The sequence below is a fragment of the Thalassophryne amazonica genome, chromosome 11 (genome assembly GCF_902500255.1).
Source record: "Thalassophryne amazonica chromosome 11, fThaAma1.1, whole genome shotgun sequence".
Taxonomy (NCBI): Eukaryota; Metazoa; Chordata; class Actinopteri; order Batrachoidiformes; family Batrachoididae; genus Thalassophryne; species Thalassophryne amazonica.
Window position 1 is genome coordinate 903343 of NC_047113.1, and position 144179 is coordinate 1047521.

At 43.7% G+C, this 144179-nt stretch overlaps 1 protein-coding gene across 1 annotated transcript; it reads right to left on the reverse strand.

Annotated features, from left to right (window-relative positions):
- Positions 1–15458: 15458 nt before the first annotated feature.
- hdac3 (histone deacetylase 3) lies at positions 15459–117922 on the reverse strand. The gene is made up of 15 exons (XM_034181563.1): positions 117736–117922; positions 97768–97850; positions 97489–97631; positions 90095–90176; positions 79534–79590; positions 79380–79435; positions 78496–78629; positions 50541–50621; positions 49236–49309; positions 49028–49092; positions 45355–45444; positions 45123–45181; positions 17037–17116; positions 16718–16875; positions 15459–16632 (listed from the first exon to the last, which is right to left on the reverse strand). The coding sequence occupies exons 1-15, from the start codon at positions 117788–117790 to the stop codon at positions 16563–16565; spliced, it is 1287 nt and encodes a 428-aa protein (XP_034037454.1). The 5' UTR covers positions 117791–117922; the 3' UTR covers positions 15459–16562.
- Positions 117923–144179: the final 26257 nt, after the last annotated feature.

The window sequence follows — 144179 nt, forward strand, 5'->3', positions numbered from 1 at the left end:
ACATTCTGCTCAGTCACTAAATCTAACCGAGCCGTGAAGGCGGTTAAGATCTGCTGCAGCTCACTCAACACGCCTCCCGCTGACGCCTGCTCTCCTGGCTCTTCCATTGGCCGTTCAAGCTCGGGTTGACGCCCCTCGGGATCCATGACGATGGCCGAGAAATCCTGTTGGGAAGGTGTCGTAGCACGGACCCACAACAGGGGGCGCAAATGAACGGACAATGAATAAGCCAAAAAGGTAACAATTTAATGTTGTGATAATACACAACGAAACGTACAGTAATTTGCACAGTTAATGTAACTCCAGGTGACGTGTGGGCAGGCTCGAAGATAGGAGACCCCCGGCGAGAGAGAAGCCGCATCCCACACGGCTTCCACCACCAACGGTCTGAAGAACACCGGAGCCGCCAAGTCCCGAATCCCCAGGTGGCCTCTGTCTTCGGCTGTCGACCCTGGTACTGCTGGCAGAAAGCAGAAATATGATGAGTGAGTGTGAGTCCGCACACTCAATAATTCTCAGTCCGAACACAGTTAGGAGGGAGCACCTCCATCTCCAAATCACACACACTCGTGCAGCTCCTGGTCAACCACTTATCTGAGATGGGGTGTGAGGCGAAGCCGTCGCTGTCACACCAAACGGCAATCCTCTAGATAAGGCAACACTCCAGGAAAATGGCTGCAATAGAAGTTCAAGTTATTACACACACAGTGTTAGTCAGCAGAGAAATTACCTTGGTAATGGTAGTCGATTTCTCGGCGGGGAGGTGGAGTTGCAGTCCGGCTTTTATGGTGGTGATGATGAACGAGTGACAGCTGGTGCAGAGGATGAGTGACAGCTGTCACTTCTTCTGGGTCTGGCGCCCTCTCGTGCTTGGAGCCCGCACTCCAAGCAGGGCGCCCTCTGGTGGTGGTGGGCCAGCAGTACCTCCTCTTCAGCGGCCCACACAACAGTATTCACAGAATACAAGCAATATGACTTCGGTTTGAGCTGCACTCCCTGTGTGCGGCATGTATAAATATACACTAAACACTGAATAATTCACAGTAATAAAATGTGCAAATGAAACGTGCAAGAAAAATAAAATGTCCAATAAGAGAAAAAGAAAAGGATGTGTGAGACAGACAACAGATTGAAGTCAAACTGTACACGAAGTAGATGAATTAGTGAGTTTTTGGCAGGTTAAATTGTTCATCAGTGTGATGGTCTGTGGAAAGAAGCTGTTCCTGGGTCTGGTTGTTTTGATGTACAGAGCTCTATAACGCCAACCAGAAAGGAGAACTTTAAACAGTGTCCAGGGTTTGAGGCATCTGCAGAGACGTTTCCAGCTCACTTCCTGGTCCTGGACAGGTATAAGTCCTGGATGGAGGGCAGGCTGACTCCAATGATTTTTTTTTTTTTCTGCTGACCTGACAATTCATTGAAGTCTGTGCCTGTCATGTTTAGAGGTAGAGGGAAACAAAACTGAGATGGAGATGCACAGGACAGACTAGATGATGGATGTTTAGAAGATGATGAGCAGTTCCTGGGGCAGGTTGAACTTCCTGAGCTGTCTGAGGAAGTACATCCTCTGCTGTGCCGTTTTCCTGATGGAGTCTATGTGGGAGGTCCACTTCAAATCTTGGGAGATGGTGGACCCCAGGAGCTGGAATGTGTCCACAGTAGACACAGTGTTGTTGAGGAATGGGTGGGGGGGTTCTCCTCCTGAAGGCTACTATCATCTCCACAGTCTTGAGTGGGTTCAGCTCCAGGTTGTTGTGACCACACCAGTGGACCAACTGTTCCACCTCCTGTCTGTATGCAGCCTCATCACCATCCTGGATGAGACCAATGATGTTGGTGTCATCCGCAAACTTCAGGTGTTTAACAGAGGGTTCCCTGAGGTGCAGTCATTTGTGTAGAGGGAGAAGAGAAGTGGGGGGAGCACACACCCTTGAGGGGCGCCAGTGCTGATTGTATTAATTGCACCTATTTCAACTTGTTACTGGTATAAATGACATCTGCCCACACACTCAATCAATCACACTCCAACCTGTCCACCATAGCCAAGACCAAAGAGCTGTCTAAGGACACCAGGAACAAAACTGTAGGGCTGTACAAGGCTGGGATGGGCAACGGAACAATAGGCAAGCAGCTTGGTGAGAAGACAACTGTTGGTGTAATTATTAGAAAATGGAAGAAACACAAGATGACTGTCAATCTTCCTCCGAGAAAGCCCAGAACTACACGGGAGGATGTGGGCAATGACCTGAGGAGAGCTGGTGTTGTGAAAGTGACGTGACACGGACCCACAACAGGGGACGTTAATGAACGGACAATGGATAAGCCAAAAAGTAACAATTTAATGTTGTGAATCACACAACGATGTACAGACAATAACAATATAGTGACTGTCAATCATACACCAGGTGACGTGTGGGCAGGCTCGACGATAGAAGACGCCTGGCGAGAGAGAAGCCGGATCCACACAGCTTCCACCACCAACGGAGCTGAAGAACACCGGAGCCGCCAAGCCCTGCGCCCCAGGTGGCCGCTGTCTTCAGCAGTCAGACCCGGTATTGCTGGCAGAGAACAAAGACAGTCCAGATGAGTGTGAGGACGCACACTCAGTAATCCCACAGTCTGTATGCAGTAAGGAGGGAGAACCTCCACCTCCAATCACACACTCGTGCAGCTCCTGTCTAACCACTTATCTGGTTTGGGGTGTGAGGCGAAGCCGTCGCTGTCACACCAAACGCCAATCCCACAGATAAGGAAAGCACCAGGAAAACGGCTGCAACAGAAGTTCAGATTATTACTCAACGTATGAGTCAGCAGAGACAATTACCTGATTGGTAGTTGATTTCTCGGCGGGGAGGTGGAGTTGCAGTCCGGTCTTTATGGTGGTGGTGATGAGTAGTGGATGAGTGACAGCTGGTACGGATGATGAGTGACAGCTGTCACTCCTGGTCGCTCCGACGCCCTCTCGTGCTTGAAGCCCGCACTTCAAGCAGGGCGCCATCTTGTGGTGGTGGGCCAGCAGTACCTCCTCTTCAGCGGCCCACACAACAGGACCCCCCCCTCAACGGGCGCCTCCTGGCGCCCAACCAGGCTTGTCCGGATGACGGGTGTAGAAGTCGGCCAGGAGGGCCGGGTCCAGAATGAAGCTCCTCTTCACCCAGGAGCGCTCTTCGGGGCCATAACCCTCGCAGTCCACCAGATACTGGAACCCCCGGCCCTTTCGACGGACGTCCAGGAGCCGGCGTACCGTCCACGCGGGCTCCCCGTCAATGATCCGGGCTGCCAGCTTCACTGCGGATACACCCCGTGTTTCATGTGTCAAGACTCAAGCCCTGCCATACCTCCCCACTGTGTGCCCCGGGACCAGCGCCGCCTCCTGCCCGGATCATTGACGGACTGAGGACTTTGAGTATTGGAAATGGTCTGATGTACCTGTCCTTAAGTTTCTGGGATTCCACCTGCAGGGGGATGTCCTTAGTGGATAGCCAAACCTCCTGCCCGGGCTGGTATGCAGGGGCCGGGGAACGCCGGCGGTCTGCATGGGCCTTAGCCCTCGTCCGGGCTCTGAGCAGGGCAGAGCGGGCGGTATGCCACACCCGACGGCACTTCCTCAGATGGGCCTGGACTGAGGGCACCCCGACCTCTCCCTCCACCAGTGGAAACAATGGGGGCTGGTACCCCAAACACACCTCAAACGGGGAGAGGCCAGTGGCAGATGAGACTTGGCTATTATGAGCATACTCGATCCAGGCCAGATGGTCACTCCAGGCCGTCGGGTGCGTGGAGGTCACGCAGCGGAGGGCCTGCACCAGTTCCTGGTTAGTCCGCTCTGCCTGCCCGTTCGTCTGGGGGTGGTACCCAGACGAGAGACTGACGGTGGCCCCCAGTTCCCTGCAGAAACTCCTCCAGACCTGGGAGGAGAACTGAGGACCATGATCCGAGACAATGTCTGATGGAATCCCATGCAGACGCACGACGTCGTGGACCAGGAGGTCTGCAGTCTCCTGGGCCGTCGGGAGATTCGGGAGGGCCACGAAGTGGGCCGCCTTGGAGAACCGGTCCACTATCGTTAAGATGGTGGTGTTGCCCTGGGACGGCGGGAGGCCCGTGACAAAGTCCAGGCCGATATGAGACCAGGGGCGACGAGGCACAGGCAGAGGCTGGAGGAGGCCTTGGGCCTTGTGATGGTCAGCCTTGCCCCTGGCACAGGTGGTGCAGGCCTGGACATACTCCCGGACGTCGGCTTCCATAGACGCCCACCAGAAGTGCTGCCGGACCACTGCCACGGTCCTTCGCACCCCTGGGTGACAGGAGAGCTTGGAACCGTGACAGAAGTCAAGGACCGCAGCCCTGGCCTCTGGTGGGACGTAGTTTGTTCTTCGGACCTGTCCCCAGGTCCGGGCTCCATGTCAGGGCCTCCCGGACGGTCTTCTCCACGTCCCAGGTAAGGGCGGCCACGACAGTGGACTCGGGGATGATGGTTTCAGGGGGTCTGACAGCTCGGTCTTGACCTCCTCTTCGTGCACCCGGGACAGGGCGTCAGATCGTTGGTTCTTTGTCCCGGGGCGGTAGGTGATCCGGAAGTCAAAACGCCCGAAGAACAGCGACCAGCGGGCTTGCCTGGGGTTCAGACGCTTCGCGGTCTGGATGTACTCCAGGTTCCGATGGTCCGTGAAAACCGTAAATTGTACCGATGCTCCCTCCAACAGGTGTCTCCACTCCTCAAGAGCCTCCTTCACCGCAAGAAGTTCCCAATTGCCGACATCATAGTTCCGTTCAGCTGGGGTCAACCTGCGGGAAAAGTAGGCACATGGATGGAGAACCTTGTCAGACTCCCCGCTCTGGGACAGCACGGCTCCTATCCCTGAGTCAGAGGCATCCACTTCAACAACAAACTGGCGCTTGGGATCGGGCTGCACCAGAACCGGTGCAGTCGAGAACCGGCGTTTCAACTCCCTAAACGCGGCTTCGCACCGATCCGACCAGGTGAAGGGGACTTTTGTGGAGGTCAGGGCTGTCAGGGGGCTAACTACCTGACTGTAGCCCTTGATGAACCTCCGGTAGAAATTCGCAAAACCGAGGAACTGTTGTAGTTTCCTACGGTTCGTTGGTTGGGGCCAATCTCTCACCGCCGCAACCTTGGCCGGATCAGGGGCGACGGAGTTGGAGGAGATGATGAACCCCAAGAAGGACAAAGAAGTGCAGTGGAACTCACACTTCTCGCCCTTCACAAACAGCCGGTTCTCCAACAACCGCTGTAGGACCCGACGTACATGCTTGACATGGGTCTCAGGATCCGGAGAAAAGATGAGTATATCGTCTAGATATATGAAGACAAACCGATGCAGGAAGTCCCGCAAGACGTCATTAACCAATGCTTGGAACGTCGCGGGCGCATTGGTGAGGCCGAACGGCATGACCAGGTACTCAAAGTGACCTAACGGGGTGTTAAATGCCGTCTTCCACTCGTCTCCCTCACGGCTCCGAACCAGGTGATAAGCATTCCTAAGATCCAATTTCGTGAAAATTTGGGCTCCATGCAGGGGCATGAACACTGAATCCAACAGAGGTAACGGGTATCGGTTGCGAACTGTGACCTCGTTCAGCCCTCTGTAATCAATGCATGGACGGAGTCCGCCGTCCTTGCCCACAAAAAAGAAACCAGCACCCATCGGGGAGGTGGAGTTCCGGATCAACCCGGCAGCTAACGAGTCCCGGATGTAGGTCTCCATTGATTCGCGTTCCGGACGTGAGAGGTTGTACAGCCTGCTGGACGGGTACTCAGCGCCCGGTATCAAATCAATGGCACAATCGTACGGACGGTGCGGGGGCAGCGTGAGTGCCAGATCCTTGCTGAAGACGTCAGCAAGGTCGTGGTACTCGGCTGGCACCGCCGCCAGATTGGGGGGGACAAAAACCTCCTCCTTAGCTGTCACACCGGGTGGAACCGAGGATCCTAAAGACTCCCGGTGGCAGGTTTCGCTCCACTGAACCACAACCCCAGACGGCCAATCAATCCGGGGATTGTGTTTTAACACCCGTGGAAAACCCAAAACCACTCGGGAGGTAGAAGGTGTTACATAAAACACAATCTCCTCCCTGTGATTCCCAGACACCACCAATGTCACTGGCTGTCTGGTGTGTGATTAGTGGAAGAATGGTGCCATCTAGCGCCCGCACCGACAATGGTGACGGTAAGGCCACTAGAGGGAGCCCAACCTCCTTTGCCCATCTGCTATCCAGCAGATTCCCCTCCGACCCCGTGTCCACCAGTGCTGGGGCGTGAAGGGTTAGATCCCCACTCAGGATCGTGACTGGGATTCGTGCAGATCATCGAGGTTTCCCCACGTGGGTGTTGTGACCCACCCTTAGCCCAGTCTCTAAGGACGAGTGCTGTTGTTGTGACCGTTTGGGGCATTCTCTCTGTATGTGCTCGGGAGAGCTGCAGAGAAAACACTCTCCACGGATCAGCCTCCTTTGTCTCTGATCTGATCGTTTTTTGGCCCTGCTCGTTTCCATAGCAACGTCAGCAGGGGGAGCTGTTGTCACGTGGAGAGCCCTGGCAGTGGAGCGTGGGGAAGTCGGCTTCCTTTCGGACCCGGGAGGAAGAGGGACGGCTTGAGCCGGGCCACGCCCCTCGTCTCGTTCCCATCGGTGTTCCGTTAATCGGTTGTCTAACCGTATAACCAGGTCGATAAGCCCATCTAAATCCCGCGGCTCGTCCTTCGCCACCAGGTGCTCCTTAAGGACCAGAGACAGTCCGTTTACAAAGGCGGCGCGGAGCGCAACAGCATTCCAGCCGGCTCGCGCTGCCGCGATGTGGAAGTCGACTGCATACTTCGCTGCGCTCCGACGCCCCTGCCGTATCGACAGCAGCACACTTGAAGCGGTCTCGCCTCTATGAGGGTGGTCGAACACCTGTCGGAACTCCCTCACAAACTCAGTATAAACCGTTAGGAGCCGTGAGTTCTGCTCCCAAAGCGCCGTAGCCCAGGCGCGTGCCTCTCCTCGAAGCAAATTGATCACATAAGCCACCCGGCTGGCGTCTGCTGCGTACATGACGGGACGCTGTGAAAAGACGAGCGAGCACTGCATCAAGAAGTCCGCGCACGTCTCCACACAGCCTCCGTACGGCTCCGGAGGGCTTATGTATGCTTCAGGGGAAGGTGGGGGGGTTCGTTGAACGACCAGCGGAATGTCTGTATCTGGCACACGGTCAGCAGGAGGAGCTGCTGCAGCAGCGCCCTGAGCACGCGCTTCCACCTGGGCGGTGAGAGCCTCCATCCTACGATTGAGAACACTGCTCTGCTCGGTGACTAAGTCCAACCGAGTGGTAAAGGCGGTTAAGATGTGCTGCAGCTCACCCAACATGCCTCCTGCTGGCGCCTGTGCACCTCGCTCTCCCATTGGCTGTTCAAGCGATGGTTGACGCCCCTCGGGATCCATGACGCTGGCCGAGAAATCCTGTTGTGAAAGTGACGTGACACGGACCCACAACAGGGGACGTTAATGAACGGACAATGGATAAGCCAAAAAGTAACAATTTAATGTTGTGAATCGCACAACGACGTACAGACAATAACAATATAGTGACTGTCAATCATACACCAGGTGACGTGTGGGCAGGCTCGACGATAGAAGACGCCTGGCGAGAGAGAAGCCGGATCCACACAGCTTCCACCACCAACGGAGCTGAAGAACACCGGAGCCGCCAAGCCCTGCGCCCCAGGTGGCCGCTGTCTTCAGCAGTCAGACCCGGTACTGCTGGCAGAGAACAAAGACAGTCCAGATGAGTGTGAGGACGCACACTCAGTAATCCCACAGTCTGTATGCAGTAAGGAGGGAGCACCTCCACCTCCAATCACACACTCGTGCAGCTCCTGTCTAGCCACTTATCTGGTTGGGGTGTGAAGTGAAGCCGTCGCTGTCACACCAAACGCCAATCCCACAGATAAGGAAAGCACCAGGAAAACGGCTGCAACAGAAGTTCAGATTATTACTCAACGTATGAGTCAGCAGAGACAATTACCTGATTGGTAGTTGATTTCTCAGCGGGGATGTGGAGTTGCAGTCCGGCCTTTATGGTGGTGGTGATGAGTAGTGGATGAGTGACAGCTGGTACGGATGATGACTGACAGCGGTCACTCCTGGTCGCTCCGACGCCCTCTCGTGCTTGAAGCCCGCACTTCAAGCAGGGCGCCATCTTGTGGTGGTGGGCCAGCAGTACCTCCTCTTCAGCGGCCCACACAACAGCTGGGTCCTCTTGGGTTAATGCTGCAGTCTCCAGTGACCTCGCTCTCCCCTGTCTCTCTTATCCCGCGTGTCCATTGATTTGAAAAAGGTTTTGACCAGTTATTTAAATTTGAACACAATTACTCTGAGGGCTCGTCCACCACTCAGAGATTTATTAAACAGAATTTAAATCTCACAGAATTTGATAGAATGCAAGTTTTACAGAATGAGTGAGACAAACAAAAGCATACCCAGACGTTCTGAGGGTCCCAGGAACTGCAAACTTCCAACCAGCAATCTGGTGTTCCAGCAAGCTGACAGCAAGGAGGAACCCCGAACAGTGGGCTGGCTTTGTATTTATACCCTATGCTACTACAACATTTTTCTGCTACTCTTGGGCGTTGTCCTTCATCTGGGTGGTCTTGATCCCTTTATTTCGTGGCATGGTCCTGCCCACACATGCTGTGAAGTCTTCTGTTCTTGAACTGATAAGAAATTTTGGGCAACAACTGCTAACTGAAAAACTGTCAGCAAGTCACATCACATGATTATACCACAAGAATGTTTGCACATTTCAAAATTGCACAACCTTCTAACAAACAGTTTAGTATCCTTCTCCAACGCTTTGTGGTCAGCGCTGGCATCCTGTTCCATATCTTCAGGGCCTCACCGAAACAGGGACACATCACATTTACAAGAGTTTTGAACATGATTATATAAGTAACATACAGTGAGGAAAATAAGTATTTGAACACCCTGCGATTTTGCAAGTTCTCCCACTTAGAAATCATGGAGGCATCTGAAATTTTCATCTTAGGTGCATGTCCACTGTGAGAGACATAATCTAAAAAAAAAAAAAAAAAAATTCCGTAAATCACAATGTATTTTTAAATAATTAATTTGCATTTTATTGCATAAAATAAGTATTTGACCCCAAAGAAAAACAGAGCTTAACAATTGGTACAGTAACCTTTGTCTGCCATTACAGAGGTCAAACGTTTCCTGTAGTTTTTCACCAGGTTTTCACACACTGCAGCAGGGATTTTGGTCCACTCCTCCATACAGATCTTCTCTAGATCTTTCAGGTTTGGAGTTTCAGCTCCCGCCAAAGATTTTCTATTGAGTTCAGGTCTGGAGACTGGCCAGGCCACTCCAGGACCTTGAAATGCTTCTTACGGAGCCCCTCCTTAGTTGCCCTGGCTGTGTGTTTGGGGTCATTGTCATGCTGGAAGACCCAGCCATGACCCATCTTCAATGCTCTTATTGAGGGAAGGTTGTTGTTTGCGAAAATCTCGCAATACGTGACCCCATCCATCCTCCCTTCAATACAGTGCAGTCGTCCTGTCCCTTTGCAGAAGCGCACCCCCAGAGTATGATGTTTCCACCCCCATGCTTCACGGTTGGGATGGTTTTCTTGGGGTTGTTCTCATCCTCTAAACATGGTAAGTGGAGTTGATTCCAAAAAGCTCTATTCTGGTCTCATCTGACCACATGACCTTCTCCCATGCCTCCTCTGGATCATCCAGATGGTCACTGGTGAACTTCAAACGGGCCTGGACATGTGCTGGCTTGAGCAGGGGGACCTTCCTGCCCTGCAGGATTTTAAACCATGACAGCATCGTGTTACTAATGTAATCTTTGTGACTGTGGTCCCAGCTCTCTTCAGGTCATTGACCAGGTCCTCCTGTGTAGTTCTGAGCTTTCTCAGAATCATCCTTACCCCACAAAGTGAGATCTTGCATGGAATCCCAGACTGAGGGAGATTGACAGTCATCTTGTGTTTCTTCCACTTTCTAATAAATAATCATAACAGTTGTTGTCTTCTACCAAGCTACTTGCCTTTTGTCCTGTAGTCCATCCCAGCCTTGTGCAGGTCTACAGTTTTGTCCCTGGTGTCCTTAGACAGCTCTTTGGTCTTGGCTACGGTGGACAGGTTGGAGTGTGATTGATTGAGTGTGTGAACAGGTGTCTTTTATACAGGTAACAAGTTCAAACAGGTTCAATTAATACAGGTAAAGAGTGCAGAATAAGAGGACTTCTTAAAGAAAAATTAACAGGTCTGTGAGAGACAGAATTCTTACTGGTTGGTAGGTGTTCAAATACTTATTTGCAGCAGTAACATACAAATAAATTATTTAAAAATCATACATTGTGATTTCTGGATTATTATTTTTTTTTTAGATTATGTCTCTCACAGTGGACATGCGCCTAAGATGAAAATTTCAGACGCCTCCATGATTTCTAAGTGGGAGAACTTGCGAAACCGCAGGGTGTTGAAATACTTATTTTCCTCACTGTGTAACAAGATTAATACAGCGTCATCCTCTGACACAGAGACTCTGCACACATCTGGATCCAAAATCCCACAGACTCCCAAAAAATGAAGAGGGTTGAGGGTGAAGTGTACGGCGCTCACTGAACAGTGGTGCACAAGCTGTGTGTCCATAGCTCCTAAAAATAATGTGTACCATATTCCCTTTTCTTTTTCCAAGCATCAGCTCAGCAGGTCCACCGATCTGAATGAACGCTGAGCCATCGATTTCAAGTGAATGGCAGGAGTAGTCAGTTTGCTATTGTGCTGTTAATTGTCTTTGGACAAACTAAAGTTACCCGCTGACAAATGCCGATTTTGACATTTTCCAGAAATGCACTTAAAAGAGAAGTTTAAGTAGCATTGAAGTCCTTCAGTGACCACAGAGTGTGACTGCACGTGTGTGGTTAGTCTGACAATCATGAATGCTCTGATGTTGAGTTGTGTGGCACGTCAAACAACATGAGACATGTCCTTTAAAAGACTGCAGTGAGACCACCTGTGTTGTGGCACTAAACAGAGACAAGTGGCAGAGCTAAAAGCTTTTTGATTTTCTTTAGGAGTGAGAAGGACTGACATGTAAGGAATGAAAATAGAGGGGCAGCACATGCAGGACGGTTTTGAGACTGTGAAGGTAGATGATTTTAAATTAGCAGTGCACGCAGTCACATTTTTTCACTTCTAATCCAGTCCCAATACCAGCTCTGTTTGCTTTAGTACTTTTAATATTATTATCATTATTGTTGCTTTCGTATGAGGACAGTTTGTATCCTGTTATACAGCTTCATGATGACATGGTATAGAGAAGAATTTTCTTAAAAATAAGACTTGAAAGTTCAGCTTCAATTTACCAGAAGGTATGTCTGAGATGCACACCTATGTAGATTTGATGTTTGGTGAAGAATTTACTTTTATTTGTTGCTGGGACAGTACCTGAAGTCTCATCTCTTGAGCACCAGATGGCACACCCACTCCGAATACATGAACTGTTTTCACGATGGAGGCATTTCCTCATTTCCAAAGCACAAGTAACCACAACAAAATAAAGTACTTCATTTATTCATATTTGGAATCAGTCTGGGTAAATCATCACTTTGTCTTTCTGCTCACGATTAAAAAATCTTCACTTTTAATATGCTTTTTCCAAACATTTGATTCGGGTTGTGACAGAGCGTCTCCCTCTCGGTACGACGACTTTGCAAACATTGCACATTACTGTCCTGCTTTGCGGTGTTCAGCCAACATGTCAGTGACAGTATGTCTGAAGGCTTGCCTGTTAGGCGGCTGCTAACTGCGGAAGACACCTCTTGAACGGCAGCGTTCCACATTATAGTATTCTGTCTCAGTAAGAGATGCGCCTCAGTCCAGGACCCCACCCCCCGCACTCTGCAGCAAGCAGAGTAGCAAAGCAGCACTTGTGGAGACAGTTCACAGATGTTTCATAAACTGCAGGTTGTACTGGAAATTTCCAATCCCTGATTTACGTTGGTATCAGATGCCGATACAGATATTGGATGGGCCCCCCTACTTTAAATACTTCGAGTCAACTGTCCAAAGTAATGGAGAGTGCAGTAAGGAAGCAAAGCAATTTGCAAGCAGGGTGTAGTGGGTGAAGAAAAGTGACGAGTGATTTGCAACAGAAGAGTATCTTCATACATTCATGTGCTATACCTACTTATTTCAGGAAAGGGACATGGCAGAACTGGAACCTATACCAGCAGTGAGATGCAGAGTACACCCTAGACAGGATGCCAGTCTAGTGCAGGGCCAGAAGAGTATCTGCAAGTGTCAACATTTACATAACAGTAAAAGAGACCAGCTATGTTGTATGTCTTAGAGTGGTATGCAATAGTGTTAACAAAAAGACAGGAGGCAGAACTGGAAGCAGCAGCACTGAAGATGCTGGGAAGCTGAGTATGGAACCTCCAGTCGAGCTGACAATAGGGAAGATAAGGAGGTTTACAGATGTGGTGTTGAAGGACATGCTGGTGGCCGGTGTGACAGAAGATGCAGAGGACAGGATGAAATGGAGATGGATGATCTGCTGTGGTCACCCCTAATGGGAGCAGCTGAAAGAAGTGAAATCCTGAGTAACAAATCCCAGAAAATGTATGTCATATATGTCTGCATACATTAAACTTATTTAAAACTGAAAGCTTTATTATAAATTGTGTACATTAAATATTGCAGCATTTATTGTTTTTTGAGGCTGATTGGTTAGGGTAGGTCAATAATACAAATACAGCTGATATTGACAAGTTACACAAACAAACAAACAAAAAAACCTACTTTGGCTGCCAGGGAAGAGACTACAATAATCACTGGTCACCAGCTATCATTACTGAAACTTGAATTAAGTTTCATATACAGTACACAACACTCTGGTGTCTTCTAGGTAAACGTCACAAGAGTGGGGATGACTTAAAACTGCATCACCTGTCAATAACTACACTATGTCTAAGTCCACAAGTACAGCATTCTCTCTGATGAACAATCAAAAACAAATGCCTTTGACAATCTATACTGAAAATGCAGTTCTCAAAGTACAAACTCAATCCAACAAAGATTACTACAAACAGATTATATATATATATATATATATATATATATATATACATATATATATATATATATATATATATATACACACACACACACACACACGTTAATATAACAAATCTCAATCACCTTTACAGCTGGGCTTCCCCTTCCTTTTTTTTTTTTTGACAACTCAGTGCATGGTTGGGAGTTTCTACTTTGGAGCCTGTATCATGAATATAGTCCCTCCAGTTCCAGGTGCCCACCCGCATGAGGGAATCAATGGGAACACTGGCTGCAGCACTTGAGAAGCTCAACGAAGAATAACAATGCCTGGGTTTGTAACTGTCCTGGATCAAAACTAAGATCCAGGCTTTTAACGACTTCCTGGACTGAGTGGTCTGATATGTATCTGTACTTCTCTTACTTCGATAGTGACATGCATGCCTCTGGGTCCTCTGCTTTTTAGATCAAGAAGCACTTGGGAAGAGCTTAGGGAGTCATGAGCTCGCTGGACAGAGGTGTTTGACAATGCCGACATCTTTGCAGGAGAACAAAAGTCCAAGTCTTTATGGTCCTGCTGCAACATATCTTACTGTATGGTTGTGAGACTTGGAAGCTAACCAGTGACCTAAAGCAAAGATGGGATGTCATTGATAGTAGATCTCTTTGGAGGACCCTTGGGTCCCCCTGGAATGTCTTTTTCTCAAACAAATGGTACTCAGAGTAACTAAGATGAGGAGTATAACTTGTACTGTGGGGGAACAGTAGCTTCAACATTTTGACTATGTGACACATTTCTCGGTGCATGATTCAGCATGCAGGTGCCTGAGTGCCGAACACGCCAGTGACTAAAGAAGGCCAATGGGATGCACGTGTCACCTGCCTGTATTAGATATATGGTTATTTTAGAGACGTGGGGATGGACCGGTTGTCTGCCTGGATGGTGGCCATCCAGGGCAGTGTCGTGGAGGTGGCAAAGTGTGGCACCAGCACATGATCCCAGACTTTACTTTCTCCAGCATTTTTGATTGTTCAAAAGAGGAAAACAGCCAACCTGCTCATAATGTACAGTGGGTAAAATAAGTTTTGAACATGTCACCATTTTCTTAGTATACGAGAAATATATTTCTAAAGGTGCTATTGACATGAAATTTTCACAAGATGTCTGTTACAACCCAGGGAAGAAACACAAAGAAATAAAACCATGGATGTCCACAAATTAAGTTACCTCTAACAATATGAAATTACGCAGGACAAAGTATTTAACACCTGAAGAAAGGGAGGTGCAAAGAGGCATGGAAAGGCAAGACACCAGCTGAAGTCTATCAGTAATTAGAAAGCAGTCCTGCCCCTTGTCAGTGCAAATTAAAAGCAGCTACTTCAGTGCCAAATGATGGCCTATAAAAAGGTGTCTCATTACCAAAGTGTCACAAAGGAAACATCTTATGATGGATAAGAGCAAAGAGCTCTCTCAAGATCTCCACAACCTTATTGCTAAACATACTGATGGCATTGGTTACAGAAGGATTTCAAAACTTCTGAATGTTCCAGTAAGCATGGTTGGGGCCATAGCCTGAAAGTGGAAAGATCACCATTTCACCATAAAGCAGCCACGAACAGGTGCTCCTCACAAGATTACTGACAGAGGACTGAAAATAATCAGAAGAGTTGTCCAAGAGCCAAGAACCACTTCAGAAAGGAAAACATAAGTAATGCACTCAACCACCACCGTATGCATGCTCACCACACAAGACTCCACTGAAGAAAAAGCATGTTGAAGCTCGTTTAATGTTTGCTGCACAACACTGAGACGAGCCTTTATGAAAACTCATAAATTGGATTTGGTTGTTCACGAGAACTCCAAATGTGTTTTCTCTGCTCAGCCCTAAACATGGCAGGCTTATCAGCCTCTCAAGGTCAAAACGCCCCATTGTTTTCCTCCAGAAGAATTTCTACGGCCTTGGTGAACCATTTGGCTGCTTTCTTATCTTCTGCAACTCCAGCACACACAGACAGAAACTGACATAAACTTAACTCATCTGCCACTCAAACATGGACAGTGACTGATACGCATGCTCCACCCCCTACCCCTCCTTTGTGTTCCTGTCCCCATCCTCCACCCCATCCCGGCCCCTGCTCACACACCCCCAAGCTGGCTGCATGACCACATGTTGCCCCCCCCCCCCCCCCCCCCCCACACTCACACTCACATTTCCTCAGTTCGGATGATGGACTGTTTCAAAGTTTAGCGTACATAAACAATCAAATGTATATGTGGCCCATTATTACATTCAAGTAGTAATAATTGTGGATTAATTGCTGTATATTTGTCTGAGGTAATTGGGTGTGAAATGAATTGCCCTTTTAGGGATCAATAAAGATGTCTGAAGTCTGTGAAATACTGGGAGAATATAGTCTGGTCAGATGAGACCAATACTGAACTCTTTGGATGCCAAAATACACACCTTGTTTGGAGGTCAAATGTCACTGCACATCACCCTAAAAACACCTTATCAACAGTGAAGTTTGTAGTTGGGAACATCATGGTGTGGAGGACTGTTTTTCAACATATGACACTGACAAAATTCATATAATTGAAGGAAAGATGAATGGAAAAATGTACTGAAACACTGATAAACATTTACCAGGATGATGAAGATGAAATGAGGGCAGAGATTTCAGCAAAACAGTGATCCAAAACACACAGCCAAGGGAACTCAACTGGTTTCAGAAAAAGAAAATAAAGCTGCTGGAATGGACCAGCCAATTACCTGACTTGAATCCAATAAAAATCACAGAAAGAACTAAAGATCAGAGTTCAAAGAAGAGGTCCACGAAACATTCAATATTTGAAGACTGTTTGTGTGGAAGAATGGGCCAAAATCACACCTGAGCAATGCAGGCGACTACTTTCTTCATACAGGAGGCATCCTGAAGCTGTCAAAGGCTTCCAACAAAGGCTTTTTTACAAAGTTTTAAATAAATTTCAGTAAGCGTGTTCAATATTTTTCCCCATGTCATTCCATTTTATTATACATAAGTACATTTCTGTACCTATTTGTTTTGGCATCAACGGATTACATGAGGTGATAACGGACACCTGGTGAAAATTTCATGTCAATAGCACCTTTAGAAATATATTTACTGAGAAAAATGGTGATGTGATAAAAACTAATTTTACTCGCTCTAACTACTGAGAGGTGATATGGTTTGGGCTCATTTGATATGTCAGTGATACTGCATATGGATGCACTCACTCCTGCTGTGTATGAATGTGTTCCTGGTGCTGAGTTACAAAAACAAAGTCTGTGTGAAGCAGCACAGTATTTACAATGTATGCAGAGCTCCAGTCTTTTCTGTCCATCAGAAAATATTCACTTTGTTTTTAGTTCCTTGTAAATCAGCAGCAGAGATGTTTCGGAGCTGCAACTGATGTAAACAGAAACCAACAGGTGAAGCATCACTCTCTCGCGCTCGCAGATCAAATTTCCACGTCGCTCTCTTTGTCGTTGTCATGGTCACCATCGTAGAACTCATTGGCCGCCTCTGCTCTGAGGAAATCACATCATGACAGTCCAGTTTGGTTCGAAGAGTTATGCAGTCAGAGTCATTTTAAAGCCCACCCCGAGTGCTAACCTGCTGTAGCTGTCCTCGCCCCCCCGCTCATCAGGGTCGGGCTCGTCGGTGCGCTCGCATCTCAGAACATCAGAGGGAACGTCATGGATCTGGACACTAGGGGCATGGTTTAACATCTTCAGGTTTTCAAAGACAGTCTGGCGGATCTGCTCCAAATACTGTAGCGACATGTACAAGGTCAGTAATTCTAGACCCTGAATAGAGTGATAACTTACAGGCTGCGCTATAAAAACATGTTAAAAAAAAGAAGAAAATTCAATCCAACTCATCAGTTTAGCACATCATCAAGCTCCTCTGAATTTTGATATAAATGTCTTACCTGTCTGGAGTTCTGGTTTTCTATCCTGGTGCTGACATCAGGATGAAGCGTGAAGTCTGGAGCAAAGTATTCAAAGTATTCTGGACAAGAGCAGAAAAGGAAAAACTCACAAAGGATAACTGCACTGACTTTCTTCAGTTCCATAAATATGTCCTTTCTAAACCAGTCACAATACCAAAACTAATATAAACACTATTTTGTCCTGCTGTCTTTAATCAACTTTGTATTCCAATTTTTTTTAAAAGTTTTGAAAATTTGCACTTTGATCGTTCAGACTCACAGTCACCATCTCTCAGTGTAAAGTCTTTCCTCTGATTTAATTTCTATAATTTTCTTCTTTGATCTATTAGTCATAACCCACTTTGCAAGCTCTATATGAGGTCTGTCCAAAAAGTATCGAACCTTTTTATTTTTTTCAAAAACCATATGGATTTGAATCACGTGTGATTGCATTAGCCAAGCTTGAACTTTCGTGCGCATGCGTGAGTTTTTTCACGTCTGTCAGTTGCGTCACTCGCCTGTGAGCAGGCTTTGTATGAGCACTGGTCCACCCCTCTCGTCGTTTTTTTTATTGCGAATAAATGTCTGAACGATTTGGAGCTTTGCTGCATCAATTTTTTTCCAGAAACTGTGAGAGACCTCCAGGTGGACACCGTTCGGAAAATTCAGATGGCTTTCAGGGACGATTTTATGGGGATTACACAGATTAAGGAGTGATCCAGATGGTTTAAAGACCGCCCACAACTGCTGAGAGCACGCTGCGCTCCGAGCGCCGATCAACAGGCTCCAACCCCGCTGAAACAACCAGATCATTTCCAACGTGAAGCTTTGTTGATCCGGGACGTCGTTGGACTTTCACAAAAAGGCTGAAAACGTGGACATCAGCACTTTTTCGGTACATTCCACTGTTACAGGAGTTTTTTTCATGGAAAGAAAAGCGGATGGATGCGCCACGGAGCCGTTCATGACGTGGCACAAAACCACCGCCGTGTTGGTCTCACAGGACGGCTTTCAGGTGGATTTCAGACGGCTTCCGGTTGCTTTTCAGTTGTGTGATTATCCGAGAAATTGAGCATGAGCTGGACATGCCCCAACATGTCCTGTGAGGCTTCATCACGGCATTGCTTTGCGCCATGCGGCTCCTCCGCGACGCGCGGAATTCTGCTCCTCTTTCCATGACAAAAACTCCTGTAACAGTGGAATGTGCTGTTCATTTCTAAACTGGACGCTGTCTTGATCCGGTATGTCGTCTGACTAGCACAGGAATTGTGAAAAGATGTGGACATCAGCACTTTTTCGGCACACTGAGACACGTGCGGAGGAATTCCGCGCGTCACGGCGCTCTGAGCGCGGCGCGCTCTCAGCAGTTGTGGGCGGTCTTTAAGCCGTCTGGATCACTCCTTAATCTGTGTAATCCCCATAAAATCGTCCCTGAAAGCCATATTAATTTTCCGAACGGTGTCCACCTGGAGGTCTCTCACAGTTTCTGGAAAAAAACTGATGCAGCAAAGCTCCAAATCGTTCAGACATTTATTCACAATAAAAATCCGACGAGAGGGGTGGACCACTGCTCACACAAAGCCTGCTCACAGGTGAATGACAACTGACAGACGTGAAAAAATTCACGCATGCGCACGAAGGTTCAAGCTTGGCTGATGCAATCACACGTGATTCAAATCCATATGGTCTTTGCAAAAAATAAAAAGGTCCGATACTTTTTGGACAGACCTCGCATATACAAAGAGACTGTGTGTGTGTGTGTGTGTATATATACGCACACATATATACACACAAATAAAATATGCACCTCAGAATTGAGTCAAACTTGGAACACATATACTTTGACATATGGTCCACTGTTTATTTATTGTCGCACCGTGTTAGAGGGCTCTACTGGGATTGGGGCCCGCAGACCCGATGCATGTGTTGTGGAGCAGGCGGTCAGAACTTTGCTGCGGGTGGGAGGGGGCGGCTAAAAATAAACACTGCGGGAACAGAAGCGACAACATGACTCAGTCAACTAAGGAGAATAGTGTAAAGTGTCCACACTCTACTTTCATCTTAGATAATTTAACAGGCGCAGTGGACAGAGAGAGACACAGCAAGTCTGTCTCTGTGTCACAGCGCAGCGACTTACTGCAGGCCCAAAGAAGGGGATGCACTGAACTGTCACACGAAAAACATCCAAACAGTAACACTATTCCTGTTCAGTGCGTCAAAAGGCATACAGGCCAGGGGTTCAACCAAACAAACACACACACTCATCTTCAACCGCTTAGTCCAATTAAGGGTCGCGGGGGGCTGGAGCCTATCCCAGCAGTCATAGAGAGCGAGGCGGGGTTCACCCAGGACAGGACACCAGTCTGTCACAGGGCCACAAACAGACAAACAAATTCAACAAGAACAACCCCAGGTTTCTTTTCAGCACTGTAGCCAGGCTGACAAAGAGTCGAGTATTCCTTTAACTTTAACTAGTAATGACTTCATGACTTTCTTTGCTAATAAAATTTTAACTATTAGAGAAAAAATTACTCATAACCATCCCAAAGACGTATCGTTATCTTTGGCTGCTTTCAGTGATGCCGGTATTTGGTTAGACTCTTTCTCTCCGATTGTTCTGTCTCAGTTATTTTCATTAGTCACTTCATCCAAACCATCAACATGTCTATTAGACCCCATTCCTACCAGGCTGCTCAAGGAAGCCCTACCATTATTTAATGCTTCGATCTTAAATATGATCAATCTATCTTTATTAGTTGGCTATGTACCACAGGATTTTAAGGTGGCAGTAATTAAACCATTACTTAAAAAGCCATCACTTGACCCAGCTATCTTAGCTAATTATAGGCCAATCTCCAACCTTCCTTTTCTCTCATAAATTCTTGAAAGGGTAGTTGTAAAACAGCTAACTGATCATCTGCAGAGGAATGGTCTATTTGAAGAGTTTCAGTCAGGTTTTAGAATTCATCATAGTACAGAAACAGCATTAGTGAAGGTTACAAATGATCTTCTTATGGCCTCAGACAGTGGACTCATCTCTGTGCTTGTTCTGTTAGACCTCATTGCTGCTTTTGATACTGTTGACCATAAAATTTTATTACAGAGATTAGAGCATGCCATAGGTATTAAAGGCACTGCGCTGCGGTGGTTTGAATCATATTTATCTAATAGATTACAATTTGTTCATGTAAATGGGGAATCTTCTTCACAGACTAAGGTTAATTATGGAGTTCCACAAGGTTCTGTGCTAGGACCAATTTTATTCACTTTATACATGCTTCCCTTAGGCAGTATTATTAGACAGCATTGCTTAAATTTTCATTGTTACGCAAATGATACCCAGCTTTATCTATCCATGAAGCCAGAGGACACACACCAATTAGCTAAACTGCAGGATTGTCTTACAGACATAAAGACATGGATGACCTTTAATTTCCTGCTTTTAAACTCAGATAAAACTGAAGTTATTGTACTTGGCCCCACAAATCTTAGAAACATGGTGTCTAACCAGATCCTTACTCTGGATGGCATTACCCTGACCTCTAGTAATACTGTGAGAAATCTTGGAGTCATTTTTGATCAGGATATGTCATTCAATGCGCATATTAAACAAATATGTAGGACTGCTTTTTTTGCATTTACGCAATATCTCTAAAATTAGAAAGGTCTTGTCTCAGAGTGATGCTGAAAAACTAATTAATCCATTTATTTCCTCTAGGCTGGACTATTGTAATTCATTATTATCAGGTTGTCCTAAAAGTTCCCTAAAAAGCCTTCAGTTAATTCAAAATGCTGCAGCTAGAGTACTAACGGGGACTAGAAGGAGAGAGCATATCTCACCCATATTGGCCTCTCTTCATTGGCTTCCTGTTAATTCTCGAATAGAATTTAAAATTCTTCTTCTTACTTATAAGGTTTTGAATAATCAGGTCCCATCTTATCTTAGGGACCTCATAGTACCATATCACCCCAATAGAGCGCTTCGCTCTCAGGCTGCAGGCTTACTTGTAGTTCCTAGGGTTTGTAAGAGTAGAATGGGAGGCAGAGCCTTCAGCTTTCAGGCTCCTCTCCTGTGGAACCAGCTCCCAATTCAGATCAGGGAGACAGATACCCTCTCTACTTTTAAGATTAGGCTTAAAACTTTCCTTTTTGAAAAAGCTTATAGTTAGGGCTGGATCAGGTGACCCACATTCACAAACAAACAAACAACGCCAGTCTGTCACAGGGCCACAAACAGACAAACAAACACATTCACAAACAAACAAACAACGCCAGTCTGTCACAGGGCCACAAACAGACAAACAAACACATTCACAAACAAACAAACAACACCAGTCTGTTGCAGGACCACAAACAAACTAACAAACACATTCACAAACAAACAAACAATGCCAGTCTGTCACAGGGCCACAAACAGACAAACAAACACATTCACAAAAAAACAAACAAACAACGCCAGTCTGTCGCAGGGCCACATACAGACAAACAAACACATTCACAAACAAACAAACAATGCCAGTCTGTCGCAGGGCCACAAACAGACAAACAAACACATTCACAAAAAAACAAACAAACAACGCCAGTCTGTCGCAGGGCCACATACAGACAAACAAACACATTCACAATCAATCAATTTTTTTTTATATAGCGCCAAATCACAACAAACAGTTGCCCCAAGGCGCCTTATATTGTAAGGCAAGGCCATACAATAATTATGTAAAACCCCAACGGTCAAAACGACCCCCTGTGAGCAAGCACTTGGCTACAGTGGGAAGGAAAAACTCCCTTTTAACAGGAAGAAACCTCCAGCAGAACCAGGCTCAGGGAGGGGCAGTCTTCTGCTGGGACTGGTTGGGGCTGAGGGAGAGAACCAGGAAAAAGACATGCTGTGGAGGGGAGCAGAGATCGATCACTAATGATTAAATGCAGAGTGGTGCATACAGAGCAAACAACAATGCCAGTCTGTCACAGGGCCACAAACATACAAACAAACACATTCACAAACAAACAAACAACGCCAGTCTGTCACAGGGCCACAAACAGACAAACAAACACATTCACAAACAAACACACAAACAACGCCAGTCTGTCACAGGGCCACAAATCAATCAATCAATTTTTTTTTATATAGCGCCAAATCACAACAAACAGTTGCCCCAAGGCGCTTTATATTGTAAGGCAAGGCCATACAATAATTATGTAAAACCCCAACGGTCAAAACGACCCCCTGTGAGCAAGCACTTGGCTACAGTGGGAAGGAAAAACTCCCTTTTAACAGGAAGAAACCTCCAGCAGAACCAGGCTCAGGGAGGGGCAGTCTTCTGCTGGGACTGGTTGGGGCTGAGGGAGAGAACCAGGAAAAAGACATGCTGTGGAGGGGAGCAGAGATCGAATACTAATGATTAAATGCAGAGTGGTGCATACAGAGCAAAAAGAGAAAGAAACAGTGCATCATGGGAACCCCCCAGCAGTCTACGTCTATAGCAGCATAACTAAGGGATGGTTCAGGGTCACCCGATCCAGCCCTAACTATAAGCTTTAGCAAAAAGGAAAGTTTTAAGCCTAATCTTAAAAGTAGAGAGGGTGTCTGTCTCCCTGATCTGAATTGGGAGCTGGTTCCACAGGAGAGGAGCCTGAAAGCTGAAGGCTCTGCCTCCCATTCTACTCTTACAAACCCTAGGAACTACAAGTAAGCCTGCAGTCTGAGAGCGAAGCGCTCTATTGGGGTGATATGGTACTACGAGGTCCCTAAGATAAGATGGGACCTGATTATTCAAAACCTTATAAGTAAGAAGAAGAATTTTAAATTCTATTCTAGAATTAACAGGAAGCCAATGAAGAGAGGCCAATATGGGTGAAATATGCTCTCTCCTTCTAGTCCCCGTCAGTACTCTAGCTGCAGCATTTTGAATTAACTGAAGGCTTTTTAGGGAACTTTTAGGACAACCTGATAATAATGAATTACAATAGTCCAGCCTAGAGGAAATAAATGCATGAATTAGTTTTTCAGCATCACTCTGAGACAAGACCTTTCTGATTTTAGAGATATTGCGTAAATGCAAAAAAGCAGTCCTACATATTTGTTTAATATGCGCTTTGAATGACATATCCTGATCAAAAATGACTCCAAGATTTCTCACAGTATTACTAGAGGCCAGGGCAATGCCATCCAGAGTAAGGATCTGGTTAGACACCATGTTTCTAAGATTTGTGGGGCCAAGTACAATAACTTCAGTTTTATCTGAGTTTAAAAGCAGGAAATTAGAGGTCATCCATGTCTTTATGTCTGTAAGACAATCCTGCAGTTTAGCTAATTGGTGTGTCTCCTCTGGCTTCATGGATAGATAAAGCTGGGTATCATCTGCGTAACAATGAAAATTTAAGCAATACCGTCTAATAATACTACCTAAGGGAAGCATGTATAAAGTGAATAAAATTGGTCCTAGCACAGAACCTTGTGGAACTCCATAATTAACCCTAGTCTGTGAAGAAGATTCCCCATTTACATGAACAAATTGTAATCTATTAGACAAATATGATTCAAACCACCGCAGCGCAGTGCCTTTAATACCTATGGCATGCTCTAATCTCTGTAATAAAATTTTATGGTCAACAGTATCAAAAGCAGCACTGAGGTCTAACAGAACAAGCACAGAGATGAGTCCACTGTCCGAGGCCATAAGAAGATCATTTGTAACCTTCACTAATGTTGTTTCTGTACTATGATGAATTCTAAAACCTGACTGAAACTCTTCAAATAGACCATTCCTCTGCAGATGATCAGTTAGCTGTTTTACAACTACCCTTTCAAGAATGTTTGAGAGAAAAAGAAGGTTGGAGATTGGCCTATAATTAGCTAAGATAGCTGGGTCAAGTGATGGCTTTTTAACTAATGGTTTAATTACTGCCACCTTAAAAGCCTGTGGTACATAGCCAACTAACAAAGATAGATTGATCATATTTAAGATCGAAGCATTAAATAATGGTAGGGCTTCCTTGAGCAGCCTGGTAGGAATGGGGTCTAATAAACATGTTGATGGTTTGGATGAAGTAACTAATGAAAATAACTCAGACAGAACAATCGGAGAGAATGAGTCTAACCAAATACCGGCATCACTGAAAGCAGCCAAAGATAACGATACGTCTTTGGGATGGTTATGAGTAATTTTTTCTCTAATAGTTAAAATTTTGTTAGCAAAGAAAGTCATGAAGTCATTACTAGTTAAAGTTAATGGAATACTCAGCTCAATAGAGCTCTGACTCTTTGTCAGCCTGGCTACAGTGCTGAAAAGAAACCTGGGGTTGTTCTTATTTTCTTCAATTAGTGATCAGTAGAAAGATGTCCTAGCTTTACGGAGGGCTTTTTTATAGAGCAACAGACTCTTTTTCCAGGCTAAGTGAAGATCTTCTAAATTAGTGAGACGCCATTTCCTCTCCAACTTACGGGTTATCTGCTTTAAGCTACGAGTTTGTGAGTTATACCACGGAGTCAGGCACTTCTGATTTAAAGCTCTCTTTTTCAGAGGAGCTACAGCATCCAAAGTTGTCTTCAATGAGGATGTAAAACTATTGACGAGATACTCTATCTCACTTACAGAGTTTAGGTAGCTACTCTGCACTGTGTTGGTATATGGCATTAGAGAACATAAAGAAGGAATCATATCCTTAAACCTAGTTACAGCGCTTTCTGAAAGACTTCTAGTGTAATGAAACTTACATTACACACAAACACATTCACAAACAAACACACAATGCCAGTCTGTCACAGGGCCACAAACAGACAAACAAACACATTCACAAACAAACAAACAAACAATGCCAGTCTGTCACAGGGCCACAAACATACAAACAAACACATTCACAAACAAACAAACAAACAACGCCAGTCTGTCACAGGGCCACAAACAGACAAACAAACACATTCACAAACAAACACACAAACAACGCCAGTCTGTCACAGGGCCACAAACAGACAAACAAACACATTCACAAACAAACACACAATGCCAGTCTGTCACAAGGCCACAAACAGACAAACAAACACATTCACAAACAAACACACAATGCCAGTCTGTCACAGGGCCACATACAGACAAACAAACACATTCACAAACAAACAAACAATGCCAGTCTGTCACAGGGCCACATACAAACAAACACATTCACAAACAAACAAACAAACAATGCCAGTCTGTCACAGGGCCACATACAAACAAACACATTCACAAACAAACAAACAAACAATGCCAGTCTGTCACAGGGCCACATACAAACAAACACATTCACAAACAAACAAACAAACAATGCCAGTCTGTCACAGGGCCACATACAAACAAACACATTCACAAACAAACAAACAATGCCAGTCTGTTGCAGGGCCACAAACAAACAAACAAACTAACAAACACATTCACAAACAAACAAACAAACAATGCCAGTCTGTCACAGGGCCACATACAAACAAACACATTCACAAACAAACAAACAATGCCAGTCTGTTGCAGGGCCACATACAAACAAACACATTCACAATCAAACAAACAACGCCAGTCTGTTGCAGGGCCACATACAAACAAACACATTCACAAACAAACAAACAACGCCAGTCTGTCACAGGGCCACATACAAACAAACACATTCACAAACAAACAAACAACGCCAGTCTGTTGCAGGGCCACAAACAAACAAACAAACAAACACATTCACAAACAAACAAACAAACAATGCCAGTCTGTCACAGGGCCACATACAAACAAACACATTCACAAACAAACAAACAATGCCAGTCTGTCGCAGGGCCACATACAAACAAACACATTCACAAACAAACAAACAACGCCAGTCTGTCACAGGGCCACATACAAACAAACACATTCACAAACAAACAAACAAACAACGCCAGTCTGTCGCAGGGCCACATACAAACAAACACATTCACAAACAAACAAACAACGCCAGTCTGTCACAGGGCCACATACAAACACATTCACAAACAAACAAACAATGCCAGTCTGTTGCAGGGCCACATACAAACAAACACATTCACAAACAAACAAACAACGCCAGTCTGTCACAGGGCCACATACAAACAAACACATTCACAAACAAACAAACAACGCCAGTCTGTCGCAGGGCCACATACAAACAAACACATTCACAAACAAACAAACAAAGCCAGTCTGTTGCAGGACCACAAACAAACAAACACATTCACAAACAAACAAACAAAGCCAGTCTGTTGCAGGGCCACAAACAAACAAACAAACAAACACATTCACAAACAAACAAACAATGCCAGTCTGTTGCAGGGCCACAAACAAACAAACAAACAAACTAACAAACACATTCACAAACAAACAAACAAACAATGCCAGTCTGTCACAGGGCCACATACAAACAAACACATTCACAAACAAACAAACAATGCCAGTCTGTTGCAGGACCACAAACAAACAAACACATTCACAAACAAACAAACAAAGCCAGTCTGTTGCAGGGCCACAAACAAACAAACAAACAAACACATTCACAAACAAACAAACAAACAATGCCAGTCTGTCACAGGGCCACATACAAACAAACACATTCACAAACAAACAAACAATGCCAGTCTGTCACAGGGCCACATACAAACAAACACATTCACAAACAAACAAACAATGCCAGTCTGTTGCAGGGCAACAAACAAACAAACAAACAAACTAACAAACACATTCACAAACAAACAAACAATGCCAGTCTGTTGCAGGGCCACATACAAACAAACAAACTAACAAACACATTCACAAACAAACAAACAAACAATGCCAGTCTGTCACAGGGCCACATACAAACAAACAAACATATTCACAAACAAACAAACAACGCCAGTCTGTTGCAGGGCCACAAACAAACAATGCCAGTCTGTCACAGGGCCACATACAAACAAACAAACACATTTACACTCGCATACACAAAGTCTCCAATCCAGCAAACCTGCATGTCTTTGGATGTGGGAGGAAGCCGGAGCACCCAGAGAGAACAACAAAACAAACAATCCCATGAAATTCTTCATTAATAGCCTAAATGATGTGTTTGCTTTCGCAGGATGGGAGAATACACAAAATCAATGCATCTCTATTACTGTGTGCTCAGCATTTCACGGGTGCGGGCGGGACTGGACACACATGTTACAGGAATGGTCAGAATTTCAGTGGGAGCAGGAATATAGTCCCACGCAGGACTCTACATCATGTTACTAGAACACGCTACAGTGCATGTCAATGAAATGCTTGTGTGCAGGCCTCTCAAGCAGTAGTACATTTTCCAAATTTACATATATACAGAAACAACAACAACAATACAACCCCTGGCAAAAATTATGGAATCACCGGCCTCGGAGGATGTTCATTCAGTTGTTTAATTTTGTAGAAAAAAAGCAGATCACAGACATGACACAAAACTAAAGTCATTTCAAATGGCAACTTTCTGGCTTTAAGAAACACTATAAGAAATCAGGAAAAAAAATTGTGGCAGTCAGTAACGGTTACTTTTTTAGACCAAGCAGAGGGAAAAAAATATGGAATCACTCAATTCTGAGGAAAAAATTATGGAATCACCCTGTAAATTTTCATCCCCAAAACTAACACCATCAAATCAGATCTGCTCGTTAGTCTGCATCTAAAAAGGAGTGATCACACCTTGGAGAGCTGTTGCACCAAGTGGACATGAATCATGGCTCCAACACGAGAGATGTCAATTGAAACAAAGGAGAGGATTATCAAACTCTTAAAAGAGGGTAAATCATCACGCAATGTTGCAAAAGATGTTGGTTGTTCACAGTCAGCTGTGTCTAAACTCTGGACCAAATACAAACAACATGGGAAAGTTGTTAAAGGCAAACATACTGGTAGACCAAGGAAGACATCAAAGCGTCAAGACAGAAAACTTAAAGCAATATGTCTCAAAAATCAAAAATGCACAACAAAACAATCAATCAATCAATTTTTTTATATAGCGCCAAATCACAACAAACAGTTGCCCCAAGGCGCTTTATATTGTAAGGCAAGGCCATACAATAATTATGTAAAACCCCAACGGTCAAAACGACCCCCTGTGAGCAAGCACCTGGCTACAGTGGGAAGGAAAAACTCCCTTTTAACAGGAAGAAACCTCCAGCAGAACCAGGCTCAGGGAGGGGCAGTCTTCTGCTGGGACTGGTTGGGGCTGAGGGAGAGAACCAGGAAAAAGACATGCTGTGGAGGGGAGCAGAGATCGATCACTAATGATTAAATGCAGAGTGGTGCATACAGAGCAAAAAGAGAAAGAAACAGTGCATCATGGGAACCCCCCAGCAGTCTACGTCTATAGCAGCATAACTAAGGGATGGTTCAGGGTCACCTGATCCAGCCCTAACTATAAGCTTTAGCAAAAAGGAAAGTTTTAAGCCTAATCTTAAAAGTAGAGAGGGTGTCTGTCTCCCTGATCTGAATTGGGAGCTGGTTCCACAGGAGAGGAGCCTGAAAGCTGAAGGCTCTGCCTCCCATTCTACTCTTACAAACCCTAGGAACTACAAGTAAGCCTGCAGTCTGAGAGCGAAGCGCTCTATTGGGGTGATATGGTACTACGAGGTCCCTAAGATAAGATGGGACCTGATTATTCAAAACCTTATAAGTAAGAAGAAGAATTTTAAATTCTATTCTAGAATTAACAGGAAGCCAATGAAGAGAGGCCAACACGACAAGACCTTTCTGATTTTAGAGATATTGCGTAAATGCAAAAAAGCAGTCCTACATATTTGTTTAATATCGCTTTGAATGACATATCCTGATCAAAAATGACTCCAAGATTTCTCACAGTATTACTAGAGGTCAGGGTAATGCCATCCAGAGTAAGGATCTGGTTAGACACCATGTTTCTAAGATTTGTGGGGCCAAGTACAATAACTTCAGTTTTATCTGAGTTTAAAAGCAGGAAATTAGAGGTCATCCATGTCTTTATGTCTGTAAGACAATCCTGCAGTTTAGCTAATTGGTGTGTGTCCTCTGGCTTCATGGATAGATAAAGCTGGGTATCATCTGCGTAACAATGAAAATTTAAGCAATACCGTCTAATAATACTGCCTAAGGGAAGCATGTATAAAGTGAATAAAATTGGTCCTAGCACAGAACCTTGTGGAACTCCATAATTAACTTTAGTCTGTGAAGAAGATTCCCCATTTACATGAACAAATTGTAATCTATTAGACAAATATGATTCAAACCACCGCAGCGCAGTGCCTTTAATACCTATGGCATGCTCTAATCTCTGTAATAAAATTTTATGGTCAACAGTATCAAAAGCAGCACTGAGGTCTAACAGAACAAGCACAGAGATGAGTCCACTGTCCGAGGCCATAAGAAGATCATTTGTAACCTTCACTAATGCTGTTTCTGTACTATGATGAATTCTAAAACCTGACTGAAACTCTTCAAATAGACCATTCCTCTGCAGATGATCAGTTAGCTGTTTTACAACTACCCTTTCAAGAATTTTTGAGAGAAAAGGAAGGTTGGAGATTGGCCTATAATTAGCTAAGATAGCTGGGTCAAGTGATGGCTTTTTAAGTAATGGTTTAATTACTGCCACCTTAAAAGCCTGTGGTACATAGCCAACTAACAAAGATAGATTGATCATATTTAAGATCGAAGCATTAAATAATGGTAGGGCTTCCTTGAGCAGCCTGGTAGGAATGGGGTCTAATAAACATGTTGATGGTTTGGATGAAGTAACTAATGAAAATAACTCAGACAGAACAATCGGAGAGAAAGAGTCTAACCAAATACCGGCATCACTGAAAGCAGCCAAAGATAACGATACGTCTTTGGGATGGTTATGAGTAATTTTTTCTCTAATAGTTAAAATTTTGTTAGCAAAGAAAGTCATGAAGTCATTACTAGTTAAAGTTAATGGAATACTCAGCTCAATAGAGCTCTGACTCTTTGTCAGCCTGGCTACAGTGCTGAAAAGAAACCTGGGGTTGTTCTTATTTTCTTCAATTAGTGATGAGTAGAAAGATGTCCTAGCTTTACGGAGGGCTTTTTTTATAGAGCAACAGACTCTTTTTCCAGGCTAAGTGAAGATCTTCTAAATTAGTGAGACGCCATTTCCTCTCCAACTTACGGGTTATCTGCTTTAAGCTACGAGTTTGTGAGTTATACCACGGAGTCAGACACTTCTGATTTAAAGCTCTCTTTTTCAGAGGAGCTACAGCATCCAAAGTTGTCTTCAATGAGGATGTAAAACTATTGACGAGATACTCTATCTCCCTTACAGAGTTTAGGTAGCTACTCTGCACTGTGTTGGTATATGGCATTAGAGAACATAAAGAAGGAATCATATCCTTAAACCTAGTTACAGCGCTTTCTGAAAGACTTCTAATGTAATGAAACTTATTCCCCACTGCTGGGAAGTCCATCAGAGTAAATGTAAATGTTATTAAGAAATGATCAGACAGAAGGGAGTTTTCAGGGAATACTGTTAAGTCTTCTATTTCCATACCATAAGTCAGAACAAGATCTAAGATATGATTAAAGTGGTGGGTGGACTCATTTACTTTTTGAGCAAAGCCAATTGAGTCTAATAATAGATTAAATGCAGTGTTGAGGCTGTCATTCTCAGCATCTGTGTGGATGTTAAAATCGCCCACTATAATTATCTTATCTGAGCTAAGCACTAAGTCAGACAAAAGGTCTGAAAATTCACAGAGAAACTCACAGTAACGACCAGGTGGACGATAGATAATAACAAATAAAACTGGTTTTTGGGACTTCCAATTTGGATGGACAAGACTAAGAGACAAGCTTTCAAATGAATTAAAGCTCTGTCTGGGTTTTTGATTAATTAATAAGCTGGAATGGAAGATTGCTGCTAATCCCCCGCCCCGGCCCGTGCTACGAGCATTCTGACAGTTAGTGTGACTCGTGGGTGTTGACTCATTTAAACTAACATATTCATCCTGCTGTAACCAGGTTTCTGTAAGGCAGAATAAATCAATATGTTGATCAATTATTATATCATTTACTAACAGGGACTTAGAAGAGAGAGACCTAATGTTTAACAGACCACATTTAACTGTTTTAGTCTGTGGTGCAGTTGAAGGTGCTATATTATTTTTTCTTTTTGAATTTTTATGCTTAAATAGATTTTTGCTGGTTGTTGGTGGTCTGGGAGCAGGCACCGTCTCTACGGGGATGGGGTAATGAGGGGATGGCAGGGGGAGAGAAGCTGCAGAGAGGTGTGTAAGACTACAACTCTGCTTCCTGGTCCCAACCCTGGATAGTCACGGTTTGGAGGATTTAAGAAAATTGGCCAGATTTCTAGAAATGAGAGCTGCTCCATCCAAAGTGGGATGGATGCCGTCTCTCCTAACAAGACCAGGTTTTCCCCAGAAGCTTTGCCAATTATCTATGAAGCCCACCTCATTTTTTGGACACCACTCAGACAGCCAGCAATTCAAGGAGAACATGCGGCTAAACATGTCACTCCCGGTCCGATTGGGGAGGGGCCCAGAGAAAACTACAGAGTCCGACATTGAAATGAAGAACAAATGGGAGGAAACTGGAGTCAACGTCTGTGACCGAACTGTAAGAAACCGCCTAAAGAAAATGGGATTTACATACAGAAAAGCTAAACGAAAGCCATCATTAACACCTAAACAGAAAAAAACAAGGTTACAATGGGCTAAGGAAAAACAGTCGTGGACTGTGGATGACTGGATGAAAGTCATATTCAGTGATGAATCTCGAATCTGCATTGGGCAAGGTGATGATGCTGTAACTTTAGTTTGGTGCCGTTCCAATGAGATTTATAAAGATGACTGCCTGAAGAGAACATGTAAATTTCCACAGTCATTGATGATATGGGGCTGCATGTCAGGTAAAGGCACTGGGGAGATGGCTGTCATTACATCATCAATAAATGCACAAGTTTACGTTGATATTTTGGACACTTTTCTTATCCCATCAATTGAAAGGATGTTTGGGGATGATGAAATCATTTTTCAAGATGATAATGCATCTTGCCATAGAGCAAAAACTGTGAAAACATTCCTTGCAAAAAGACACATAGGGTCAATGTCATGGCCTGCAAATAGTCCGGATCTTAATCCAATTGAAAATCTTTGGTGGAAGTTGAAGAAAATGATCCATGACAAGGCTCCAACCTGCAAAGCTGATCTGGCAACAGCAATCAGAGAAAGTTGGAGCCAAATTGATGAAGAGTACTGTTTGTCACTCATTAAGTCCATGCCTCAGAGACTGCAAGCTGTTATAAAAGCCAGAGGTGGTGCAACAAAATACTAGTGATGTGTTGGAGCGTTCTTTTGTTTTTCATGATTCCATAATTTTTTCCCTCTGCTTGGTCTAAAAAAGTAACCGTTACTGACTGCCACAATTTTTTTTCCTGATTTCTTATAGTGTTTCTTAAAGCCAGAAAGTTGCCATTTGAAATGACTTTAGTTTTGTGTCATGTCTGTGATCTGATTTTTTTCTACAAAATTAAACAACTGAATGAACATCCTCCGAGGCCGGTGATTCCATCATTTTTGCCAGGGGTTGAACAATAAAAATAAAAAAACAGGCAACAATAATAACCTATGGCAGCTCTATAATTAAATGCTGCACAAATGGCATTTGTGCAATGTGGTGGTGGATAAAGAGATGCTGTGACTCGTGACAGCGGTCTGTGTTCAGCAGTCTGATAGCCTGGTGCAAGAAACTATCCCTCAGTCTGCTGGTTCTGGATCGGATGCTACAGTACCATCTGCCTGACGAAGTAGGTTAAACAGATTATGGCTGCGGTGACTGGGGTCCTCTGTGCACCACTTTCTGTAGATGTCTTGGAGAGAGAGAAGCTCACCTCCAATTGTCCTTTCAAAACACCACTGCATCACACAGCTGCACTGCAACACTTTGAGGTTGTAGGCGGTGCTGTTGCCGTACCAGGTGGTGATGGATCCAGTGAGGATGCTCTTGATGGCACAGTTGTAGAAAGTCCTGAGGATGTGGGGGCTCATATCAAACCTCTTCAGTTTCCTGAGAAAGAAAAGGCGCTGCTGCGTGTTCTTCACTGTTTTGTCTGTGTGAATTATCCATGTGAAGTCCTCCACCATGTGCACACCAAGGAACTGGACACTGCTCACTTTCTCCTCAGCAGCACCATTAATGGTAATAGAGTACCCCAGCCTTGTTTAGAATCCCTGCGTGATATCGTGGGATTTGACCACCTCCGGGGACAGCCTGCACGAACACAGCATCGCTTCTAACGGAAAAATAGTGTGCTGTTTTGTTTTCAGCTGCAATCACCGAAGCAGTCGCGAAAAGGCCCTTTTTATTTTTTGGTTCCCAGTGGAGAAGAGAAGACCAGGCAAATGGGAGAGGTCGTGTTGGTAAGTTTTAGGTTACACACCTTGACAGAGTAGCTGCAGTCTCTTGACATGTTTGAGCTCCAGGTCATAAACAAACCACAATACATGTCCGCTTTCCACCACATCGTCACCATATCGTCGCATTTTCACTTTATTTGCTGTGTAATTTGGTCAAAATATCAGAGAAAGTGCCATGTTTCTGATGTGGATGGATGAGGGCTGACCCCAGAAGTAGAAGTATTTATGTCGTACGCATCATATTTTACCCCTTTAGCGCCTACCCTCAAATGAGACTACGGTGCCCAATGTGGGGTGTGTGCTTCTCTATGCCACCTGAAGCCCACCATCAGTTCCTTGGTCTTTGCAACGTTGAGAGTGAAGTGGTTCTTCTGGCACCAGAGTGTCAGGGCACAGACCTCCTGTCAGTACGCAGTCTTGTTGCCATTGGTCATGAGACCCACCACTGTTGTGTCATCCTCACACTTCACGATGGTGTTGAAACTGTTAACAGCCATACAGTCGTAGGCCTACAGGAGTGAGTACAGGAGAGGACTCACTATACAGCCCTGAGGGGTGCCAGTGTTCACTGTAATGGAGCACGAGGTCATGCCACCCAATCTGACCACCTGGTGTCTGTCAGACAGGAAGTTTAGGATCCAGCTGCACAGTCTCAGGTCCAGTAGTTTCATGACCAGTATTGAGGGAACAATGATATCGAACACTGAGCTGTAATCTACTAAAAGCATTCTCACATAGGTATCACTCTTCTACATATACATATAGGTGGGAGAGAGCAGAGTGTAGTGCCAGGGTGCAACAATGGAAGTGCATCAATGGTCAAGCAGCTGCTCAGCCAGAGTGTTGAACTGAATGTGTTAATGGCGTTTTGGTAAAACTTTCCTTAAAATGGTGTTGTTAAAGTCTCAGGTTGTGATTAATGTCACCTCTCGGTGCACAGCTTCATGCTTACTGATTGTGCTACGCAGTTCCCCGAGTTCAAGGTCGATGTCGACTTGTAGGGGGGTGTAAACAGCTGTAATAATGGCCTCTGTGAATTCCCTTGGTAACCAGAAAGGCTGATAAATAAGTACCAGATATTTCAGGTCTGGTGACCAGAAGGACTTGATCAGGTGCACAATCACACGAGGAGTTGTTGATCACACATCTCCTCCTCTGCTTTTCCCAGTCAGTTGTTGACATCTATCTGTGCGGCGCACAGAGATCCTCGGTAGTTGAATGGCGGAGTATCTTTGTCGGGCAGGCAAGTTTCTCTAAGGCAGAACAGGCAGCATTTGTGTGTCTAGCTGGAATGAGATCCATGGTTGAAGCTCACACAGCTTGTTCTCCAGAGACTGCATCTTAGCTAGTAGTAAGCTACGGAGCGGTATATTCTTTGCACGCCATCTCAGCTGAAACAGGACACAGGACCTCTTGCCTCTGTGTCAGTGTCTGCAGTCTCCAGGAGCCCAAGACAACGGAGTCTCAGACAAGACGAATGGCGAGTCTCCAAATGGAGACTACTCACTACTCTCCTCAAAACAACAACATTTAACTTTCAAAATTACTTCCAAATGATACAATTAAGGTAAAAAAAGTCCCCATTAAAACACTGGGAAGTGCCAAGTGACCTGAGATTGTATGTCAAGCAGTTTGACAGTCGTACACAATAAAACACAACACATTAATGGCAAAGAAGCAAAGGAAGAGTAGAATTAAAATTAAAATGAAATTTTATTAAAATTGAAAGTTTAAATAGCTGGATGATACTCTATGGTAAATCTATGTAGAGTAGACAGTTCTCAAAAACTGAGTACAAGACAGAGACTAGTGAGGAAAGCCACCAAAACACCTAGACAACTCTGAAGAAGTTATAAGCTTCTGTGGTGGTGTTTGAAGAAACTGTGCATAGTGCGTGTTGTGTGAACAGCAACTGCTTAAAGCATTTAACTTTACTGCCTACAACAGGTAGAAGTAGAAAAAAAAACAAAAACAATCCAGTTATTTATCATGCATCTCTGGAAAACTTTGGGTCAGGTGGTACCAAGTAGGAAGCTTTGATGGGCTAAGATGAAGTGTTCTCAGATGAAGAAAAAGTTGCAGTTCCTTGACTGGCTGCTTGAGGCCAGCTTAACAAGCAAGGAACTTCCCATTAAAGTCCATGTTAAAATGTCCAACTTTAGATTAGAAATAACAGAGTGTCAGTCAATGTGGGGATCTGCCCCGTTCCACTGCCAGAAAAGCAGCACACCAAACCCTCCACAGACTCCTGGCCCAGATAACATCTGTGGGTGCACAATACAACATTGTAGCAGACCAGCTTAGTGGTGCACTCCAGCATATTTTTCAAATGTTTCTCAATTCTTACCAAATTCTGGTTAGCTGGAAATCATCTACAGTGATTCCAGTCCCAAAGACGACTAAACCGAAGCAACTTAGTGATTTTAGGCCTGTCGCTTTAACGTCATTAATAATGAAATTTTTTGAGAATTGTGAAGAATCTTATTCTGGAAACGGTGGATGGAGCCCTGGACACACTTCAGTTTGCTGACCAGAGAGGGACGGGGGTGGAGGATGCAAAGCTTTTTATTCTCAACTCCCTGTATAAACATCTGGAGAAGCCACAGGCACACGGCAGACTCTTGTTTGCAGACTTTTTGTCAGCATTCAATACGATGCAGCCATATGTTTTAGTAGAAAGGCTGCATGATGATTTCCACCTGCCTCACCAGCTTGTTTTATGGATTTTTAATTTTTATCTGACCGGGAGCAGAGGGTCTCTGTGAATGGCTGCTCCTCTGACTCTGTTGTCCACAGGTTCACCAAATGGGGCGCTCTTTCACCCCTCCTTTTTATCATGTATACAGGCAGCTGTAGGAGTTCTCAAGACAACAGTTATTTGGTTAAATTTTCTGATGACACTGTACTGCTGTCCCGTCTCCACGGTTCAGAATCAGACCACAGAGCTGCTTTATCAGATTTCATTTGTTGGTTAACAACTTTTTGGATTTAAATGTGTCCAAAACTAAAGAAATGATCACTGACTTCAGATGTAACAGGAGAGCATCATACACAATGAAGAAGTGGAACTTGTCACATCATATAAGTATTTGGGGACTATTTTTGATGACAAGCTGAAGTTTGATGTAAACACAGACACCATTGTGAAGCAAGACAGCAGAGAATTTATCTTCTCCATAAACTGAACTCTTTTTCTGTCAGACCTGCAACGCTTTGTCGTTTTTATCAGTCTTTTATTGACAGTCTTTTGTGTTTTTCATTTATCTGCTGGTTTCACAGCCTCTCAGTGAAAGACAGAAACAGCCTGAACAACATTGTTAAAATTTGTTCAAAGATTATCGGAGTGAAACAAAGAGACTTACACTCTTTTTGTAATCAGCAGATCAACAGATTTTCTCTGCTTCCTTTAGGACACCATTATGTGTCCCCAGTGTGTAGAACCAACCGGTTTTTAAAGTCGTTTATACAACCCCTGGCAAAAATTATGGAATCACCGGCCTCGGAGGATGTTCATTCAGTTGTTTAATTTTGTAGAAAAAAAGCAGATCACAGACATAACACAAAACTAAAGTCATTTCAAATGGCAACTTTCTGGCTTTAAGAAACACTATAAGAAATCAAGAAAAAAATTGTGGCAGTCAGTAATGGTTACTTTTTTAGACCAAGCAGAGGGAAAAAAAAAATATGGACTCACTCAATTCTGAGTAAAAAATTATGGAATCACCCTGTAAATTTTCTTCCCCAAAACTAACACCTGCATCAAATCAGATCTGCTCATTAGTCTGCATCTAAAAAGGAGTGAACACACCTTGGAGAGCTGTTGCACCAAGTGGACTGACATGAATCATGGCTCCAACACGAGAGATGTCAATTGAAACAAAGGAGAGGATTATCAAACTCTTAAAAGAGGGTAAATCATCACGCAATGTTGCAAAAGATGTTGGTTGTTCACAGTCAGCTGTGTCTAAACTCTGGACCAAATACAAACAACATGGGAAAGTTGTTAAAGGCAAACATACTGGTAGACCAAGGAAGACATCAAAGCGTCAAGACAGAAAACTTAAAGCAATATGTCTCAAAAATAAAAAATGCACAACAAAACAAATGAAGAACGAATGGGAGGAAACTGGAGTCAACGTCTGTGACCAAACTGTAAGAAACCGCCTAAAGAAAATGGGATTTACATACAGAAAAGCTAAACGAAAGCCATCATTAACACCTAAACAGAAAAAAACAAGGTTACAATGGGCTAAGGAAAAGCAGTCGTGGACTGTGGATGACTGGATGAAAATCATATTCAATGATGAATCTCGAGTCTGCATTGGGCAAGGTGATGATGCTGGAACTTTTGTTTGGTGCCGTTCCAGTGAGATTTATAAAGATGACTGCCTGAAGAGAACATGTAAATTTCCACAGTCATTGATGATATGGGGCTGCATGTCAGGTAAAGGCACTGGGGAGATGGCTGTCATTACATCATCAATAAATGCACAAGTTTACGTTGATATTTTGGACACTTTTCTTATCCCATCAATTGAAAGGATGTTTGGGGATGATGAAATCATTTTTCAAGATGATAATGCATCTTGCCATAGAGCAAAAACTGTGAAAACATTCCTTGCAAAAAGACACATAGGGTCAATGTGGCCTGCAAATAGTCCAAATCTTAATCCAATTGAAAATCTTTGGTGGAAGTTGAAGAAAATGGTCCATGACAAGGCTCCAACCTGCAAAGCTGATCTGGCAACAGCAATCAGAGAAAGTTGGAGCCAGATTGATGAAGAGTACTGTTTGTCACTCATTAAGTCCATGCCTCAGAGACTGCAAGCTGTTATAAAAGCCAGAGGTGGTGCAACAAAATACTAGTGATGTGTTGGAGCGTTCTTTTGTTTTTCATGAGTCCATAATTTTTTTCCTCAGAATTGAGTGATTCCATATTTTTTTCCCTTTGCTTGGTCTAAAAAAGTAACCGTTACTGACTGACACAATTTTTTTCCCTGATTTCTTATAGTGTTTCTTAAAGCCAGAAAGTTGCCATTTGAAATGACTTTAGTTTTGTGTTATGTCTGTGATCTGCTTTTTTCTACAAAATTAAACAACTGAATGAACATCCTCCGAGGCCGGTGATTCCATAATTTTTGCCAGGGGTTGTACCTTTGGCAATTCGACTTTTAAATGCTCCATAGGTCTGCCATCCATCCATTTTCTTCCACTTTATCCGGAGTCGGGTCGCGGGGGCAGCAACTCAAGCAAAGCCACCCAGACCTCCCGATCCACACACACCTCCCCCAGCTCCTCCGGGGGAACCCCAAGGCGTTCCCAAGCCACCCGAGAGACGTAGTCCCTCCAGCGTGTCCTGGGTCTTCCCCGGGGCCTCCTCCCAATGGGACGTGCCCGGAACACCTCTCCAGCGAGGCGCTTAGGGGGCATCCTGAAAAGACGCCCAAGCCACCTCAACTGGCTCCTTTCGACGTGGAGGAGCAGCGGCTCATCTCTGAGCTCCTCCCGAGTGACAGCTCCTCAAATTATCTCTAAGGGAGCGCCCAGCCACCCTGCGGAGGAAGCTCAACTGGGCCGCTTGTACTCACGATCTCGTTCTTTCGGTCATGAGCCAAATCTCATCACCATAGGTGAGGATCGGAACGTAGATCGATCGGTAAATCGAGAGCTTTGCCCCCCTACTCAGCTCTCTCTTCACCACGATGGTCCGATACAGCGACCGCATCACTGCAGACGCTGCACCGATCCGTCTATCGATCTCACGCTCCATCCGTCCCTCACTCGTGAACAAGACGCCGAGATACTTAAATTCCTCTACTTGAGGCAAGGACACTCCACCGACCTGAAGAGGGCAAAGCACCTTTTTCCGGTCGAGAACCATGGCCTCGGTTTTGGAGGTGCTGATTTTCATCCCGGATGCTTCATACTCGGCTGCAAACCGCCCCCGTGCATGCTGAAGGTCCTGATTTGACTAAGCCAACAGAAACACATCGTCTGCAAACAGCAGAGACGAGATTCTGTGGTTCCCAAACCAGACCCCCTCTACACCCTGGATGCGCCTAGAAAGTCTGTCCATAAAGATAATGAACAGAACCGGTGATAAAGGGCAGCCCTGGTGGAGGCCAACGTGCACTGGAAACAGGTTTGACTTACTACCAGCAATGCGAACCAAGCTCCTGCTGCCACCGTACAGGAACCGGATAGCCCTTAGCAAAGGACCCTGGACCCTGTACTCCCGGGGCACCCCCCATAGGGTGCCCAGAGGGACATGGTCGAATGCCTTCTCCAGATCCAAAAAGCACGTGTGGACTGGTTGGGTGAACTCCCATGAAACCTCAAGCACTCGATGGAGCGTGCAGAGCTGATCCAGTGTGCCGTGACCAGGATGAAAACCACACTGCTCCTCCGAAATTCGAGGTTCGACTATCGGTCGACTTCTCCTCTCCAGTACTCTGGAATAGACCTTACTGGTGGGGCTGCTTCCGTCCTCCTGAGGCGTCGGACAGTTTGCCAGAATTTCTTTGAGGCCAACCGATAGTCCTCGTCCATGGCCACCCCGAACTCCTCCCAGACCCGAGTTTTTGCCTCTGCGACCGCACAAGCTGCGGCTCGCTTGGCCTGCCGGTACCTGTCTGCTGCCTCCAGGGTCCCACCTACCAACAAAGACAAGTAGGACTCCTTCTTCAGCTTGACGGCATCCCTTACTTCCGGCATCCACCACCGAATTCGGGGATTGCCGCCGCGACAGGCACCAGAGACCTTGTGACCACAGCTACGAGCAGCCGCATCAACAATGGAGGTGGAGACTCCATGTCTCCAACCTCCCCCGGGGATCTGGGAGAAGCTCTCCCGGAGGTGGGAGTTGAAGACCTCGCTGACAGAAGGTTCCTCCAGTCGTTCCCAGCAGACCCTCATGATACGTTTGGGCCTGCCAGGTCTGACCGGCTTCCTCCCCTCCCAGCGGATCCAACTCACCACCAGGTGATGATCGGTCCACAGCTCAGCCCCTCTCTTCACTCGAGTGTCCGAGACATGTGGCCGAAGGTCAGATGATACGACTACAAAGTCGATCATCGACCTCCGGCTCAGCGTGTCCTGGTGCCACGTGTACTTATGGACACCCTTGTGCTCAAACATGGTGTTCGTGATGGACAAACTGTGACTAGCACAGAAGTCCAACAACTGAACACCACTCGGGTTCAGATCGGGGAGGCCGTGCTTCTCGATCACCCCCCTCCAGGTCTCACTGTCGTCGCCCACGTGGGCATTGAAATCCCCCAGAACAATGGAGTCCCCAGTCGGAGCGCTATCTAGTACCCCTCCTAGGGACTCCAAGAAGGTCGAGTACTCTGCACTGCCGCTCGGCCTGTAGGCCGAGACAACAGTGAGAGACCTGTCCCCGACCCGAAGGGGTTGGGACGTGACCCTTTCATTCACCGGAGTGAACTCCAACACATGGCGACTGAGCTGGGGAGCAATAAGCAATGCGACCCCAGCTCTCCGCCTCTCCCCGTGGGTAACGCCAGAAAAGTGGAGCATCCAGCCCCTCTCCAGGAGTTGGGTACCAGAGCCCAAGCTGTGCGTGGAGGTGAGCCCGACTATCTCTGGTCGGTATCTCTCAACCTCCCACACAAGCTCAGGCTCCTTCCCCCCCAGCAAGGTGCCATTCCACGTGTCAACAGTCAGGGGTTGTGAGCGCAGACCAGCACGCCGGGCCACCCGCCCTCAACTGCCACCCAATCCTCTCTGCACCCGACCCCCACGGCCCCCTCTGCAGGTGGTGAACCCACAGGAGGGCGGGCCCACGTTGCTCTTTCTGCTGAGCCCGGCCGGGCCCCATGGGCTAAGGCCCAACCACCAGGCGCTCAAGCCCGAGCCCCAACCCCAGGCCTGGCTCCAGGGTGGGGCCCCGGCTCTGCCATACCGGGCAATGTCTCGGTCCTTGATGTTTTACTGGTCATGGGAGCTTCTGAACTGCCCTTAGTCTGACCCATCACCTAGGACCTGTTTGCCTTGGGAGACCCTACAAGGGGCACAAAGCCCCCGACAACATAGCTCCTAGGATCATCCGGGTACGCAAACTCCCCCACCACAATAAGGTGGCAGCTAGAGGGGGAGTAGGTCTGCCATGTTTTTATTTTTTTATTTATTCTTGCTATTCATTTTAACTTCTTAAGTCTATTTTATTTGTTTTTATTAGTTTTATTATTGTTATATATTATTTAATTTTATTTTTTCTTAAACGGACTGCTCAAATGAAATTGCCCCTTGTGGGATTAATAAAGTTGTTGATTGATTGATTGACTGATGAGACTCCCTGCAGGTGATGAGTCCATATGGAGATGACACCATGTTGTTTCTTCGGACTCCTGGAAAGGGTGAGAAGCTAGACTATCCAGGAGGAACTGAGTAGAGCTGATGCTTCTTCACATCGAAAGGAGCCAGTTGAGGTGGTTCGGGCACCTGGTGAGGTTGCCCCCTGGTTGTCTCCCTAGAGAGGTCTTCCAGGCATGTGCAACTGGGTAGAAGGTCCAGGGAAGACTGAGGACATTCTGGATAGATTATATTTTCCAGTTGGCTTGGGAATGTCTCGGGATCTCCCGAGAAGTGTTACAGGACTTGGCCGAGAATAAGGAAGTGTGGACTGAGCTGCTTGCTCTGCTGCCACCATGTCCCGGAGTTGAAAGTGAATGAATGAATGAATAAACAGAGCAGAAACAAACATGTTTACAGCCTGATACAAAAAGAAAAATTTGGGCTGTACAGACTTTCTTACTCTATGACAACTGTATGGTGGTTGAATTTTTTTTTTTTTTAACTTCTAACTTAAGGCGTTTAATTCCATAAAGTTATACATAATTGCAAGCATGGTCACTTTCAGTGACAGTGGTTGAGCAGAGTTGTGATTCTCACTGTGTCTAACTCATTGTCTGCTTGGTGTTGCTGCTGGCTGTTGTGAAGGCTGTGCTTGTTTTCTTTGGACTATTTTATTACAAACACCTGCAACAATCTGGGTTGTTGTGTGGTAAATGTCCTAACGGATCATCATAGACGTGCCTGTTGCAATATCCGTGCTGACTGAAATTCTTGTTGCATTTAATGTGGTGTGCTAGCGGCATTAGCACTTTTAGCAGCTATCAGTAGCATGACCAGTTAGGTCCCTTTAATGCATGATTACTGAGAAAATAAGCAGCTTCTGACTTAATATAATTTAATAAGCACCTGAACTGAGTTTGGCCTGTTAGCTTAACTGTTTCAGATTCAAAGAGCGGGGCATGTTCAGGCTTCTTTCTGCACCCATGATCCAAATCTTTATCCATTTATGGGTTTAATGTGATGTAGACAGAATCAGAGCTGCCAACATGGCCACTCCCAGATATGGGCTTCATATCGGCCGTTCCGGTGTCGCAGACAGAACGGTCCGCCCCCCCCACCCCTGTGCATGTGTCATTTGCAATTACAGCAGCTCCTGTGAGATGGACTCTCTTCACCCAAAGCGATCAAATGGATTAATGAGATTATTAAACATCAGATGAGGTGGGTAACGCTTTGAAATGACCGACGCGCAATGAACGCATCAGCTCTTGTAGCCGCAGTGCTCTGATCGTTTCCTCTACATTATATCATGAAATAATGCTGAATTTATGTGGAAATGATTGTCGTGCAAAAGCTTCAGCTATCTGTCTCTGAGACAGATGATGACTGGAGGCAGTTTGAAGCAGACAAGGTGATAATCAGTGAACCGCAGCTGATGGCACATGTGCAGTAAAGGCAGGGCGGATCGATTTTTAGGGGCTACCGTTCTGTCTGCGACACTGGGTCTCTACAGAAAACCTGAAGGTGACATCACGCAGGATTTGTCCAGTAAACAGTGAGGAAAATAAGTATTTGAACACCCTGCGATTTTGCTACTTCTCCCACTTAGAAATCATGGAGGGGTCTGAAATTTTCATCTTAGGTGCATGTCCACTGTGAGAGACATAATAAAAAAAAAACAAAAATCCAGAAATCACAATGTATGATTTTTTTTTAATAATTCATTTGTATGTTACTGCTGCAAATAAGTATTTGAACACCTGTGAAAAATCAATGTTTGGTACAGTAGCCTTTCTTTGCAATTACAGAGGTCAAACGTTTCCTGTAGTTTTTCACCAGGTTTTCACACACTGCAGCAGGTCCATTCCTCCATACAGATCTTCTCTAGATCAGCCAGGTTACTGGGCTGTCGCTGAGATACACAGAGTTTGAGCTCCCTCCAAAGATTTTCTATTGGGTTTAGGTCTGGAAACTGGCTAGGCCACTCCAGAACCTTGATATGCTTCTTACGGAGCCACTCCTTAGTTATCCTGGCTGTATGCTTCGGGTCATTGTCATGTTGGAAGACCCATCCACGACCCATCTTCAATGCTCTGAGGGGAAGGAGGTTGTTCCCCAAAATCTCCCAATACATGACCCCGGTCATCCTCTCCTTAATACAGTGCAGTCGTCCTGTCCCATGTGCAGAAAAACACCCCCAAAGCATGATGCTTCCACCCCCATGCTTCACAGTAGGGACGGTGTTTTTGGGATGGTACTCAGCATTCTTCTTCCTCCAAACACGGCGAGCGGAATTAAGACTGAAAAGTTCTATTTTGGTCTCATCTGACCACATAACTTTCTCCCATGACCCCTCTAGATCATCCAAATGGTCCTGGGCAAACTTAAGATGGGCCTGGACGTGTGCTGATTTACAGGGGAACCTTCCGTGCCATGCATGATTTTAACCCATGACGTCTTAGTGTATTACCCACAGTAACCTTAGAAACAGTGGTGCCAGCTCTCTTCAGGTCATTGACCAGCTCCTCCCGTGCAGTTCTGGGCTGATTCCTCACCTGTGATCTTGCATGGAGCCCCAGTCCGAGGGAGATTGACAGTCATGTTTAGCGTCTCTAATAATTGCTCCAACAGTTGATCTTTTTCACCAAGCTGCTTGGCAGTTGCCCCGTAGCCCTTTCCAGCCTTGTGGAGGTCTACAATTTTGTCTCTGGTGTCTTTGGACAGCTCTTTGCTCTTAGCCATGTTAGTAGTTGGGGTCTTACGGATTGTGTGGGGTGGACAGGTGTCTTTATGCAGCTACCGAACTCAAATAGGTGCTTCTAATTTGGAATAATAAGTGGAGTGGAGGTGGACTTTTTAGAGGTGGTCTAACAGGTCTTTGAGGGCCAGAATTTCTGCTGATTGGTAGGTGTTCAAATACTTATTTGCAGCAGTAACATGCAAATAAATTATATATATAAAAAAACCATACATTGTGATTTCTGTTTTTTTTTTTTTTTTTTAGATTATGTATCTCACAGTGGACATGCACCTAAGATTAAAATTTCAGACCCCTCCATGATTTGTAAGTGGGAGAACTTGTAAAATCACAGGGTGTTCAAATACTTATTTTCCTCACTGTATATACAGTCTATGAGTGGCACCCAGCTTTGGCCCAACAGTCCCCCAGAGCCACAGTATATAAGGACAAAGGAAGCCATTACATGTAAATCATGGAACCTTACTGGTAACACTGAACTTCTATCAGATGGCAGCACAGTCCATAAATTCTCTTGGCAAATGTCTATGAAGAATATTTTCCCAAACCGAGTATCTGAACATTTATGACAACATATCACACAGAGACTTGAGCGGGATACTGAACTCACCACTATAGGGCAGCTCATCACTGATCGATTCATCCAGTAACAGCGATGTCTCGTATGTCCTACAACACAAGTTATTTTCAATTACAAAAGCCTGTATCACACATTGTGAATGAATTTGCAATTTCAATTTTTTCTGTAATGCCAACTACAACCCCCATTGTTTCCTGAACAAACTACCAACTGCTTCTCATATTTTAATCTTTTGTTCTCAGTGAGCTAATGTAGCACTTACCAGCAGCGAGCCACATTCCTCACTGTGTAACCACCTCCACCCAGCACCAACAGAGGAATCCTAAAACTCTTTACAAACGCCACACAATCACTGCACAAAACACAGCAAACATACAACTTAAAAGGTACATCACCATTTCCACTGTTTTAATCATTATTTCTTGGTTACTTTTTTCAGTATACGAGGTCTATTAGAAAAGTATCCGACCTTATTATTTTTTTCAAAAACCATATGGATTTGAATCACGTGTGATTGCGTCAGACAAGCTTGAACCCTCATGCGCACGCATGAGTTTTTCCACGCCTGTCGGTTGCGTCATTCGCCTGTGAGTAGGCTTTGACTGAGGAGTGGTCCAGCCCCTCGTCGGATTTTCATTGTCAGGAAATGACGAAATGATTTGGGCTTTTTTTCCATCAGAATTTTTTCAGAAACTGTTAGAGAGCATGTGGCACCGCCGCGACGTGCGAAGCCTCCGCTCCTCTTTCCATGACAAAAACTCCTGTAACAGTGGAATGTGCCGTTCATTTCCAAACTGGACACTGTGTTTTATCCGGGACATCGTCTGCCTAGCACAGGAATTGTGAAAAGACGTGGACATCAGCACTTTTTCGGCACATTGAGACAGACGTGCAGAGGAATTCCGCGCGTCGCGGTGGTGCTGCATGGCGCACAGCAACGCCGTGATGAAGCCTCACGGGACATGTTCTGCATGTCCAGGCACATCCACAATTTCTCGGATAATCATTCGATGGAAAAACCACCGACAGCTGTCTGACCGCCTCTCAAAGCCGTCCTGTGAGACCAAAACGGAGGTGGTTTTGTCTCGCTCCAGTAGCGAATCCATCGTGACGCGCGAAGCCTCCGCTCGGCTTTCCATGACAAAATCTCGTTAAAAGTGAAAGCTGCTGGAAAATGGTTGATGTCCAGCTCTTGTGATAACCAGAGAAAGTGCACACGATGGTCACAGATCCAGACAGCCATCCGTTTAGAAATGAAACGGTCGTTCAGCCTGTCGATGGCGGCTTCGGAGTGCGGCGCGCCCCACAGCCGCTGGGGGCTGTCCTTAAAGCGACAGTAACACTCCTTATTCTCTACCAAGCCCGTAACATTTTCTCCGAAAGCCAGATAAATTTTTCTAATGGTTTCCAGCTGCCAGTCTCTAACAGTTTCTGAAAAATTTTAATGGTAAAAAAGCCCAAATTATTCCGCCATTTCCTGACAATGAAACAACGACCAGGGGGTGGACCACTCCTCACTCAAAGCCTGCTCACAGGCAAATGACGCAACCGACAGGCGTGGAAAAACTCACGCATGCGCGTGAGGGTTCAAGCTTGTCTGACGCAATCACACGTGATTCAAATCCATATGGTTTTTGAAAAAAATAATAAGGTCGGATACTTTTCTAACAGACCTCGTATACCACCTAAACACACTGCACTGACACTGTCAGCAGCAGATCAAGATTCAAAAGTCAAGATTCTTTTATTTATCCCCAAAGGGAAATTTGTCTTGGACACACAGCCACATAAAATACACTGTACAGACATGACAAGACAGACCCAGACAATACAATACAATCACAATGACACATTAGCGACCTGCTCTTTGGTTTGAGTTCAGGAGGTTCACTGATATAGGGAGGAATGAGTTTTTATACCTGTTTAGGTATCTCTTTTTGTTTTTAGTTGGAACTCTGTAGCGGCATCCAGATGGAAGCAGCTCATATTGAGGGTAAAGAACATGGGAGGGGTCAGAGGTTATTTTCCTTGCCTGTTTAATAACAGCCTCCTCAAATATCTGCTGTATTGATGGATACCATCTTACTCCCATCACTTTATGTGCCGTGCGCACCAGCTGCATCAGTTCTGATTTAGTTTTGACTGACAGATTACTGAACCACACACACATTCCATACCTAATAACACTTTCAACAACAACCTGATAAAAAATAAGCATAACTTTTTTGTTCAACACCAAACACTCTGTCTGCGCAGGAACTACAATCTTTGTTGCACTACATTCCTTTTACTTTACTGAAACAAGTGTTTGCATTATTTTGGAGAAACTTTATACTGGACTGTACATTTCCCAAAGGGGAATAATAAAGTACAAATTATTATTATTATTATTATTGTTATTACTAATAGACAGATGACCAGTGACCATTTAAGAATGAGCTATTATATTATTTGCGGGGGAATGATGTACAGCAGTGCATACTTTGTCATAATTTTAGTTTTATTGTAAAGATGACTGAATATTGGGGTGGTCGCCAGGCAGTTAGGTGCACTTGTTTCCAGTGTGGAAGGTTCCTGGTACAGGGACAACCTGCCCAGTCTCCATGCAATGTGGAGTTGTGTCACGAACAACATCAGATTAAAAAAAAAAAAAGAATCCAAATCAGCATGCAGAGCTGTCGTTGATCTGCTGTGGTGGCCACAAGGTGAAACAAGAGAGAAGACATAGGGACTTACTTTTTATTAATTGAGCAATAAAAATAATAGACTAAGTTTTAAAAAATCATGAAAAAAATAAACATCTGTTCAGTGGCTCTGTTTAATTACTGTACACTTGAACAGAGCCAAAATGAGCAGCTTATAAAACATTGCTATAAAAATGAATGAAAATGAATGAATTAACCCATTAGCCTCTGCTTGCTAATGCAGTTTGTGTTATCAATAGAGTGCCAAATTTTCAAATGTTTAATTACATTGCATTCTGACCTCATTTATGATCGCCTGTTCAATGGGCACAAGAAGCAAATTAGTCTTGAATAACTACACCATGTACAATAACATTAATTAGCCTGTTAGCTTTTCCTTGCTTAACATGGTGTGTGCGCCATAAAAAAAATAATTATAATATACCGATTAAATTCATTTTGCTTCTTGTTGCATGAAGCAATGGCACCACATTTCAAAAATAAATGTGACTTATAAACTGGTGTGACATATGTTTTTTGGACAGATGTAACTAATACTCCTGTGTAATTTATAGTCCAGAAAATACAGTGATGGCAGTTTAGTGACTGACACTCACTTAGGACTTCAATTATTGTGGTGCGCATTTGCAACATTTGCAAAAATCCCCTGCTTCAGAAAACAAACAGTTGAACAATATTTCCATGACTGTCAAGTTTTATCTTCTTCTGTAAATTCATTTAATGTGATTTACTTGAATAATTAAAGCATTTAAAAGTTGTTTTGACGCACACATGTACAGCACCACACCTGAGACAGACAGACAGACACAGAGAGAGAGAGACCGTCATCATATAAAGTACAAAACACAAGTAAACTGCTTCTTGAACAGACGATCATAGGTGAGGTAAATGTGCAATGTAATTTAAAAGCACTGAAAAACTCAGAGCATTATTTATTCATAATGCAAGAAAAAAAAAGTAAAAGATAACTGAATTAGGGGCCCTGTGATAGACTGGCATCCTGTGCACTAATGTCGAGCTGCATTACAGATGAACTGGAAAGAATCGTGAGTCGAGTGAACTCTTACATCACTAGTGAAAGATGTGATGTGCATTGTCAGAAATGATATTTACAAAAACAATCAGTCTGTAGAACTCATATTATTAATAGTGAATTGCAATACTTATAGACTCAGAGAAGAATGACAATGTATGGCATTTCAAAGTTATTTGGCATTAAGACGGTCTCACCCGTGTCCTCGTATACTGAGATTGAAGCAACCTAGTCTGTCACAGCCAAGAGAATCTGCCCCACACTGAAAAAAGAAAGAGCACATTTAGTCTAATAAGGTCTTACATTATGGCCTCATACGGCAATCATTCAAGCACAGGGAAATTTTAGATGAAGGGAAATTATTAGATGAAGTGTTTCTTATAAACACAAGTCATGAATACTGACCTGCAGGACGATGCAGGTTGGCTGGTAGAAATCCACCACCTGTTTAATAACCGGCTGGAACAGCTGCCTGTAACCTGACACAGTCCAAATATTATTTTACACAAACTACCTCATGCAACTGTTAACATTTTACTCAAGAAGTTGATGCACCAAATTTATGCACCTGCCCAATTTTGTTTAAATAATTATTGCACACTTTCTGTAAATACTAGAAACTTCATTTCACTTCTCAAGTATCAGTGTGTTTGTCTTCTATATGATATATTTAACTGCAATTTCTGATTCAGACAACCATTGATTTATAAAGGAAAATCATGTAAATTATCAGGGGGGGCCAAACTTTTGCATACAACTGTAGCACTGCTTCAATAATCTTTAAACCCATCTTGTAGTGTAGGCAAAATAAATAAATCTGGCATGTTGCCCATGGGCATACACAGGCTCTAGGTTGGTTAGCATTTATAAAATAGGTAGCTGACATTTTTCAAGAGTGATAATAAATTGTGCCAAGTTTCTATAACGAGTTGGAATGGTGTGTGAGTCTCGAATGTTTTTAAAGCCATAGACCTCAAGTTTTTTTTTTGTTTTTTTTTTTTTTTAGAGTAAGAGCTCAACCCTTTTAATTTCCTGTTAATTATCCAATTTTCTAATGTTAATTTACAGTCTTAATGTATTTATAAATTGTTTAGGTTCTTATCATATACAGACTATTATTGTTATCATTATTATTATTAATAATAATAATATCATTATTATTATTATTTTATTATCACTTCTATTTTGTCATTTGATTTTTAAATAGACCACAATGGAAATAGGTGTTTCATGTTCTTGTGTCATGCCTGTATTTTTACATATTTATAATTATATGATGTACTTACAGTGAAGTTACAAAATAAAATCATGCACGCACACACACTTTAATACATAGATGATTTACTGCCCCCTACTGCGAGTTCAGAATGTAATTATCAACATCTATTGTTAAGTATTTTAGTTAATAACTGTAGTTTCTCAAAAAATATTAGTCTTATCAATGTTCTGTTGTGGCGACGTTCATCCTTGACCCGAAATACATAAACATACCAAATGGCAAACGTCAGCGCTCCCCAGTTTCACTGTGATTGAAGACATACATACACACGCATGCATACATGCACAGAGACCATTTGGCTATTATAGTATAGATACTCATTAAAATCGACTCGCATAGGATGAGGTTCCATACAATAACAAAAACCATGAGTGGGATATATCTGGAGTTTATGTTTCAATATTGTGGTTTTGCAGGAATTGGACACTTACTGTGGTCATCAATGCCGTCTCTGAGAGGAACATTAAGGCAGTAGTACCGGCCACTCTCTGCACCAACCTCGTACATGTCCCCTACAGCAAACACATGTAATATGAATTGCTTCTGCAAGTATGTGGACATCACACAACATGAAGTGATTTACTTTAAACATGTAAAGGACTCAGATCATAAATATGTAGGTTTGGTTGTCAGGGATGTGATTCAGTAATAGAAATCCGAAGAACAGTGAACCCTTAGGCAAGAGGCCTTAGGCAGGCCCCGAAAGCTGAAATGTGCTAGATGCTCTGAAACACATTCTCCTAAATTTTAGAGCAATTAATTTAGCGCAATAAATTTTTAGAGCAAAAAAATTAAGGAAATTTCATAGAGACTTTCATGAAAAGATTGGAGGAAAAGTTTGTGAAATACAGCAGTCTGAGTATTTACTGGCAATCACAAAGTTACACTCTGTGGAAAACCACTAAATAACATACATCTGTCCCCAACGGTAGGCCTATTATGAGCACAACAGTATAAAAAGACAAGATTCTTCAATATTCCTAAGTGCCATTTTACCAACTCTAATGGAGTATTTTGGCTTCAGAAATAGCAAACTATCAGCAGAAATAGGTGACTAACCCCCCCTATGCTTGTGAGTTTCAGATGTCAACAGATCTGCATTGATCTCAGAGTTGACAAATTTTCATTTGAACTTGGGGTGTCATGGATGACAAAGGCCATGGTTCAGATCGTACATGGTTTTCAAGCCAATGATCACATAATTTTTTGTGTCAGCAAAAACTAACTTTTTTAAATTATTATTATTACAAGAGATGAATATGTCCACAGTGTCTGATGAGAAGGTGAGCCGAATAATTCTTTGTAACCTTTTCTGGGGAAATGCATTCATCCTACCCAGGGATCAGAATTCATTCAGATCTGTGTCCTGGAGGGCAGATGCTCATAAACAGTCAGGAATATTCTTTCAGCCAGCTTGGCTGCACACGTGCTTCGAGTAATGCTTGGTTCAGTGGGCTCACGCCTGCACAGGGAGGAGAGAGTGAACACTTTGTTCTCAATTCTGAGCGTTAACGGAGACTTTTTTGGAGGTGTGACTGGTTGGATCCAAAACTCTTGTTGTTTGGGTATGAGGATTCAGGCCACATGAGTGCAGAGCAGCTGGATTCTTTCTCCCCGTTCTGTGTATTTTACTGCATTAAAATTGATACTGTCACTTTAAAATCAAGTCACCATGACATGAACTCATGTTCATGTAACATTTGCAATTAATCCAGTTCATGTGTGTGCCAAACCAATGGGGGACTGTACCACGAAACCATGTTAAATCTGCAATTCCGCAGAGATTTCCAAACTTTCTGCCAGCACCAGAAAAACAGTTCAGCCTCTCATATTTGTGTTTGTCTGCATTGGAAAACATTCAAATTGATGTGTTTGAACATTGAAATATCTTAGGAAGTTGGACCTTGAGTCAAACAATTTTGGATTTTGTTCAAGTCCATCTTAGTTGGTCAAAAAAGTAAGAATTCTATGTGCTCTCCTCTCAGTTGACACAGTCCCCATTATCATAGTAGAGGTACCGTACACACTCAGGGAACCTTCCAGTTCATATAACATCATTAACTTGAAGTCTGAAGTGGTGACCTGTATCCCTGGGAAAGCAATACACATCAATGTAAAAATATAGCCAACAACACTCAAGTGTCCTTCTTAATAAAGGTTTTAATGACTCACGGCAAGGCAACAGGATCAGGAGCACAGATGCGTTTCGACTAGGTCTTCCTCAGTGTGTGACATAACAAAACACACTGATGTAGACCGAGTCGAAACACATCTGTGGTCCTGATCCTGTCGCCTTGCCGTGAGTCATTAAAACCTTTATTAAGAAGGACACTTTAGTGTTGCTGGCTATAATTTTACACTGACTTAGTTTTTGAGCCGGGCACCTCCACTCCTGGTCCCTATGAGTGCTCGTTTTTTTCTCTGCTTTGAAAGCAATACACATGCCTGTCATGGCCACCAGGTTGCCAAAATATCAGCGCACATACTCTTTGAGCTGAACAAGCATCTAATAATCAAAACAGCAATTTTAAAATGTATGCTTCCAATAACCATATCCCAGCATTAACTGCATCAATGCAAGCAAATTTTATGGCTGTCAGCCACTATGAAATGAGACAGCTTTGTGTGTGTGCGCGCGCATGTGCACACACATTGTATTTGTGCACACTCTCTCGCTCTGCAAACTGGTGTCTGTTAGGAAGCATAACAAAGTGCAAGAAATCTCCAGTGTGGATGGACAGACACACACACACATTTTCACGACACAGATACCAGTGAGACTGTAGGATTCTCATCAGCAAACTGAACTGGTAAGTCCCTTCAGCTGCTCCCTTCTTTGCACTTGGAGTCGCCACAGCATATCCAAGGTGGATCTGCATGCTGAATTGGCACACGTTTTACACCGGATGCCCTTCCTTATACAACTCCAAATCACATGGAGAAATGTGAGAGGGATGGGTCTGAACTGGGAACCTTCCACACTGAAAGCAAGTCCACTAACCACTTGGCCCCCTGGAACCGTACGGGGGTTGTGTCGAGACGTGCGCGGAGTTCTTAATGCAGTGCTCGCTCGTCTTTGCACAACGCCCCGTGATGTACGCGTCAGACCAGAGCCGAGTGGCTTATGTTATAAATTTGCTTCGAGGCGAGGCACGCGCCTGGGCTACGGCACTCTGTGAACAGGATTCACGGCTCCTAGCGACACATACTGGGTATATTCGGGAGTTCAGGCAGGTGTTCAATCATCCCAACCAAGGCGAGACTGCTTCAAATGTGCTACTGTCAATCCAACAGGGGAGCAGGAGCGCAGCTGAGTATGCCATTGACTTCCGCGTCGCGGCAGCAAGAGCCGGCTGGAATACGGTAGCGCTCCGCGCCGCCTTTGTAAACGGGTTGTCTCCGGCCCTTAAAGAGCACCTGGTGGCCAACGATCAGCCGCGGGATTTAGACGGGCTTATCGACCTGGTTATATGGTTAGACAATCGATTAGAGGAACATCGACGGGAGCGAGACGAAGGACATGGCCGGGCGTGCGCCGTCCCTCTCCCTTCCAGGTCTGAAGCAGCACCATCCTCCCCCCACTCCAAAGCCAGGGCGCTCCGCGTGACTGTAGCTCCCCCTGCTGACGAAGCTATGGACACGAGCAGGGCTAAAATGAGATCTGATAACAGACAAAGGAGGCTGGCCCGTGGAGAGTGTTTTTACTGTGGCTCGAGTGAGCACATGCAGAAAAACTGCCCCAAGCGGTTAAACGCCAACGCTTGCCCTTAGAGACTGGGCTAAGGGTGAGCCATAATACACACGCGGGAATACCACGTAAATCCGCACGACTCCCAGTCACAATCCTCTGTGGGGATTTAACCCTTAATGCCCCAGCACTGATTGACACGGGGTCAGAGGGAAATCTACTGGACAGTAGATGAGCTAAGGAGGTAGGGCTCCCTCTGGTGGCCGTTCCTTCACCATTGAAGGTACGGGCACTAGATGGCACCCTCCTCCCAGTAATCACACACCAGACACAGCCCTTAACTCTGGTCGTCTCTGGTAATCACAGGGAGGAGATTGTGTTCTTATACTCAACAAAAATATAAAAGCAACACTTTTGGTTTTGCTCCCATTTTGTATGAGATGAACTCAAAGATCTAAAACTTTTTCCACATACACAATATCACCATTTCCCTCAAATATTGTTCACAAACCAGTCTAAACCTGTGATAGTGAGCACTTCTCCTTTGCTGAGATAATCCATCCCACCTCACAGGTGTGCCATATCAAGATGCTGATTAGACACCATGATTAGTGCACAGGTGTGCCTTAGACTGCCCACAATAAAAGGCCACTCTGAAAGGTGCAGTTTTGTTTTATTGGGGGGGGGGGGGGATACCAGTCAGTATCTGGTGTGACCACCATTTGCCTCATGCAGTGCAACACATCTCCTTCGCATAGAGTTGATCAGGTTGTCAATTGTGGCCTGTGGAATGTTGGTCCACTCCTCTTCAATGGCTGTGCGAAGTTGCGACGACGAACTGGAGTCAGGTCGAGACCCCGATGAGGACGATGAGCATGCAGATGAGCTTCCCTGAGACGGTTTCTGACAGTTTGTGCAGAAATTCTTTGGTTATGCAAACCGATTGTTTCAGCAGCTGTCCGAGTGGCTGGTCTCAGACGATCTTGGAGGTGAACATGCTGGATGTGGAGGTCCTGGGCTGGTGTGGTTACACGTGGTGTGCGGTTGTGAGGCTGGTTGGATGTACTGCCAAATTCTCTGAAACGCCTTTGGAGACGGCTTATGGTAGAGAATTGAACATTCAATACACGAGCAACAGCTCTGGTTGACATTCCTGCTGTCAGCATGCCAATTGCACGCTCCCTCAAATCTTGCGACATCTGTGGCATTGTGCTACGTGATAAAACTGCACCTTTCAGAGTAGCTTTTTATTGTGGGCAGTCTAAGGCACACCTGTGCACTAATCATGGTGTCTAATCAGCATCTTGATATGGCACACCTGTGAGGTGGGATGGATTATCTCAGCAAAGGAGAAGTGCTCACTATCACAGATTTAGACTGGTTTGTGAACAATATTTGAGGGAAATGGTGATATTGTGTATGTGGAAAAAGTTTTAGATCTTTGAGTTCATCTCATACAAAATGGGAGCAAAACCAAAAGTGTTGCGTTTATATTTTTGTTGAGTGTAGTAACATCTTCTACCTCCAGGATTATTTTGAGTTTTCCCTGGATGGTGAAGCACAATCCCCGGATCGATTGGCCATCTGGGGTTGTGGCTCAATGGAGCGAAACCTGCCATGGGGAGTGTCTAAGATCCTCGGTGCCACCCGATGAGACTGCTAAAGAGGAGGTCCGAGTTCCCCCCAATCTTACAACGGTGCCGGCTGAGTTTCCATGATCTTGCTGACGTTTTCCGCAAAGATCTGGCACTCACGCTTCCCCCGCACCGACCGTATGATTGTGCCATTGATTTGGTTTCAGGCGCCGAGTATCCGTCCAGCAGGCTGTACAATCTCTCACGTCCTGAGCACGAATCAATGGAGACCTACATCCGGGACTCTTTAGCTGCCGGGTTAATCCGAAACTCTTCCTCCCTGTTGGGTGCGGGTTTCTTTTTTGTGGGCAAGAAGGACGGCAGACTCCGTCCATGCATTGATTTTAGAGGCCTGAACGCGATCACGGTTCGCAACCGATACCCGTTGCCCTTATTAGATTCAGTGTTCACGCCCTTGCATGAAGCTAAAATCTTCACCAAACTCAATCTGAGTAATGCTTATCACCTGGTTTGGATCCGGAAGGGAGACGAATGGAAGACGGCATTTAACACCCCCTTAGGTCACTTTGAGTACCTGGTCATGCCGTTCGGAATCACTAACGCCCCCGCGACGTTACAAGCATTTGTTAACGATGTCTTGCGGGACTTCCTGCATCGATTCGTCTTCATGTATCTAGACGATATCCTCATCTTCTCTCCGGACCCTGAGACCCATGTAAAGCATGTACGTCAGGTCCTGCAGCGGTTATTGGAGAACCAGCTGTTTGTGAAGGGCGAGAAGTGCAAGTTCCACCGTACTTCTTTGTCCTTCCTGGGGTTCATCATCTCCTCCAACTCCGTCCCACCCGATCCGGCTAAGGTAGCTGTGGTGAGAGATTGGCCCCAACCGGCAAGCTGTAGGAAGCTGCAACAGTTCCTCGGCTTCGCAAATTTCTACAGGAGGTTCACTAAGGGTTATAGTCAGGTTGTTGGTTCCCTTACTGCCCTGACCTCCACAAAAGTCCCTTTCACCTGATCGGATTGGTGCGAAGCCGCATTTAGGGAGTTGAAACGCCAGTTTTCGACTGCACCAGTTCTGGTGCAGCCCGATCCCAACCGCCAGTTTATAGTGGAAGTGGATGCCTCAGACTCAGGGATAGGAGCCGTGCTGTCCCAGAGTAGGGAGTCCGACAAGGTTCTCCACCCATGTGCCTATTTCTCCCACAGGTTAAGCCCAGCTGAACGGAACTATGACGTTGGCAATCAGGAACTCCTGGATGTGAAAGAGGCCCTGGAGGAGTGGAGACACTTGCTGGAGGGAGCTGTGGTCCCATTTATCGTTCTCACTGACCATTGGAACCTGGAATACATCCAGACCACCAAGCGTCTGAACCCCAGGCAAGCCCGTTGGTCACTGTTTTTCGGTAGGTTCAACTTCAAGATCACCTACCGCCCCGGGTGCATGAAGATGAAGTTGGACCAAAGCTTTTGGATCCACCTGATACCATTCTGCCGGAGTCCACTAACGTTGCCACCCTCACATGGGACGTCGAGGAAGTGGTCAGGGAGGCCCTGACTTGACACCCTGATCCCGGCGGTGGAACAACAAACCGGCTGTACATCCCACCAGACGCTCGGACTGCAGTTTTGGACTTCTGTCACGGTTCCAAGCTCTCCTGTCATCCAGGGGTGCACAGAACCGTGGCAGTGGTCCGGTAGCGGTTCTGGTGGACGTCAGTCGAAGCTGACACCCGGGATTACGTCCGGGCCTGTACGACCTGTGCCAGGGGCAAGGCAGTCCACAAACCTGAACGAGGACTCCTCCAGCCGCTTCCCGTGCCTCATCGCCCCTGGTCCCACATCGGCCTGGACTTCCTCACGGGCCTCCCTGCGTCCCAGGGAATGACCACCATGCTGACGATAGTGGACCGGTTTTCCAAGGTGGCCAACTTCGTGGCCCTCCTGAAGCTCCCGACGGCCCAGGAGACCGCAGACCTCCTGGTCCACCACGTCGTGCGTCTGCATGGTATCCCAGCGAACATCATCTCCGATCATGGTCCCCAGTTCTCCTCGCAAGTCTGGAGGACTTTTTGTAGGGAACTGGGGGCCACCGTGAGCCTGTCGTCCAGGTACCACCCCCAGACCAACGGCCAAGCAGAGTGGGCGAACCAAGAACTGTAACAGGCCCTGAGGTGTGTTGCCTCCGCGCACCAGACGGCCTGGAGCCAACATCTGGACTGGATCGAGTACGCTCATAACAGCCAGATCTTGTCAGCGACCGGCCTCTCCCCCTTGGAAGTCTGTTTGGGGTATCAGCCCCCATTGTTCCCAGCCATAGAGGGAGAGGTCGAGGTCGCCTCGGTCCAGGCCCATCTCAGGAGATGCCGTCGGGTGTGGAAGTCAGCCCGCTCTGCTCTCCTCAAGGCCCGGACGCAGGCGAAGAGCCATGCAGATCGCCGACAAGCCCCGGCCCCAGCTTACCGGCTCGTGCAGGAGGTGTGGCTCTCAACCAAAAACATCCCTCTGCAAACGGACTCACCTAAGTTGACAGACCGGTACATCGGACCCTTTCCTATCACCAAGATCATCAGTCCCGCCGCAGTGAAGCTTCAACTCCCAGCTTCACTGCGGATACACCCGGTTTTCCATGTCTCAAGAATTAAACCACACCACACCTTGGACCTCTGCCCCCCCGGACCAGCGCCGCCTCCTGCCCGCATCATTGGCAGCGAGCCGGCCTGGACTGTAAAGAAGCTGCTGGACGTGCGTCGGAAGGGTCGGGGTTTCCAGTATCTGGTGGGCTGGGAGGGTTACGGACCAGAAGAGCGCTCCTGGGTGAAGAGGAGCTTCATCTTGGATCCCGCCCTCCTGGCGGACTTCTACCAGCGACACCCCGACAAGCCGGGTCGGGCGCCTCCTGGCGCCCGTTGAGGGGGGGGGTCCTGTTGTGTGGGCCGCCCGAAAAGGAGGTACTGCTGGCTCACCACCAGAGGGCGCCCTGCCTGTTGTCGGGTTTCAGGCACCAGAGGGCGCAGTTGCTGCAGGAGTCCACCAGGAGCCCGGAGCTGACAGCTGTCACTCATCATATCATCACCATCACCCATAAAAGCCTGGGAGAGACATCAGAACTCTGCCGAGTTATCAGCTTACCCTGAAGGTAAACTTACTCAGCCGTTCTGTGCCGTACGCACACGTTTTTTGCATCTGAGCTTTTTGCAGTCGTTAACCTTGTTGTACACTTGCAGCTTGTAGCTGAGTTTGTGGAAGTTGGAGGAGTTGGCGTCTCCACTCCTCACTCCAGACTTGATTAAGTGATACATAAGGCACTGCACGTACTCTGTGTTCCTGCGTTTGAAGGTGGAGGTTTTCCCCCAGAAAGGAACTGTATTTTCAGCTGACTTGTTTGCTGGGTGTTCACACACCCACCCCGTAACCTGTCTCTTTTCCTGCCAGCAGTACCGGATCTGACAGCTGGAAGCGGTGGCCACCTGGGGACTCAGGACTTGGCGGCTCCGGTGTGTTGCAGATCTCCGTTGGCGGTGGAACATCGTGGGTCCCGGCTCTTCTCTGGTTAGGCGTCTCCTACCCTCGGGCCTGCCCACACGTCATATTTGGTTCTATTGATATTGACAGACTAAAAGCATTATTTGACCTGTTGTGCACATTTGCAGCAATAAATTGTATTTATTGGATTCTCTATTGGCCGTTCATTTACGCCCCCTGGTGTGTGTCCGTGCATTTCACTTTCCCCAACATGAACACTTCCTGGCATGGGTGGAGCTAGAGCAGAGGCCGGGGTTTTACTGGACTCCCCTGAAATCTGACTGGACACAGATGATTAACGTCACACAGGCATCGACATTAACGCTTGTCCGATTGTCCGGGACAAGTGTAAAATGTGATCAGACAAGCAATATGCTCTAAATCATTGTCTGACCGGACAAGTGGCATTTTTTTTTTTTGTTTAAAACACCCACAGGTCACGGGATTCCCACGGGATGGGAGTCAACTTTGCTATTTATCACGTGATTGGGACGGTATGGGATTAAAAATTCACGGGAGCAGACGGGAGCAAGAACCAAGGTTTTAGGCAGCGAGCCGTCCTGCTGTCATTTGAGCGGTCAATTTTCGAAAAAGACGCCAAAAAAAGCGGGCGGCTTTAGTTAAAGCCGTGTAAAATTAAGACTGGGTTGGATCGCTGCAGCCGCGTGTGTGTGTGTGTGTGTGTGTGCGTGCGTGCGAGTCGGCTGGCTGCGGGGGGGGGATTGGGTGGTGGTGGCTGAGCACAGAGTGAAAAACAACACAAACTAAACTGTGTCTCTGCCTTTATTTCTCTCTGGACTGTTCTGACGGTATGTCCTGTTCACACCGTGTGCACGTGTCTTTGACAGTTATACTGAAATTATGACATGAAATAAATTGGTCAAAATTCCTTAAAATGAGAATATATGAATGAACAAAATAAAAATCTCTCTCTCACACACACACACACACACGTTTTAAAAAAAAACCTGATGTGGAGAAACTCTGCAGTGATGTTCAGAAACAGAAATCACATAAAGCAGCTGAGAACTCTGAACTTTAACAGGCTGTGATTTTATAAAGCTATTTATTTTAGATGACTTAATGTAGTTAAATGTTCAAGCACAAAACGTGACTGAGGAGGAGAATTAAAGAGGAAATGAACTCTAGTCTGAATAAAAATACAAGATGTTGATTTTTATTTTTCAAAATTATTAGGCTGCAGTTTAATTCAAAGTAAATTACCGCTTATTATTTTCAAAAATCACGAGCCAAATCAGTCTGCATTGTTCAGTTTTTCCTGCACGTTTGTGTATTTTTTCTTTCTTCATAAGAGTTTGGTGTTTGTGTTCTACAAAGTTTGAAAAAACAATAAAATGTTCACACTTTTCTTTATAGCAGTTCTGTAATTTCAGAAATGGAACAGAAACAACCACAAATCAGAAAAAGTAGGAACTGTATGTAAAATGAAGATAAAATAAAAATGTTGTTATATTCCCAGTTTCTCCACTCACACCCACAGAAGCCAAACATTCTTCCAAAGTTGTGTCTTGGTGGCTTCCCTCACTTGTCTTCTTCCAGCATGGACATTTAGTTTTTGAGAACTGCCTACCTGACACAGATTTACCAAAGTACCACACTGTTTGTATTTCTGAATGATGGATATACGAGGTCTGTGATGAAAAAAGCAGTCCTTTTTATTTTTTTCAAAAAATAAATGGATTTGATTCATATGTTTTTACGTCAGACAAGCTTGAACCCTCGTGCGCATGCGTGAGTTTTTTCACGCGTGCCGGTGACGTCATTCGCCTGTGGGCAGGCCTTGAGTGAGGAGTGCTCCACCCCGCCCGTTGGAATCTCTTTGTCTGAATAGCCGCTGTGGACGGCGTGCGTTGCTTTATCAACATTTTTTCTGGACCTGTGAGGAATATCTGAGTGGACACTATTCGAGAAATTAAGCTGGTTTTCGGTGAAAAGTTTAACGGCTGATGAGAGATTATGGGGTGTTTCTATAGCTGTAAGGACTTCCCACGGAGCGGGACGTCGCGCAGCGCTTCCAGGCGCCGTCGTCGGCCTGTTTCGAGTTGAAAACATCCTAATTTAGGGCTTAATTCACCCAGGACGTCGTGAGAGACCAGAGAAGATTCAGAAGAGGCCAGCATGAGGACTTTATGCGGACATTCCACTGTTTAAGGACATTTTGTAATGAAAGACGTGCGCGCAAATTTGCCGAGTCGTTTCCGTGACAACTCGGCGAATCTGTGTGCGCCGCGACAGGAAAAACACCTCCGTGTTGAAAACCATTTGTAAAATTCAGGCGGCTTTTGATGGCTTTCAACAAGTGAGTAACTGAGAAATTGTTTAACAGCTTGGGCATGTTCCAACTTGTCCGTTAAGGTTTCCAACGGAGGTGTTTTTCCTGTCGCGACCCCTCATGGTCGGGTCCGGCCCGACATGCGACTCTGCCCGTACGTTCTTTCATTACAAAATGTCCGTTAACAATGGAATGTCCGAATAAACTCCTCATGCCGACTTCTTCTGAAAGTACTCTGTTCTCTGACGACTTACTGGGTCAACAGAGCCTGAAATGTGGAAGTTTTCAACTTGAAACGGCGAGACGCTGCCGCCTCGAAGCGCAGATCGCCGTCAGGTGCCGTGGGCCGTCCTTAAAGCGACACTACCAGACCAAAATCTCTCATCAGCCGTTAAAATTTTTACCGAAAACCAGCTGAATTTATCGAATGGTGTCCACTCAGTTGTGCCTTACAGTTTTTGAAAAAATTTTGATCAAACAAAGCAGCAGTCTCTGAGCCATTCCTAAACAATGAAAAAAATCGACGAGAGGGTGGGCGACTCCTCACTCAAAGACTGCCCACAGGTGAATGACGTAACCGACAGGCGTGAAAAAACTCTTGCATGCCCACGAGGGTTCAAGCATGTCTGATGTAATCACACGTGATTCAAATCCATATGGTTTTTGAAAAAAATAATAAGGTCCGTTACTTTTATCATAGACCTCGTAAATGGAGTCTAAGAAAAATTCAGTGAGTTGGAAATGTTCATGTATTCATCCTCTGACATTTCCCAAGAAAACTGGCTGTAAATATTATTAACTAATTCTTCCATTAACAATAAACTGCCCTGTCCAAACCTTTTTTTGTTGGAAAATGCTGCAGGCCTCAAATGTAGGAATGGATATATATTAACATAAAAATAAAGCTGACCTCACAAACATGAAATATGTTGGTTTCATACAGTCTGCAGTTACAGAAATAGAAGACAAAGTAAATGTCAGGATCATTATGTGTCCATCACCGCCATGAATTATTTATGTTTTGTGTCTTTTAGTGAAGTTTTTTTTTTATTTTTAAAATTTGGATTAAGGCAATAAGTGTCTCCCTGTATTACAACAGATGAACTGTTTCTGTTGCCACATCTTCTGAAATAAAACTGCAGAATACTAAAGCCTAAAAACTAAAAGAAAGAAAGTAGATGTGATAAATATTTAATCTGAATCTCAGTCCCAGAAAATGTTGAAATGTAATGATTTTTCTATTTCAGCTGCAATTCTTATGTTGGAATATTAAAGTTAAAATACTTACAAACAAAAGATGTTTAACAGGTTTTTATTAAGTGACAAGTCAGAACAACGTACGAGGTCTGTTTGAAAAGTATCCGACCTTTGGCCGGGGTAAAAAAACTGGCTTACCTGGAGCGTTGGAAATCTAATCACCCTCGAAGTAGTCTCCTTGGGACTCCACACACTTCTCCCAGCGGTGTCACCACTGTTGGAAGCATTCCAAAAAGCCTCTTTCGGAATGGAGTGCAGCTCTGCCGTCGTTGCAGCCATAATGTCCTCTCTCGTCTCAAAACGCGTTCCTTTCAATGGCCTCTTGAGTTTTGGGAACAACCAGAAGTCGCAAGGGGCCATATCAGGAGAGTAAGGAGCCTGTTGAACCACAGGAGTTTGGTTTTCAGTCAAAAAAGTCAGAATTAAGTTCGAGGAATGTGCTGGACATTGTCGTGATGAATGCGCCACGTTCCTGTGGCCCACAACTCCGGTCTCTTGCACCGTACAGCATCAGGGAGGCGACGGAGGACATCCCTGTACTACTCCTTCGTTATTGTTTGACCCTGTGGTGCGTACTCGTGGTGTACCACACCGCAGGAGTAAAAGAAACAACAAAAAAAAAAACAGTCAGCATGACCTTAATGTTGCTGCGCACTTGGCGCGCCTTCTTTGGTCGTGGCGACATGGAATGCTTCCATTGTGATGACTGGAATTTGGTTTCCGGGTCGTACCCGTACACCCAGGACTCATCACCGGTGATTATGGTGTCCATAAAGCTGGGATCACTTTGTATGGAGTCCAGCATGTCCTGTGAGACTTCAACACGGAGGTGCTTTTGCTCTGTCGTCGGCAACTTCGGCACGAATTTCGCAGCCACTCTCTTCATGCCCAAATCTTTGGTCACAATGGAATGTGCCGAAAAAGTGCTAATGTCCACCTCTTCTGCAATTTCTCTGATGGTCACTCGATGGTCCCGCATCACTACAGCGTTCACTTTGGAAATTATATCGTCATTTCGGCATGTCGTTGGCCGCCCAGAGCGCGGCGCGCTCTCCACCACTGTGCGTCCGTCTTTAAACTGCTTGAACCACTCCTTAATCTGTGTGACGTCCATAGGATCATCACCGAAAGCCGTCTGAATCTTCCGAATGGTTTCCACCTGGCTGTTGCCCAGTTTTTGGCAAAATGTGATGCAATAGCGCTGCTCCAGTCGTTCAGACATTTTCCTCGCAATAAAAATCCACGGAGCGCACAGCACACGTCCTGACACAAAGGCTGCTTACAAGGAAATGATGCAACCGACAGGTGGGAAAAAACTCACGCATGCGCACAAAGGATCAAGCTTGGCTGATGCAAGCACACGTGATTCAAATCCATAAGGTTTTTGCAAAAAATAAAAAGGTCGGATACTTTTCTAACAGACCTCATATATGTGATAAATATTTAATTTGAATCTCACTCACAGGTTGTCCGGACAACCAGCTTTTTCCTATAGGACAAGTAAACTGCCAGGGTTACTTGTCCTATGGACAAGTACGCTAAAAAGCTTAATGTCAATGTCTGTCACAGCACCACACGCCTGGTTGAAAGAGCTGCATTTTGAAATAAGTGAGTCACCTTGACTGCTAGATTCCTCCTGTCCAGTAAGTAGTTTGTGCTGTATACCACAAAAAGTTCGAATCCACCTTAGAAGACAGAGAGAACATAGAGAGGGCCGACTTCCTATATGCTGCATTGTAATTGGCTGAGCACCGGCCGCCATTTTGAATGTGTGCAACTGGGTGTTGCTACAGACGCACAATGGCAGTCTTTGTGTCACTCTAGAGTCGTATCAGAGACAAAAGTTTCTGTTTATGTGCATTTTTCATGACTATGGATCATAACAACCATACCAGCAACATCAGAAAAACATCAAGAGCTAAAGGAACTGAGTGTTCGGCTATCAATTGCACCAAGTACACTAAGGGCCCTGTCCCACTGGCGTTTAGGAGGATTTTCGTATGGATTGCACACAAAACTGGCTCATATTCACTTAACATCCGCAATATGCGTGAAACATGCTTGTATGAGTCGGCCGACACCCGCACACGTCCGCAATTATCTGCAGAGGCACGATCTTCTGTTGCCAGGATTTTTGAGCTGCACAAAATTTGGCTGCGGATGACATCCGCCTTACATAATCCATACATACACAATACATACTCACTCTATGCCAGTGATTCTCAACCGGGGTGCCGCGGCACCCTAGGGTGCCGTGATCGATCATCAGGGGTGCCGTGGGCAATTATAAAATATCACCATTATCGGGTGTATGTGCTGTAATAGTGTGGCAGATGATGTAATGCTCTTTTATTCCAGTAGATGGCAGCAAAGCGCTGTACCATAGTATAATAGACATACTTGCGCACATAGCGTTGTGCGTCTCCATGGTTACGGGTTGCTGACTACAGCGTGAATCTCAGCTGCTCACGAAGCATGGCTCCTCTGGGGAAGGAGAAACCGCATTGGCTGTGGAGGTGTGCGGGGAAGGCGGCCTGACCTCCGTTGATGTCACCGTGGTCAGACTTGGGCCTTCTCGCTCACAACTGGGTTCGCTGAAGGCAGCCTCTGCGCTCCGTGAATATTAGAGTGGCAGATTATTGTGAATAAAAGTGTCGACACGTCTAAAAAAACACTTGAGATTAGGGCTGTCACAATTATTACAATATTCGTCAATCGCGATTATTTTTCATATTCGCGATTACCGTGAATTATTTATTTTATCCACAAAGCATAAAACGACTCAGAATCTGACGTCATTGTGCTGCGGCCTCGCTCTCATCTTAAGGCGGGACAATAACATGGAGGCTGAAGAGTGATCCGTCCTGCCGTTTGGATAAGACGGCCGATTAAAACAGTGGCCGTCTTCTTCAAAAGCCGTCTAAAATGCGGAGCTGTCGGTGTGTGTGTGTCTGTGTGTGCGCGCGGAGTCAACAGGCTGCAGACTGCGAGGGAGGGGGTGGGTGAGGGAGATTCCTGAATGCAGGTGCGACACTTTACAGTCTGAGAACCATCAGTGCGCAGCAAACGCGGAGCAGAGAGAGGATTTTAACCCGAGTGAACATGTTAAAAAACAAAAACAAAACATGAAGCTGCTTTTACTTCTCTCTGAACTTTCTCTAAAGGTGTGATTCTGCCGTTACCATCCTGTTCACACCATGTGCACTTCGTATGCTGAATTTATGAGATCATGAGATGAAATAAACGGTCAAATAGCTTTAAAAACATATTTTAAAAATGAGAATGTATGAATGAACTGAGCCACAAAAAAAAAAAAAAACCCTGACATGGAGAAGCTGTGGTGATGTTCAGATGCACAGATCACAAAAAGCAGATGAGAACTCTGAACTTTAACAGCTGTTACTTTCCAAAGGTATTTATTTGTTCAATATGGGCTTAATGCAGTGTTTAAGCACAAAACGTGACTGATGAGGAGAAACAATTTCAGAAATGCAACAGAAACAACCACAATTCAGAAAAAGTTGGGACTGTATGTAAAATGAAGATAAAAATAAAAATGTTGCACCATTCCCAGTTTCTCCACTCACAGAAGCCAAACGTTCTTCCAGAGTTGTGTAATTATACTACAATAGTAGAATATAAAGAAGGGGAAAAAAACAGACAATATATTCGTCAATATTCGCAATTATTTGTCTGACAATTAATCGTCTCCAGAAATTCCTAATCGTGACAGCCCTACTTGAGATCAGAGCGCAAAATGCTTGAGGATTTTCGAAATGCGGTGTTTTCTGTATCGATTTTCTATTGCGATAATTGGGTTTTGCGCAAAACCAGAAGTAATAGAAGTATAATATTATTTTGGTTGGTGGTGTGCCGCAAGATTTTGTAAATATAAAAAGGGTGCCGCGGCTCAAAAAAGGTTGAAAATCACTGCTCTATGCACTGTATATCTGCCATTAACCGCTGACATCCGCAACTGACGGGGATTTGCGGCTTGGCAGCGGACCACGACAAATCAAATCAAAATCAAATCAATTTTATTTATATAGCGCCAAATCACAACAAAGAGCTGCCCCAAGGCGCTTTATATTGTAAGGCAAGGCCATACCATAATTACAGAAAAACCCCAACGGTCAAAACGACCCCCTGTGAGCAAGCACTTGGCGACAGTGGGAAGGAAAAACTCCCTTTTAACAGGAAGAAACCTCCAGCAGAACCAGGCTCAGGGAGGGGCAGTCTTCTGCTGGGACTGGTTGGGGCTGAGGGAGAGAACCAAGAAAAAACAGTGTGTAAAACAGATATATATCGTGCCCATCATGTCCACATCACAAACTAAAATATGTTGTAGCGACTGCATACAAATTGGCCACAAATAAAGTGTTTTTATTACACCTGCTTTGCAGCTGCTTTGCGGACAATCTGTGAATGCATAACAAACGCGTCACGCAAACTCAAAGTACTATATGTGGCAGAAAGCGACATACCTGCCAGTCAGTGCCGGTCCGGCTGTGTAGATCCACAAAGACGTAGCTGCTGCAATCGGGTCTCCTCCAGGACTTTTATTTAACACCAACAAAAGGAAGAGTTGCTGTTTAGCCACAACTCATGCTGAAGTCTGTTTTCTGTGACACTCTCAAAAAAACAAAAACAAAAAAAAACACCGTCTCACACCCCTCCCGCTCCCCAAACTCATGAACAGTTAACCCTCACATGACAAAATGAACATTAACTCTGTGATCAACTTGTAAAGTCCAGCAAATGCTCCAGAGGCTGTATTGTTGGTGTGAATAGTGATGCTGACGGCCCGAGTGAGCTTATTTTATGACCGCAATGCAGATGCCGTGCACGTGCAACACGTGCGCGATGCATTCATAATACACCCGTAATACTGCCGTGATAATCTCAATGTGTCAGATCAGTTTCCTCACTACATGCATTATATAACCGTGATTGTTCATCATATATTCGCTATATATTATTAACATATCCGTAATTCATACTGGGACATTTGTCATTTTTGGCCATTTTTGTTGCGGACGACAACGAACTCCCGTACTTTGTATACTCAGTTCATGCACAATTAATCCTCTCCCCAGTAGGACAGGGCCCTAAAACAAACAAGGAAGTGGCATTCTACTCCTTTCCAAAGGGTATCGTTAAGAAATGATTCAATCCACCGACATCAATAACCTTTTTGCTTAACGATTCCCTTATCGGTCCTTCAGAGTGGCCGTTGTTTTTGGGGGTGTTTGTCAGGAAAATGATCATTTCTCTACATTGATTACAGACCCTGCAGCGGGTCTGTAATCAACTTTTCTGCAGCGCGGCTTTGCTTTGAACCTTGAACCATTTGAAGCAGTGCTTCAATCTAATGCTTTGTTGATTCATTGTTTTATTTCGCTTAATCTTAATTTTCCCCAGCTAAAACCCTAAAGAGCATATGTCTATAATATTTACCTTTTTTATGTTAAACCAGCCTGTTACGGTCTTCTGAAACAGTTGACAGATGGATTTCATAACTTAAAAACGGGACCGATGCTAACGTGTTAGCATGTCTAAGGCATTTTCAATGTTAAAGTTAGCATTAAGCTGTTTCAGCTGTCAGCACGTGTGTGTGCATTTGTTATCTGTATAATAATGGCTCAGCGTTTGTTGTCGTAAAAGAGTCAAATGTATTAAAAACTGTAATATTTTTAAATTTATTTTTGTTTATATATTAATAAAAATAATAGCAACAACAACAAAAATAATAAAGGCCCAGTCACACGGCACTTAACGAAGGGTGACGAAGCCCTGACGAAACAAGAAATCTGGACTTTCGTTGACTGTCGTTGACATCGTTTAACATTCGCGCAGCCTCGTTCCAGCAGCTGGCGCTACGTCAGGATTTTTAAACTGTTGAAAAATTTGAACGAAGGGCAATGAAAACCTCAATTCATCTGTCTCGTTTTGCTGTCGTTCTTGACGTTTTTTTTAATTGTTTGTTTAGTTTTTCTCATGTTATTGTTTAATTTGACTTCATTGGAGCAGCTGAACGTTTTCACACAGCGCAGAAGCCGGTTTCTGAGCGCTGAGGCTGCTGCTGCTTCATGTACCATTGGAAATTACAGGGCAAACTCAGCCTGCCTGCTTGGATTTTTTTTTTTTATCTGTGTGGGGGGACAGCTTCAATGGGCTCAGACACCTTACATAGGCCAGCCGCCAGAATTAATCTTTTGTGTGGATATAATTAATTATTTTGCCACAAGCAACTGTTGAATTTGAAACAACAAAAAATTTGTGTAATTTCCGACGGTACTTGAATGCAGCATCAGCGGCAGCAGCAGCTCCTGCGTGCTCTTATTATTATGTATTAAATATAACAATCTGAGTGTAGGAATGACAATCCAGTCCTTCTGTACATGTGGGAACAGGCAGATGAATCAAAATGATGATATAAAGAGCTGTTCTGGAAGGAAGAATTCATGTTGTGGATCAGTGATCAGCTGGTGGAAATAACCGCATGTGAGTCAATGCGCGCGTTCACACGCACTGATTAATTTACTGCTCTGATATATTCAATCATCTTTACACTTATATTTATATTTATTCTCCCTTTTGACAGTTTTCTGTTATAAATAAATATATATGGCTTAGAACATAATACTGTGATACAGCAGTGACCACGGAACACTTTTTTTTTTTTTTTTTAAATTGGAGGAAGACGTAGCGCGCGGCGTGTCGACAGACGGTGCGGATTCTGATAATGATGGAGATGATCCCTCTTTTGTTCTGGACGAGGAACCAGAGCAGGTGGTCCACCATGCGCACAGATCTTCACAGCTTCTGTTTGCAGTTTCTCCAGGACTCAGGCGCTATGAGCTCCGTCCCAGCGCCAAGTCCTGGAACGCAGAGATGCAGACACACACTGCTCCAGCTGTGGCTCCAGGCGCGTTTTGTCGAGATCGTGAGCTTCGGTTTTGTTAATTTCCTCTTTCGTCCCTTTTGCGCTCTTGCTTCACAGGCTGTTCAGTGATAAAAGCTCTTTCATCCACCTTTACTCAACAAATTGTGACGTTTTTTACTTTTCCCTTTGTTCACGAATCGTCGTGTGCCATGTGACTGGGCCATAATAATAACTAATAATGCTACAATACAATTTTAGAGAAAGAGACAAAAAGAACCTGATTAAAAACACAACAGAAAATATAAAACTATACAGAAAATATAAAACTAAAAATATAAAAGATCAGGCTGCCTAGGTTATAATATACTTACAGCGCCTTATTTTCCACTCTATACACTTCACAATCATAACAGCTGTTTAAATAAACGTTTGTAATAGTAGTTCCTTGTGTTCTAAAGTCAAATAGTGCATTACAGCAGCTTGTAGTACACTCAAGAGAAGTTTTGTTTCCAAAATGTCACTCCACTGCAGCAGCCAAGCTGCCCCAGTTACACACAATCAAAATGGCATCCAGATTACATCATTTTGTGGGAATCGGCCCTCTCTATGTTCTCTCTGGTAGAAGAAGAAAAGTGATTGCTTCAGATTTGAACTGAACACGTTGTCTGAACTATGGACTTCTAACCACACCAAACTTACAACCCCAGTTCCAATGAAGTTGGGACGTTGTGTGAAATGTAAATAAAAACAGAATACAATGATTTGCAAATCCTCTTCGACCTATATTCAATTGAATACACCACAAAGACAAGATATTTAATGTTCAAACTGCAAAACATAATTGTTTTTGTGCAAATATTAGCTCATTTTGAAATAAATGCCTGCAACATGTTTCAAAAAAGCTGGGACAGTGGTATGTTTACCACTGTGTTACATCATCTTTCCTTCTAACAACACTCAATAAGCGTTTGAGAACTGAGGACACTAATTGTGAGTGTCATGATTGGGTATAAAAAGAACATCCCCAAAAGGCTCAAACGTGTCGAGGAGATTTTACAGGCAAGAGAACGGAGCTTCACTAGTTAGCTGTGTAGGCTAACACTTAAGCCCCCGTCACACATAGCAAGAATGTGGAGGAACCATTCCCGACACTGCAAATATTGCCACAATCTGACGCAGTCGGGAGGAAAAGAGACGTGATCAGCTCTGTACCTCATCCACACCTGCACAATGGCATCCAAAGCGCATGTAGACAACAGGTGAATGATACAGACTGCTGTCAGAGGGCCATAAAAGGCGCTGCAGACTGTCCGATGGCCAAACGTCTGGATAGCAAACACGGGACTAGAGCGCTGTGTTCCTCACGTGCACGTGTGCTCTGCACACATGTCAACATCAACACTCAAGTTTGACAACACTGAGTCTATTGTCAAACGTGGACAACACAGAATCCATCTGATGAGGAAGTTGAGCTCTTTCAATGTAGGGTGTAAGGATTTTAAGTAACTTGTATTGCTCATTTAATGAAAGTCTTAACATTTTCTTTTATTTTTGGTTCAACGGATTGTCTATTAAGGACAGAAACTGCCTGAATGGCACTGTCAATGTTTGCTCTAAAATAATTGGGGTTAAGCAAAGAGACTTGCTTTCGTTTTGGGAGAATCAGAAGAAGAAGAAAGCCAAGTGTATTCTCAGCCAACCTGATCATGTGCTGTCCGGTCAGATCACGGTGATGCCTCCAGGCCGCCGTTATTATGAACTGCTGGGAAGAACGAACAGATACTCCAGATCTTTTATTCCTTCTGCTATCAAGCTGTTGAACGCAGACAGCAGTCATTTTAAATGACATTTACTTCATCATCATCAATCGTTACGATCGGGGCTGTGAAATGAAAATTATGAAAGCCGAGGAAAATTTGCGGGAGGGGGGTCTAGGGCCCTGTGGGGCTCCAGAATTAAATTTTTATCTAATGATACTTTTTCAGCATCTCCTGGAAGAACAAATCTCAAAATTAGTGCATATTTAAATGATCCTATATTCAACCTTTTATTTGACCTGTCAATGATGATGTTGAAATAACAGAATATGACGTGAAAGTTGGACCTGGATTGATTTTCCTTTTAAATGTAAACCAAATTATGCATTAACTCAGAACAGATGAACTACATGAAATTTATGACGACTGAAAAGACTTACAGCATTTCAAAAACCACAGCTAAAGCTTGTAGAATATTTGGAAAATCAGGCTAAAATATTAATAACATACCTTATAGTAAAAAGTCACATATTCTTGTGTAAATTCATGCAGCCTAAATCCATTCAAAGCCACAATGTCTTTTTTACAATGAAAGAAAGTCTAGATTAGTGAAAAAAAGTCACATAAGCTTGTCTAAAATCCTGTTTGAACAGCAGAATGTTTATTTTCTAGGGAGAGAAAAACTCTTACTGTGTTTTCCTGAGAGGGCAAAGTTCACTTTTCCCATTTCTTAAAATAATAAATAATAACAATTCATATCTTTCAGGTGTGTTGATGAAGCCAGCGACGATTCCACAGATTCTTCTCCTTATCAGACTTTTTCAAACAGTCTTTCTCACCATCTTCTCTCTGTGCGACGTCGCTCCGTGACACAGACATGCTGCATAAATCTTCTTTTAAAAACCTGAAAGCTCTAAAAGTTTGGGATGTCCACATGCTAAGTTTAGCTTAAGCGTCGCACAGAAGCCACAAAGCGTCGCCGCAGCAACCAACCAGTCCTGCTTTACGACAACTGTTGTAACAGCTACACTTTGAGTGGCATTTTTCCTCCACGAAACTCCGCAGATCTGAGGAAACTGATTTGTATCTGTAACACACAGATCAGTGTCCACGTACTTATAAAACTTACATAATGTCGTAAAAAAGAGAACGCTTTGCGATAAGCATTTTAAAAACTCAGTGACTAACACCCCCCCCCCCATGATGAAATCCGTGAAATCCTGTGGATCTGCGGAGTTTTCACAGCCCTGTACGATTGTTATTGTTGTCTATTTATTTTTTTTAATTACTCATGAGCTACTGACCTTTGTTGTTTTCATCTGGAGTCCTGTTTCTGACATATGTTGTGTGTGGTTGTGTGATTGTGCTAGTGAACTGCAGATGAATTGCCCTTGTAGGGACCAATAAAGTTGTTTGAACTTAATTGCAATTATCACTCAGCCATGTGTGTTCGTGTGTGTGTGTGTGTGTGTGCGCGCATAACACTGCATGGGCCACTAAGCGCGCGTGCAACTGGACAGCTTCGCTCAAAGTTTGCTGACAGTTGGCCATGCTGTCCGCTGTCAGACGGAGCACCTTTCCAGAGAACTTTCTTTTTCTTGTTTGTTCACTTCAGGAACACAACGCAACTCTGGACACTGTGATGGTTGGATTATCACATGGGATCATGGACATGGGATTAATTTTTTGTTTTGGGTGAGAGGATTTTAACCGCAGGCTGCTGTCCCAGCTTCACGTCCACATCCATGCTGTGAAACAGCCCTGGACCACTGTTGGAGGTGAGGTTCATGTTTATTAATTGTGTAACAGTCTGGCCCAACAGTTCCACGTCATATCTCCTACAGAGTTAGAAGGTGATCATTTATTACAACGTGAGATACGGAGCCTGACGCATGCAATGATGCATTACTGCCCACCACGGAGAGACGCAGCTGCCCATGTTATGATGGAGACAATGGTTCACATTATTTAAGTCGCCCATGGGAAGGAATGGACAAATATCTGTACTGTAAGGTCTACTGTGGATATAACAGCCTGTTCAGATTTGCAACAGCATGCGTGGAGTTGCGCAGGGTGCTTTCGGTTTGATAGCCACTGTTCACATTCACTGCACATGATAAAAATTCATAATTATTATCATGATGAAGCATACCACATACATTTTAACAGTTCCTTTGCAATCTTAACAGGAGAGCCGTGACATGGACACTGGTCCAGCCCCCAGCTGTTTAACAGCATTACCTTACGGGATCAATGACTACGGACAATCGAATCGGTACTGACCATCATGTGTTCATATAATTTGGAGGTTTTGAAAGGAGACAACAAATTTGTTTAGATATGGAGCCGTGTGGATCCAGAGCAGGGTGAGTCTACATGGCAGCTGTGTGTGAACACGGGAGGAGAACTCAGTGGGATGCATCTCTCACGGTATGTACTTATTAATACTTTATTCTTATTTTAGTTTCATTTATTTTTTTATTTTTTCTTCCTGAATTCAAAAAGCAACCTGGACTGATGTACTGACTTCAGTCCAACCATGAAACTGTAATTGGATGTAGGCTGAGTAACCTTCATGCAGCTAAAAATCTGTTCCAAAGGTTAAGTAATGATTATGGATCAAAATGGGTGTGAATCTGTCTTGTATTATTCTGACACACTCTGGTACATTTTACCTTTATCAGCAATATCAGCTACCTTTATTGATAACTGGCCTTCTTTCTGGGGCCGCCATGGCTTGCTGATGCTGGATGGCCTCCACCCTACTGGGGAAGGCGCCGCCATCTTGTCTGCAAACATAGATAGAGCTCTACAGGGAGGGTAACATTAAGAATTTACAGCAGGCCACGGAGCAGGTGATTAGAGACCCTGCAAGGCTTATGACAAATGTGGGTGTGGAATCCATTAGCTTAGCGGGGAAATTAGTGCAGAAAATCCACTATGGTGATAGTGCAGTTGATCTGCCAGGGAAGGAAATTCAAAAAGTTGAGACTGTGGCCTGCTTCCGTAGACGTGTCCATAAAAATCATAGAGGGATATGCTTTGCAAACTTAATACCCATTACTACACTGGATGATGTTGAAATTGAGGATGGCCCAATGGTTGTTCCAGCAACAGCAAAGATTTCATGTCTGCTACCTACAACGTGCGTGGAATATCTCAAACCTAAACCTACTTCTAGGCACCTTATATATGCTCCTCTGGAACCACCCCTAAATCCAAACAGTTCAACTGTCAAACCCACTGAGGTCCTTAGACTGGATCTCAATAACATAAGATCACTGTCCTCAAAATCATTGTTGATTAATGATCTAATTATTGATCATCACTTAGATATGATTGACTCATGTGAAACGTGGCTTAAACCTACAGCTGTCCTCCCCTTAAATGAGGCCTGCCCACCAGCATATACATTTAGTCACATCCCTCGTGATGCGAAGCAAGGCGGGGGTGTTGCTCTTATTTATAAATCTAGGTTTAGCTTATTAGCTGTTGGAGATCACAAATATAACTCGTTTGAGCATCTGATTCTCCTCTCTGCTCAGGATATTACGCATTGCCAAGGTCAGAAGAATAAAAATCAGTCGTATTACTTTGTCACTGTATATAGGCCTCCTGGACCATATTCTGAATTCTTAGATGAATTGGGTGCGTTCATCTCTAACTTGTCAACTAGTGTAGATAACATTCTGATCATTGGTGACTTTAACGTTCATATAAATAAGCCTTCTGATCCCCTCTGCAAATCATTTATGGAAATTGTGGATGCATTATGATTTCGGCAATGCATTCGGGACTCAATGCACATTAGTGGAAATACCCTGGATCTGGTTCTTGCACGTGGTATTGCTGTCACGAATATTGACATCATGCCTCTTACATCAGTGGTCTCTGATCACTCACTTATTAAGTTTACAATTTCGCTGCCGTGTTTAGTGGAACAACAACCTTATATATCACTACAGCGATGCATCAACTCCTCAACTAAGACTGAACTCGAAGCTAGACTGCCTGATGTCTTAGCTTCACATATGGCAAATACCCAATCAGTAGACATGCTTGTGGATAGTTTAAACTCAGTGCTCAAAACTACACTCGACATGATTGCGCCACCTGTGTTAAAACCGTGCTCCCCCAAATCACAGTCACCTTGGTTCAATGATTACCTGCGTGACCTCAAGCATAAGGCAAGAGGTCTAGAACGGAAATAGCGTAGTTCAAAATTAGAAGTATTCTACCTTGCGTGGCGTGATGCTATCTTAGACTATCAGCATGCATTACTGGCTACAAAGCGGACCTACTACTCTGATTTGATCAACAAAAACAAGCATAACTCAAGTTCTTGTTCGACACGGTGGCAACACTTATTCATGGACAACCACCTGTAGTTCGCTCTCCTTTTACAGCACAAGATTTCCTGGATTACTTTGAGAAGAAAATTGAAGACATTAGGTTAAACATATCCCAGCATGCCTTAACCCAGCCACTACACCCTGCTATTGAGGTGGGCGCCATTACTGAGGTATTACCTAGATTTATACAATTTGACAGTATCTCACTAGGCATGCTGATGAAACTCGTAACGTCAACAAAAAGCACAACCTATTTATTTGATCCTATACCAACAAAACTGTTTAAGGACCTGTGGACCACTCTTGGGCTGCCTGTGCTGGAAATGATTAATCTTTCTTTAACTTCTGGATCTGTTCCTAAATGTTTCAAATCTGCAGTGATTAAACCATTACTTAAGAAACCTTATCTTGACCCTAGTGTATTGAAAAACTATCGGTCGATATCAAATCTATCATTTTTCTCTAAAATTCTGGAAAAAGTGGTGTCATGGCAGCTCGTAGACTATCTTACTGAGAATAATCTCTGAGCCACTGCAGTCTGCTTTTAGAAAATATCATTCCACAGAGACGGCTCTCACTAAAGTGGTGAATCATCTTCTGCTTACAATGGATTCAGACACCACTACTCTCTCTCTGTTGCTGTTAGATCTCAGTGCTGCATTTGATACAGTGGATCATCATATTCTACTTGATAGGCTGGAAAATCATTTTGGAATTACTGGGAGTGCCCTTGCATGGCTGACGTCATACTTAACCACTCGTTCTCACTGTGTTTTGTACAGTAACACTACCTCTAACCTTAGTGACATGAAATTTGGGGTTCCACAGGGGTCTGTCTTAGGCCCCCTGCTTTTCTTCCTTTATATAGCACCCCTTGGGCACATATTGCGGTGTTTTGGGATTACCTTTCACTGCTATGCTGATGATACTCAGTTATACTTGCCGATAACTGTTGGTAATCTTTTTTCATATAAAATCCTTAGAAGATTGCCTTGCATCAGTGAGAAGTTGGATGTCTAGAAATGTCCTACTTTTAAACTCTGATGAGACTGAAATGATGGTTCTTGGTCCAGTGAGACATCGGCATCAATTTGACCAGTTAACGCTCAGCTTCAGCTCGTGTGTCATACATCACACTGACAAAGTGAGGAACCTTGGGGTAATTTTTGATCCTACATTGTCCTTTGACCTTCACATTAGAAATATAACAAGGACTGTTTGCTTCCACCTGCGAAATCAATCAATCAATCAACATTTATTTATAAAGCGCTTTACAGCACCGACTGGTGTCCAAAGTGCTTAACATTAAAAACACAAATTTACAAAAATAAAACACATATAAAATAAAAATTTTAAAACAACACATAAAAAAGAACATAAAAATAACAGAACATGTCACCTCCCCACTAAGTGTTAAAAGCCAGTTTAAACAAATAAGTCTTTAACTTAGATTTAAAAAGTGCTCGGTCAGGAATAGTATGTAACTCAAGAGGTAGTTCATGCCACAGTCTCGGGCCAGCTACCGCGAAAGCATGATCACCCCAGCGTTTATATCTTGACCTTGGAACATCTAAGTAAAGCTGGCCAGATGCCCTTAATGTCCTACTGTAGGTGCGCAAAGTTAAAATTTTAGACAAGTAGGGAGGTGCAAGGCCATAAATAGCTTTAAAAACAAACATTAAAATTTTAAAATCAATTCTAAAACGAACTGGAAGCCAGTGGAGTGAGTACAGGATGGGCGTAATATGCTCACGTCTAAAAGTGTTTGTCAAAAGATGAGCAGCAGCATTCTGCACCAACTGGAGACGTGCAAGAGACGACTGATTAATGCCCGAATAAAGTGCATTACAATAATCAAGTCTGGAGCTGATGAAAGCATGAATGGCTGTCTCAAGAAATGTAGCGAAGATTTGTCCCATCCTGTCTATGGCTGATGCTGAGACCCTGATCCATGTGTTTATCTCTTCTAGATTGGACTACTGCAGTGTTCTATTTTATGGTTTACTGCAGTCCAGCATTAGGGGTCTCCAATTGGTTCAAAATGCTGCTGCCAGACTTTTGACACGAAGCAGATAGTTTGACCACATTACACCCATTTTGGCGTCTCTTCACTGGCTTCCTGTCCCAGTGAGATCAGATTTTAAGGTTCTGCTACTAGTCTATAAAACTGTTCACAGATTGGCACCTCCCTACCTAGCTGAACTAATTAAACCTTACGTACCAGCCCGGGCTTTACGTTCTCAGGGTGCAGGACTACTTTGTGTCCCTAGGGTGAATAAGAAGTCTGCGGGTCACAGAGCTTTCTCTTATCGTGCCCCTGTTCTGTGGTACGATCTCTCTGCGTCAATAAAACAGTCAGATTCTGTGGAGACTTTCAAGTCCAGACTTAAGAAGCACTTATTTTCTCTTTCGTATGGCTAGCATACTAGTATAGTATAGTTTTACACTTTTTACTCTTTTAGTTCATTTTATTAGTAATTGGAGCGTGCCGCGGCCTCAACTTTATCTAAATTCTGGGTCTTTTAGTGACACTTACGGCTAGTGGCCGGCGATCACCTTAGTATTTCTTGTTTTCTTGTTGATTAATGCTGACAAATTATACTGTATTTCTTGTCTTTCTGATGCCTCATTCTGTTTTTTTTCTCTGTTTAAGGTGCAGCTCCATCCAGAGATGGGTGTGGTATCTGTGCTGGCGACCCTCCTGTCCTGTGCACCAACAGCATGTATATTCCTGTATATTCGTTCTGTGAATGGTTCTGTAATTTATGTCTGTATCATGGCTCAAGAAGAGGGTCACCCCTTTGAGTCTGGTCTGCTTGAGGTTTCTTCCTCAGAGGGAGTTTTTCCTTACCACTGTTACTCTGGGGGTTGGTAAGGTTAGACCTTACCTGTGTGAAGCGCCTTGAGGCAACTCTGTTGTGATTTGGTGCTATATTAATGAAATTCAATTGAAATTGAAAAAAAACTGAAATATATCAGGGCCTGCACAAGATAAAGACTTGGAAGAAATTCTTACAAAGTTACAATACTCCTCACCTGTTCCTGGAAAAAAGTAGTTCCCATATTTGTGGAAGGACACAGTCATGACACGGTCAGTCAGGTAAAAGGCTTCCTGTACGCCGTCACCATGGTGAATGTCTATGTCGATGTAAAGAACTCGAGGGTGGTATCTGTAGCACATACACAGTTGTAAAAGACACAAGCACCAGATAGATGAAACAAAATGTTACTGATTTCTGCAGGGAAGGCTTTGTTCAGATTGCCAGTTCAAATGGGTTTTATTACATATCTGATTCCACAGTGTGTCCACATTATATTCAATAAATGCCCATGTGCGCAACCAAGAAACGCTGTCTAGTGAACATACATGTGTAACTACTGAATGTCCAATGACAGCACGAGTACAGTCCACATCATTTGCCTTTGATATGATTTTTATTCCACACTTTGTGTCTGTTTTTTTTTTGTTGGTTTTTTTGGAAGTGATTTTCCAAATTATTTTGGGCTTTTGTGTGCATGTATGTGGTTTGTTTCCCCAGAATCTATCAGAGCATTCAGACTAAAACAGATTTACAAATATGTGGTTTGAATCACATTTTAAAGCACCTACAAATAACAACTGAAATGAACTAGGAAAAAAAGGATTTTCAAGGTGACTTATGACTGTTCATAAGTCATAATTATTGTATGGCCTTGCCTTACAATATAAAGCGCCTTGGGGCAACTGTTTGTTGTGATTTGGCGCTATATAAAAAAATTGATTGATTGATTGATTGATTGTTCAGAATTGCAACATGGAATCAGATCCAAATCTGATATTAACATAAAACAGGTTTTTTACCGACAGTCTGAACAAAGTCTAAATGTTACAGCAGCACAGTGGTGAATGATGAGAGTCACTGAAATGTGAGGCTTCTTACTTAAGTAGCTCCAGTATACTGATGACAATGTCATTGACATAGCAAAATCCTGATGCCTGCAAACACAAGCAAATTCACTCAGTCCTTTTGCATCAATAAAACCACTCACAACAAAACACAGGATGGTAGAGAGTTGTTAGGACTTTGTTCTAACCTCAAATTTTTTTGCATGATGTAAACCCCCAGCCCAATTTATGGCAATGTCACAGATCTGGAAAGTAAAGAAGAGTCATCATCACAAAATCACTGCAGACCTTTACAATAAATTAAGACAAACTGAAGTAATTCAGATGGGTCCACAATTATTTGACAATCACTGGAAATCAATCTTAATATCACCTATAAACCTTAAGGCAAACAAAAACCTAGATTTTATATTTTCTTCATAACAGTGGCTTTCTCTGTGCCCGTCTAGCAGAAAGGTATGACTGGTCAAGAAACAGTAAAACATACGAGGTCTGTCCATAAAGTATCGTACCTTTTGATTTTTTTTTTTTTAAACTATATGGATTTGATTCATATGTTTTCACGTCAGACAAGCTTGAACCCTTGTGCGCATGCGTGAGTTTTTCCACGCCTGTCGGTGATGTCATTCACCTGTGAGCACGCCTTGTGGAAGGAGTGGTCCCGTCCCGTTGTCGGATTTTTATTGTCTGGAAATGGCGGAATGATTTGGGTTTTTTTTCCATCAGAATTTTTTCAGAAGCTGTTAGAGACTGGCACCTGAAAACTATTTGAAAAATTTATCTGGCTTTCGGTGAAAATTTTACGGGCTTCACAGAGAATAAGGTCTGGTAGTACAGCTTTAAGGACCCCTTTAAGGACGCTCAGCGCGCCACGCTCCGAACTGCGACGACGCGGCACAAGCCACCGGACCATTTCTGAGCTGATGGCTCTGAGGATACGAGACCGTCGTGTGCTCTTTCTCTGGTTATCACAAGAGCTGGACATCAGCCATTTTCCGGCAGATTTCACTTTTAACAAGAGATTTTGTCATGGAAAGCCGTGCGGAGGCTTCGCGCGTCACGACCGATTCGCTTTGGAAGCGAGACAAAGGAACACCTCCGTTTCGGCGTGTCAGAGGACAAGTTTTATCTCGGCTTTCAATGCTTACCAGTCCAGTAAGTATCAGTGAAATTGTGGAGAGCTGGACATGTCCAAACTTGTCCTCTGACACACTGAAATGGAGGTGTTCTTTGTCTCGCTTCCAAAGCGAATCGGTCTTTACGTGCGAAGCCTCCGCGCGGCTTTCCATGACAAAATCTCTTGTTAAAAGTGAAATCTGCCGGAAAATGGCTGATGTCCAGCTCTTGTGATAACCAGAGAAAGAGCACACGACAGTCTCGTATCCACAGAGCCATCAGCTTAGAAATGGTCCGGTGGCTTGTGCCGCGTCGTCGCAGCTCGGAGCGCGGCGCGCCGAGCGTCCTTAAAGCAGTCCTTAAAGCTGTACTAACAGACCTTATTCTCTGTGAAGCCCGTAAAATTTTCACCGAAAGCCAGATAAATTTTTCGAATGGTTTCCAGGTGCCAGTCTCAAAAAATTCTGATGGAAAAAAAGTCCAAATCATTCCGCCATTTCCAGACAATGAAAATCCGACGAGGGGGCGGGACCACTCCTTCCACAAGGCGTGCTCACAGGCGAATGACATCACAGACAGGCGTGGAAAAACTCACACATGCGCACGAGGGTTCAAGCTTGTCTGACGTAAAAACATATGAATCAAATCCAATATAGTTAAAAAAAATATATAAAAAGGTATGATACTTTATGGACAGACCTCGTATTATCAGTACCATCTCCCCATTACAGCTGCTGAAACGTGCAAATGCTTCAGAGTTGACATGGGCGCTTTGGTGACTCTCTGATGGGTAAAGTACTTTCAAGAATTCTTCTCAACAGGACTGTGCCACTTTTTTTGCTTCTTAGCTCCCTGGCCAAGAATTCACTGATTAAATCAATTCTGTGCAACTGTTAATATCTACAGGGCTCTTTGTTGCCTCGGTTGATTTTCAAAACAAAATCCTGTACAGTGGTGTAAAGAAGATATTCAAGAAAGCATAAGAAGAAAGAATTGGGAATGTCAGAGAGATGAAGAAAGCAGATAGGAGACCAAGGAGATGCACTGTAAGGTGAAGAAAGAAGTGTCATCAACGATCAGTACTGAGTCCTTTCCTGTTGACAATGGTGATGGATTTGGGGTCAAATATCCAAAGTAACTGAGGGTGTGGTAGAGAGGTGAAGAAGAGAGTGCAGGAATGGTGGAGTGGGTGAAGAAAGGTAGCAAGACTGATTTATGACAGAAGGATATCTACAAAAGTGAAAGAGAAAGTTTACAAGACAGTAGTGAAACCAGCTACGTGTACGCCTTATGCCGCGTTCACACCGGATGACACGTGAGCAACGGTGGCGAGAGGTTGCTATGTAATCCCTATGGAAGGACGCATTGTGGCACCACAAAAGTCCAAGCCACGCAATGTGACGCGACGGACATGATTTTGAACAACTGGCGTGTTTGTGGCATGATATCGCGTCGCATTGCCGTCCTCCCCAAGTTGAAAAATCGGAACTTTTTCATCTTGTCGCATCACGATGACCAATCAATGACTGGATATGTAGTGACGTGGAGATTTCTGGAGTTTATACTTGATGTGGGCATGTCCTGTCTCTGGCAGCCAGCCTGTGAGCAGGACGTATGTCCCTTTTGTCCTTTATTTCACAATTATGACAGAGTTGGTGTTGTGTGGGCTGCTGAAGAGGAGGTACTGCTGGCCCACCACCACCAGAGGGCACCCTGCCTGGAGTGCGGGCTCCAGGCACCAGAGGGCGCTGCCGCCTCACAGGAGCAGCCGGGGTGACAGCTGACACTCATCACCTGTGACAGCTGTCACCACTCATCTGATCTGCATCGGTATATCAGCAAGACGTCATCTCCACCTCTTTGCCGAGATATCGTTCTACCTGAAAGGTAATATCCTCAGCCTGACTGCTTGATAGAAAGCCTTTTTGTTGTGATTTTTGTGAGTGATAGACTTTTTCTCCAACGAGAGGTGGAGGTAGCTTCCCTGCCGTGCAGATTGCTGGGTGCAGACGCACCCACGTTTAATTGTGTTTTTGTTCCTCGCCAGCAGTACCAGGTCCGACACGCGGAGGCAGTGGCCACCTGGGAGTTCGGGACTTGGCGGCTCCAGTATTCCCGGGGTCTGGTGGCGGAGGAAATCGTGTGGTTCCGGTTCTGCTTTGGACAGGCGTCTCCTATCTTCGAGCCTGCCCACACGACACCTTGTAATTTGACCTTTGATCTATTGTGGAATCTGTTGTGTTTGTTGTGCACGTTCGCAACAGTAAAGTGTTGTTATTTGACCTATTCTATTGTCCGTTCATTTGCGCCCCCTGTTGTGGGTCCGTGTACTTACACTTTCCCAACAGTTGGAGGGGGAGAGCGAGCAGCAGCACCGCAGGAGCTAGTTTTTTTCCTTTTCCACGTGCGCGCACGAACGAATCATCCGTGAAGATAATTTTATTTATTAACTACACAGATGTATAATAAATCAAATGGTGGCTGGTTTATAACACAATTATGACAGAGTTTGAGGGGAGAGCGAGCAGCAGCTGCTGCTGACTGGGTTTCAATTGGGAATGATTGGGTTTTTTTTTTTTTTTTAGTTGTTCACATGTGTGCGTGCGAACGGGACACAAGGTCCTCAAACTGGGTCCTGGAGAGGCGGAAGTACTGCTGAAAGTGGCCATCATCCAGACGCAGCTCCTGCAGCAAATAATGAAACTCCCTGAATTGGGAACGTCTCATGAGGATGTTGTGAACCCAGGGACAGCGCTTGTCCGCTTTCCACAACAAATAGAGCACAGCAACTCGCTCTGTGTGATCAAGGTCCAGCATGGTGACTTGATGGCGAGCTGAATGGAAGCTCCTCCTATTTGATGACACATTGGAGCGAATTTTCACAGCGAAAGCAGAGCAACACACCAGGCAATGGTGAATTTGTGGCGCTGCGTGTCATCCGGTGTGAACGCGGCATTAGAGACAGTAGTGCTAACAAAAAGATAGCAGACAAAGCTGGAGCTGGCAGAGCTGAAGATGCTGTGATTTTCTTTGGGAGTGAAGAGGATGGACATGTTATGAATAAACATGGAGGAACAGCACAGGTAGAACTGTTTGGAGAGAAAGTCAGAGGTGAGATTGAGATGGTTTGGGCATGTGCAGAGGAGGGACTCAGGGTATATAGGGAGAAGGATGCTGAGGACGGAACCACCAGGCAGGAGGAGAAAAGGGAGGACAAGGAGGAGGTTTATGGATGTGCTGAGGGAGGACATGCAGGTGGCTGCTGTGACAGAGGAAGATGCAGAGGACAGGGTGAGATGGAAACCAACTCTTTCCACCTCACTGTGACCTGCCCCAAATGTGAGCAGCTGAAGGAAGGAAAAGAAGAAGACAGAATCATAGTTGCAGTGACATTTCAGACCTGTCATAGTCGGTAATGCAAAATTCAAGCATTTTCACTCTGAATTCACACAGTCAATGCCGAAAACACTGATAAATCACTTTCAAAACAATGGGAACAAAGCGTGCAAATCTTTTAAACCTGGACGCGCTGCGTGTCGTCGCACTCAACGAGCAGACAGAATCTTTTAAACTTGGACGCGCTGCGTGTCGTCGCACTCAACGAGCAGACAGAATCTTTTAAACTTGGACGCACTGCGTGTCGTCGCACTCAACGAGCAGACAGAATCTTTTAAACTTGGACGCGCTGCGTGTCGTCGCACTCAACGAGCAGACAGAATCTTTTAAACTTGGACGCACTGCGTGTCGTCGCACTCAACGAGCAGACAGAATCTTTTAAACTTGGACGCTCTGCGTGTCGTCGCACTCAACGAGCAGATAGAATCTTTTAAACTTGGACGCGCTGCGTGTCGTCGCACTCAACGAGCAGACAGAATCTTTTAAACTTGGACGCTCTGCGTGTCGTCGCACTCAACGAGCAGATAGAATCTTTTAAACTTGGACGCTCTGCGTGTCGTCGCACTCAACGAGCAGACAATCTTTTAAACTTGGAAGGCGCTGCGTGTCGTCGCACTCAACGAGCAGACAGAATCTTTTAAACTTGGACGCTCTGCGTGTCGTCGCACTCAACGAGCAGACAATCTTTTAAACTTGGAAGGCGCTGCGTGTCGTCGCACTCAACGAGCAGACAGAATCTTTTAAACTTGTAGAGGAGCAGATACCTGTAACAATCGTTCATTTCTGGAAACAAGCAACAAATTTGGCACAAATACTCCTTGGACATTACTCTTTTGTAAAAGCACGTTAGCCAGCTAAATTTTCAATAGGCAGCCAGGTAGGGGTCAACTGAAGAATTACACAGGGGTCAAAATTTACAAATGCTCCAATGACATTGAAAACTATACCACATTATTTGTCTGATCACAAAGATTCCAAAAAGGTATAGTTTGGACTATCTGTGACTGATTGTTACGGAGTTATGGGGTAAAAACAGCAAGAATGGTGACAAAAGTCAATTTCAGTTTGTACAGGGGTCAAAAATTAAAGTTGCTCCAGTTTTGGTAAAAAGTGTTGCAAGTAACTGGCTGTACTAGTCTGATTAATAAATGGAATAGTTTGCACCATGTGTCATGCTGAGTTATCATGTTACAGGGTAACATATGTCACATGTCATAGAATTCAATGGACGTTGACCTTATTTGACCTTTACTTTGGAGACCAAGCACTCAACATAGTCAAAACTATTCCATTTATTAATCCTACTAGCACAACCAATAATTTGCACCACTTTTTACCAAAATTGGAGCATCTTTAACTTTTGACCCCTGTACAAACTGAAATTGACCTTTGTCACCATTCTTGCTGTTTTTACCCCATAACTCCGTAACATTCAGTCACAGAAAGTCCAAACTATACCTTTTTGGAATCTCCATGATCAGACAAATAATGTAGTATTTTTTCAACATGATTGGAGCATTTGCAAATTTTGACCCCTGTGTAATTCTTCAATTGACCTCTACCTGGCAGCCTGTTGAAAATTTAGGTGGCTAACGTGGTTTTACAAAAGCGTAATGTCCAAGGAGTATTTGCACCAAATTTGGTGCTTGTTTCATAATTTGAAAGATTCCTCTGTAAATATTCTGTTATCTGCTTCACTATTGGACGTGCTTAAGCAGATAGAAACTAAATGAATTTAGCTGTCAAATGTAATAGAAATATATAATCTGTGGTTAAAGTTGTCTTAAAAACCTCTGTCTAATCATAAGTTTAATCAAGCAAATGTAAGCTTGATTTAAGCAAGATTAAAGGATTTTCTTAAACTCTGTGGAAAAGAGGGTTAATTGTTAATTGAGTGTTTATCGTCCTTTTGTGTCAGTAATCAACTCTTAAGTTGGTTTTGGGAGTTTTCAGTAAAGCCTGGAATCAGTGCACATGTGAGAACAAGATTTCAGTGGAAGATGCTACAAACCTGCTGTATATAAAATAACAAGAATGGCATAACTTTCAGAGAAACACATAAAATTATATGAAATAAAATAGAGATATTAAACACAATATGACTTTTGACTGCATATAAAATTTTTAATTTCACACATTTTTAATGCAGAGGAAACACTATAAGATTCTTCGTTTTTATTCACTGGAGTGCCGGCAACAATTTGTTAAAAAGATCTGTATTTGGGTTCCCCAATCCCTCAAATCTGTGATATTTTAGCCAATGGCTATGCAAAAATCTGTCAGCAATACGCATGCAGTGTTAAACCCAACTGAGCTGAAAGCACGTTTGACTGCTGGAATGATTCCAGTTTCCATCTTTGAAATTGTTGCTCAGTATTCCGGTGGGTGAAAATAGGGAAATTGAAATTAAAACTTTCATTTTTGGTTCTGGAACTTCACTACATAGTGTCAAGTGTTAGTTACAATGTTCTCCAAGGACAACAAACAAGAATTCACTAGAATCCAATTATAAACACACTAAAAGTTTAACCCTAGAATATAGAACCTCTCTTTCGCACTTTTTTGGTCATGTCTAATTTCAACAGCAGCGTTTCTCTTATGAGTTGCATTTCCTCACGTAGAGTGTATATTTTGCATGGTCAGGGTCAGGAGCCCTGGTAAGGGTCACCAATGATTTGCTGATGGCTTCTGACCAGGGCTCTCCATCCCTTCTCTTGCTCCTGGACCTCTCGGCCGCCTTCGACACTGTAGACCATACCATCCTTCTTCACCGACTCCAGCATTTCATTGGTCTTTCAGATACAGCACTCCAGTGGTTTCGGTCCTACCTGACTGATAGAGCTGAGTATGTGGCCCTTGGGGAAGCCAGGTCGAGGCCCCACATTGCAACCTGTGGGGTCCCCCAGGGGTCGGCCCTTGGACCGACCTTATTTTCCATCTATATGCTCCCCTTGAGCCACATCATCAGAAGGCATGGAATATCCTTCCATTGCTATGCTGATGATACTCAGCTCTATGTCAGATTAGACCACACTTCCTCATTTTCCATTCACACTCTCACTGCCTGCCTGGAGGAGACAAGGGCCGGGATGAATGACAATTTTCTCCAGCTAAACAGCACAAAAACTGAAGCCATTTTCATTGGCACTCCACATCAACTGAAAACATCCCCCCTCAAAGTATTTTCATTTTCTGGCCACAACATTCCATTATCAACATCTGTTACAAACTTGGGAGTCCGTTTTGACCCCAACCTTTCATTTGACATCCATATCCAGCATATCTGTAAGACAGGATTCTTTCATCTTAGGAACATTTCCAAACTCCGCCCCTCCTTGTCGTTGTCTGATGCTGAGAGGCTGGTCCACGCCTTTGTCTCCTCCAGGCTGGACTATTGTAATGCACTCCTCATCGGGATCTCTGGCAGAAATTTACAACGTCTCCAGTCCATTCAAAACTGTGCTGCCAGGATCCTGATGGGGGTGCCAAAAACTCAACACATTACTCCCATCCTCAACAAACTCCATTGGCTTCCTGTTAGGTTCAGGGTGGAATATAAGATCTGCCTCCTGACCTATCAGTGTGTCTACGGCGGTGCACCAGCGTACCTCAAAGAACTTCTGTCCCCCCATGGGCCCATGAGATGCCTCCGCTCAAACAACACTCACCTCCTCCAGGTCCCCAAAACCAAGCTCCACACAATGGGGGACAGAGCCTTTCAGGCAGCAGCACCACGCCTGTGGAATGCCCTGCCCATCCACCTGAGGGCGCCACAGTCAGTGGACTCTTTTAAATCAAATCTTAAAACGTTTTTATTTCAGAAAGCTTATGAATTATAGTTGCTAATTTTAACTGATTTTTAATTGATCTTGTTTTATTTTTATTGTTGTTGATTGTTGTTTTATGCTTTTTGTTTAACCTCTGTGGCACTTTGAGATTTGTTTACAAATGTACAGTGCAATATAAATAAAATGTATTATTATTATTATTATTATTGATGAAGTTGTCACTTCTTCTCCTTTTCACATCGTTTCCACTCATTGCAGGCAAATCATCGATGTGATTCAGTAACAGAGAAATTCAAGGGAAAGGCCTAGGGTCGTCTTACCTCGTGGGCTCAGGAACACTTCAGAAAACCATTGGCAGTTAACACAGTTCGTCGCTACATCTACAAGTGCAAGTTAAAAGTCTACCATGCAAAGTGAAAGCCAAACATCAACAACATCCAAAAACGCTTCCGCCTTCTCTGGGCCCGAGCTCATTTGAAATGGACAGACGCAAAGTGGAAAATTGTGCTGTGGTCTGATGAGTCCACATTTCAAATTGTTTTTGGAAATCATGGATGTTGTGTCCTCTGGACAAAAGAGGAAAAAAGACCATCCAGATTGTTACCAGTGCAAAGTTCAAAAGCCAGCATCTGTGATGGTATGGGGGTGTGTTAGTGCCCATGGCATGGGCAACTTATGCATCTGTGACGGCACCATCACCCCTCGCTCACACTGCCTCCGGTGTTACCATTACGGGGTATGGATGTGGGACCTGCAGAGAATCCAAGTCATTAAAAAGATACAAACCTCTCTCAGTGGCCACGGAGCTCTGCAGCTGTGGTTACTGAAACCCTGCAGCGCTGTGGATGTTTCCACAAGAGGGCAATTCTACGGTAACGGAATTACAATGTGACCTAATCTGTAGTCGTTAGATGCAGTATGTCCAGATTTTGCTGTTGCTGTAATTCCATTACCATAGAATTGCCCAACAAGTCTATCCTTGCGGGCTGCCAGAACGCTCCGCATCAAAACAGCGAGCGTAGTCTCTGGACCTGTTGCCAGAGTTGGCCACAGCTCCGCATAGCAGACGGTGTGAGTGGCCCGCTGTGGCGCTTACCAAGCCCGCAGACTTGGTAAGCGCATTGGAGGCAGTGAGAGGGAGGGGTCAATGCTGAAAGGTACATCCAGGTTTTGGAGCAACACATGCTGCCATCCAAGCAACGTCTTTTTCAGGGACGTCCCTGCTTATTTCAGCAAGACAATGCCAAGACACATTCTGCACGTGTTACAACAGCGTGGCTTCATAGTAAAAGAGTGCGGGTACTAGACTGGCCTGCCTGCAGTCCAGACCTGTCGCCCATTGTGTGACACATTATGAAGCACATTATGAAGTCATACATCAAGCAAGAATGGGAAAGAATTCCACCTACAAAGCTTCAACAATTAGTGTCCTCAGTTCCAAAACGCTTATTGAGTGTTGTTAGAAGGAAAGGTAATGTAACACAGTGGGAAACATACCACTGTCCCAGCTTTTTTGAAACCTGTTGCAGGCATCCATTTCAAAAGGAGCAAATATTTGCACAAAAACAACAAAGTTTATCAGTTTGAACATTAAATATATTGTCTTTGTGGTGTATTCAATTGAATATAGGTTGAAGAGGATTTGAAAATCATTGTATTCTGTTTTTATTTACATTTTACACAACATCCCAACTTCATTGAAATTGGAGTTGTATATGTATCACATTAGCAAATTGTTACTCATTTACAAATACACATTTATTTAAAAAACCAACACACACATTACAGTAACTTGTGTGTTGGTTTTAACAAATAAATAAACCAACCAACCAGTGATGGAGACCCATTTTTCCCATAACTCCTTTTGGCATGCGTGTCTGTTAATGCTCAAACCTTCAGAATTAGTGCATTACTTTAAAAGATATGTGTGATATTTTCACTTTGTAAAAATGACAGTTACTGTTAATGTGGATAAACTGTCCAGAATTAGTTGTTTATAAGTGAAACCATGAGTGAAAAGTGCTTTGTGATTCATGTCTCCTGCCCGCTGTCTGTGTTATAGTATGCAGAAAGTAAATGACACTTTTTTTTTTGGATAGCAGTGGGCGGTGTGCATAAAAACAGACGCTCTGGCTTGTTGTTTGTTTGGGGTTTGTGATCACGTTTGATTTTACTCAGGAGCCTCGGCGGTGCTTTAACTCAAAACTGGCTAATCTGTAGCTGACGGTGTACCGAGTAAGTACTAAAGGTTAGCGGTTAGCTGTAACTTCTGCTAAATTTTTTTCACAGTTTATCAGTTTAGCGTTATAAAAGTTAACTTTTCAGTTAGCTGATCAGCAGTTATTGAAGCTAACTTTTTGGTTAGCTGTGCCCATCGCCGAGTATAACAAATGAAAGCTATTTAGCATTTTGTACAGATGTAGCAGTGCTGAAAATGTGCATCTCTTACCTTGTGGTTGAGCTGTGTTGCTCCCTGTAAAGACGCTCCTGTGTATCTTGAACAGAACTCAAAAAGACCTGGAAATACAGGACTAAGACACAAAGATGTTTGGTTATGGTTTAGAAAGTCTTCGACTAAGCATCTGAGCTTACAATTATATGGAGCTAAATCAAGGCCAAAAGTTTTGTAATCTGAAAATAAAAAAAGATTGAAAAAATAAATTTTGAAACTGAAAATTAAAGTTTTGTAATCTGAAAATTAAAAAAAGATTGAAAAATAAATTTTGAAACTGAAAATTAAAGTTTTGTTCTTGAATTTTATAATCATTTAAAAAGTATTATCAAAATAAAAATAAGTGTAAGATATATATATATTTCAGTTTAAATACATTTTTGATTCAGCTCTATAATTTTTTTGATGAAATAATTTATTTTCATTCATATTTCTTTTTTTCAGCTTCAGATCTTTTTTCACTTTCAGATCTTATTTTTTCAGTTTCAAACTTTTGGCCCTGTTCTGGTGTGGGAGGGCGTGGCTTCGATTGAGAGGGGTGTGGAATTGTGAGTGACAGGAGAGCAATCAGTCCTCACATGATGTTGCTTTCAGGAAACGTGGGTACTTTGATAGATAATGACTTAACACTTTCTCTCCACTGTGTTGTCTTGATACCTGTAAATAAAGTGATGCTAAAGATGTCTATTACAAGTAATTCTAGACCACTCTTGGTCATTTTTGATGTTTAAAAACTGGAAAATATGCAAGATTGTAAAGTTTAACACCTTTACCTAAAAAAAACGATGTGTCCCAAATCCACACAAGACCGTGAACGCAGCGCAGTATCGCCGCATGAAAATGAGGCAGGTCGCTCTTTTTACAGGCTGCAGCAGAGTGTTACAAGCTTTCTAAGTGACACACAGAGACCTGCCTCAGTAGATCTGAAGAAAGCTTCAATATGGCCACAACCAAGCAGACCGCCCGGAAATCCAAAGCCGCCCAGAAGAGCGCTCCAGCTACCGGCGGTGTGAAGGAGTCTCACCGTTACAGGCCCAGCACCGTGGCACTCCGCCGCTACCAGAAATCCACTGAGCTGCTGATCCACAAGCTGCCCTTCCAGCACCTGGTGAGAGAAATCGCTCAGGACTTCAAGACCGACCTCCGCTTTCAGAGCTCCACTGTGATGCTCTGCAGGAGGCCGGCGAGGCTGACCTGATCGGCAGCTTGGGGATCAGCAGCTCGGTGGATTTCTGGTAGCGGTGGATCTCTCTCAGCGCCTCAGTGTCGGGCCTGTAACGGTGAGGCTTCTAAACACCGCCGGCAGCCGGAGCGTTCTTCCGGGCGGCTTTGGATTTACGGGCGGTCAACTTTGTTACATCGCCATTAAATTCACTATTCGGTACAACATACGGATCCACTGAACCAACTGCTACACATCGATCACAATAAACAGCTTTATCTCGAGGGTTTAAAGCCTCGTAATAAGCTTTCATTCTCTCTATTTTCTTTCACACACCAGCCGCGTAGTAAATAAACAATGGAGACGGGAGCAGAGTCATTATCTATCAAAGTACCCACGTTTCCTGAAAGCAACATCATGTAACGACTGATTGCTCTGCTGTCACTCACAAGTCCACGCCCCTCTCAATCGAAGCCACGCCCTCCCACACCAGAACAGGGCCAAAAGTTTGAAACTGAAAAAATAAGATCTGAAGGTGAAAAAAAGATCTGAAGGTGAAAAAAAGAAATATGAATGAAAATAAATTATTTGATCAAAAAAATTAGAGCTGAATCAAAAAATTTTTTAAACTGAAAAATATATATCTTACACTTATTTTTATTTTGAGAATACTTTTTAAATGATTATAAAATTCAAGAACAAAACTTTAATTTTCAGTTTCAAAATTTATTGTTGTTTATTTATTGTTGTGAAATAAGGCCAGAGAAACATTGAGAAGTCTATGGTGTTCATTGATGATGTGACTGCAGACAGCAGCATTATAATGAATTATCAAGTGTATGGGTAAAAACCATCTGCTTAGATTCAGCCCAGTACTGCCATAGTGCAAACATCTGGAATGTTTCACTTTAGGGTGGATACAGAAAGTATTCACAGCGCTTCACTTTTTCCACATTTTAATGTTCCAGCCTTATTTCAAATGGATAAAATTCATTGCTTTCCTCAACATTCTACACAAAATACCCCCTTCTTTTTTTTTTTTTGATTTTTGCAAATTTATTAAAAATAAAAAAAGTAAGAAATCACATGTACACAGCCTTTCAAAGTATTCACTTCTGTCTTGACCCTTGTCGACCCTTGTAGAGAAGAACAAGGGTCTACAAGGGTCAAGACAGAAGTCAGACTACCAGAGCAAGAATTTTAGCTGAGGAAGCTTCTGCGATTTGAAGTGAAACGTCCTTGCGTCAAGCAACCCAGTCCAGTCAAAGATTCAAGCTTCTCCACTATTGAGGGAAAGATGAATGCAGCAATGAACAGAGACATCTTGGATGAAAACCTGCTCAAGAGCGCTGTTGACCTCAGACTGGGGCGACAGTTCATCTTTCAGCAGGACAATGACACAAAGCACACAGTCAGGATATCAAACGAGTGTCTTCAGGACAACTCTGTGAATGTCCTTGAGTGGCCCAGCCAGAGCCCAGACCTGAATCTGATTGAACATCTCTGGAGAGATCTGAAAATGTCTGTGCATCGACGCTCCCCATCCAACATAATGGAGCTTGAGAGGAGCTGCAAAGAGGAATGGACCAAATTGCCCCAAGACAGGTGCACCAAATTTGTGGCAAAATGATCAAGGAGACTTGAGGTTGTAATTGCTACCAAAGGAGCATCAAAGGACTGAGCAAATGGTGTGAATACTTACGTACATGTGATTTCTTAGTTTTTATTTTTAATAAATTTGCAAAAAAAAAAAAAAAAAACTATTCATGTTGTCATTATGGGGTGTTGTGAGTAGAATGAGGGGAAAAATTAATTTACTCCCTTCTGAAATAAGGTTGTAACATAAAATGTAGAAAAAGTGAAGCGCTGTGAATACTTTTCAGATGAAATGTAACTCCATTAAGGCCATACACAGGAGGCAAATTTTGAGAAATTGTGTCACTGCCCAAAATAATTGTGCAACCAACAGTATTACATCTGTGGCCAATAGGGGTGTAATGATTCATCTACTTCATCGATGTATCAATTTATATTCCTATGATCCAACTACATCTATCTGTGCTCGGCAAGCTGGCCTTCCAGATGACATATATTGTTTTAAAATCGTTTTAAAACGTAATTAATCAATTGTCTTAATACTAGGAAATAACACATTGGATATAAATGGCAGATTTGATATGGATGTGTTTTGTTAACACTTTTAATGATAAAGACGTTCAACGTTACTTGATTCAGTCTGCCTGTCTGTAACGCCATCGCCACGTGCCAGCAGAAAAAAAAACATAGCATGGCGAATGTGGAGGAGAAGCCGGCGAGCGAGAAATTATCAAGCCACTATTGTGGTCCAGCGTGTGGAAACACTTTGGCTTTTGCAAAGACAGAGAAGTTCTAAATAAGTCGCTTGCTATTTGTCAAATACCACGGCAACATGACAAATCTCTCCAACCACCTACCATGGGATTTCACACAAGGCTGAACAAGTAACCACGGATGGCTGGACCATGCTCAAATTGATCCAGAGTGGAAAACGAAGACCTTTGTTCTGCAAACCAGGGTTTTAAATGAAGCCCACTCTCGTAAAAATATTGGAACGTTACTATGTGACGCCTATACAGGGTGGAATATCGCTGACAAGAATCCTGCCTTCAACACAGATAACGCTAGGAACATAACTGTGGCCGGTGCAGTAGCCCAGTTCAGTCCACAGATTACCCACTCCGAACAACTATCCAGGTATTTATTTTACAGTCACACTGGTTGAATTATTGACTAAAAAAAGGTACTAAATTGATTTCAAGTCACTGAATCTTTTTCGGATTGGATCATTCCAAATGAACCAACATCATTGTTGAATCATTTCGGCAGCCGAATCGTGATACGAATAGAATCATTGCTAAAATGAATCATTACACTCCAAGTGGTCAACCCTCTGTATTTACTAAAGTATTAGAAGAAGTAAGGACTGCATTCCTACAGCACGTTTCCATCTTGCAGATGCTCAATCTACATTCTGCAGCGGATTACAAAGAAGCCATACGTTCATACTTCTTATAAAAGGATAGCTTCCACTACATGACAAACTGAAACCTACTTACATGCTACTTATGACTATTTATAGTACAAGTGCTACTAAAATAAAGTGCACATAGACAACAAAATGACACTCAAAATGCAGCAGAAGCCACCAAATAGCACCCTTCTTCAAAATCTTCCAGGGGTATGTCCTTGGACCCCCTAGAGTTGCTGTTTTTTTTTTTTTACAAAGCATGTTGCTGCCTATTCATTTAATCACCGGCTATTATTTCATTTGTGGAAAACACTAAGGCTGCAGCTCAATTTCTGGTATATACAGTAATATCACACAGTCCAATCTGCACTAGCAGCACCGTGGATTAGTGGTTAGCACTAGTGCCTCACAGCAAGAAGGTCATGGGATCCCTTCCCACCCTTTCTGTGTGGAGTTTGCATGTTCCCACTGTGTCTGTGTGGGTTTTCTCTGGGTTCGCAGACCGAACGGTACCTCCTAAAAATCGGTCCACCCTGTCTTCACTGTGCAGGCGTCATTTCGGAGCATCGGTGGTATTTCACCAATTATCACCTTGTTTCTGCTTAAAACTGCACTCCAGTCATCATCAGTCTTAGCAACAGCTATCTGAAGCTTTTGTACAACAATTATTTCCACATAAATTCAGCATTATTTCATAATAAGAGTGCAGCAGCCATGACGAGCTGCTCCTGCTGGGTTCATTGCGCCTCTGTCATTTTAAAGCGTCACCGATTATCGCCTCGCTTCTGCTTAAAACGGCCTTGTTTCTGCTTAAAACTGACTTTAGAATGATTTAAGAGGGTTTACCTTCTCATCTGATGGATAATCCCATTATTCCCTTTGATCTCTTTGGGTGAAGAGAGTCCATCTCAGATGAGCTGCTGAGCTCCGAAATGACGCATGCGCAGTGGAGGCACGGTGGACCAATTTTTAGGGGGGACCATTCGGTCTGCAACACCGGCACTCCAGGTTCCTCCCACAATCAAAAACATGCTTATTTAGGTTCTGCTCCTTTCTCGAGTCTCTACATCGAGAGTTGGTCCCTGGGCGCCGGACTGTGGTTTCCCACTGCTCCCAGTGGTTGGATGGTGTCTAATTGCAATTAGGATGGGTTAAATCCAGAGGACAAATTTCGCATGACAACAATGACAACAACAGCTTTATTCTACACTGTTGACTTTGACACAGATATGCCTTGCTTGTGAGATTTTTCCTCATCCATCTGATGGTTACAAAGACCGTTTTCTTCCACAGTTTCAAAAAAATAAATCTCTCACAAACAACGACTTTAATCTGTACATTCCTGGGTTTTTGGTGTTTTGTTTTAACTCACTAGCATGTTCTTTTTTCATAAGATGGCACTAAATAGATCGTTTAGCCAAAATGACTATTTTAATCTCTCTCATAGATTTGTTGCAGCAATTTTGACTTTATTAGCCCAACATGGAAGTAAATACACACAAATCACAGCTGCATGTTTGCATTTTGAATTCATCACATGCATGATAGACATTTTCCCCTGTTATCTAAATGTCCAAGCGCTTACAAGGTCAAAAACACATACACAATTTTATATGGTAGATAGGAGCACACAGAAAGCCAGGAACTCTATAAATGGTAAGACACACCAGCTATCAATTTAATATGGTCGATATGAATGCATGCATACATTAATACCCGGTCACACGGCATACGACAATTCCTGAACGAAGGGAAAAAAGTAAAACAATCACAAATCGTTGAGAAAAGGTGGACGAACGAGCTTTATCACAAAATAGCCAAATAGCCTAGACTCAAGAGCGCAAAAGGAATGAAAGAGGAACCAAACGAAACTGAAGCTAACATTGATCTCGACACTTTAAACAAAACGCACCTGGAGCCACTGCTGGAGCAGTGTGTGTCTGCATCTCTGCACTCCAGGATTCTCCACTGGGATGGAGCTCAGCTGCAAACAGAAGCACGTGAGCCGTCCCACTGTGGAGATTTGTGCGCAGGTCGGTGGATCCACCTGCTCTGGTTCCTCGTCCAGAACAAAAGAGTGATCATCTCCATCATCAGAATCCTCACTGTCTGATTCAGACTCTGACAACACGCTGCATGCTCTGTCTTGCTCCAATTAAAAAAACAAAAACAAAAAAACTGAAGCGCTTGTTTAACATTCAAAAGACGCCCAAAACAATACCCACTGCAAACACGGCAAATATTTCTCAAATCTCTCAAATACCAAAACTCTAAATCACTGTCTGTACAACCGAAATTGTGCATACGAGACAAAGGGAGAGACAGAGATAGCTAGCGCTGTCTCTCTCTATTTGCCCTTTTTTTCAAAACCCTGTTTCTGATCACCTCACGCACGCACAGGCGATGTGTACATGGATCAGACACACACACATGCATGCACACACTTCACCTTCTCTCTAGCTGATGGCACTGGGTTTTCTGTTTTCATAGCTGGATCAAAGCTGTTCACACATGAATGTCCACTGCTGCTGGAACTTTTTTCCCCACACTCGATGGCTCAAAGTCCCACTTCTGTAAAGTGCCGCCTGGTTTGCACAAACGGAGGTGCAGTTCGCTCTGAGAGATCACAGCAGATAACATGAAATATTATTTTATGTCGTGTCAGCCCTCAGCACCACAGAAACAAACAAGGCCGATCACGCTCCTGCAAAGCCCCTCTGCTGCCATCAAATCGCTGATCGCGCTCCTGATCGCTGACATGAACTGCTGTGACTAGTGGAGGAGGCCGAGAAATTTTTCCTAGCCTGCCAGCACCACGGCATGACTGCGGCAGCACTCGCCACATCACACACAGCAGCAGAAGCTCCACACCACACACTGCAGCGCTCACAAACCGGCTTCTGTACTGTCTGAAATCATTCAGCCGGTCGAATGAAGCCAAACTAAATGCTAATGTTACAAAAACTAAGCAAACGATAAGAAACCGTCAAGAACTACACCAAAACGAAATACAGACAAATTGAGGTTTTCGGCGCCATTTGTTCAAATTTTTCAACAGTTTAAAAATCCTGACTAAGCGCCAGCTGCAGGAACGGAGGTTAAACGATGCCAATGAAAGTCAATGAAAGTCCAGATTTCTTGTTTCGTTAGGGCTTCGTTGCCCTTTGTTAAGTGCTGTGTGACCGGGCCTTTACTAATAACCACATAAATAGTAATACATACCAGTCATCGCCTACGTTGAATGCATTTAGACTCTTTGTGAAGCCCTGCATGTTCGTGGGACTAACTTTCTGCAAGAAGTCTATGTAGTCCTCAGAATGGAACCGACACATGTCATGCTGAGATGCTTTGTAGGGTTTGAACACCTAAAAAAATTAGGAGGAAAAAAGAATAGCATCAAATGCCAATGTGTACTTCTTACACCTAATTAAAGGAGAGGCATATGTTTGAAAGCTCTCAGTGTGTTGTGGCTCCGCAACATAATGTATTTGTGCTGCTCACCATCATTTTCTTGTAGAGTCCGTAGTGGAGAACCAGACTATGAGTCAGGGACAAACGGTGGGGCTTCATGGGATGGCCAGTACCTAACAGAGACACAGCTCACAGGTTAATGAGATGCTTCAACAATGAGATGTTATCACTTTAATGCTGCTGCAACTGGAATAAGTCATGAATGGTACAACCACAAAGAGGTCGTCAGCAAAACATTAGGAGCATAATAAACATTATAATCAAAGTTAAATCAATACTGACAGGGTGACACATTGAACTCTGTTCGGCTAGTTTATAAAACATGAGGCTATAACAGCAGGCTTTGCACACGCAAACACACTTTGAAAGGAGTCACTTTTCTATAATATTGTGTTTCCCCAATCCTGGTGCTCAGGACCCCACATACTGCACATTTTCCATTTGTCCCTGGACTAATCAGAGTAGTAGAGCCCAACCAATATGGATTTTTTGCGGCCGATGCCGATAACGATATTTGGATGAAAAAAATGCTGATAATCGATAAATCGGCTGATTTGCCGTCCATTCCAGAAAAAGAAAAGACCATTGTCAACAACTTCCTTGCTGCACGGCTAATCGATGGAGAGGCCAAGAGCTTTTGGGATGCTACTCCCAAAGCTACTGTGGCAACCTTTGCAAGCATGAAGAAGGCCCTGTCATTTGACAAAGAGAGGAAAATGGTTCTTGACCCAGAGGTACTATTCCGTCAATTGCTCTCTGTTGCGAAGCACTGTGACATTGATATAAGAATGGTTTTATCATACGAGCTGAACCCATTTAAGCCTGCATTGTTCCATGATGATGGAACAAGAGCCCGACAGATATATCGGCCGATATAAGCCCTTTTCAAAGTACTCACTATTGGCCAAAATTTTGCCGACAGAACGCCGATAATTTCTCATAAACAGAACAGTTACTGAAATAATGTTTGTGTCGGCAATGTAAAATGTCCTTGCACCGTTTGTCCAGTAGATGGAGCTCTGACTCCATTCGACTGAGAGCTGCTTACACCCCTGCTTAAAAGTGTTCATCACCGGCCCTAGTAGTTCGCGTCACACTACACTAATCGGCTGACAAAAGCATACATGTAAGTTTATAAGGATGTTGTTTGTAATAACTTTGCAATTACATTCACCCCACATTTCTCCCGTTTCAGTTCAACTCAGTTTATGTAGTAATGTGTCAAATGTGCTTCAATGCATTCATTCATGCTTTTTATTAAGCCCTTGTTGTGTAGACCTTATTTCTAAGATGAAAAACTTTTGTTTACTGCTAAGAGGTTGAAACATTCAGATTCACTGGTCGTCCAGAAGGGTTCTGGGAATTACTGCCGTTCGCCATTAACCCTCTGGGGCCAACGCTAGGGCTGCGCAATTAACCAAATTTTGATCACGATATCGATATTTGTATCAAACGATCTCCAAACTCGTATAATCGAGTGAAACGATTTAAGGGCCTTTCATCAGGCCAATCCGTCAATGTGTCCCAAGATGCATGACGTCAGATGCGTCGCTTCGGCAGCGGCAAGGGGGCAGAGATTGCAGCTACGTCACACTCTGGCTGTTTCCACAACCTGAAAAAAGTTCAGCGATCGCCTTCTTCAATTTGCGTCGCCTGAATCACAAAAAAAAGCTTTAAAAAAAACAGCAGTAGAACGATTCTCCCATCACCCTGCTGGGAGAAGCTTTTTTTCAGCTACTTTTCGGAGTGACGCTGACCGAGGGAGGACTGAGGACTTGGTGGGATATCGATCGAACCGCGACAGCGGGCCGACCCGCACGGAGAAGACGGCTTTCAGGCATCATTCCTGGACAGAGCGAGGCAGGCAGCCGGGGTGATGGAGCAAACCCACTCAGTCTGAAATCTCCCACTTTTTGGATATATGCGAAGTCCCAGTTTGCCCAACGGAATTTAGTTCTGCAGCTTTATCAAGGTGAGAATAATGTAAAAATAAAACGTGACGTTTACTGAACTGCTGTGAAGGTTTAATGATCAGCTAACATTAGCTTAGCCTTTAGCACAGTTGATCTGAGTGAACGCTTTAATTTGTAAATGGTTCAGTCTTTTTTATTTTTACCAAATAAAGCTACAGCTTTTTTCAGACAGCACAAAAGCTCAACTTTAAATAACTTATTTTTTCTGGTGTTTTTTTCCTCGTTTTTCCCCTTTTTTTCTTTTTTACATATAAAACTGTTTAGTGTTTCTTTATATTTAAAGAAATATTTTTATTTGTCCTAATCAGGAACATTTGCTGTGCAGACAACCAAATTTCCATTGATGAGCTGAACACCACGAAGTCCAGTCAAAAGAAAACATCTCTGCTCTTCAAAGTAGGACAAAAGTGTCTTTCAGCAAAACCACCAGAGTTCAAAGCTGCAGAAGAGACCTTCATCTGGTCCCGAGAATCCAGCATATTACCTGCTTCTAAATAAAAGGCTCTTTCAACAGCAACTATTTTATTATTTTTAAAAAGGCTGTTTCATTTTATATTTTAACAACAAATGAATAGATCATTAAAAATGTCCACGAATCAAAGTCAAAAGACATTTGCACAGGTAGAAGCTCTAACACTAATTTACAGATGAAATTTTTCTAAAGAACCATTTATTGATTTATTTAGCTATTTTAATTACAACTGTTCTAAACTTTTTTAAACAGTAATCAGAAATTCTGAGGTAAACAAACAACAGCAAAAAACATTTCCAAGGATTTTTCTTCAGAAAACTGCTCCATAAATGAGCAGTCCTGTGACGCGTCTAACAATTTTTTTTTTTCTAGAGTGAGAGAAATGCTGAATAAATGCATTGTGTAACTAAAAAAAAAAAATCGTTTGAATAATCGTGATTTCAGTATTTACCTAGTGATACTGATTTTTTCCATAATCGAGCAGCCCGAGCCGACGCTGTCGTATACAACGGTTGGGACCAAGCTTTACTAAATTGTAAATAACTTTTTAATGATATGAGATAGAAATTTACTCTCTTAGCTCATACCTTTTTTTGTTAAAGGTCCAAAAAAGAACATTTTATTCATTAAAAAATAAATAAATAAATAAATAAAAATCGGCTGATTTATCGGCTATCAGCAAATCTGCCAATTTATCGATTAGCGGCATTTTTTTCATCCAAATATCGTTATTGGCATCGGCCTCAAAAAATCCATATCGGTCTGGCTCTAGATGGAACCATGAGAAAGGCCATCAAGTCTGATCTAGCTGATAAGTTACAAAAGAACTATCCACAAGAACCTGAATTGAAATCCAACATCCATATCCCAACAGCTTACATCACTGATGTCATGTGCTTCATCCAAGGTGTGAATGAATCGCAATTCAAAACCTTTGATGACCTCTGTGAAATTGTACTCAAGAAGTTGTCTAGATTATACAGGAACCCAGATCTTGATATCGAGATAGTGACCCTTGTATTTGATAGGTATGATGTGACTTCAAGTATCAAAGGCAATGAGCGTCAACGACATGGTGACACAGGTGCTGATGGACCCTCTCACAAGATCATCAGAAAAAGACAAGTCCCAAACTACAGGCAGTTTCTCAAGTCAGGACAAAACAAGGCAGCCCTTATTTATTTCCTGAGCAAGTACGTCGAAGAGCATGCACCAGATAAAGATAAAGATGAACATAAACTTTACTGATCTCACAGAGGAGAAATTCACATGTTACGTCAGCTCTAAAAAACACACAGGGTGGGTGCAAGTAGATGAAAATGTTCATCAAAGGATAAGCAATAATAATACTTGTAACAGTACAAGACATAAGAAAATGAGGTAGAATATACACACACCCATATATATATATATATATATATATATATATATATATATATATATATATATATATATATATATATACACACAAACACACTCAACAAAAATATAAACGCAACACTTTTGGTTTTGCTCCCATTTTGTATGAGATGAACTCAAAGATCTAAAACTTTTTCCACATACACAATATCACCATTTCCCTCAAATATTGTTCACAAACCAGTCTAAATCTGTGATAGTGAGCACTTCTCCTTTGCTGAGATAATCCATCCCACCTCACAGGTGTGCCATATCAAGATGCTGATTAGACACCATGATTAGTGCACAGGTGTGCCTTAGACTGCCCACAATAAAAGGCCACTCTGAAAGGTGCAGTTTTGTTTTATTGGGGGGGGGATACCAGTCAGTATCTGGTGTGACCACCATTTGCCTCATGCAGTGCAACACATCTCCTTCGCATAGAGTTGATCAGGTTGTCAATTGTGGCCTGTGGAATGTTGGTCCACTCCTCTTCAACGGCTGTGCGAAGTTGCTGGATATTGGCAGGAACTGGTACACGCTGTCGTATACACCGGTCCAGAGCATCCCAAACATGCTCAATGGGTGACATGTCCAGTGAGTATGCCGGCCATGCAAGAACTGGGACATTTTCAGCTTCCAAGAATTGTGTACAGATCCTTGCAACATGGGGCCGTGCATTATCCTGCTGCAACATGAGGTGATGTTCTTGGATGTATGGCACAACAATGGGCCTCAGGATCTCGTCACGGTATCTCTGTGCATTCAAAATGCCATCAATAAAATGCACCTGTGTTCTTCGTCCATAACAGACGCCTGCCCATACCATAACCCCACCGCCACCATGGGCCACTCGATCCACAACATTGACATCAGAAAACCGCTCACCCACACAACGCCACACACGCTGTCTGCCATCTGCCCTGGACAGTGTGAACCGGGATTCATCCGTGAAGAGAACACCTCTCCAACGTGCCAAACGCCAGCGAATGTGAGCATTTGCCCACTCAAGTCGGTTACGACGACGAACTGGAGTCAGGTCGAGACCCCGATGAGGACGACGAGCATGCAGATGAGCTTCACTGAGACGGTTTCTGACAGTTTGTGCAGAAATTCTTTGGTTATGCAAACCGATTGTTCCAGCAGCTGTCCGAGTGGCTGGTCTCAGACGATCTTGGAAGTGAACATGCTGGATGTGGAGGTCCTGGGCTGGTGTGGTTAAACGTGGTCTTCGGTTGTCAGGCTGGTTGGATGTACTGCCAAATTCTCTGAAACGCCTTTGGAGACGGCTTATGGTAGAGAAATGAACATTCAATACACGAGCAACAGCTCTGGTTGACATTCCTGCTGTCAGCATGCCAATTACACTCTCCCTCAAATCTTGCAACATCTGTGGCATTGTGCTGTGTGATAAAACTGCACCTTTCAGAGTGGCCTTTTATTGTGGACAGTCTAAGGCACACCTGTGCACTAATCATGGTGTCTAATCAGCATCTTGATATGGCACACCTGTGAGGTGGGATGGATTATCTCAGCAAAGGAGAAGTGCTCACTATCACAGATTTAGACTGGTTTGCGAACAATATTTGAGGGAAATGGTGATATTGTGTATGTGGAAAAAGTTTTAGATCTTTGAGTTCATCTCATACAAAATGGGAGCAAAACCAAAAGTGTTGCATTTATATTTTTATTGAGTATATATACATACATATATATACATACACGAGGTCTGTCAATAAAGTAATGGTCCTTTTTATTTTTTTCAAAAACTATATGGATTTTATTCATATGTTTTTACGTCAGACATGCTTGAAGCCTCGTGTGCATGCGTGAGTTTTTCCACGCCTGTCGGTGACGTCCCCCGCCCCCTCATCGGATTTTCATTGTCTGGCCTCTCTTCATTGGCTTATTCTAGAATAGAATTTAAAATTCTTCTTCTTACTTATAAGGTTTTGAATAATCAGGTCCCATCTTATCTTAGGGACCTCGTAGTACCATATCACCCCAATAGAGCGCTTCGCTCTCAGACTGCAGGCTTACTTGTAGTTCCTAGGGTTTGTAAGAGTAGAATGGGAGGCAGAGCCTTCAGCTTTCAGGCTCCTCTCCTGTGGAACCAGCTCCCAATTCAGATCAGGGAGACAGACACCCTCTCTACTTTTAAGATTAGGCTTAAAACTTTCCTTTTTGCTAAAGCTTATAGTTAGGGCTGGATCAGGTGACCCTGAACCATCCCTTAGTTATGCTGCTATAGACGTAGATTGCTGGGGGGTTCCCATGATGCACTGTTTCTTTCTCTTTTTGCTCTGTATGCACCACTCTGCATTTAATCATTAGTGATCGATCTCTGCTCCCCTCCACAGCATGTCTTTTTCCTGGTTCTCTCCCTCAGCCCCAACCAGTCCAGCAGAAGACTGCCCCTCCCTGAGCCTGGTTCTGCTGGAGGTTTCTTCCTGTTAAAAGGGAGTTTTTCCTTCCCACTGTAGCCAAGTGCTTGCTCACAGGGGGTCGTTTTGACCGTTGGGGTTTTACATAATTATTGTATGGCCTTGCCTTACAATATAAAGTGCTTTGGGGCAACTGTTTGTTGTGATTTGGCGCTATATAAAAAAAATTGATTGATTGATTGATTGATTGATTGAAATGGCGGAATGAAAAGGACTTTTTTTCCATCAGACTTTTTTCAGAAGCTGTTAGAGACTGGCACCTGGAAACCATTCGAAAAATTTATCTGGCTTTCGGTGAAAATTTTACGGGCTTCACAGAGAATAAGGACTATTACTACAGGTTTAAGGACCCCTTTAAGGACTCTCGGCACGCCGCGCTCCGAGCTGCGACGACGAGGCACAAACCACTGGATCATTTCTAAGCTGATGGCTCTGTGGATACGAGACCGTCGTGTGCTCTTTCTCTGGTTATCACAAGAGCTGGACATCAGCCATTTTCCGGCAGATTTCACTTTTAACAAGAGATTTTGTCATGGAAAGCCGCGCGGAGGCTTCGCGCGTCACGACCGATTCGCTTTGGAAGCGAGACAAAGGAACAACTCCGTTTCTGAGTGTTAGAGGACAAGTTGGGGCATGTCCAGCTCTCCACAAGTTCTCTTATACTCACTCGACTGGTAAGCACTGAAAGCCGAGATAGGCATGTTCCAACTTTTTTCCATGACAAAATCTCTTGTTAAAAGTGAAATCTGCCGGAAAATGGTTGATGTCCAGCTCTTGTGATAACCAGAGAAATTGCACACGATGGTCACGGATCCATACAGCCATCCCTTTAGAAATGAAATGGTCACTCAGCCTGTCGATGGCGGCTTCGGAGCGCGGCGCGCCACCAGTCGCTCTGGGCCGTCCTTAAAGCGACAGTAACACTCCGTAATCTCTCACCGAAAACCATCTGAATTTCTCGAATGGTGTCCACTTTGATGTCCCTCACAGTTTCTGAAAAAATTTTGATCAACCAAAGCGGCAGTCTCTGAGCCATTCCTAAACAATGAAAAAAGCGACGAGAGGGTGGACCACTCCTCACTCAAAGCCTGCTCACAGGCGAATGACGCAACCGACAGGCATGAAAAAACTCACGCATGCGCACGAAGGTTCAAGCTTGGCTGACGCAATCACACGTGAATCAAATCCATATGGTTTTTGAAAAAAATAATAAGGTCGGATACTTTTCTAATAGACATCGTACACACACACACACACACACAGACACACACATATACACACACACACACATACACGTACCCATATACATAAATATATGTACGTACATACATAAGTACATATGCATACGAGGTTTGTTAGAAAAGTATCGGACCTTTTTATTTTTGTAAAAACCTAATGGATTTGAATCACGTGTTCGCATGAGCAAACCTTGAACCTTCGTGCGCATGCGTGAACTTTTTCACGCCTGTTGATTGCATCATTTTCTGGTAAGCAGCCTTTGTGTGAGGACATGTGCAGTGCGCTCAGCGGATTTTCATTGCAAGGAAAATGACGGAACAACTGGAGCAGCGCCGCATCAAATTTTGCCAGAAACTGGGCGACAGCCAGGTGGAAACCATTTGGATGATTCAGATGGCTTTCGGTGACTTTCAGTCGTGTGACTATCTGAGAAATTGTGGAAGAGGTGGGCATGTCACAGCATGTGCTGTGAGACTTCAACACGGAGGTGCTTTTGCTCTGCTGTCAGCAGCAACATGAATTTCACCAGCACTCTTTTCATGGCCAAATCTTCTGTCACAGTGGAATGTACAGAAAAAGTGCTGATGTCCACCTCTTCCGCAATTTTTCGGATAGTCACATGACGGTCCCGCATTAGCACAGCATTCACTTTGGAAATGATCTGGTCATTTCAGCATGTTGATGGCCGCCCGGAGCGTGGCTCACCCTCCACCGTTGTGCGGCCGTCTTTAAACCGGTTGTACCGCTCCTTAATCTGTGTGATTTCCAGAGGATCGTCACCAAAAGCCGACTGAATCATCCGAATGGTTTCCACCTGGCTGTTGCCCAGTTTCTGGCAAAATTTGATGTGGTGCTGCTCCAGTCGTTCCGTCTTTTTCCTTGCAATGAAAATCCGCCGAGCGCACTGCACATGTCCCACACAAAGGCTGCTTACCAGCAAATGATGCAATCGACAGCTGTGAAAAAGTTCACGCATGCGCACGAAGGTTCAAGGTTTGCTCATGCAAGCACACGTGATTCAAATCCATCAGGTTTTTGAAAAAAATAAAAGGTCCGATACTTTTCTAACAGACCTCGTATATATAAACATGACTGGGATTGAAAGAGACAGGAGCATCTTATTTACAATATGTGAAGTGGAATTTAGATGTGGTAAGGTGACATTAGCGCAGGGCTTTGTAAACGAGTTGTTACTGCACATGATTTGTGGACATATTATTGCATGTGGTTATTTCACAGTGTTACAGTCTGACAGCAGCAGGGAGGAACGACCTGCGGTATCGTTCCTTCTTGCACTGAGGGTGCCTCAGTCTGTCACTGAACGAGCTGCTCAGCTCCACTACAGTCTGGTGCAGAGGGTGAGAGGAGTTGTTCATGATAGATTTGAACTTGGCTAACACCCTCCTCTCAGCCACCTCCTCCAGAGAGTCCAGAGGACAGCCCAGGACAGAGCTGGACTTCCTGATCAGCTTGTTCAGTCTCTTTCTCTCCCGCTCTGTGCTGCCCGGGGCCCAACAGATGACAGCATAGAGGAGAGCTGAGGCTACAACAGAGTCATAGAAGGTCTTAAACAGAGGCCTGCTCACTCCAACCCTAACCCTAAGGAACAAACACTTGTCATTGCTGGAGGAGAGAGAGAGATTTCAAGTCAACGAGCAAGAGCTCTGGAGGCTCTGTTTTCCAACCACAATGAGGCAGATACCAGGATGATATTGCACGCTACTCATTTATTGACCTTTCCTCGCACCATTGTCGGATGTGACGATACAGATGTCTTAGTCCTTTTGTTGTACTACCAAAGTAGAGGTCAACTGAGCAAAGATGTATACATGCATGCCATCCACTCAGGAAAGTTTATCACCAGGAAACGGTTCATTCCAGTATTGAAAATTGCTGAGGCAACTGGGATGGATCAGTGTTGCATTCTACCTGCTGTGGATGCCCTGACTGGCTGCGACTCCACCAATGGCTTTTTCAGACTTGGGAAGAAAACAGCATACACCATCCTCCAAAAACACAAAGATGCTCTTAAGAGACTGACAGAATTCCATTGTCCAGATGACGAGGGACTTGATGCTGCTATGAAGCTCCTCCTTTTGATGTATGGGAAGGTTCGCAATAGCAGATTGTATGCTAATCTTGACAAATTGCACTTCATGTTATCATCCACAACTGACAAACCAGTGTCATCCCTCCAACTGATGATGCATTTAGACAGCATGCTCTTAGAGCAAAGTTCCAGACAATGATCTGGTGCCGTAGCCACATTGTAAAGCCAAGAATGAGAGATCCCACAGCATATGGTTGGGTTAAATCAGATGAAAACCTGCAGTGTGTGACAAATCAGAAGGAATCGGGATTTGACCCACTTGTACTGTAACTCTAAAGATGCCAATTGCACTAATGGTAGAAAATGTCCATGTCTACTTGCTGGCCTGAAATGCATAGAGATATGCAGCTGCAATAACTGTACAAACACTGTGGCTATGGTACAAAATGATGATGACGGGAATTTTATTTTTATTTATTTATTTATTTATTTATTTATTTTATTTTTTTATTTTAGCACCGTTGTCGTGCGTTCGCTGTTGTCGTGCGTTGCCTGTGCTGCTTCATGGCCTGTTTGGTGCCTTGATTGGGGCACTCCTTTTGCTGAATCACCTCTGGATTATTTGCACATTATTCACTTTGTGTGTTTTTGGGAATCCGCTAGCTTAGTGCAGCTACTAGCTCTTAGCCGATTTAGCATGGCGGCTTCTCCTGTCTCTCCCGTACTTTTCTGCTCTGGGTGTGAAATGTTTAGTTATTCCTCGGCCTCCTTTAGCAGTAACGGTACTTGTAATAAGTGCAGCTTATTCGTAGCTTTGGAGGCCAGGCTGGGCGAATTGGAGGCTCGGCTCCGCACCGTGGAAAATTCTACAGCTAGCCAGGCCCCTGTAGTCGGTGCGGACCAAGGTAGCTTAGCCGCCGTTAGTTCCCCCCTGGCAGATCCCGTGCAGTCGGGAAAGCAGGCTGACTGGGTGACTGTGAGGAGGAAGCGTAGCCCTAAACAGAAGCCCCGTGTACACCGTCAACCCGTTCACATCTCTAACCGTTTTTCCCCACTCGACGATACACTCGCCGAGGATCAAACTCTGGTTATTGGCGACTCTGTTTTGAGAAATGTGAAGTTAGCGACACCAGCAACCATTGTCAATTGTCTTCCGGGGGCCAGAGCAGGCGACATCGAAGGACATTTGAAATTGCTGGCTAAGGCTAAGCGTAAATTTGGTAAGATTGTAATTCACGTCGGCAGTAATGACACTCGGTTACGCCAATCGGAGGTCACTAAAATTAACATTAAATCGGTGTGTAACTTTGCAAAAACAATGTCGGACTCTGTTGTTTTCTCTGGGCCCCTCCCCAATCGGACCGGGAGTGACATGTTTAGCCGCATGTTCTCCTTGAATTGCTGGCTGTCTGAGTGGTGTCCAAAAAATGAGGTGGGCTTCATTGATAATTGGCAAAGCTTCTGGGGAAAACCTGGTCTTGTTAGGAGAGACGGCATCCATCCCACTTTAGAGGGAGCAGCTCTCATTTCTAGAAATCTGGCCAATTTTTTTGGATCCTCCAAACTGTGACTGTCTAGCGTTGGGACCAGGAGGCAGAGCTGTGGTCTTATACACCTCTCTGCAGCTTCTCTCCCCCTGCCATCCCCTCATTACCCCATCCCCGTAGAGACGGTGCCTGCTCCCAGACCACCAATAACCAGCAAAAATCTATTTAAGCATAAAAATTCAAAAAGAAAAAATAATATAGCACCTTCAATTGCACCACAGACTAAAACAGTTAAATGTGGTCTATTAAACATTAGGTCTCTCTCTTCTAAGTCCCTGTTGGTAAATGATATAATAATTGATCAACGTATAGATTTATTCTGCCTAACAGAAACCTGGTTACAGCAGGATGAAAATGTTAGTTTAAATGAGTCAACACCCCCGAGTCACACTAACTGTCAGAATGCTCGTAGCACGGGCCGGGGTGGAGGATTAGCAGCAATCTTCCATTCCAGCCTATTAATTAATCAAAAACCCAGACAGAGCTTTAATTCATTTGAAAGCTTGTCTCTTAGTATTGTCCATCCAAATTGGAAGTCCCAAAAACCAGTTTTATTTGTTATTATCTATCGTCCACCTGGTCGTTACTGTGAGTTTCTCTGTGAATTTTCAGACCTTTTGTCTGACTTAGTGCTTAGCTCAGATAAGATAATTATAGTGGGTGATTTTAACATCCACACAGATGCTTAATTTTATTCACTTTATACATGCTTCCCTTGGGCAGTATTATTAGACGGTATTGCTTAAATTTTCATTGTTACGCAGATGATACCCAGCTTTATCTATCCATGATTTCGCTAAGGCTTATAGTTAGGGCTGGATCGGGTGACCCTGGACCATCCCTTGGTTATGTTGCTTTAGACATAGACTGTGGGGAGGTTCCCATGATGCACTGTTTCTTTCTCTTTTTGCTCCGTATGCATCACTCTGCATTTAATCATTAGTGATCGATCTCTTTTTCCTGGTTCTTTCCCTCAGCCCCAACCAGTCTCAGCAGAAGACTGCCCCTCCCTGAGCCTGGTTCTGCTGGAGGTTTCTTCCTGTTAAAAGGGAGTTTTTCCTTCCCACTGTGGCCAAGTGCTTGCTCATAGGGGGTCGTTTTGACCGTTGGGGTTTTTCATAATTATTGTATGGCCTTGCCTTGCAATGTGGAGCGCCTTGGGGCAACTGTTTGTTGTGATTTGGCGCTATATAAGAAACAAGTTGATTGATTGATTGATGCTGAGAATGACAGCCTCAACACTGCATTTAATCTATTATTAGACTCTATCGGCTTTGCTCAAAAAGTAAATGAGTCCACCCACCACTTTAATCATATTTTAGATCTTGTTCTGACTTATGGTATGGAAATAGAAGACTTAACAGTATTCCCTGAAAACTCCCTTCTGTCTGATCATTTTTTAATAACATTTACATTTACCCTGTTGGACTACCCTGCAGTGGGGAATAAGTTTCATTACACTAGAAGTCTTTCAGAAAGCGCTGTAACTAGGTTTAAGGATATGATTCCTTCTTTATGTTCTCTAATGTCATATACCAACACATAGCAGAGTAGCTACCTAAACTCTGTAAGGGAGTTAGAGTATCTCGTCAATAGTTTTACATCCTCATTGAAGACAACTTTGGATGCTGTAGCTCCTCTGAAAAAGAGAGCTTTAAATCAGAAGTGTCTGACTCCGTGGTATAACTCACAAACACGTAGCTTAAAGCAGATAACCCGTAAGTTGGAGAGGAAATGGCGTCTCACTAATTTAGAAGATCTTCACTTAGCCTGGAAAAAGAGTTTGTTGCTCTATAAAAAAGCCCTCCGTAAAGCTAGGACATCTTTCTACTCATCACTAATTGAAGAAAATAAGAACAACCCCAGGTTTCTTTTCAGCACTGTAGCCAGGCTGACAAAGAGTCAGAGCTCTATTGAGCTGAGTATTCCATTAACTTTAACTAGTAATGACTTCATGACTTTCTTTGCTAACAAAATTTTAACTATTAGAGAAAAAATTACTCATAACCATCCCAAAGATGTATCGTTATCTTTGGCTGCTTTCAGTGATGCCGGTATTTGGTTAGACTCTTTCTCTCCGATTGTTCTGTCTGAGTTATTTTCATTAGTTACTTCATCCAAACCATCAACATGTTTATTAGACCCCATTCCTGCCAGGCTGCTCAAGGAAGTCCTACCATTATTTAATGCTTCAATCTTAAATATGATCAATCTATCTTTGTTAGTTGGTTATGCACCACAGGCCTTTAAGGTGGCAGTAATTAAACCATTACTTAAAAAGCCATCACTTGACCCAGCTATCTTAGCTAATTATAGGCCAATCTCCAACCTTCCTTTTCTCTCAAAGATTCTTGAGAGGCTAGTTGTAAAACAGCTAACTGATCATCTGCAGAGGAATGGTCTATTTGAAGAGTTTCAGTCAGGTTTTAGAATTCATCATAGTACAGAAACAGCATTAGTGAAGGTTACAAATGACCTTCTTATGGCTTCGGACAGTGGACTTATCTCTGTGCTTGTTCTGTTGGACCTCAGTGCTGCTTTTGATACTGTTGACCATAAAATTTTATTACAGAGATTAGAGCATGTCATAGGTATTAAGGGCACTGCGCTGCGGTGGTTTGAATCATATTTGTCTAATAGATTACAGTTTGTTCATGTAAATGGGGAATCTTCTTCACAGACTAAAGTTAATTATGGAGTTCCACAAGGTTCTGTGCTAGGACCAATTTTATTCACTTTATACATGCTTCCCTTGGGCAGTATTATTGGACGGTATTGCTTAAATTTTCATTGTTACGCAGATGATACCCAGCTTTATCTATCCATGAAGCCAGAGGATACACACCAATTAGCTAAACTGCAGGATTGTCCTAAAAAGTTCCCTAAAAAGCCTTCAGTTAGTTCAGAATGCTGCAGCTAGAGTACTGACGGGGACTAGCAGGAGAGAGCATATCTCACCCGTGTTGGCCTCTCTTCATTGGCTTCCTGTTAATTCTAGAACAGAATTTAAAATTCTTCTTCTTACTTATAAGGTTTTGAATAATCAGGTCCCATCTTATCTTAGGGACCTCGTAGTACCATATTACCCCATTAGAGCGCTTCGCTCTCAGGCTTACTTGTGGTTCCTAGGGTTTGTAAGAGTAGAATGGGAGGCAGAGCCTTCAGCTTTCAGGCTCCTCTCCTGTGGAACCAGCTCCCAATTCAAATCAGGGAGACAGATACCCTCTCTACTTTTAAGATTAAGCTTAAAACTTTCCTTTTCGCTAAGGCTTATAGTTAGGGCTGGATCGGGTGACCCTGGACCATCCCTTGGTTATGTTGCTTTAGACGTAGACTGTGGGGGGGTTCCCATGATGCACTGTTTCTTTCTCTTTTTGCTCCGTATGCATCACTCTGCATTTAATCATTAGTGATCGATCTCTGCCCCCCTTCTCGGCATGTCTTTTTCCTGGTTCTTTCCCTCAGCCCCAACCAGTCTCAGCAGAAGACTGCCCCTCCCTGAGCCTGGTTCTGCTGGAGGTTTCTTCCTGTTAAAAGGGAGTTTTTCCTTCCCACTGTGGCCAAGTGCTTGCTCATAGGGGGTCGTTTTGACCGTTGGGGTTTTTCATAATTATTGTATGGCCTTGCCTTACAATATGGAGCGCCTTGGGACAACTGTTTGTTGTGATTTGGCGCTATATAAGAAAAAAGTTGATTGATTGATTGATTGATTGAAGCCCCAAGAACATTGTATGTCAGTTTGAAATTCCAAGACTATTGTGATCAGTGGCGTAACAACAAATGACTAGCAACATTTCTGAGAATATGAGCCCTCTCTCCCAGAAACCCCATAAATATTGTGGGAAAATCACAATTCGAGTGAGAATATGAGGCTTTTTGTAATATTATGTATTTCGTTATTTGTAGGGGTCAAAGCCATGTCAAATGTGATTCCTTTGTTAAAAATCTTATCTCACTAGATAGTGGATGTAAATAAAGATATTTTGATTACACATAAATGTTATACATCTTTACAGGTAATCTGGATGGGGATTATGAGAAAAAATCTGAAAAAAAAAAAACACAACTGTCCTTTTGGGGGGGTGATAGACCCCCCCCCCCCCCGATAACACAGGCAACCCCTAAAACAACTGCTGATTATTTTTACATGTAGTTCCCAACAAGAAAACACCAGTATATAGGACTTAATCGTGGTTTCCAGCTACAGGGATCACACAATTCTAATGATCCTAGTTGTAGATATTTCAGATGTGTTTTGGAACATAAGGGGTTAAACAACCATGTTGTGCACCCATTTTGCCAAGTACAACATCATTTCTAGAAACTAGAGTGCATTACCTTATCATGGCTGTGTATAGAAGCCCAAACAGTCCATCTGATAATAACAGTAAGTTGAATGAAATGATACAACAATTACATCTGAGTTGTTATAATCATATTCTTCTTTTGGGAGATTTCAACTATCTAGAACTTGAGTGGAGTGGTGGTGGGCCAGTAGGCAGCTACTCCCAAAGTGCCTCATCATTTACTGATGCTGTCAATGATTCCTTCCTGTACCAGCATGTTGAAATCCCTACACGGTATAGACCAAATCAAACTCAAAATATTTTAGATCTTATTTTTACTAATGAGGAATCAATGGTGGAGCAGGTGACTGGTAGCGCACCACTTGGTAGGAGTGATCATGTAGTGATCAACATCAAATTGAGGTGTTACGTTGAAGTGGCTGATATTGTGTTAACTCGCCACCAATATGAGAAAGTAGACTTTGACAAAACGAACAAATCCCTCAACTATGACTGGGGAACCTTGTTTAAGAATAGAAGTACTGAAGAGAGATGGCAGATTTTTCTTGAGAAAATAAAGCAGGTTATGGAGGAACATGTATCATTGAAGAAGCATACGACATCAAAGGCAGGCAGACCCGTGTGGTTAAACCGGGGAACCATCCGTTCAATATGGCGTAAGCATAAGGCATGGACAAAACTGCAGGAGTTGCGAACTGATGAGGCCAGAAAGAAATATGCAAGAGCTAGAAATCAAGCTAGGTGGGCCACTTGGAAGGCAGTCAGAGAATCTGAAAAGTCAGTTGCAATGAACATAAAGATAAACCCGAAATTTTTTTGGAAGTATGTTCATTCAAAAACTAAGACTAGACAATCAATATCTAATTTGTATATGGAAAATGGCACTCTTACCAAGACTGATCATGAAAAGACCCAGGTTCTGAACAAGTTCTTTACAAGTGTCTTCACAAAGGAGGACCTTACCAACGTCCCTAGCATCAATGATCAAGAGGGAATAATGGAGCTGGACACCTTCCAGATCACTGAAGAAGTACAGAAGAAACTGAACAAATTAAAACCTAGTAAGTCACCTGGACCTGATGGTTTACATCCGAGGCTTCTGAAGGAATTGGCGCCTTCTTTATCACACCCACTAAGCTTGTTATTCCAGTCTTCATTAAATGAGGGGGTGCTCCCAAGAGACTGGTTGGTGGCCCATGTCTCCCCAATTTATAAGAAAGGTGCAAAAACTGAAGCTGGAAATTATAGACCAGTCAGCCTGACATCAGTTCTATGCAAAGTAATGGAGGACTGTGTACGTGATCAAGCAGTGAAACACATGATGGAAAATGACTTGTTCAGCCCACACCAACATGGGTTTATGGCAGGCCGATCAACTGTGACACAGCTTCTGGAGACGACTGAATTTTGGTCGCAATCATTGGATGAAGGGATAGGACTTGATATTGCATACTTGGACTTCCAAAAAGCTTTTGACTCCGTTCTCCATCAACGCTTGCTGAAAAAGATACTCAGCTATACGATTACGGGGAAAGTATACTCTTGGATTGAAGCACTCCTGTCAAATCGCCAACAGCGGGTTATAATAAATGGAGCAGAGTCAGACTGGGCAGAGGTAACCAGTGGCATTCCACAAGGGAGTCTGGTGCTTTTCACACTTTTTATTAATGATATGCCAAGTGAAACTGTGTGCCCAATTAAGCTGTTTGCAGATGACACAAAAATATATCATAGAGTTGAGAATATGGAAGACTGTGACAAAATCCAAGAAGATCTGGAGAAACTACAAGACTGGGCAAACTGGTGGCAGTTGCGCTTCCATCCCAAGAAATGTACCATCTTACAAGTGGGTGCTAATCATCCAGATTACAGGTATTACACGATGGATGGGAACATAAAGGTGGAGTTATCCAAGTCAGAGCATGAGAAGGACCTAGGTGTATATGTAGACGCTTCCCTTAAGTTTGATTACCATATCAGTATGATTGTCAAAAAGGCAAACCAAATGACAGGACTATTGTGGAGGTCATTCAACTATATGGACGAAGCCATGTTCAAGATACTGTATAAGACAATGATAAGATCTCACTTGGAGTATGCAGCACCTGTTTGGTCACCGCATACATGGAAGCTAGCTGAGGAAATAGAGAAGGTGCAGAGAAGAGCAACTACGAGGGTGCCAGGACACAGGGATCTCTCTTATGAGCAGAGGTTAAGAAAGCTCAAGCTTCCTACTCTTGTATACATGAGACTGAGGGGACACCTGATTAATACATACAGGTACCTCACAGGCAAATATGATGTGGACTCATGTTTGCCACCATTGGAGGACGACAGAAGAACTAGAGGCCATGATAAAAAGCTGAGAAAGATGTACAGCCGAACAGATAAGAGACGGTACTTCTTCACTCAACGAGTAGGTGCCTGGTGGAATAGTCTTCCTCAAGAAGTAATAGATGCACCCACGACAAACTCATTTAAAAGCCGACTGGATGATTATTTCAAGGATCACCCTATGGTCTACAACTACAGGGCGCTCGACTGTCCAGTCAACCCACATATGACGGTGGACCAGGTCTAAGAAGAGGATATGTATGTATGTTTTGATACCAGTATCAACTTGTTTTTGAGCTGCCAACCGCTGCTTTATACAACCCCTGGCAAAAATTATGGAATCACCGGCCTCGGAGGATGTTCATTCAGTTGTTTAATTTTGTAGAAAAAAAGCAGATCACAGACATGACACAAAACTAAAGTCATTTCAAATGGCAACTTTCTGACTTTAAGAAACACTATAAGAAATCAGGAAAAAAAATTGTGGCAGTCAGCAATGGTTACTTTTTTAGACCAAGCAGAGGGGAAAAAAAAAATATGGAATCACTTAATTCTGAGGAATAAATTATGGAATCACCCTGTAAATTTTCATCCCCAAAACTAACAGCTGCATCAAATCAGATCTGCTCGTTAGTCTGCATCTAAAAAGGAGTGATCACACCTTGGAGAGCTGTTGCACCAAGTGGACTGACATGAATCATGGCTCCAACACGAGAGATGTCAATTGAAACAAAGGAGAGGATTATCAAACTCTTAAAAGAGGGTAAATCATCACGCAATGTTGCAAAAGATGTTGGTTGTTCACAGTCAGCTGTGTCTAAACTCTGAACCAAATACAAACAACATGGGAAAGTTGTTAAAGGCAAACATACTGGTAGACCAAGGAAGACATCAAAGCATCAAGACAGAAAACTTAAAGCAATATGTCTCAAAAATCGAAAATGCACAACAAAACAAATGAGGAACGAATGGTAGGAAACTGGAGTCAACGTCTGTGACCGAACTGTAAGAAACCACCTAAAGGAAATGGGATTTACATACAGAAAAGCTAAACGAAAGCCATCATTAACACCTAAACAGAAAAAAACAAGGTTACAATGGGCTAAGTAAAAGCAATCGTGGACTGTGGATGACTGGATGAAAGTCATATTCAGTGATGAATCTCAAATCTGCATTGGGCAAGGTGATGATGCTGGAACTTTTGTTTGGTGCCGTTCCAATGAGATTTATAAAGATGACTGCCTGAAGAGAACATGTAAATTTCCACAGTCATTGATGATATGGGGCTGCATGTCAGGTAAAGGCACTGGGGAGATGGCTGTCATTACATCATCAATAAATGCACAAGTTTACGTTGATATTTTGGACACTTTTCTTATCCCATCAATTGAAAGGATGTTTGGGGATGATGAAATCATTTTTCAAGATGATAATGCATCTTGCCATAGAGCAAAAACTGTGAAAACATTCCTTGCAAAAAGACACATAGGGTCAATGTCATGGCCTGCAAATAGTCCGGATCTTAATCCAATTGAAAATCTTTGGTGGAAGTTGAAGAAAATGGTCCATGACAAGGCTCCAACCTGCAAAGCTGATCTGGCAACAGCAATCAGAGAAAGTTGGAGCCAAATTGATGAAGAGTACTGTTTGTCACTCATTAAGTCCATGCCTCAGAGACTGCAAGCTGTTATAAAAGCCAGAGGTGGTGCAACAAAATACTAGTGATGTGTTGCAGCGTTCTTTTGTTTTTCATGATTCCATATTTTTTTCCTCTGCTTGGTCTAAAAAAGTAACCGTTACTGACTGACACAATTATTTTTCCTGATTTCTTATAGTGTTTCTTAAAGCCAGAAAGTTGCCATTTGAAATGACTTTAGTTTTGTGTCATGCCTGTGATCTGCTTTTTTTTCTACAAAATTAAACAACTGAATGAACATCCTGCGAGGCCGGTGATTCCATCATTTTTTCCAGGGGTTGTATGTGCCTTCTGACAACAGCAGCTGAAATTTCACGTTTTTGAAGAAAATCCTCCTTTTTTTTTACCACTTCATCATATAGACGGTAGACGGTGTTACACCGGTTTGTCACGTCTAAATGTTAAAAAGCCGATGCAATGCCGAGTATTTTGTTGATTGTGAAACGCTAAAATGAACATATAAATAATTAGCATGTTATTGGTCTGTATGAGCAGCCATTCTCTTTCGAAAGCTGTTCGGTAAGACATCCAAACTCACCATAATGAAAGTTCCCCACGTCTGGATCGTAAAAATACGATGTTCTATTGGACATTGTTACAAACACACGTTTAAACTGTCCGTTGTGGAACTGAAGTGCTAGTGGAGCTAAAGGCTAGCTAGCACTAGCTGTTTACTGTGTCGAAGCACTGAAGCTGAAGCAGAGCTCACTTCCGCGGCCGTCTTCTTCTGCGGTTTTCCACAGTGTTAACGTCCTTATTGCATTACTGCCTCCTTCAGGTGATAGGGCCTGATTTAGTGGGTTTGTCAGAAACTTTAGGACTGAGATTTTTTTTTTCACGTAACTTTATTAAAAGACCCACATAATCAGTCATGGGTTGACGTCGTCCAAGTGATTCCAGTCAGAGCACCTCACAGTGAGCGATGTTTGTTGTTAATCATAAATTTTATAATGTTGAACATCACTTCTAAAAAGGTATAGTTATATGACTGGACTGGACTTGGAGGTTAAACTCCTGTGAAGTTATCAGAAGTCCACCGCACACAGACTGGGACTGGATGACATCCAACTCCCTCACAGCTGAAACTTAATGCCAAATATTCTTCTTCTTTGTCTTTCGGCTGTTCCCGTTAGGTGTCGCCACAGCAGATCAATCATTTCCATCTCACCCTGTCCTCTGTATCTTCCTCTGTCACACCAACCACCTGCATGTCCTCTCTCAGCACAACCATGAACCTCCTCTTTGTCCTCCCTCTTCTCCTCCTGCCTGGTGGCTCCATCCTCAGCATCCTTCTCCCTATATACCCTGGGTCCCTCCTCTGTACATGTCCAAACCATCTCAATCTCGCCTCTCTGACTTTGTCTCCAAACCGTCCACCTGAGCTGTCCCTCTGATATATTCATTCCTAATCTTGTCCATTCTTGTCACTCCCAAAGAGCCAATATACAGCATTTATTTAATGTTTTATCCTGAGTCTAATCCTGCAGTACATTTTATTTTCTGCTCCTGTCTATGGACAGTCCATCTACATTCATCGGGGATCTAAATAAACGCCACCCAAATTAAAACTGGCAACTTTATCCAAATTATTTCTAAACAATTTCTGATGCACAGTCTTAGTAATATTTTATTATTTGATATTTTATTTTGAACTGATTTTATTTTTTACTTTTGTTTTATTTGCACCCACAGGGATTTCCTGCTAACCTTGTACTTGTCCACTAGATGTCGCCATTGCGATTTTGAGCGTTTCAAAAAAGTGACTCACGAGAAGCATTTGTTCAAAGCGGAAAAAAAGCTTCATTTCTTTCTGCCGTCACATGGACGCCACCTGGCGGCCGTTTTGCACAACGCCTAAATACTGCACTTGATCTGATTTCAAGATAACTGTGTTTGCAGTTCAGGTTTTATTTGATAGTGAAGCTCATTATTGAACCTGCTGAATTGAACCTAATTTGATATATAAGGAGGCAAATAAACATTTTATTTTTGTCTGACTAATCGAGCGGCAACTTGTGCTCACAATCTACAAACTCCTGTTCATGACTCAGGCATAAGAAGATTATTGAAAATAGGTCATTCATTTTCTATACCTGTCTACTCCAGTTAAGGGCGGGAGGAGCTTGAGGTGGAGCCTATCCCTGCAGTCACAGGGCGTGAGGTCAGGTACACCCTGGAGAGGACGCCAGTCTATCTCAGGGCCACATATGGACCCTAATATACTCAACAAAAATATAAACGCAACACTTTTGGTTTTGCTGTGATAGTGAGCACTTCTCCTTTGCTGAGATAATCCATCCCACCTCACAGGTGTGCCATATCAAGATGCTGATTAGACACCATGATTAGTGCACAGGTGTGCCTTAGACTGCCCACAATAAAAGGCCACTCTGAAAGGTGCAGTTTTGTTTTATTGGGGGGGATACCAGTCAGTATCTGGTGTGACCACCATTTGCCTCATGCAGTGCAACACATCTCCTTCGCATAGAGTTGATCAGGTTGTCAATTGTGGCCTGTGGAATGTTGGTCCACTCCTCTTCAATGGCTGTGCGAAGTTGCTGGATATTGGCAGGAAATGGTACACGCTGTCGTATACGCCGGTCCAGAGCATCCCAAACATGCTCAATGGGTGACATGTCCAGTGAGTATGCCGGCCATGCAAGAACTGGGACATTTTCAGCTTCCAAGAATTGTGTACAGATCCTTGCAACATGGGGCCGTGCATTATCCTGCTGCAACATGAGGTGATGTTCTTGGATGTATGGCACAACAATGGGCCTCAGGATCTCGTCACGATATCTCTGTGCATTCAAAATGCCATCAATAAAATGCACCTGTGTTCTTCGTCCATAACAGACGCCTGCCCATACCATAACCCCACCGCCACCATGGGCCACTCGATCCACAACACTGACATCAGAAAACCGCTCACCCACACGACGCCACACACGCTGTCTGCCATCTGCCCTGAACAGTGTGAACCGGGATTCATCCATGAAGAGAACACCTCTCCAACGTGCCAAACGCCAGTGAATGTGAGCATTTGCCCACTCAAGTCGGTTACAACGACGAACTGGAGTCAGGTCGAGACCCCGATGAGGACGACGAGCATGCAGATGAGCTTCCCTGAGACAGTTTCTGACAGTTTGTGCAGAAATTCTTTGGTTATGCAAACCGATTGTTTCAGCAGCTGTCCAAGTGGCTGGTCTCAGACGATCTTGGAGGTGAACATGCTGGATGTGGAGGTCCTGGGCTGGTGTGGTTACACGTGGTCTGCGGTTGTGAGGCTGGTTGGATGTACTGCCAGATTCTCTGAAACGCCTTTGGAGACGGCTTATGGTAGAGAAATGAACATTCAATACACGAGCAACAGCTCTGGTTGACATTCCTGCTGTCAGCATGCCAATTGCACGCTCCCTCAAATCTTGCGACATCTATGGCATTGTGCTGTGTGATAAAACTGCACCTTTCAGAGTGGCCTTTTATTGTGGGCAGTCTAAGGCACACCTGTGCACTAATCATGGTGTCTAATCAGCATCTTGATATGGCACACCTGTGAGGTGGGATGGATTATCTCAGCAAAGGAGAAGTGCTCACTATCACAGATTTAGACTGGTTTGTGAACAATATTTGAGGGAAATGGTGATATTGTGTATGTGGAAAAAGTTTTAGATCTTTGAGTTCATCTCATACAAAATGGGAGCAAAACCGAAAGTGTTGCGTTTATATTTTTGTTGAGTGTATATGGTCAAATTAAAGTTCTCAGTCCACAGTTGTCTTGCATGTCTGTTGTCTTGCATGTCTTGGAAGGAAGCCGGAGCACCCGGAGGGAACCCAAAGTGATGTGGCAACTTTAACACTTTCAGTGTTGTACATCTCTACAGACAGACGTTTCCTCCAAACTCCACTGACCAGAACAATGTTTCTTGGATCTGGACCAGTCAGCAAACCTGTAGATTGACTTCACACATCCTCTTAACTGTACAGTGAAGTAATCTGCACACTTTAAACCCAAATATCAAATCCACAGAAGCCTATAACTAATTCAGAATTGTCACAGATGTCTTGCTGGCTTCCCTCACTTGTCTGCTTCTTGTATACTCAGTTTTTGAGAATTCAGGACAGAATTACTGTTGATCCAGTAAGTCGTCAGAGAACAGAGAACTTTCAGAAGAAGTCGGCATGAGGAGTTTATTCGGACATTCCATTGTTAACGGACATTTTGTAATGAAAGAACGTGCGGGCAGAGTCGCATGTCGGGCCGGACCCGACCGCGGGGGGTCGCGACAGGAAAAACACCTCCGTTGGAAACCTTAACGGGCAAGTTGGAACATGGCCAAGCTGTTAAACAATTTCTCAGTTACTCACTTGTCGAAAGCCATCAAAAGCCGCCTGAATTTTACAAATGGTTTTCAACACGGAGGTGTTTTTCCTGTCGCGGCGCACACAGATTCGCCGAGTCGTTTCCGTGATGACTCGGCGAATTTGCGTGCACGTCTTTCATTAAAAAAATGTCCTTAAACAGTGGAATGTCCGCATAAAGTCCTCATGCCGGCCTCTTCTGAATCTTCTCTGTTCTCTCATGACGTCCTGGATGAATTAAGCCTTAAATTAGGATGTTTTCAGGTCGAAACAGGCCGACGATTGCGCCTGGAAGCGCTGCGCGACGTCCTGCTCTGTGGGAAGTCCTTACACCGACAGAAACACCCCATAATCTCTCATCAGCCGTTAAACTTTTCACTGTGTCCACTCGGATATTCCTCACAGGTCCAGAAAAAATTTTGATAAAGCAACGCGCGCCGTCTTGAGCAGCGTGTGAAACAAAGGAATTCAGCCAAGAGGGCGGGACCACATCTCACTCAAGGCCTGCCCACAGGGAAATGACGTCACCGACACCGTGAAAAAACTCACGCATGCGCACGAGGGTTCAAGCATGATTGGTGTAATCGCATGTCAATCAAATCCATATAGTTTTTAAAAAAAATAAAAAGGTAGGATAGTTTTCTAAGAGACCTCGTAAATAGTAATCAGAAATGTTTTGTTGTAAGAATTTCTTTGCAAACATGGGCCATGTTGAATGAAAACCTAATTTTGAGGTATCACAGCTCCTTTAATATACAGGCACAAAAATTTGAAAAATTGGCAAAATCTTAAACCTCCACCAAAAACAGGAAAATCCTCTAACTGAGCTGAATTTTTCAGGATACACTTAAAAAAAAAAACAGGTAGATTGACATATATATTTTCAGAATATTCTGAGATGGTGTAGTGGAAAGTTGCCTGATAACTGAATGATTGTTAGGCAAGCCACAAGCTGGGTCGACACATATGCAAACTCTCACAGCGAATGCAGTTAGAATTAGGTTTAACAGAAGAAACCAGCAGGGATTTGGTACATGGATGGTCTAGCAGTGAAGTAAAGGTACAGACAGGCAGGAGACTGAGGCTAGGTCCAAAACCCAGGCAGAGGTCAAAATACATGGCATGGTGGCATTCAGAGGCAAAGACAAAAAAACATAGTCACGGACAAAACAAGGTCAAATACAGGCAGGCTGATAACTAGGCAAAACAAGGCAAGGTACAAAGGCTGGAAAGTGAATAACATTCAACAATCTGGCGAGGAACTGTGAAACTGTGAGGGCTTAAATACTAATCAGGGCGTGAAATGAGGAACAGGTGTGCAGAAGGTTCTGGAAGGGGTATGACTGACAAACAAAGGCAGGTGCAATATTGTGAAGGGAAACAAAAGCAAAGCAGACAGGATCAAGAGAACTAAGTGACAGATAAAACTAACAGTGAAAAACGCGACACGCTCAAGACAAACAATAATTAACATGAGCAAAACAAAAGGGGCAAAACTAAGAAATTACGTGAGTAGTCTAAAAAGTGGATAAGCAAATAAAAGACTATGATCCAAAACTGAACTGATACTGGCTAAATAATAAATATAAATACAATAAATCAAATCAAATCAATTTTATTTATATAGCACCAAATCACAACAAACAGTTGCCCCAAGGTGCTTTATATTGTAAGGCAAAGCCATACAATAATTACGGAAAAATCCCAACGGTCAAAACGACCCCCTATGAGCAAGCACTTGGCGACAGTGGGAAGGAAAAACTCCCTGTTAACAGGAAGAAACCTCCAGCAGAACCAGGCTCAGGGAGGGGCAGTCTTCTGCTGGGACTGGTTGGGGCTGAGGGAGAGAACCAGGAAAAAGACATGCTGTGGAGGGGAGCAGAGATCAATCACTAATGATTAAATGCAGAGTGGTGCGTACAGAGCAAAAAGAGAAAGAAACACTCAGTGCATCATGGGAACCCCCCAGCAGTCTACGTCTATAGCAGCATAACTAAGGGATGGTTCAGGGTCACCTGATCCAGCCCTAACTATAAGCTTTAGCAAAAAGGAAAGTTTTAAGCCTAATCTTAAAAGTAGAGAGGGTGTCTGTCTCCCTGATCTGAATTGGGAGCTGGTTCCACAGGAGAGGAGCCTGAAAGCTGAAGGCTCTGCCTCCCATTCTACTCTTACAAACCCTAGGAACTACAAGTAAGCCTGCAGTCTGAGAGCGAAGCGCTCTATTGGGGTGATATGGTACTATGAGGTCCCTAAGATAAGATGGGACCTGATTATTCAAAACCTTATAAGTAAGAAGAAGAAATTTAAATTCTATTCTAGAATTAACAGGAAGCCAATGAAGAGAAGCCAATATGGGTGAGATATGCTCTCTCCTTCTAGTCCCCGTCAGTACTCTAGCTGCAGCATTTTGAATTAACTGAAGGCTTTTCAGGGAACTTTTAGGACAACCTGATAATAATGAATTACAGTAGTCCAGCCTAGAGGAAATAAATGCATGAATTAGTTTTTCAGCATCACTCTGAGACAAGACCTTTCTAATTTTAAAGATATTGCGTAAATGCAAAAAAGCAGTCCTACATATTTGTTTAATATGCGCTTTGAATGACATATCCTGATCAAAAATGACTCCAAGATTTCTCACAGTATTACTAGAGGTCAGGGTAATGCCATCCAGAGTAAGGATCTGGTTAGACACCATGTTTCTAAGATTTGTGGGGCCAAGTACAATAACTTCAGTTTTATCTGAGTTTAAAAAGCAGGAAATTAGAGGTCATCCATGTCTTTATGTCTGTAAGACAATCCTGCAGTTTAGCTAATTGGTGTGTGTCCTCTGGCTTCATGGATAGATAAAGCTGGGTATCATCTGCGTAACAATGAAAATTTAAGCAATGCCGTCTAATAATACTGCCTAAGGGAAGCATGTATAAAGTGAACAAAATTGGTCCTAGCACAGAACCTTGTGGAACTCCATAATTAACTTTAGTCTGTGAAGAAGATTCCCCATTTACATGAACAAATTGTAATCTATTAGACAAATATGATTCAAACCACCGCAGTGCAGTGCCTTTAATACCTATGGCATGCTCTAATCTCTGTAATAAAATTTTATGGTCAACAGTATCAAAAGCAGCACTGAGGTCTAACAGAACAAGCACAGAGATGAGTCCATTGTCTGAGGCCATAAGAAGATCATTTGTAACCTTCACTAATGCTGTTTCTGTACTATGATGAATTCTAAAACCTGACTGAAACTCTTCAAATAGACCATTCCTCTGCAGATGATCAGTTAGCTGTTTTACAACTACCCTTTCAAGAATTTTTGAGAGAAAAGGAAGGTTGGAGATTGGCCTATAATTAGCTAAGATAGCTGGGTCAAGTGATGGCTTTTAGACAATAAGACAAATTGATAAAAAAAAACATGCACAATGTTTTTAATCTGTCACAATTCAAGTTCTGCTCTTTGCTCATGTGTTCTATGGTCTCATCTGGGCCTTTTTTTTTTTACAGAGGTGCACCCCCCCATGAATAAATAAACAACTAAAAAAATGCAAAAAAAAACCAAAAAAACAAAAAATCAGAACAAAACAAGTAATGAATTATTAATATGACTGAACAGGTTAACTGGCAATAGAAAGAAGAAAAATGACTATTTTATGATCAGATATTTCTAAGATTTGCCAGTTTTGTCCTTGAATGAAACACTTTTTGTTGTTTTGCTTGTGATATCCACAAAGTTGAATCTGATACATTTTGTTAAGAGGCTAATGTTTAATCAAACTGCCAGAAGGGGTTTAAGAGACAATTGTCATCAGTGTGTGTGTGTGTGTGCGTGTGTGTGTGTAACAAACACTTTTGCTAACAAAATTTTGACTATTAGAGAAAAAATTACTCATAATCATCCCAAAGATGTATCGTTATCTTTGGCTGCTTTCAGTGATGCCGGTATTTGGTTAGACTCTTTCTCTCCGATTGTTCTGTCTGAGTTATTTTCATTAGTTACTTCATCCAAACCATCAACATGTTTATTAGACCCCATTCCTACCAGGCTGCTCAAGGAAGTCCTACCATTATTTAATGCTTCAATCTTAAATATGATCAATCTATCTTTGTTAGTTGGTTATGTACCACAGGCCTTTAAGGTGGCAGTAATTAAACCATTACTTAAAAAGCCATCACTTGACCCAGCTATCTTAGCTAATTATAGGCCAATCTCCAACCTTCCTTTTCTCTCAAAGATTCTTGAGAGGGTAGTTGTAAAACAGCTAACTGATCATCTGCAGAGGAATGGTCTATTTGAAGAGTTTCAGTCAGGTTTTAGAATTCATCATAGTACAGAAACAGCATTAGTGAAGGTTACAAATGATCTTCTTATGGCTTCGGACAGTGGACTTATCTCTGTGCTTGTTCTGTTGGACCTCAGTGCTGCTTTTGATACTGTTGACCATAAAATTTTATTACAGAGATTAGAGCATGTCATAGGTATTAAAGGCACTGCGCTGCGGTGGTTTGAATCATATTTGTCTAATAGATTACAGTTTGTTCATGTAAATGGGGAATCTTCTTCACAGACTAAAGTTAATTATGGAGTTCCACAAGGTTCTGTGCTAGGACCAATTTTATTCACTTTATACATGCTTCCCTTGGGCAGTATTATTAGACGGTATTGCTTAAATTTTCATTGTTACGCAGATGATACCCAGCTTTATCTATCCATGAAGCCAGAGGATACACACCAATTAGCTAAACTGCAGGATTGTCTTACAGACATAAAGACATGGATGACCTCTAATTTCCTGCTTTTAAACTCAGATAAAACTGAAGTTATTGTACTTGGCCCCACAAATCTTAGAAGCATGGTGTCTAACCAGATCGTTACTCTGGATGGCATTTCCCTGATCTCTGGTAATACTGTGAGAAATCTTGGAGTTATTTTTGATCAGGATATGTCATTCAAAGCGCATATTAAACAAATATGTAGGACTGCCTTTTTGCATTTACGCAATATCTCTAAAATCAGAAAGGTCTTGTCTCAGAGTGATGCTGAAAAACTAATTCATGCATTTATTTCCTCTAGGCTGGACTATTGTAATTCATTATTATCAGGTTGTCCTAAAAGTTCCCTAAAAAGCCTTCAGTTGGTTCAGAATGCTGCAGCTAGAGTACTGACGGGACTAGCAGGAGAGAGCATATCTCACCCGTGTTGGCCTCCCTTCATTGGCTTCCTGTTAATGCTAGAATAGAATTTAAAATTCTTCTTCTTACTTATAAGGTTTTGAATAATCAGGTCCCATCTTATCTTAGGGACCTCGTAGTACCATATTACCCCATTAGAGCGCTTCGCTCTCAGACTGCGGGCTTACTTGTAGTTCCTAGGGTTTGTAAGAGTAGAATGGGAGGCAGAGCCTTCAGCTTTCAGGCTCCTCTCCTGTGGAACCAGCTCCCAATTCAGATCAGGGAGACAGATACCCTCTCTACTTTTAAGATTAGGCTTAAAACTTTCCTTTTCGCTAAGGCTTATAGTTAGGGCTGGATCGGGTGACCCTGGACCATCCCTGGTTATGTTGCTTTAGACGTAGACTGTGGGGGGTTCCCATGATGCACTGTTTCTTTCTCTTTTTGCTCCGTATGCATCACTCTGCATTTAATCATTAGTGATCGATCTCTTTTTCCTGGTTCTTTCCCTCAGCCCCAACCAGTCTCAGCAGAAGACTGCCCCTCCCTGAGCCTGGTTCTGCTGGAGGTTTCTTCCTGTTAAAAGGGAGTTTTTCCTTCCCACTGTGGCCAAGTGCTTGCTCATAGGGGGTCGTTTTGACCGTTGGGGTTTTTCATAATTATTGTATGGCCTTGCCTTGCAATGTGGAGCGCCTTGGGGCAACTGTTTGTTGTGATTTGGCGCTATATAAGAAACAAGTTGATTGATTGATTGATAATGCACGTACATTTCTCATGATAACATGACTTTAACATGAAGGTCAAAGGTCAGTCAAGGTCACTGAAAAGTATGAAAATGTTTTTTTTAAATATCTATGAGAGCAAGAAGAATTATTTTTAGTGCAGATGAATCAGCCACCTGCTGATCTTTGTGACATCATGATGACATCACCAGATGATTTCCTGTCCAACCCGGTCTCATGCATGTCATGATTCAGCACCATGAAATATACATTAATCTATTGGTTTGTGATATTGTCAGGGGCGTAGCACCAAATTATGGGCCCTAGGTACTAGCCATATTGATTATACTGATGCAGGTCCCAAGAGTCAGAACTGAAAGGCTTTTAAAGTTGCTGCCCCATCCACATGGAACATTTTGCAGAAGGACCTCAAACTGACACATCTTGTAACTTTGGGAGAATTTAAAACAGTCATAAAGGACAGAGAGTTAAGGACAATTGGACTGTGTAATTGCATTTTGTAACCATGGATTGCAATTCTGTGTTTTGAATGTGTGTGTTTTGTGTTTGATGTAACCACTTTACTTTTGTGTTGCCATCTTGGCCAGGTCACTCTTGAAAAAGAGGTTTTCATCTCAATTAGTTTTTTTTTACCTGGTTAAATAAAGGTGTGTGTGTATATATATATATATATATATATATATATATATATATATATATATATATATATATATATATACCTTAGATCACACCAGGGAGTCAAAACCCTTTTTAAAGTTGGGGAGCAATATTGAGTTGGGGGGGGGGGGTCTAGGGGACCAAATTTGGTGCATCCCCGTGTATTTTAATAGAGATATACCCCAATGTTAACTTGACTACAAATTAGGGTTTGGGATATAAGATTTACAGTCACAGCAAAATATCTAATTTAATACTATTTTCCAAAATAAGTAATTAAATAAAAGTAAGTGTAATTCATCGCTTAACAGTGTGTAATTCTCGTTGTGAAGAAAAAAAAATACATAATACAATATTCTACAATCAAAACATTAAAGAACAGATTACCCATGTTAGAGTCAATGTCATTCACTAAACTCAGTCCATATTAATAACAAACAGACTTTCAGAATATTACTCCCTTAAAGGGTCCCTGCCACGCCATGACATTTTTACATATTCTTGAAGAATAAAAAAAAAGCTTTTTCCACATGTTGTCTTTGTTTTTTTTCCATAAAATTACACTGAACAAGGATTTAGACGTTTCGTTACCCATCTGAGAATTTGAATTTACCGCCTCCGAGTTGACCTACTTTTTCACTGCACATATCCAACATGTGATATGTGGAAAATGGAAAAAAAAAAAACATTGTTATTTGTATATTTTTATATAGCATGATAAAATGACTAAAAAGACAATTTCACATAAGTTTCACATTGTTTCATTCAAATGAGAAGTGTTTTACAATTTGTTAAAAAACATTTTATTCAGTTTATGTGAACAACAGCAAAAGAGGTTCTTCAGATCTGCAAAACACCAAACCGAGCAGAAATCCCCACCAATGATCCTCCTCCACTGAGCAGCCAACGTGAACAGACAAAGCTGAGGCTGATGCTGCCAAGCGGACCAGGTAGCACCGATGAGCCCGACCCCACACTCCAGAGGAGGAAACTGGAAGCCAGTGTAGTCGGATGATGGTGATGAAAAGTCCTCCTTATTTTGAATACAACACAAGCTGGTAGTGGCAACCTTCTGTGCCTTCACAAGTGTCCCCAGCACAACCGCACAAATTGCCAATATGCGATATGATGATACTTTCTGCAACAAAAAATAGCAAAAAACAAAAAATAGGATTTATGTTCAAAACAACAGTTCATTCTTTTTATATTTGAATATTTTTTTTTACTTTTTTCTATAAACCATGTACAAGTAAATGAAACTTTCTATTTCATGTGCTGACTCGTACTGTGGAGCATCATGTGGGCATAGTGTGCCACTCTGAGGACATCTGCATCCAAACACACAATCGAGAAACGAGCCAGCTGTGTGACACATTGAGGATTTTCACCACCACGTTGCATCTCCGCCAGGACTGCAGAAATTAACCTGCAACAGCGAGACTCGATCACGAGTGGCATCAGCTGACTGTGTTCACATGAACACCTGAAAAAAAAAACAGAACATTGACATTTTTGTGTTTTCCAAATATACATATGCATGTAAACTGAACAGCCTGTTTTTTGTTCAGACGTCTGTTCATTCAAAGTACATTAGATGTGATACAATTTATGATTACAGATGTTCTGTATGCTACCACATGCTGGGTAATCCTGAGAGTCGGTAGTTTTGCCGGTGGGCTGGTCCAACCTGGGGCCGTTGTGAGGGGGTGTTAATATGACCACCACTAACTGTTAGGCTACACAGCAAGACATTTGGGCTGCTGTATCTTAAAGAGAAAAACAGTGTTATAAATGTTTTACAATCACGAAAATTCATAAGAAAATAACTTAAGACTGTGTAACGGAGGCCAGCAGGTGTCACTGTGCAGATGTAGTTAGTAAACCTCACTCCCAACAGCTCAAAAGGATTCTCTGGTCACAAGGCCAGAGCTCTGGGTTTTAGCCTTCTGGTTAGAGAGTCCGACTCCCATGCCGGAGCTTGTGAATTCGCGTCCCGAGGGGAACGAATGGGCGGAGTCATAACAACACAACGCAGAGTGCAGCCGCTACAACTGCTTATTTTGCAATGCTGTTATCTTTTCCAAAGCCTAAGGTAGGGACATACCATTACACGTTTAACACCCCTATGCATTCATTACAGTTAGTTCAGTCCAACCAAACCCTGTGCGCTCAGATGGGACTTGTGCTACTAGTAAGTACAGGAGGAGTGACCTGTGAGTGAACAGATGGACAGAAAAAAGCCAGGTGGATTAAGAAAAAGAAAAGCTTTGGAGGAAGCTGTTGATATTGTTATCTTTGTGTACCTTGTCCTTTGTGTGCTCCTGCTGCAACATTAATTTCCCTTTACGGGACAATAAAGAAATTCTGATTCTGATTCTGAAGATGCTGCCAAGTGTGCAAAGCTCAGATATTTTTGGATGTCAGCCGTATCAACATTTGTAGTCCAGTACCACCTCTTCCTGTTGTGGGCTGGGGTGTTTGGCTGGCTTGGTTTTTGTTTTCTGTTTCTCCCACCAGGTGGTATGCATTCAGGACTGAGTGGCTGAGCATTAGGACCTCACCCTGAACACCTGAGGCTTGTTTTCACATGCAGGTCATCAGGACTCACAGCTGTGGTGTATTTTGTCTTGATCAGAGATTGCTGCATTTAAACCTTGAATGCACAGTGTGTGATTGCCAGAGACTCGACCTTGTGAGCAGACGTGTGAGATCGACGTCAGGAGAACAATCTCACCATCACGGACGCAGAGACCGCTCCAGGTTTGACGCCACAGTCTGTGAAGGAGGATTGGGTGAGGTCTCACGCTCTTCAGCACACTTCCTGAGGTAATTTGGCTTTGGTGACTTTTATGAAGTAATGACAGTGGATTTGGTGTCCCTCACACCTTGTGTTATTGAGCTGTCACGTTATGCTAATTGTCTAATCAGCTTCTGCTGCAGTGGAGATTTGAACTGAGTTGTTCCGTGCCTGCAGGGTGAGAAGCTGATGTATAGATTTAAGCCAGGAAGTGTTTGCTGATTGCGTGCACCTTTGAGTTGTGTCTCTCTGTGTGGAGTTGGACTCACCATGTTTTCTTTCTTCACAGACTTGGTTTGTTGCGGCCACCTGGGGGGTGTCGGCGGGGTCCCTGGGTCCGAACTGCTGTGGCTCTGGACCGTTTGCGCTGTTGAGAGCGCGCCGTGTTTCCACCTCACCAGACCGCGGACTTTTTAGTTGTTTAGCACTTCACCCACTGTTATGTTTATTAAATTCTGTTACCTTTTGAACCGTGCTCTGCTTATTTTATGCTGGCTCCTTTCAAACGCTGGGTCGGTGCTCCGACCGCGTCCGAAACATAACATCTTCCAGCTCCTTACAGACTTCACTGACTTAAGATGGGCATACACTGTACGATATTTTCAGTCAGTGTACTTGGCTCCAGCTCAAACTGTGCGACAAAACCGCAGGGTTTAAAAGTTCATGGTCTCACACTGTACACCAGCCTTAGGTGGTGTACTGGTGAGTTAACAATACCGTTCTTGTTTTAACTAAGGCGGGCTTACACTGTGCGACTTTTGGCCCTTTTTCAGCCGATTTTTCACTCGTGCAAGAATTTTTTTGGATCATGCCGAGTTTCATCTTAATCGTGCGTCCTGCATCGTGTAGTCTACATGGAGTAACGAGCTGCGTTTAACATCTCACGACCACCTCCCGATGGGGAATCATATGGTCGGATAAAAATCTAACCTGTTTGATATTTTGGTCGGCCGTCATGACTCGTGAGGGTTCCGCGCTGTTGAAGCAGCGCTACAAGCATCTACGCACTTATTACCTCGCGCACTGTCCATGAGCAAACACCAGAGAGAGCAAACAGTGATCTCATGTAAAGTCTTGTGTTTTTTTATTGCGTTCCCTCACAATAACCTAATATCATATTAAAGTTCATGCCTATCAGCGCGCACAGTGAGTGGAATCAGGTGGAAGGACACTGAACATATATGCGCGCGCACACAGCAGACAACAACAGGATTTACAACAGATGAGCACAGCTGTAGGACTCCGTATGAAATATAGTTTATTTATACAACAGTGTAAGTAGCAACACACCTGTTATGAATATTTATGTTTTCTTTTTTTACCGTCCTCTCGTGAATCATGTTGCTGTCTGCTGTGAGTGCGCACGCGCGCATATACGTTCAGTCTCCCCCACCTAATTTCACTCACTGTGTGCGCTGATAGGCATTAAATAAATTTTTTTTTAAAAAAGAAACGCGACTCAGACATGTGGTTTTTGAACGTACAACGTGAGCAGTCAGATCGTATCAGAGCATCGGGCCGTACAGTGTGAGAACATGAATCATGCGCTCTGAACTTTTAAACCCTGCGGTTTTGCCGCAGAGTTTGAGCTGGAGCCAAGTACAACGACTGAAAATATTGTACAGTGTCTGTCCAGTTTAACTAACGTTTACTTTCTATTATAAGCCACCCAATTTTCACAGTCAGCACATAAATGCCACAGCAAAACTCTTATTATCCCTGTGCGCTGGCGGTTTGTGGGCCGGTTGGATATGAACCTCCCGGGCTGAAAAATGTTCCCAGCACGCCCCTGTCTGTATGTGTATTTTAGACAGGAAAGTCTCCATTTAGCATAAACATTTTTCTACAGTATTATGCCTGATAAAATTTGACAACAGATATAGAAGTAAAATTTTCTTTTACAGTTTGTCAGAGTCAGAAGCTGGGGACCTCCGACTAAGAGTCACAGCAGCGCTTAACAGTGCTAAGCCTCCTCCGTCCAGCATCACAGGAGAAGAACGTGCGAATCGACGTCTGAAATCCTCTGCACGTCTTTCCATGACAAAAACTCCTGTAACAGTGGAATGTGCCGAAAAAGTGGTATGGCCACCTCTTCTGCCATTTCTGTAGTAGTCAGACGACATCCTGGATCAACACAGCGTTCAGTTTGGAAATGATCTGGTCGTTTCAGCCTGTCGATGGCCGCTCGGAGCACGGCACGCCCTCCGCCGCTGTGGGCTGTCTTTAATCCAGTTGTAATGCTCCTTAATCTGTGTGATCCCCATAAGATCTTAACCGAAAGCCATCTGAATTTTCCAAATGGTTTCCACCTGGCTGTCTCTCACACTTTCTGAAACAATTTTGATGAAGCAAAGCGGCAGTCCCTCAGCCATTTTCCTGACAATGAAAATCCGCCGAGAAGGGTTAGGGTTAGGGAGCAGCCGAAGGGACTTACTTTATTTGGTGTGAAACATCACTGAAAAACAGAAAACCATCATTTTATGGCTCATTCCTTCCAAAGTTGACTACATCTTCACCTACGGTCAGTTTAGAGTCACTAATTCACCAAACTTGCATGTCTTTAGAAGCTGGAGCACACGGAGGGAACCCAAGCAAACATGCAAACTCTATACAGAAAGGACCATGCAGGATTAGAACCTGGGACCTTCTGACTGTGAGGTTACAGTGCAAACCACTGAGACACCGTGCTGTCATTGCAGCACATTTACTGTGACTGAGGGCAGCACGAGTCGCTGTGCATATGATAGTCAACAGGCCTCCTTGTTAACTATCCTTTTGGGCGACTGCACAGAGCGTCCACATCCTGTGACCGAGATCGTGAGCTCACGCCCCGAGGGGAGTGAGTGGGAGGAGCCCCAGCACAGACGGCAGAGAGAGTACGAGCCACTACATTAGCAGTGCTGAAATGACACTGCACTGAATGCACATGGAGCCATTCAGAATCGTGTTAAATGAACTCTGTCGTACTGTTAAAGACACTGTCATGTTTGGACCCGTGAGGCTCAGCTCAGAGCAGCTTGGAAATGTTCATTCATGGAATTTGACACCATCTCCTGTTGTGAGATAAATGGTGACGGCTATTAGTCACTCATAGTGAGGTCACAGCTGGACGTGAAGCACTCGCTTCTCACGATGGCTGCAATTTTCCCACACAAATTCAAAATCTATAACCTGTTACGCCCAGAGAGGGAATTGATGGAGCAATACATCCACAGTTCACTGGCTGCTGGACTAATTTGACTCTCGTCGTCACCAGTGTGGGCGGGCTTCATGTTGTGAGGAAGAAAGATGGGACACTACACCTCTGTATATAGTTTTGGGAGTTGAACGCCATCACTATCCCCAACAAATATCTGCTACCAGTCCTTGATTCTGCGTTCAACTCCTTACATGGGGTCTCCATATTCACTAAGCTGGACCTGTGTAACACCTATCATCTCATTAGGATTAAGGAGGGAGATGAATGGATGATGGTGTTTAACGCCCTGCTGGGGCACTTTGAGGACCTCGTTATGCCCTTCGGCCTCACTAATGCTCCAGCTGTGTTCCAAGCCCTGGTTAGTGATATCCTTAGGGACTTCCTAAACCAATTTGTGTTTGTTTACTTAGATGATATCCTGATTTTCTCTAACAACCTCACCGAACACGTTCGCCATGGCCAACTGGATTTACAGTGATTGTTAGAAAACTGATTATTCCTCAAAGCTGAAAAATGTGCCTTCCATCAAACAACCATCTCATTCTTAGGATACCTGTTTCAGCAAAACCAGATTAAGCCTGATAAATGGTAAAATAAATGGACTGCATTTATTTAGCACTTTTCCATCTGCATCAGATGCTCAAAGCACTTTACAATAATGCCTCACATTCAACCCGATGTCACCCTGATCTGTCTAGAGCCCAAGCTGTTGCTGAGTGGCTTGTTCCTGCCAGCATTAAACAACTCCAGCAATTTCTAGGCTTTGCCAATGTAAACCGCTGGTTTATATGGAATTTCAGTCAGATGATAGCGCCTCTTCACAACCTCACCTCTGCTAAATCCCCCTTTCTTTGGTCCCCCGAAGCTGGTCAAGCCTTCCAGGCCCTGAAATCCTGGTTCACCTATGCTCCTATCCTCATCTAGCCTGACCTGGATTGTCAGTTCATCATGGCGGTCCATGCCTCTGATGTCGGGGTCGGGGCCATCCTATCCCAGCGGGCTGAGGGTTCTTACCATCTGCAACCCTGTGCATTTTTCTCCTGTCGTCTGTGTCCAGCTGAGCGGAATTAGGATGTGGGGAACTGGGAACTCCTGGCGGTGAAGGAGGTGCTGGAGGAGTGGAGACACTGGCTGGAAGGTGCGTCATTTCTGTTTATTGTCTCGAGTCTCGACAGATCATAAAAACTTGGAATACATACACACTGCTAAATGACTCAATTCCCACCAGGCCAGGTGGTCGCTGTTTTTTGGACGTTTTAACACTAGTGTTCCCAGCCGGATGGTGGTTGGAGCCCTCACGTGGGCTGTGGAGAGGGTCATCCGGGAGGCACAGAAGACCAATCCAGATCCTGGAGGAGGACCTCCCGGGTGGCTCTTTGTTCCCCCTGTTGTTCATCTGCCACCCCGGAATTCAGTGCACCCTATTGCTCCTCCAAGTACACTTATGGTGGCCTTCATTCCAGGCTGATCTGCGAGAATACATCAATGCCTGTACCATCTGCGCCAGGAGTAAAGCTTCCCATCAAATGCCATCTGGATTGCTGCACCCTCTTCCCACTCGTGGACACCCCTGGTCGCACATCTGCCTGGACTTTCTCACAGAATTACCTCCTTCCAATGGCAACACCACCATCCTCACCATAGTGGACAGGTTTTCCAAGGCAGCACATTTTGTGGCCCTGCTGAAGCTTCCATCGGCCCAGGAGACTGCTGAACTCCTAATCCACCATGTTTTCCGACTGCATGGCATTCCTGTGGACATCGTGTCAGACCGAGGACCCCAATTTGCCTCTCAGATATGGAAGACCTTCTGCTTGGCACATCGGCCAGTCTCTCATCCAGGTACCACCCCCAATCCAACAGGCAAATGGAATGGGCCAATCAAGACCTGGGATCAGCACTTCGTTGCATCACGTCCTCCCACCCGGCTTCCTGGAGTCTTCAACTACCTGGGGTGGAATATGCCCACAACTTGCAGTTTTGCTCAGCAATTGATATGTTTCTCTTCATGTGTTCCCTGGAATATCAGCCACCTTTGTTTCCTTACCATTTGTCTGTTCCATCAGTTCCAGCCCACTGTCGGCACTGTCAATGGGTGTGGAGGACTGCCCGTTCTGTTCTACTCCGGGCGAGGGACCGCGTGACCTGCCATCAGACTGGCACCGGACCCCGGACCCCCAGTACCAACTCAGCCAGGATGTTTGGCTCTCGGCCAAGTATGTCCCTGTCAGTGTTTATCTAACACTCGGCTGCAAACCGCCCCAGTGCACGCTGAAGGTCCTGATTTGATGAAGCCAACAGAACCACATGATCTGCAAACAGCAGAGACGAGATTCTGTGGTTCTCAAACCAGACCCCCTCTACACCCTGGCTGCGCCTAGAAATTCTGTCCATAAAAATAATGAACAGTAATGAACAGAACCGGTGACAAAGGGCAGCCCTGGCAGAGGCCAACGTGCACTGGAAACAGGTTTGACTTACTACCAGCAATGCGAACCAAGCTCCTGCTGCGGTTGTACAGGGACCAGATAGCCCTTAGCAAAGGACCCCGGACCCCGTACTCCCGGAGCACCCCCCACAGGGTGCCCCGAGGGACACGGTCGAACGCCTTCTCCAGATCCACAAAACACATGTGGACTGGTTGGGCGAACTCCCATGAACCCTCGAGCACCCGATGGAGCGTGTAGAGCTGGTCCAGTGTGCCGCGACCAGGATGAAAACCACACTGCTCCTCCTGAATCCGAGGTTCGGCCATCGGTCGAATTCTCCTCTCCAGTACTCTGGAATAGACCTTACCGGGGAGGCTGAGGAGTGTGATCCCCCTATAGTTGGAACACCCCCTCCAGTCCCCCTTCTTAAACAGAGGGACCACCACCCCGGTCTGCCAATCCAGAGGCACTGTCCCTGATCGCCACACGATGTTGCAGAGGTGTGTCAGCCAAGACAGTCCCACAACATCCAGAGACTTAAGGTACTCAGAACGGATTTCATCTACCCCAGGAGCCTTGCCACCGAGGAGCTTTCGAACCACCTCGGTGACTTCGGCCCCGGTAATGGATGAGTCCGCCTCTGAGTCCCCAGTCTCTGCTTCCTCTTCGGAAGACGTGACGATGGGATTGAGGAGATCCTCGAAGTACTCCTTCCACCGCCCGACAACATCCCGGTTTGCAGCCGAGTGTGAAGCGTCCGGGATGAAAATCAGCACCTCCAAATCCGAGGCCATGGTTCTCGACTGGAAAAAGGTGCTTTGCCCTCTTCAGGTCGGTGGAGTGTCCTTGCCTCAAGTGTAGGAGTTTAAGTATCTTGGGGTCTTGTTCACGAGTGAGGGACGGATGGAGTGTGAGATCGATAGATCGGTGCAGCATCTGCAGTGATGCGGTCGCTGTATCGGACCGTCGTGGTGAAGAGAGAGCTGAGTAGGGGGGCAAAGCTCTCGATTTACCGATCGATCTACGTTCCGATCCTCACCTATGGTCATGACCGAAAGAACCAGATCGAGAGTACAAGCGGTACAAGTACAAGTAGTACAAGTAGAGTACAAGTACACCCTCCTCCGCAGGGTGGCTGGACGCTCCCTTAGAGATAGGGTGAGGAGCTCGGTCACTCGGGAGGAGCTCGGAGTCGAGCCGCTGCTCCTCCACGTCGAAAGGAGTCAGTTGAGGTGGCTCGGGCATCTTTTCCGGATGCCCCCTGGACGCCTCGCTGGAGAGGTGTTCCGGGCACGTCCCATTGGGAGGAGGCCCCAGGGAAGACCCAGGACACGCTGGAGGGACTACATCTCTCGGCTGGCTTGGGAACGCATTGGGGTTCCCCCGGAGGTGCTGGGGGAGGTGTGTGTGGATTGGGAGGTCTGGGCGGCTTTGCTTGAGCTGCTGCCCCCGCGACCCGACTCCAGATAAAGTGGAAGAAAATGGATGGATGGATGGATGGATGTTTATCTAACACTACGTCAGAGTTGCGTGATGATGAATCAGTGGATGTCACATGTTCCGCATACTGCACCAAACAACGCTCTCAGGACACGATGGACCAGTGAGGACTCTCCTGATTTGATGAAGAAGAAATGATGGACAGCTGGAGGCACGACGTCCTCGCTGACCTTCTCTAAAGCTGGAAGAGCAGAAACATAAACATCTGCTGAGATGGTTGAAACCAAAACTGCAGCACCAACACAAAAACTGAGAGTCTGAAACACTTTTGGACACAGATCAGCAGTGTCAATTTTTGTTTTTTAATCTCTGTTGTCTCTGTGTTGTACAAATATTCATTAAACAGATAAATAAAAATACATAAATAATCCATTCTTGACAGTATGAGTGGTACAAAAAGGCTGGATGGATTTATTTATCACTCCTCAGTGACACAAATGAAATTTATTTCTTAAATAATGAACATGTACTTTCTGTTTCAGTACTGTTGCTTATTTAATCCTGTAACATTCAGTGATTTGATGGAAAAAAAAAATGTTTTTAGCCCCAAAATGCTTGATTTTGTGTGGCTCAGAGTTTAAACGTACTTACTGCTGTGAGGAGCTCTGCGCATCTTTACAGACTGTAAATGAGTCCTGAGAAGCAGGAATACTGTCAGATATCACAGATTAAGTAGAGTCGCTCCTGATTAGTGCTTTTGCTGGGACACAAGTGTGTGAGATTTCAGACTGTATAATATTAGGGTAACGGTGACAAAATATTCAACTGTTTCACATTTGGATGTGTTACTCTGCGCCCTGACCGGTGCTCTGACGGGATGTCATTCCTGTCCTGCTGCGCACACGTACACACGCGTGTGCACGCATGAGTACGTGTGCGCAGTTTTGTCAGGACGTGGAACTGATAAGACACGTAATTCGACAGAACACCGGCCACGCGCTGCTAGCTGTAGCGCTGTTAGCTGAGAGCAAGAGAAAGTTGTGTACCGTTGCCGCCACCTAAATGGGTGAATTTAAGCTGCCATACTAAAGTATTGATGTGGATTCTGATACAGAATTCCAGTTTCCGTGCCCTGACCGCTGTTGGAGCAACAGTGCCTCGGCTCGACGCTAAGCCTCGCCGACTGAATTACCTACAGAAAAATAAACTGTGCAAATGATGGAATTGAATTAGAATGGGAATAACCCTGTGGTCTGATGATTTGCAGATGTTCATGCTGTTATACAGTTGCAAATACCCGTTTTTTTAAAGCTCTATTTGTGACCGTATAACCAGCATGAACGGTCGCAAATACCCGTTTTTTTAAAGCTCTATTTGTGACCGTATAACCAGACATTAACAAATGTGATATCAAATCAAATCAAATCAATTTTATTTACGAGGTCTGTCCGTAAAGTAACGGTCCTTTTTATTTTTTTCAAAAACTATATGGATTTCATTCATATGTTTTTACGTCAGACATGCTTGAACCCTCGTGCGCATGCGTGAGTTTTTCCACGCCTGTCGGTGACGTCATTCGCCTGTGAGCACTCCTTGTGGGAGGAGTCGTCCAGCCCCTCGTCGGAATTCCTTTGTCTGAGAAGTTGCTGAGAGACTGGCGCTTTGTTTGATCAAAATTTTTTCTAAACCTGTGAGACACATCAAAGTGGACATGGTTTGAAAAATTAAGCTGGTCTTCAGTGAAAATTTTAACAGCTGATGAGAGATTTTGAGGTGATTCTGTCGCTTTAAGGACTTTTCACGGTGCGAGACGTCGCGCAGCGCTCTCAGGCAGCGTCATCAGCCTGTTTTAAGCTGAAAACCTCCACATTTCAGGCTCTATTGATCCAGGACGTCGTGAGAGAACAGAGAAGTTTCAGAAGAAGTCGGTTTCAGCATTTTATCCGGATATTCCACTGTTAAAGGAGATTTTTTTAATGAAAGACGTGCGGGCGGATTGCAGCGTCGGCTCACAGCCGCCGCGACACTCCGTCACAGGAAAAACACCTCTGTTGGAAGCCTTGAGGACAAGTTGGAACATCTCCAGCTGATAAACAATTTCTCATATACTCACTCCACTGAAAGCCATCAAAAGCCAACTGGATTTTAACAAATGGTTATCAACACGGAGGTGTTTTTCCTGTGCCGCCGCACCGCGTCGGCTGCGTCCCGACGCGCGGACCCGTCCGCACGTCTTTCATTAAAAAAATCTCCTTTAACAGTGGAATATCCGGATAAAATGCTGAAACCGACTTCTTCTGAAACGTCTCTGTTCTCTCACGACGTCCTGGATCAATAGAGCCTGAAATGTGGAGGTTTTAAGCTTGAAACAGGCTGATGACGCCGCCTGAGAGCGCTGCGCAACGTCTCGCACCGTGAAAAGTCCTTAAAGCGACAGAATCACCTCAAAATCTCTCACCAGCTGTTAAAATTTTCACTGAAAACCAGCTTAATTTTTCGAACCATGTCCACTTCGATGTGTCTCACAGTTTTAGAAAAAATTTTGATCAAACAAAGCACCAGTCTCTCAGCAACTTCTCAGACAAAGGAATTCCGACGAGGGGCTGGACGACTCCTCCCACAAAGAGTGCTCACAGGCGAATGACGTCACCGACAGGCGTGGAAAAACTCACGCATGCGCACGAGGGTTCAAGCATGTCTGACGTAAAAACATATGAATGAAATCCATATAGTTTTTGAAAAAAATAAAAAGGACCGTTACTTTACAGACAGCCCTCGTATATAGCGCCAAATCACAACAAACAGTTGCCCCAAGGCGCTTATATCAGCCATTAACAAGTGTGTCAGACATCTCGGTATTCACGTCTGTATGAATGTCATGGAGCATCAACAACTTCTTCTCCAAAATAAAAAAAAAATCCACTGTATTGAATTTATGGCTTCAGAGAGACTTATCAATTTTAGGAAGAATCCTTTTGACTAAAGTTGAAGGTGTTTCCAGATTTGTGTAGCCAGCCGTTTCCGTCAATGTTTGTGATTCTACATGACACGATATTATTTATAACGTTACCTTTGTATGGAAGAATAAGCACCATCATCTGAAGAAGAATTACTTTCTGGACCTGAAGCCAAAGGTGTTTTTGTTTAACTGGACTTCATGGATTTGAATTATACCTTCAAGGTGAAATGGCTTCGAGAATGCTTATGTCAGGTTTTGGCCCTGTTTATGTTTCAGTCTTTGATTTTCTGTTGTCATATTATTGCCACTGATTTTGTTTTCTGTTCAGTATTTTGTGGTCTCTGGTTTTGTTTTCTGTTATGTATTTTCTGTTTATCATACTTTAGTCATGTCTTTCTGTTTATTATACTTAGTCATGTAGTTTATTCAGTGTTGTTTCTGTCCAGCTATTGTGTAATCTGTAGTCATATTTTCTATTATCACATTTTCCACTTCTGAGTTCCACTCTTGTTTAGTGTCAACCTTTATTTTCATGTCAATCTTTTTCAGTTCTTATATTCGGTTTCTGGTTCATTCCTTGTTCGGTATGGTGGGTCTTCTTTGTCTTTTCTTATTTATTAGGTCTTGAGTTTTGTTTGTCTTTGGTTTTGATGTTTTATTTTGATCATTGTGATTATAATTTCATATCAGGTCCTGTTCACTGCGCTATCATTCTCCAGCTTCCCTCATCTGTCTACTTCGTCTCACTGCACTATCTTGTGCCTGCTTACCTCATCTTTGTTTCATCCGGCCACACCTTCTTCCTGAATGTTCTCCACACCTGTGTCATTACCACCTCCCTTATTTAAGCACTTTCAGTTCTCCACTTCCCCGGCAGTTCGTCGGACTCTGTCATCGTCCCAGCCTTGTTTAGCCCTTGTTTGATTGCCTGCCTGTTTTGCGACCCTGCTTGTTTTTGACCTTCCCCCTGTCCTTGCCCTTGAACTACACCTCACCATGTACCAATACACTGTTTTTTAACTCGCCTCAGTTTCAGCCTCTAAAATCCGCCACATCGTGCGCCTGAATCCTGCCTGTCTTCGGACCACAACTCTGCACCACATCTGTCTGTACCTCCGCCACGCTGATGGTTTCACTGTGTATCGAACCCTGTGCTAATATACCAGTTAAAGTCTTTTATTATCCCTCAACTACAATGTCTGTGGGTCTACATGTTTCCTACAAACTTCTGGTGCCACGCCACCTCAAGTCTTGACAGCTTAAAAGCTCCAGACTCACTGTGATGTAACACAGTGGGGAAACATACCACTGTCCCAGCTTTTTTGAAACCTGTTGCAGGCATCCATTTCAAAATGAGCAAATATTTGCACAAAAACAATTAAGTTTATCAGTTTGAACATTAAATATCTTGTCTTTGTGGTGTATTCAATTGAATATAGGTTGAAGAGGATTTGAAAATCATTGTATTCTGTTTTTATTTACATTTTACACAACGTCCCAACTTCATTGGAATTGGGGTTGTAGATGAAACCCAAATGGACACAAACACAGAAAATGTTACCTCACTGGTTCTTTATTGCACATTTTCAGACATTCTCAAAGGCAATAGAAAATTAAAAAGCATAAAAATATGGACCTCCAAAGATTACGAAACTCATTTTCTTGAAACAATACTTTGCATCCTAAAGAAATCCAATCCCCAATGGCTAATTAGCAGAAAGTTGTATTTACACTTATGGAAAGATATCAACAAGACAAAGAAGTCACTGTTATTAGATTTCCTTCCTTCCTGAATCACAAACATTTGGGATCTCAGTGATTTCAGTCAGATATCAGCAAATACTCTAGTTACAGTGGTGTCAAAAAGTTAGTGCCCCCTTGAGCTTTAACATGTTTGAGAGTTTTTAAGGACATCAAAAAAACAAACCAAAAATCCAGGCTTTTTATATTAAAATTTCTAAAATGATGGTCTTTATACTCACAGTGATAAGTAATCTCTACCATAGAGTACCATACTGTTTGTATTTCCTCATATTTGGTGTAAATAAAGTCCAAGACATATTCAGTGTCTTGGAAATGTCCATGTGTCCATCACCTGACTTGTGTGAAGAAGACTGGATGTAAAAGTGATGGATTGTATGTGTTATACTACAGGGTGCACTTACCATCATTTCACCTTTGAGATTTTTAATTCTTTTAATTCAGAATTTAGAGATTACTTTTCACTGTGAGTTTAAAAGGCAGAAATTTAGAAATGTTGATACAAAAAGCCTGGATTTTTGTAAAAGCTCAAGGGGCACTAACTTTTTCACACCACTGTATGTATTTAAAATATCAAAAGTTGAAATTAAAAATACAATTTATACTGATAACCTGTTGAACGTGTTCAGCATTTGGTAGCACAATTATTACATGATCAGCAGACATAAACCTGATCCACATGCAGCACTTTGAGGAAGGTCAGCAGATTTACAAAATCTGTACGTCTTCCTTCAGTCGAAATATGATTTTTGCCCTAAATTACTGAAGGCAATCAGAGTCATCAGCTGACAGAATACTGTCCACCGACCTCAAATCAAAATCTAACAGACTTTATCAGATGGATAACTTATCAAACTCACTTTCTCATCCAGGCACATTAAAACATTTGTGGATCTCCTCCAAGATCAGTCCAACCCTGTCATTTAGGAAACATGAGTATACGAGAACAGAAATAAGAAGCTACACTGAGAGTGTCTTTAGGCATCAATCCAAAGCCTAAAAACAGGAGAAAAACTACACTCAAAAAAGGAACTGCTGTCTCAACAAAAACAAAAACTGATGTAACAATTTGCATAGATTTTTTTTAAACTTATTTCAACTTTCAACTGAGTTAATGCCACAAAACTTCCCTCAAGGACATATTGCAACAAAATCGAACAATTAAGATTTAGGCTGTCAGTGACCATCCAATGATATCCAGGATTACTTTGTGCACGTTTCAAAGTATACAGCATTCGCTGTTTCACAGTTGTGAATCTCATGCTGTCTCGCAGTTTGTGAGAGTTACGTGAGAGGTCGGTTTCAGCAGAGTTCGGGTTCAGGGCACAATGTCAACACACCCCGTGAAGTATGGACAACAACAGAACATCGGGGCACAGCAGAAATTTCTAGATGATCCTCTCAACTTGGGAGAACGTGTCATCATCATAATCGCTTGTGAACTCACTGAATCGACGCCATCC

Coding starts and splice junctions, on each gene's coding strand:
- hdac3 (XM_034181563.1), bottom strand. CDS start 117,790: ATGTCCAATAGAACATCGTATTTTTACGATCCAGACGTGGGGAACTTT. Junction 79,591..90,094: donor CAACACAGCTCAACCACAAG/GTAAGAGATGCA, acceptor TTTACTTTCCAG/ATCTGTGACATTGCCATAAA. Junction 45,445..49,027: donor CTCAGTATACGAGGACACGG/GTGAGACCGTCT, acceptor TGTTTTGTGCAG/TGATTGTGTGGCGTTTGTAA.